The sequence below is a fragment of the Manis javanica genome, chromosome 16 (assembly GCF_040802235.1).
Source record: "Manis javanica isolate MJ-LG chromosome 16, MJ_LKY, whole genome shotgun sequence".
In the NCBI taxonomy this organism is placed as follows: Eukaryota; Metazoa; Chordata; class Mammalia; order Pholidota; family Manidae; genus Manis; species Manis javanica.
The window spans coordinates 49,161,058-49,297,310 of record NC_133171.1 but is presented as its reverse complement, the minus strand read 5'-3'; the positions used below and the strand labels follow the sequence as shown (position 1 = coordinate 49,297,310).

Genomic DNA, 136,253 nt, shown 5'->3' with positions numbered 1-136,253 from the left:
TCAAAATATATTGTCATAACCATTTACTGGCCTGCAGGTATAAATAATAAGAAAAAAAGATATACTTTCAATTTTAGAAATTTTCAAGGAATGATTAATACAAGTGGTATTAAAACAGACATGAACAAACCTAGATATACATTAAATAGCTTGCAATCTGGAATTCTCCACATAAAAGAATAAAATTGTGGCACAGACTACCCAAAGCAAATAATATAATCCACAAATAATTTCCCTTTGATTTTATATATATGTTTGGGCCTTATATTTGAGCACTGCATTTCAGACAATTTGACATTTATACAAATTGGTAATTGAAAAGCTCAGTTTAGGAGGAATAACTAAGATATTTATCCAGTGTACTTCTCTACATTCTGACCATTTCTTCCCCATTGTACTTTGTGCTAGATATGGTCAGTATCACTCTTTGACTGGTATAAAATTCTTTATACAAAGGACAGGATTTGGATAGAGGGAGAATTTCTGGAGGAAAACAATTCCTTTGAAGGAAATATAGGAACAGAGAGTAAGCATTCCTTCCTGGATCCTTTGTCTGAGAGACGTAAAGAACAGTCTCAGATTCTTAGAAGCAGTCAAAGGCTGCAGCAGAGTAACAAAGGAAACATAGATAATGTGGAGTCAGTCCTTGCTCCTGAGGTGATTCTCACCCTCTCACCAGGGCTGGACCCAGATGAGGCAAAATCGGGTCCCTTATGTAAATAAGGTGCCCTTTTGGCAATTTTAAAAATTGAGATAAAATTCACCCTTTTAAAAAACCATGTCCCTAAACAATGTAAGAGCCTCTCTCAGCCCTTTGTTTCAGCATCTGTAACCCTTAGGTATAGAAATTTCCTGCCTGGTGCCAACTTCAGTGAGCAGATTGTTCCCCTGGCTAGGCGGATGGTCCCTAGGGGAGAAAGAAGGCCTTGGTGATCACAGTGGGGTGTCTATGAGGGGACATGGTAAGACGTGGGCAAGAAAAAGAGGAAAGAATGTGGCTCCTCGCCTCAGGGCCCAGCAAATCTCTTCCTTTTCTAGGCCCATGAGATTCGTAATTGCTGAGGACAGTCTTTGTGTTTGTGATACTCTTTATGTTCCTGTTTTCAGGATTTGACAGAGTGACCGATGTCAAGGAGAATAAGGATGAGGAAGAAATTCAAGGATATATATGTTAAAACAAACAAATCATCTGAAAGGACCAGGATTCTCTTACTGTATATAACACAAAGAAATGCCCCTAGTTCTCCTTTTTAAGATATTGTATCTTTGAACATACTAGCCTTTTACAGTTATCACTGTCCCTTTGTCAAAATAAGAGCCTATATTTCTGAAGCAATAAAACTTAGGTCTTTCTAAAACTCTTAACAGTCCTCAGCACAACTGTGGCAGAAATTAGAACGAGGGGCAGACCTGAGACCTGGGAGGCTCTGCAATGAACTGATTCCATCTTGTATAAGATGAGATCCATTAGCAGATGAAAAGCGCAGCCTAATAAGGAAATGGTCATTAATTAAGGCAGGCCAGCAGTGCGAGAGCTTTGGTGTTGCCCTCTTTTGGCACAGATGTGGTAATGAGCTCCTAAGAAGTCCAGAAGCCTTTTGAGAGGTACATGGAGCTGTGGAATCCATTTCTCCTTTGCACTGTGTGACATTGGTATTTCCATGTGAAACTGTGAAATTGCCAGTGCATATGACTCTAACTCTCTTTATTTTTATTCTCCCTTTTTGGAGCTGCCATTTTTGCCTTTGTCTATTTGATGGCTTTTCCTCCACAGATCATGGTTTTCCCACTGGTTTTTACACTTTGTGACTCAATCATTTAGTGTTCAGAGTCAGTTAGCTAATGTTACGACAGCTACCATTCATTGTTCACTTTTTCTGTGCCTGGCACTATACTAAGTGCTTGAAACACATTCTTTAAATCCTTATATCAACTCTATGAAGCAAGTACTTTTATCAACCCCATATTACAGATGAAGGAACGGAAGCCTGAAGAGGAACACACGCCAATAAACATAGCCACGAAATGGTGGAGCCTGAGATTCTAACTCAAATTGGATTCCAGAGTTTATGCTTTTAACCACTGGGCTAAATGAGCTTTCGTGGGACCTAGCCTGCAGTAGGCTATTCTGTACCCAGTCTTCAGTATTCTGTTCAGATGATGAGGATAGAGCTCTACCGACAAGGGAGAGAGATGTTTGGGAAGGAGAGGCCTGACTTAGCTGTATATCGTGCTGCATGGTCCGGGCTTTCCCTCCCTTCCCTCTCTCCTGTCCCTTTTTTCTCCTCTTATTTTTACCTCCTTCTGCCCCTCCATTCCTCTGTCTCTTACCCCCTCCGTCCTTTTCCTCCTCACTGACTGTCCCCTTGTCCTCCTCCTCCACTTCTTTAACTTTCTGAGAGGCAATACAGAGTAGTGGTCAAGAGCCAGGAGTCTGGAGCCAGACAGCCTGGGTTTAAATTCTAACTCTGCTACTTCATTAGCTGTGTTGCTTTTGGCCTACATTTATCTTTCCTGTGCTTCATATTCCTTTTCTGTAAATGAGGATAAAACAGAACAAAACATCATTGTGAAGATAAATAAATAATAAAACACAACAGTCCCTGGCACATAGTAAGCACTGAGTAAATGTTAGCTATTATTACCAATTTAATGTTCATATTAAATATGTCTACCACCTGATGAATGGATATATCCTTGCAAAATTATTCTATGTACATGCAAATAGTAGCATGTATTTACTGCACTCTCCTTTCCCACAAATGGTACCAACTAGACAGACTGTGTTGCTCCTTCCTTTTATTTTCTGCATTTATTTCCCTTTTGGCAATTTTTTAAATTGAGATAAAATTCACCCTTTTAAAAGGTGTACAATTCAGCAGCTTTTCATATATCACAAGGTTGTGTACTCTTCACCATTGTCTAATTCTAGAACATTTTTGTCACCCCAAAAAGGAGCTCTAGGTTCATTAACAGTCACTCCCCAGTCGTCCCTACCTCCAACCTTTAGTAACCAGGAATCTCTCTGTCTCTGTAGATTTGTGTATTCCAGACATTTCATATAAATGGAATATTATATGGCCTTTGTGTTTGGTTTCCTTCATTTAACATAACCTTTACAAGGTCCATCCATGTCGTAGCACCCCTTTTTATTGCTAAATAACATACCATTGTATGGATATGTGACATTTTGTTTATCCATCAGCTGGTGGACATTTGTATTGTTTCCACTTTTTGGCTATTATGAATGATGCTACTATAAATATTTGTGTACAAGTTTTTGTATGAACATATGTTTTCAGTTCTCTGGAGTATATACCTACGAATGGAATTGGGAGGTTATACACAAACCCTTATGTTTAACTTTTTAAGGAAGTGTTAAACTGTTCTCCAAAATTGCTGTATCATTTTACATTCCCACCAGTAATGTGTGAGGGCCCCAATTTTCCACATCCTCACTTGACACTTATTGTTTGACTTTTTTATCAGAGTCTTTCTAGTGGGTATGAAGTAGTATCTCATTATGGTATGGATTTGCATTTCCTTAGTGACAGATGATATCGAACTATTTTTTATGAGTTTATTAGCTACTTTTATATCTTCTTGGAGAAATGTCTATTCAAACCCCAGCCCACTTTTTATTGGGTTATTTGTCATTTTATTGTTGAGCTCAAAGGTTTTGTTTCTTTTTTTTTATTTACTATATTCTGTATATTATACCCTATCAGATTTGATTTACAAATATTTTCTCTTATCCTGTGAGTTGTATTTTCACTTTCATGATGGTATCATTTTGCAGCACAGACGTGTTTAGTTTTTGATCAAGTCCAATTTATCTTTTTTTTTTTTGGTTGCATGTACTTTAAGTGTCCTATCTTAGAAACCATTTGCTAATCTGGGACAACAAAGATTTATTCCTCTGTTTTCTTTTAAGAATTTAATAATTTTAGCTCTTATTTAGGTCTTTGATTCATTTTGAGTTAATTTCTGCAATAACGTGAGGTAAGTTTCCAAATTCATTCCTTGGCATGTAGACATCCACTTGTCTCAGCACCATTAGTTAAAAAGACTATTTTTTCCCCCATTTAAATGACTTGACACTTCTACTGAGGTATATAGTTTCATTAGATGTATGGGTTTATTTCTGAACACTCAATTCTGTTCTATTGATCTGTATGTCTATCCTTATGCCAGTAGACAAAGTCTTGACTATTGTAGCTTTGTAATAAGTTTTAAAATCAAGTCCTCCAACTTTACTATTCTTTTGCAAGGTTGTTTTGGCTACTTTGGGTCCCTTGCATTTCCATCTGACTTTAGGATCAGCTTGTCAGTTTTTACAAAACAGCTAAGATTTTGATTTGAATCTGTAAATCAATTTGAAAATTGCTATCTTAACAAGGAGTTTTCTGATCCATGAAGGTGACATATCTTTTCCATATATTTAGGTCTTTTTAAATTTCTTTCAATGATGTTTTGTGATTTTCAATGTACAAGTCTTACACTTCTTTTGTCAAATTATGGCTAAATATTTTATTGTTCTTGTTACTATTATAAATGGAATTGTTTTCTTAATTTCATTTTTGGATTGTCTATTGCTAGTATACAGAAATAAAACTGATTTTTGTACATTGATTTTGTAACTTAAAATTTTGCTGAACTCATTTATTAGCTCTAAGTGTTTTTGTGGATTACTTAGGATTTTCTACATACAAGACCATGTCATTTGTAAATAGAGATCATTTTACTTCTTCCTTTCCAGTCTGGATGTTTTCTGTTTCTTTTTCCTGCCTAATGCAGGTGCTAGAACCTAAAGTGACATGTTGGATAAAAGTGGCAACGGTGGACGTCCTTGTACTGTTCTCAGTCTTAGGGGGAAAGCTTTTAGATTTTCACCTTTAAGTATGATGTTAGCTGTGAATTTCTTGGTAGATGCCTTTTATTAGGTTGAGGAAATTCCCTGCTATTCCTAGTTTGTTGATTGTTTTTATCATGGTAGGATGTTGATTTTGACAAATTTCTGTCATATGTTGAAATTATCATGCGATTTTGGCCCTTTTTTCAATTAATATGGTGTATCATTGATTTTCACTTATGGAACCAACCTTGCATTCCTGGCATAAACTCCACTTTGTCATGGTATCTTTTCTATTTGTTGCTGGGTCCTAGTTGTTAGTGTTTTGTTTGGATTTTGTATCCTCTTTCATAAGGGATGTTGGTCTATAGTTTTCTTGTGATCTTTTTGTCTGGTTTTTGCATCAGTGTAAAACTGGCCTCATAGAATGAGTTGGAAAGGACTCCTTCCTCTTCTGTTTTTTGGAAGAATTTGTGAAAAATTGGTTTTTAAAATTCTTTCAGTGTTTGGCAGAATTCACCAGTGAAGCCATCTGGACTTGGAATTCTCTTTGTGGGAACTTTTCTTTTTATTATTTAAACTTTTTTATTTTTTATAAATCTATTCAGGTTTTCTGTTTCTTCTTGGGTCAATTTCAGTAGTTTGTATCTTTCTAGGAATTTGTCTATTTCATCTGTATTATCTAATTTGTGTGTACACAACTGTTCACAGTATTCCTTATAATATCCTTTTTATCTCATAAGGTCAGTAGTTCTCCCTCCGTTTTCATTCCTGATTTAGTAATTTGAGTCTTCTCTCTGTTTCTTGGCCATTCTGGCTAACGTTTGTCAATTTTGTTGATCTTTCCAAAGAACCAACTCTTGGTTTTGTTGAAATTGTTTTCTGTTATTTTTCTGTTCTCTATATCATTCATTTCTGCTCTAATCTTTTTTATTTACTTCCTTCTGCTTGCTTTGGGTTTAGTATGCTCTTCTGTTTCTAGTTTCTTCAGGTAGAAGGTTAACTTATTGATGTGAGACTAGTTTCTTTCTTAATATAGCTTTGTTTATAGCTATAGTTTAATATAGGTGTTTATAGCTATAAATTTCCCTCTAAACACTGATTTTGCCAAATTCCCTGAGTTTCGGTATGTCATGGTTTTGTATATTCATTCATCCCAAAGTATTTCTAATTTCTCTTGTGATTTCTTCTTTGAGCCATTTGTTATTTAGGAGTATATTGTTTACTTTCCTTATATTTGCAAGTTTCCAAAGTTTACTTCTGTTACTGACTTCTAGTTTCATTCCACTATGGCCAGAGTATGATGTCAATCCTCTTAAACTCTTTTTGAAACAATTTAAAGACTTGTTTATGGTCAAACATAGTCTATTCTGGAGAATGTTGCATGTACACTTGGAAAAATGTGTATTATGCTGTTGGGTGCAATGTTCTACAGAGGTCTATTTGGTCTAGTGGGTTTGTAGTGTTGTTCATGTCTACTATTTCCTTGCTAATCTTCTATCAACTTCTATCCATTATTAAAAGTGGAATATTGAAGTCTACAACTGTTATTGTTTGTTTCTCCCTTTGTCAGTTTTTGCTTTGTATATTTTGAAACTCTGTCTTTATGTACCTGTATCTTTAATAATTATAGCTTCTTGAAGATCAACTCTTTTATCATTATAACATGTACTTATTTTGTCTCTAGTAACAATTTTTGCCTCAAAATCTATTTTTTTGATATTAGTATAACCAGTCCAGCTCTTTTTAGCTAGTTTGTATGATATATGTTTTTCTATCCTTTTACTTTCTACATACTTGTTTTTTTTATTAAAATGTTGTTGGTATATAATCTTATGTTGGTTACTTGTGTTTTTTAATCTAAAGTTTGTCTCCTATAGGCAGCATGTAGTTGGATCTGTGTTTATTAATCCATTCTGCCAATCTCTTCCTTTTAATTGGAATGTTCAATATGTTTACATTCAGTATACTTACCGATAAGGTAGGATTTATGTCCACCATCTTATTTGTTTTCTACTTGTCTTATGTCTTTTAAACCTCTATTCCTCCACTGTCTTTTGTTATATCAAATAATTTAAATTTAAATTTAATTTTAATTCCCTTTTACTATATAATTTAGGGTTGTTTTCTCACTGAAAGAATTACAATTAGCATTTTACTTTAAAACAATCTAGTTCAGATTAATACCAACTTAATTTCAGTAATATACAAAAACTTTGCTCTTAATAGCTCCATTCCCTCCTCCTTCCTTCATATTACTATTGTCATAAAATTTACATCCTTATAAATGGTGTGTCCATCAACACAGATGTATCAGTATGGCTTTTGAAGTTGTCTTTTAAATCAGTAAGACGGGAGGAAAGTCTTTTTTTTTTAAAGTAAACACTCCATGTATTGATGCAAGCCATTGGTTAATTTCTGAAGTTCTGAAAGTTACTCCTATTTTTGCCGGTTATTTTTGTGTGTTTATGGAGAAGATAATCTTCAGAGTTCTTTATCTTCTTTTAAATTACTCTCAGTGTACTTTTAATTTGCATTTCCCTTACATGAAGTTAATCATCTTTACTGTGTTTATTATTTCCTTTTGTGGGAGCTATATGTATATATTCTGTGACAATATTAAGTTATTTGTTTTCCAATTGAATTTGTAGGAGTTAGGTAAATAAGCCGTATGTCTTTGTATGAGTTCCAAAATTGTTCCTCACTTGGTATTGTCTTTGGTTATGATACCCTTGTCACAGAGAAAAAGGTGTTGGTCTGTTCTTATTTTAATGTGTCAGTTTTAACATATCTGTGAATTCTTTTATGGCTCCTGAGTTGTATGTATTACATCAACAAGCTTCTTCCACTCTAAGATTATTTAACTTACCCAATGGCCTTCAAGTATTTTTTTAAATCGAACTTATCAAAATAAAATTTGCATATAAGAAAGCACACCTATTTTAATGATAGGTTTCACAAATGTTTACACACATGTAACCACTTTGCAGCCATGACAGAGAACAGTTCAGTCACCTCACAAGTTCCTTCAGGCCCTTTTACAGTCATTCCCACTCCACGACCACCAGCACAAAAGTCTTTTTTTTCACTGTTTTTATACCTATGGTTATTTCCCCCGTGTCATTTCTTATTCCATCCTTCTTCATGAGTCAGCTAGCTAATCGACACTTTGTCTCTTTTATTTCATTTTGTTTCAAGGAATAAATTATGTATTAGTTATATCATTTTCCCCTTTAAAATTAACTAGCTATTTGAGTAAGATGCTTAATTCTCATTGTGAAAAGCTGGATTAAGGGTTGTAAGTTTGTTAAGGGTTGTAATTGATTCTGAAAGTTCTGATATGGACCCGTGTCACCTGCGTTTTCTGTGCTCTGTTTTCATGTTTCTTACGATAAAACTTAGAAGATCAGTATTTTCACCTTAGAAGTTACTTTTATATCTATGACTCTGGTTGGTATTTAGATTTCCTACCACGAGCAATAACAGAATTAATAAATTTCTTCTTCCTCCTTACCTGTTCACTCCCAGTCAATTGATTACTGAGTATTTTCCTTTATATTGTTCAGTATACTTTTACTCCTGTCAAGTTCTAAAAAGTTCAGAATACATTCAGACCAGGGTAAGTTTTTCCCAGAGGGGCTCTTCTTAGACTATACTCTACCCTTCCCCCACAGCCTCCTACAGGCTGCCATCTCCCCACCAGGCCAGCCCAGTCATCCTAGCTAAGGAAAATGAGGCTTAGTTGATTGGCAGGCTGCTGCTGCGTCCACAACAAACATAAGTAAGTTTAGATTGTCACAGGCTGAAACTATCACAGGAAGCTCAGAACATCCTGCCAGCGTTCTCTGAAAATAGCATCACTCGGCTAACCAGCGAGAGCCCAGAGCAGAGCTCCTGCCGGTCCCTTCTCCTCAGGTGTCTTGACCAAACTTAGGGCCCCCCGCATGGTGAAAAACCTCTTTATGCCTACCTCTGTGTGTTTGTAAGAAGACTGGGTTCCTCCTCCTACACTGCTGGTGGGAATGTAAACTAGTTCAACCATTGTGGAAAGCAGTATGGAGGTTTCTCAAAAAACTAAAAATAGAAATACCATTTGACCCAGGAATTCCACTCCTAGGAATTTACCCTAAGAATGCAGCAGCCCAGTTTGAAAAAGACATATGCACCCCTATGTTTATTGCAGCACTATTTACAATAGCCAAGAAATAGAAGCAACCTAAGTGTCCATCAGTAGATGAATGGATAAAGAAGGTGTGGTACATATACACAATGGAGTATTGTTCAGCTATAAGAAGAAAACAAATCCTACCATTTGCTACAAAGTGGATGGAGCTAGAGGGTATTATGCTCAGTGAAATAAGCCAGGTGGAGAGAGACAAGTATCAAATGATTTCACTCATCTGTGGAGTATAAGAACAAAGAAAAACCTGAAGGAACAAAACAGCAGCAGACTCACAGAACCCAAGAATGGACCAACAGTTACTAATGGGAAAGGGACTGGGGAGGATGGGTGAGAAGGGAGCGATAAGGGGTAAAACCGGGCATTACAATTAGCACACATACTATAGCAGGCAGGTAGAGGGGAAGGCAGTATATACAGAGAGGATAAGTAATGATTCTATAGCATCTGACTACGCTGATGGACAGTGACTGTAATGGGTTATGTGGGGGGGACTTGATAATGGGGGGAGTCTAGTAACCATAATGTTGTTCAAGTAATTATACATTAACGGTATCAAAATTAAAAAAAAAAAAGAAGACTGGGTTCCTGAGCAACCTCATCCTCTTCCCTTGAGTCTCTCTTCTCAATAGAGACAAATATTTTCAAATTGAGTAATTCCAGAAGAAATCCTGGCAGAAACCTTAGACACCCACCCACCCCAGCCTGGACTGGCCTTCATTTACACACAGCCATGGCCACAGCCTGTTCATTCATTCCCCTTTCCCCCACCCCATACCTTTTCTCCCTGGGCTCCTCCCAGGGTTTAGGCCAAAGGGAACAGTGCCACCAGAGGGCCACCCACGTGAGAGGACCTGCTGTGGTAAACTTATGCCTACAAAGGTCATTTGCTTCCTGGATCTTGGTATCTGTTTCACTTTCTGACCTTAGACCTATTTCTCTTCAGCCCCATCTCACACCCGTGTGTCCTGAGTCTCCTTGAACTAGTCATTATCCCCCTCCTCCCATCTTATGTTGGTACATCATTAGAGGTCATTTGTTTACAGAGTACAGAGCAGAAAACAGAAGATTGCCTCGACTTAAGCAAATGAATCTGTGTGTCAGTTATTGTAAGAAAGGCAGGCAATGCTTTTGAAGAAGACTTCTTGGTGCCCCTTGACTCAACTGCACTGCAGTATTCAGACCAGGGAATTAAACCACTTTCCCCTGGCAGGACAGGCATGGGATCACACAGCACGAGCTCTGGACCAGAGTCTGTTCAGTTCACAGGCTATGTAATAGCCAAATTTGGGCCCTTTCCTTGCCCCTCAACCATCAAGAGCTTACATATTATCACTTAGAGTTTATTTAGCCCAGTGGTGTAACATCAGAAGGACCAGCAGGGGGCTTCCCAAGACACCTTAATCATATTCAGGGATCATCTTCCAGGTCAGAAAAGTCAAGACATAAGGCATTATATTAGATCCTAAAGGATCTAGTGGCTCTGATATCCAAGGACCCAGGGCCTGGGCCAGCTGGATGCACAGCACCTGGGCTGTCCTGTGAGTGTGTGGTGCCGCCGTGAGCAGCTTAGCTGGGGGGCGTCTGGCTATCAGATGAATCCTGGGCTGGCTCACAGGAGGCCCCTCCACCCTTGTCCCCTCCAGGGAAGGTGTCTGTCATGGGCCTGGAGCAGAGGACCTTAGGAGGCAGAGGGGGTGATGAAGATGGAGGCGGGGGTGGGGGGTTCCCTGATGGGGGATCAAGAGGTAGGCCAGTATAGGTGGTATTGTCGAAGGAAGGTGGTGAGTCGAGCCTAACATACTGTATGTCCGATGGGAAATGAGCAGCCACTTCCGAGTCCCTGACGTGGTGCACCACCGAGGAGGGCACCTGCAACAAAAGCAGGAAAGTGAGGCAGAGAGCAAATGCCTCCCTCAGCCCCAGTTCCCCTGCTGGGAGGCCTTGGGCCATACCAGCTCTGTCTCGAATCCTGAGTATGTCAGTGGGCAAGAAGACTTCACTCTGAAGATTTTCTAGGCCCAAATTCCTTCCTAAATCTGGGACAGTGGGATACCAAGGTGGGAAAGGGGGAGTCTATTGGTGCGAAGCTCACAGCGTCTGGGCAGAGGGTCTGGACCCTGACTGGGTCCTGGTCCTTTCTCCACCCCATCATCAAGGGACCCCTCAGTGAGCCCGGCAGATAGAGGGGCTGGGGAATTTGGCTGCGGGCCTGAAAGGCCTCTTACCATGCCTGAAACTCCACTGCTCTGAAGGGAGCTGCAGACACCAGGCCTGTTCCCTACAGGACAAAGAAGGTGAGTACAGTCCGCTCCCTGCGCTGGCTCAAAGCCCATCCTCACACCCCCTTCAGAAATCTCTGAAACCTCTTTCCTTGCCCAGACTCACCTTCCCCACCCCAACCTGCAAATCCTTCCCCCTTGACCTCTGAAGCGCCCCCCTCGGCCTGCCCTGTGTCTCCCCACCCACTTCCGCTTCCATAGAGCTCCCCCAGCAGACCTCAGCCCTCAGCCTGTCCCTGGGACCCCTTCTGCCTGCCTTCTCCAGTCATCTGTCCCCAGTACCACTGTCCTACCCTTTCCAGCTCCTGCCTTCCCCGGAGCCAGCTCCCACGGACTCTCCTTCCTCCTCTCCACCCCTCAGCCATGGGAACTTTAGGGTCCGGAGGGCTTAGCAAACTCCAGACAAGCCCATCTTTTGGGGAAGCAGACCTGGATCCCCAGCCCCATCTGCACAACTGGCTGGTACAGGACCATGGGGCCAGGCTGGGGTAGGCAGGTCACCTGTACCTACCTTTCCTTTTGACCATCACAGCAAACAGCACCACAGCCACCACCAGCAGGCCCAGCAGGACCACAGTGCCCCAGATCAAGGGGATGCTGAGGGACACAAGGGGACAGGCAAGCTTAGTCCTGAACCTGGAGGGGAGCTGCTCGCCAGGAATCCTGGAGCAGTGGCAGAGGGTGCGCTTCTTGGTGAGCCATGGTTAGGAGGAGATCCTTGGGATGGAATGAGGGGGCCAGACTGAGGCAGACAGAGAGGACGTGCTGGCAGGGGACCCTGGCCGGAGACCTACCAGGATGAAGGAACCATTGCTGAGCCGGGAGGGAGAGGTGCATCTGTCTGTCTACCTGCCTGATCAGAAGTTCCCCAGGGGTGGAAAGAATCCTAAGGTTTCCCTTTGACTTCGTCTAGGGATCAACACAGCCTTATCTTCACCACCACCCTTTTCCCAACCACCCAGACATAGTTCTAGTCAATACCTCTTCTCATCCCATCTGGGTTCCAGAGGGCTGGCACTGCCCACGGGGTCCATGAAGGGGCTGTCAGCCAGACTCCCAACCTTATGGGTCTTCTCTTTCTCCTCTTCCTCTTCCTCCTCTTTCAGGCCAGAAGCTGAGTCAGAAGGAAATGTTTAATGAGCACATACCCATTGTGGGCAGGGTTCAAGGGTTCAAGGGCCTGTTGAGATCTGAGGCGCTTGGCGAGCCGAGGAAAGAGAGCTCTGGAATTAGAAATACAAAGAAGGGGAGGCCTGGGATACTCCTTAGGGGCCTCTCATTCTGGAGGGCATGGCGCTCCATGTCTTCACCTGGCTGTGAATGTGCCCACTCCCCCCAGCTCCCAGCCCTGCGCCCTGCTTTTCCTCTCCTTCACCTGCTGCCCCCATACCCCTCTCATTTCATCAGGCTGCTCAGACCATGCAGATCACCCACTGGTAAGCTGTGCCCACCTCCTTACACCATCCCAGAGTAGCTTTCTCCACTCTCATCCTCGGTGGCCACCGTGCTCCTAGCTCTCATCAGTTAGTCTTTAGCAGGGCCTCAGCACAACCTGCTAGACCTTTCCACACGTCTGCAACCGTGTGACCCCTGCAGGCTGCTTGAGCCCCACCTCAAGCTCTTCCCTTAAAGTCTAAGGGACTGTAGGGTCAGCCCAGATGTGACAATGCCAACTGACCCTTGCAGAGGAGCATTGCTCAGACCCCAAGACTTGGCTTTGTGACAAGGCTTCTGTCACCTCTATAAAACATGCTCAACTCCTGGCTGTGGGACTCAGGGTTGGTTTCTCTGGGCCTGAGGATCTGCCCTGGGGGCCTGGCCAATCTTTCTAGAGCCTCTAGGAGGGGGTCTTGCCATGTTCTTAGAGAGTCCCCATTCCTGCTCTCCATGTGCCACACCAGGACCTAGAGAGGCAGCGGCCCCAGTCTTGCTGCGTCATGTCCTGCCCTCCTGGTGCAGTTTCAGCCACCCACCTCCTCCCAGATACCACGCTCCACCTGGCTGCTGAACACCCATCTTCTACAGCCGTCAGGGTCCCCTGCCCCTGCCCCTACCCCATTGCAGGCGCCCATCTCCCTGTCCCCTCTTCCCAGGGCATCTCGTCTTGAGTTGCTCGACCGTGTAGTGTCAAGGAAGAAGGGCAAACAATGACCAGGCTCAACAGGAGTCTATTTATAATATAGAATAATAATCATGGACTTGAGATGAGAGGAATTCTAATGATAACTTAGTCCATCCTCATAATTAACAGATGGGGAAAAACACCTTTCTTAATTTCATTATTTGGGGACTGGGCACAGATTACCTGAAAAAGGAAACCTGAAAACAAAAACTGTCAGCATGCCTGAGAGAAAGGTAGTAGTGGTCTCTGCGTCAGCAGGGAGCTGGCCGCTTTCTCTCCAGAACATTTTTTAATGGGAACATCCTATTTTTCTGGAAAAAAATTATCTTTAATACTTTAAAACTTCCTTTTAATAAATGCCTGGACATCAGAAAGTTGTAGGCTGTGACAAACTGTAAAAATAAAGTCCTTTCTATACTGAAAATAAGGTTGAGAATATTGGCTGAACTGTTAATGACACTTTTTCCGTTTGAAAAACTGAGTAAGTTTAAGTAATTCAGGCATTGAAGGGATCCTGCCTATAGGTGAGGCATATACTAGATGCTCAGTGAAGACATAAAATTAAATAAAATACACATTCAGTAATTTTACGTGGTCAAACCCATTATTCCTGAAAGATGTAAAAAGTTAATTCCAGTTGACACGGCTGAATTAAAACTTTGTTTAAAGTATTTCTAAGGGAAAAAAATAGCATCAGATATGTTGAGAATGTTGGATGCGGAGGTCAAGGCCATGGGCAGGGCAGGAGGCCTTCCTGTGGGGACACCGACTTGGTGTGGAAGGTGGGAGGGGACAGTTGTTGGGCGGTTTATCTCAGACTTCTCACCCAGTCTGGTTTCCGCTCCCTGCAGAGCTGTCAAAAGGATCTCTCCTCCCAGTGCCTCCCCACAAGGCCCCTCTCCCAACCCCCAGGGCCCCAGGAGCAGCAGGTGGAGGCGGGGAGGGCAGGTCAGACGCAGTGGCAGGCCTAGGATAGCTCACCTGGAGGGAACACGTCCAGAGCTACTCTGTGCACCGTCAGGGGCCCTGCGGACCCCTCCACCACGCAGCCGTACTCCCCGGAGTCCTCCTCCCGCAGGCCGATCATCTCCACCTGGAGCAGGCCACCCCCCAAGTCGGTGAGGAACATGCGCCCGTCCCCTGGGGCTCCGCGATCCACAGCAGAGGACACCAAGGGCTGGCACCCCTCCGGCAGGAAGCGGCACCACACCTTCGGAGCCCTGATGTCCTGGAGCCGGTAGTGGCACTGCACCAGGATGGCGCCCCCCACAGGTGCCTGCAGCGCCTCGGGGAGGCTGGTGGCCGAGCCCTGTCCTGGGGGAGGGAAGGTGGTGGGAGTGCGGGCCGTGAGTGCGGGCACCTCCCGGTCCACCCACTGGCACAGGGGCACAGGGACCTGGAGGTCCACCTTCTGGGCCCTACACACCTTACTGTTGCAATGATAACGCCAGTTATGCCAGGGCCTGGTGGAGTGCATGGGGCCCAGGGTGCAGCTCCTTCTGACCTTACCTGCTAGTCCCAGGAACAGCAGCAGGAGCAGGTTGGGGCCCATGGCTGGGCAGGGAGACACAGCTCTGCAGCCTGCCTGGGCACTGACGGTATTCCCTGGGGGCAGGAAACATCTGCCTCCAAGCATCACGTGGGGCTCTCGGTGACCTCGGGGTGGGAGGCAGGCACTGGTGGGCCCCACTGCGGGTGGGGATAAGGCCGAGGAAAGCACAGAAGCCTGGGGGCCTGGGACCCCGCTGAGAAGGAGGTAGGAGGAGGATCAATAGGGAAAGAGGGAAGAGGATCTTCAGGGCCCTCCCAACACAGAATCCGAGGATGCAGGGCTGCAGAGGAGGAAGGCAAAAGGCTTTTCTGATTCCAAAACTGGGAGTGCCCCCACCCGAGCTCCCTCCTCGGCTGTACAACCTCACAGCAGGAAGCCCCACCCTGACAGGGTGCCCTGGACCCCTTCTGCCTTCATTTATTGTGCTGGGTGCCCTCCAGACCCTTTCAGTGTGGACTCGGTTTCCTCAGTTCTGGGAATTGTATTACTCTTCCATAATTATTTTTCCATTTTCTTTTTCTCGCCTCTTTTTTTTTCCCTCGGAACTCCTTAATTAGTTGTTCACTGAACCTCATGTATTCATCTTGTTTTCTTTTCTCTCTTTTTCCATCTTTCTGCCCACTTTGTTCTGATTTCTAGAAGATAGCCTCATCTTTTTCTTCCATCCCTTCTATTATCATCTTTTGAATTTTTATTCCTTAGTGTTTCTAATTTACAAGATTTATTAGTTTCCAAGCATTTCTTATTTATAGCATATTATTTTTGTTCAGGAATGCACTACCCTCTCTGTTGGGAGACAATTCTCTGCGCCTGTTTTCACATTCCTGCAGGGGCTGGGCCTTCTGAGCAAAGGGCACTGACCAAGCTTTGTTCCAGGGTGACTGAGGAGCAAACACGCCTTGGAAGCCGAAGACAGTGTATCAGCTCCAGAGAGACTTGCTTTCATCCTTCCCCTCTCTCCCTGGAGATCTGCTTACCTTCTGGAGTGAAGCTCTCTCTCTCCCCGGAGAAGAAGGGCCAATGTGCCAGATGCTGTATATAAGCTCCCAGTCTCATAATTTGGGTTCCTCTCCCATGACACAAACCCACTGCCTGTACAGGAAACATCTGGCCCTCATTCATGTCACCCTGTGCAGACTTGGGGTTGGGAGATCCTGCAGAGAATGTAAGTAATAAAGGTCCTGCCCTGGATCACCAGGGGGCATCCGTGCTCAGACCACCAGAGCCGGCAGTGGGTGACTGGGCGGGGGGGGGCACTGCCCTGGGCTGGGCAGTCACACCTAGAAAGGGGGCTAGAGAAACCACCCTCCCTCCAGCCGCTCCCTCCTTTCTCTCCTTCCCTCTCTCTGCCTCCCCCCTTCCTTCAGGAGCAGGGAGTTGAGCTGGGAAACTGGGAGCAGGAGCCAGAGAGAGCCGGAAAATGTGTTAGGCTGAACCTAGTGGAAGTGGAAAAGGGGTGACCGGCTATCCCTGTTTGCCTGGGACTGAGGGTTTTCCCAGGACATGGGACTTTCAGTACTAACACTGGCAAAGTCTGGGGCAAACCAGACAGATGGGTCACCCTAGCAGGTGATGTGGAAGGACCGATATCTGTCCTGCCAATATGTGTCAGGCTTTCTTTGATTCCCTTACAACAAAATTATTTACAGACTCATAGCCACATGGGAGTGTTGTGTGACAGAGAGACCTGTCCTCAGTTAGGTAACTGAGTGCCTGAAATGGAACAGTCTACTGCTGGATGCCAGGACAGAGGTGCCCAGGCAGGACGCTGGCCTCTAGGGAGGTGTCGCATCCCTTTGTGCTGAAGCCGGGGATAATCCAGGACCTATGATGTGACAGGCATCTAGCCAAAGCCTTTCATTAATGGTGTTTCATTCAACCTCATGAAAACCCAGCAAAGCAGGGATGTTTTGTTTTTTAATAGGTGGGGATTCTGAGGAGCAGAGAAATGAAGGAGCTTGCTTACGGTTTCATAGGAAAAGCTGAAGTTTGCAACCGAATTATCAGACCCCCTTTTTAGTCCAGTGTGTGCCCCAGAGTCCAAGGGCAGGAGATCCCAATGGCAATCCAAACCCCGAGGTGGATGTCCCCAACGTAGCAGACCAGGAAAGAGAAAGGGCAAGCTCCCGAGAGCAGGAAGGCCGCAGCCTTGCCGGAGCTGCCTCCTCCCCTACCATCTCATCAGCATCGGTGCCCTGAGGGGGCACCAGGGAGGCAGAGGCGGAGCTGGCTCTGGCCTGGATCCTAGGCTAGGGCCAAGGTCCATGCGAAGGAGACCAGGGCCGGGAAGCGCTGAAAGCATCACGTGCTGCTGAGTCAGGGGGCCGGGGAAAGAGGTTGGGCCGGAACACACTCCAGGCAGCAGCCCAGGGATGGGGTGGGGCAGTGCTGCGGCAGGCCTGGGGCCCAATGATGTGTCCCTGCGGCTGGGACACAAGGGCAGCACTGGGGGTCCCTTCTGGGCACCCATGCCCACATTAGGGGACAAAGCAGCCACATGTGGCCTTGGCTAGAGGGTTTCCTGCACTTCCACCTTCCTGAGATGCAGGAGAGACAGCTGGAGGATGTGGTCGCCTTGTTTCCCCATCTTCCAGGTGGCACACCTGGGGAAGTCTTCCGCCAGGTCCCCCTCACTCTTGGACGGGTATGTATGTGTATTGAAGAGAGAGATGAGGTTCCCTGGGCTGCCCTGGCTGTTCCATCTTCCCAGAATACTCTGCCCCCGGAGAGCCTCATGATTCGCTTCCTTGACCCCTCCAAGTGCTTCTCAAATGGGACCTCCTGACCCTCCTTTACAGTCACATCATGCCCTGTCCCTTCTGTGTTCCTGAGGCCCCCAACCCTGCTTCATTTTAATTTTTCCTCAGCAGTTTTGCCTTTTCACACACCATCTGGTTGTCGCCCTTCTCCGCCCTTTACAACTTGGCTCTCCATTGGGCACAAATCTTTGCCTGTTTATTTTACTGCTGTGCCTCTAATGCCCAGAACAGTACCTTGCACAGAAAATACCTGTTGAATAATCAATGACTGAAGGAGCAGGAGGGAGCTAGAGGGAAGGACACCTTGAACACCAAGCAAAATTTGGATTTCCAGGCTCTGCCAGAGACTGGGTAAATCCTTTCCCTTCTGAGCCTCAGTTTCCCCTCTGTACAACGAGGATCGTGGTTCAGTAGTTCCAGCTCTGGAATGCTGCAGTCTACATTCAACTCTTGTCATTTCTTTGGTGGGGGAGCAACAGGATAAAGGCTAAGCTCTCAGGAAACAAAGGATGAACCAGGGAATCAGATGGGCTCGTGCAGGGAGAGGTGGAGGGGGGGAGCCAGCAGTGATCCCAAGGAACTGACTGACGGACAGGAGACAAGAAGAGGAGAGGAAGACTGGACATGGGAAAAATTCCAGAGGAAAAGGCAGGATTTGGTCATTGAATCTGGAGAAGAAAGAGTGGCTGGTTGGGAGTCTGTGGCAATGGAAGTGGTAGGCTAGGACACCAGCACCAAGGAGCCAGACCTTTCATGTTTGCTTCAACCAAATTCATTCTCCTAGTCCTGTAGCAAAAGAGAAGACTTTCATGAAGCCCAAAACCATCCAGTTAAACATGAAGTCTTGGATTTATTTGCAAGAGTGTTCAATGTCCAATGTTCAGAAGTCCAATGACAAATGTCCTCCCCATCTCCCAGGCACACATGCACATGCACATGCACATGCACACACATACACCTCCTTCCAAGGGTCAGGGGAAGCAGGGTACAGGCAAAGTGGCCTTTTGCCAAAGCACAAGCAGGAGTCTTGGTGGCTGAGGCAGGTGTGCAGGCTGTGGGGGGCTGGAGGGGGCTCTGCAGATCTCTGCCACCTCTCCTCCTGGGCAGGGTCCTCTGCTCTCATGTTTCTCTCCGCCCTGCAATAGACCACATTCTCACACGGCCCTCTCAGCCTCACCTTGCCATTGCTGCCCCCCTGCTCCCAGCCACCACTGTGCTCTGCAAGCTCACCTGTTAGGGTCTGGAGCTGGTAGCCTGGGTCATGGCCACAGTCCAGACCAATGCCTGGGGGTGTCCTCAGTGGCTGCCCACACCAGGCTGCAGCCCAGAGGGCACTGGCTACTAGTAACTTGCTGAGAAAGATGCAGGCCAGAAGGAGAAGGATGGAAGTGGGTGGGAAGGGGCTCTCCTCTTCTGACAGGCTCCTTGGAGATACAAGGACAGCATGTGGGAGGCCTCGAGGTGGCCTACAGCCTGGAATCTGCCCTCAGAGAAGGAATGGAGACACCTGGAGCTTCCATGGACTCAGGACACCTCCTCACTCAGCACAATGCCTGGGATGGGGCTTTGTGGGGCTTCGAGGAACTACAATCAGAAGACCTGTGTTCTGGGCATAAGTCTACCTGCTGAATACATTTAAACACATCTCCTCCCTGGATAAGCAGTTTTCTGCTATACTTGATGGAATCATATGGAGAGCGTGTGTGTGCGTGTGTGTGTGTGTGCATGTGTGTGCCCCATGGTTATGTTAACAATGTTTAAACACCCATACGCAGGCATGAAGCCAATAGAACTGATTCTGGACCTCCCAAAGGTCAGGAACCCTGTGGTCCCTGTTTTATACTAAAGTACTGGAACAAACTCCCACTGTTGCTGAATCGTGGGGATGTCCAAGGGCTTTCAGGGGAGGGTGGGACACTGACTACCCAGGAGTCTTGGGCAACAGCTATTTCCAAACTGTAATGGAAGAAATTTCAAAATTTTAACAACTGGCAGTCACACCAATGTACACTGGCTGGTTGGCAGGGTATTTAGACAAAATCATATCCAGACTCTTTTAAGCCCCAGCTGCCTTGGGATTTGTAGTTCTAGGACCCCAGCCTCCACCCCATGCCCGGGTTCTGCAGGGTGGAAGTCTGCCGGGGTCTTAGGGAAGACCTGTCACTGTACCTGGAGATGCTGTGCTCCACCTGAGCATCCCGGAAGCTCTCGAACTCCTTGGAGATCCAGAGATCTCCCGGATCGTGATGATCAAGGGGGTCTGTGGGAGGCAGAGCCATTGAGCTTCTAGTCCCCTACTCCTTGAGGCACCCTCCATGGGGAGAATCCCTCTGGGTAGAGGGAGGCCCCCGGGGCTCTGGTCCCGTGTGGATCTATCCATTAACCTCTCTGTGCCCCAGTTTCCTCAGCTGTCAAGTGGGGCGATTAGGGACCCCCTCTGTAGCAACAGTGTTTCAGTATTCAGGGAGCATCCCACAGAGTGCCTAGCACCTCACTGGAGCTCAGTAAGTGCCATGCCCCCCTTCCCATCACAAGATGAACTGGGAAGATCAAATGGAATAATGGTTGTGTTTGATACTTTTTTTAAGTCCTGTGTAAACCGTCAAACTGCACCTACTACAGATTACTGTTATTATTTTCCTGCCACACTCTTGGGAGTCAGCTAGGATTAGGCCGTGATAGGCCTGGAAATTCATGTCTTTCATCCCCTACTCACCCTTCCCAGTTAGAAAAGTGGTGGATGTGGATTTGGGGTCTAAGATAGGGAGTCTCCCCTACCTACCTTAGACAAAGGCTACTCTGCACCCTCACTGCATGGTAAGAGCCAGGTTTGGGGGAGTTAGGATAGGGGAGAGTGAGAAAAGGGGTACATAACCCCAGATTTGTTCTCCTTTGGGACACATCACGTCCTGGAGCACAGGCAGGTGGCTTTCCCGGAGGGCATTCTCTGTGCACAGCTTGGGGGCTGGGGCAACTACCACCACCCATCTCACCCAGTCAGGCCTGGAATAAGGATCCCAAGTCAGATGAGCAGCAGGAGGCTGAAGGGGGACTATCACTTACCCTCAAGCACTTTTAACTCTGTATCTCATTTGTGCTTCATGGGAGCCCCACGGAGTCAGCAGGACAAACACCACCACCTCCACTTAAAGGTAGGACATGGAAGGCACATTGCCCAGCTTCACAAGCAGCAGTCTTTTCTAGGACTTTCCTTACCAGGTTAGTACTTAATTTCTTTTGGTAGGTTCAGGGGGTGGTGGGGTGAGGGAATAAATGAATCTCTTCCTACAACTTAAGGACCACCTACAGTATTCATGTCCTAACTGGATGCCAAATGGATAAAGCTGTCTGGGCCACAACCAGCTCATTTGATGCCTTGTGCAAATTGGGGAATGGTAGTTAGTTAACACTTACTGCAAGTGATGCAGTCAAGCACCAGGGAGCACAGCCTGGTGAGAAATGTCAGGGCTGGAGCGCAGCCCCCTTGTGCAGTGAGCAACCTGCCCAACCATCCACAGTGGCTCTGAGCAGGGGGACAAGGTCCACACTGGGTTTTTTTTCAAGATCCCTGAAAGCCCAGAAGGTGGTCTTGTGCACAGACACCAAAGACATAACTCCCGGTTCAGAGGCTGGCCAGGGATGCAGTCTGCTTTCCACTCACCAGCGAGCACCTCCACCAGGACCTTCTGGAGGGTATCTGCCTCGCTACCACGGAGGCTCTGGCACTGGTAGAGGCCAGCATCGTGGGCTTGAAGATTCCGCAGTGTAATGGTGAGCATGCCACCCAGGGCATCATCCGTGATGGCTGTGCTCCCATTCCGCCTCTTCAGAAAGGACAGCAGCCACGAGCGGTGGGTACTGACCACTCGCTGACATGTGCCCTCCTCATCATCCAGCTGGCGGCACCAGGCTTTGCGTCTCCCCAAGTGCTTCAAGGAGTCGTAGGGGCAGGAGACCTGCAGGGACTGGCCTGCGGTGCCCTGGAACACTGTGGTGTTGTGGGCTTGGGACAGCTCTGTGGAAAGACAGTCATTCACTCCTTCCTTCATTTACTAAATATTACTGAACACCTACTATGCACAGTGAACAAAAAAGACAGAAATCCTGTCCTTAAGGAGCTCAGGTTCTTATACAAGTTGGGAAAAGGTTGGTCTTCCCTTTGCCACATCTTCCCATGTGTTTATGGGAAATGGAGAACCAGGAAACTTGAGTCCTGGGTGTGGTTTATCACCGTTGGACTTGCTGGACATCTTTGAAGAAGTGACTGATCCTCTCTGGGCCTGTTTCCAGAAACATTTGGTCTTGAAATTCTATTCTGCACACCTTTTCCCTATCACATGCAAGCAAGACCTCTCCTTTGCCTTCTCCATCTCTGGAGAGCAGGGCCAGTGACCATCTTGGGCCAGGGGCCAGTTCCACAGGGGAGTGGGCCAACCCGGGCACCTCCCGCTGCCCAGCCATGCCTGCTTGCTCTGCAGGGCTGCCCACGCTGGCGCCGGCTCTGCATCCCCTCTCCCTGGCCTTGAACTTCCAGCTTCCCTATTTCTGTGGCTTCCTTCCCCTTCTCAGGAGGGACTCGTCTCAGAGCTATTTTGGGGGAGACATGAGGCTACTATTTTGGGGACCCTCCTTGGGTAGGGGAGACAGGCTTAGACCACAGTCTGTTGCCAGGCAGGGGCTGCAGGGGGGTGACCCAGAGCCCTCCGCTTCGACTTCATGGTCCCCCTCCCTTTGCCCATCTTCAACCGTGTGGTGACAGACACTTGAAAGGCAGGAGCGGGAGCTGGTGGCCTGCCTTAGGAAGCAGAGAGACCTGACAGGCAGTGCCCGCTCACAGGGCATCCTGTCCATCCCTCTGCCTCCAGGCAACCCACATGCCTACTCCACCCCCCGCCAGGAACCCGCAGGGGTGAGGCCCCACTGGGCGGCTTCTCCCCTCCCCGAGCTCTGCCTGCTGCTCTCTGGGGACAAGAGGCGGTGTGCAAGAATCTGGGATGGTCATCGACAACTCAGTGTCACAGATCTCCAGCTCCCACACCTCCCGTCCAGGGCTGAGGACAAGAGGGCCTCAGAGCCTGAGAGGGGGCACCCCAAAGATGAACATTCCCAGTCCCAGGTCTTTAACTCTCTCTTTCCTCCCTCCCACCCTGCCATTCCTCTGGGGCTAGTCTTATGCTTAAGCGGTTAACAATGTTAGAAGCACTTACCAGTGCCCCCAAGACTTCCCCCTAATGCTAGCTAGTGCCCAAGATGCCACCATCAGACCTCCTTCCCTTTCCCAGTGGCCAGAATCCACCAGCCCCTTTTACCTCCTTATGCTGGAGTCTGAAGGGGAGACAGGAAGAGTGTGAAGATTGGAGGCGGGGTTGGAGTGAGGGGTGCAGGACAAGCGAGGATTTCAACCACCTCCTAGCTTGGCTCAGTGCTCCCTGCACCCCGACCACCATGTACTCAAGGAGGGGGAAGGAAAGAAGGCATGGGGTGGAGGAAGGCGATCCTACCTGTGACAGAAAAAAGGATGAGCAGCCAGACCCGCTCCATGTCACCCTCCCCTTGTGGAGGGCAGCCACCGGGTACTTTGTGCAAGATCTTGTTTTCCCTTAAACTGCAGAAAAGAGAGGGTCATCAACTGCTGCCCACGGAAACTGGGCTCCTGGGGATTGAGCAATGGTCAGGACTAGGGTCTGGCTTTATGATTCAGGGAGGGCTATGGGGAGGGGGGAGAGGGGAGAGGAGGAGCCTGCCACAGCAGCCAGGCAGCAGGACATTCAGGGTTCCAGACCTCTGAGAGGGGAGCCCGCCCTCCTGCCCAAGCCAGCAGGGTGAGTCCCGGTGGCCAGACTGGTCAGGGTCCCGGACTGCAGAGCTTCGCCGTGTTCAGACCTCCCTCCCGCTTCTGGTTCAGCCTGGCAAGGGATGTAGAGCAGCTGCTCCTCTTGGAGGCCGGGACCCTCACCCAGCCCTTCCGTCCTTCCCTCCCGACCAGCACTCCTGCCATGTGACAGCTGGAGCCAGAATTTGTGGCTGCACGTCCCCCCTTCCTCACTTCCTATGTGTGCAACCACATGTCCATAACTTCTCTGTGTTTCAGTTCCTGTGTCTATAAAGTGGGAATAACACTAGTGTATAGGGTTATTGGGAGGATAACATGGATTTCTACAGACACAGGCCTGGCACCCAGTAAGCTCTCAGTGAATGATAACTGGTACTATTATTCTAGTCAGCAGGGGAAAGGGAAAAGAGGCTGTCTGCAAGAGGCAGAATTTGCACTCCCACCCAGCACCTTCTGCCCAAGTTTAGCTTCCTTTGTGTAGCAGGGTGCCTCCTGTGTGCACATGCTCACACAGGCATTATTTTGTGCCCCCACACACCTTGAACTCCTGACTATCCTGTGGCACAAAACAGGATGTGTCATTTCCTGGAATTCTGGAGGTGGGGGTTGCTTTCTCCACAGGTGTGGGTCCTATGAAGGGTGATCCAGGCCCAGGGACCTGCACATGCAAAAGGCACAAAGACCTGGTGAGTCGGAGAAGCAGGAGGGAGGCGGGTGAAGTAACTCCCGGGGGAAGGAAATTGAGTCATGCTGGAGGAAGTACAGGAGATGCTCGAGGAGCCCACAGGGGTCTACTTTGGTTTCCTGCACACACTCACTGATTTGCTCTTTTATTCATTGATTTGCCCATGTTTACTGTGCATCTACATATGTACAGTGAATGTGCTTGGAGCTGGGGAGTTAATAGTGAATGTAAGACAGCCCTTCACTTAGAGAGCTGACTGCCCAGCTTTGACCTCAGGGCCTGGAGAATGAGAGTTCTGAGGCCACCTGAAGACCATTCTATAGATTACCCCTCGATGTTCTTTTTTATCAAATCAGGATTATTAGCATATAATTTACAGACACAAAAATTCACCCCAATAGGGTGTCCAGTTCTGTGAATTTGGGCAAACTCATGCATCTGTGAAACAGCCACCACAATCAAAATACAGAACATTTGTCTCAGCCCCCAAAAGGTCCCTCATGCTCCTTTTAGCCAATCTCTTCCTCTCCAATCTATGTTCCAGTGAATACTGATGTGACTTCTGTTCCTGTAGGTTCCCGCCCCTTCTACCATGTCATCTACACGCAATCAGACAGTACGTAGCTTTTTGGGTCTGGCTTCTTTCATTTGTCTTCATCCACTCAACATGCATGAAGTTGTGTTTCTCAGCAATTCACTGCTTTTTATTGTGGAAGAGTATTTCACTGTATGGCTAAGCCACAGTTAGTTCCACCAGCAGACGGCCATTTGAGTTTGGGGCAATTATGAGTTAAGCCACTATAAACCTTCAGGCACATGTATTTTGTATGGACATATGTTTTCATTTCCCTTGGCTAGCATGCTATGAGTAGGAGTGCTAGTCAGATGGTAAGCATGTGTTTAACTTTATAAAAGCTTGTTACACTGTTTTGCAAAGTGACTGTATTTTTGTATTCTTGTCAAGACTTGATATTGTCAAGTTTTTTTTAAACCGTTCTAATAGGTTTAGGGTGATATCTCATTATGGTTTGAATTTAATTTTCCTAATAACTAATGGCGTTGAACATCTTTTCATTGTTTACTTGCCATCTGTGTATCTCTTTTGGCAAAATATTAGTGCACACTTTTTGTCCATCTTTATTGTTTATTCTTACCATTATTAAGTTGTGAGAATTCCTTATATATTCCAGATGTGAGTTTGTTTTTCAGGTATATGATTTGCAGATATTTTCTTCTAGTCTGTAGCTTTTTAAAAATCATTTCCTTAATAGTGTCTTTTAAATGGTGGCATATTTTAATGCTGGTGAAGTCCAGTGTATTAATTTTTTTGTTTATGATTTGTGCTTTTTGTGTTCTCAGAATATTTTGCCCACTTGAAAGTGACAAAGATTTTCTTCTATGTTTTTTGTTAGTTTTACAGTTTTAGGTTTTACATCTTGGTCTATGATCCACTTTGTTAATTTTTCCCTGTGAAATAAGATATGATTTGTGGTTCTTTTTTGCCTATGGATGGTCCACTTGAACCAGTATCATTTGTTGAGAAGATTATCCATTGAATTGCCTTAGCATCTTTGTTGAAAATCAGTTGATATGTAGTTTTAGTTCTTGACTATCCTTTCTGTTCCATTGATCTCTGTGTCCATCCTTTCAGCAATATCATACCATCCTGACTTCTCACTGTGGCTTTACACCAAGTCTTGAAATCAGATGGTGTGAGTAACCCAATTGTGTTGTTCTTTTTCAAAATGGTTTTGGCTGTTGCAGTTACTTTGCTTTGCCATGTAAATTTTAGAATCAGCTTGTCAATTTATACCCCTACCCCCACCCCAAAAAAAGGCTGCCAGGCTTTTGATTAGGATTACATTGAATCTATACTTCAGTTTGGGGGAAATTAGACATCTTAACACCAATGAATCTTCCAATCCATGGACACAATTTAGGTCTCCATTTATCTATCCTGTTTTCTCTCACCAATATTTGTGTGGTTTTCAATATGTAAATCTCACACATATTGTTAAATTTCTAAGTATGACTTTGATGCTATTTTAAATGGGTTTCTAGCTTTCTGTGTCTTAGGCAAAAGCAAATTCAGAAATCTCGATTCTTTATCTTTCTCTCTGGCCTCTTCACATTCCACTCTGACTCCTTCCCACTTCCTTTCTATCTGAGGAGCTCCTCTTTTCTATTCTTTTAAGTCTCATAGAAAATAGCAGGCACCAAGAAATTTTTACTCATTCTGCATAGCACATGCATATCAAATGTTCTCTTCTTTTAGCTTGTGCTAATTTGTGCTTCAATTCTCTGATCCTCATATCTAAGCACAGAAACATTTCTGCCCCACCCCACTCCCAAACACAGGGTCTTCCCTTTCCTTTTGCCAAATATGAGTTTCAAGAAACTTTCCACTTCACATTTGGACAAAGAGATCTTTTCCCCTCTATTATTACATCTGAAACCCATCATTCACTGATGCTTGCATTTATTGAACCACCACATATGTGCCAGTCATTCTGCCTGAGAACTCAGGTCTCTTGGAGACACACTCCCTGGATATGATGGGGAAGCCCCAGACCTGAAGACTCTGGGTACATGGCATGCTCTGGATGTCTAATTTTGGCTGAGACCTCACAGCTGCAAGGCAATCATTTTCAGAACGCCCAGAGGTTCCCTAGTAAACTTCTTGTGGCAACTATTCCAAATTGTCATTCTCCTCAAACACACCCTTCTTTCTAGTCCCCCTCTCTCTCTTCCCTAGAAATTTAAATCAAGACCATTAGATGCCTTTCAGATCCTGCATTATCCCCCCACCCCTACTCTAGCCAACCTGAGAGCTACAGAAGCACCGGATTTTGGTCAGGACCATGGCCAGCACCAAAACCTGCCCTGGGCTGGGGGAAGGGTGTGGCTGGAACAGGGGGCTTGGGAACAGACATCTTACAGCTGGAACAAGCCAAACTCTAGTAGGGTACACCATTGGCCCAAACTGGGACAGCCCCTCAGACCTGCCTGAGAAGTGAGTTGAAGAAAGTAATTGCTGGAGTCCACCCACCCTTGGCTAGGGCCACCAAACACAAACAAGAGACCGCATGTGTCATTTGCTGATAGGCAGCCACTGTGACTTCCTTCTCCCTAGTTCCTTCTTTAGTCCTGTTTTGCTTTTATACTTTCTCACCTTCTTGGGTCCAAACCCTCACCTTTAAGCCCCAGCCTCTCTCTAAAATCTGACCCATCTCAGACTTGATCTTCTTCCAGCCTCTCTTTGTTCTTATACCATCACTCTGTACTTCCAGCTGAGGAAGTTCCCCCTTTCTTAACAGGATCTCAGCTCCTGTTCAGGGCCAACGACTCCCCTCTTCAGAGCAGAACACCTCCCAAGGAGTGAGTGAGTGAGTGAGTGAGTGAGTGAGTGAGTGAGTGTGCATGCGTGCGTATGTGCATGTGCTGGGACTGGATTCAGTCAAGGGCACGCAGACAGCAGTCCAGTCTGGCAGTAGCTGGTGGCCCAGGCATAGACATGCAGGATGGTGGACCCAGAAGGAAGACCTGGGTGAGGACACAGGAGCTGAGAGGCAGGGGCCCAGGCTCTGAACCTGGCACAAGTCATCACAAACATCATGGGGCTGAGGCAGAAGCATGGGGAACCTCATCTGCCGCTTGACTGGATCAGAACTGGTCCAGATTCTGGCCTGGGCTGGGAGGATGTCTAGGCTACACATGGGGGTGAAGTGTGGGGATTGGAAGGCTGTGTGGGACACAAACTAGAACCCCAGCATAAGGCTTGAGCACACAGGTTTTGGCTTCTTACAGGCCTCTAGTTACTAGCTATGTGGCCTTGGGAAATTTTGTCTTTCTAGGCTGGCTTCCCCCATCTCTCTGTGCCCGAGTGTCTCACTCTCCTGGGTGATCCCAAGGGGCTCGCTGTCCTCTCTCTTCCAGTGTCTTCAAGTTCTAGCCACCCCACCTCCCCCGCTTTCCCTCCCCTTTCATGGGGGTGCTGTCTCACCTGTCCTGAAAGGCCCTCACTTGTCTCGCTTCCCATTAAATCACTGCTCGTTTATTATCCTGTATTTCCTCCTTCCTTTCTTCTTTTACTTTCTAGAGATGGCTTTGTTATTCATGCCCTTTGACTGCTCACTGGTCTGATCATCAGAGGTCATGAATGGCCACCTCCCAGCCCTCCCCTCCTTGCTTTTTCTGCTGCTTTTGAAGACCCTGACCACTGGTCACCCTCACTCCTGCCCCCATCCGCTGGCCAATGCTATCCCTGGTCAGTTCTGCCCTGTAACTGAGAGACCGACCCCTCTGGACTCCACCACCCAGGCTCCCAGCTCACTGGCTTACTGCTGGGTCTGACCGAAGGGAGATATTGGCAGGAGTCTGGAGACTAGGAGGAGAAATCAGTCGGCATATTTACCTTCCCCCGCTGCCTCCCCGACCGCTGAGGCTTGCACTGCAGCTGCTTTCCCCCGTAGCCACAGCTCCCGCTGGTGGCCCTTCTCCACGGCTGTAGTTCTCACTGGGCTACAGTAACACAATTCTCTGTCCCTGCTTTTTCAAGTCTGGGGGTGTAGCCAGGCCTCTGTGTTTGGCTGCAGCATCAGCCCCTGCTGGCTGCCTATCCTTGCCCACGCCTCTGTGAAGAACCCTGTTAAAACGACCAGCAATGGAACCCTGTGTGTGCTGTCTTTTCCTGGAAGGAACCTGTCCAGTACTTCCCCTCCTTCTTGGCGTTCCTTTCACTCTGACAGAAGGAATGGGAGAGCCTGGAGCACTCTTCCCAGGCGCACATTCATTCATTCCCCAAGTGTTTTTTAAACACCTGCCATAGGCCAGACACCATACTAGGCGCTAGGAAGGTGCAATAAACAAAGCAATCACTGGAAGTGATGTTGATATTATAAATCTGTAGTGGCTGGATTCTAGAAGGTCAATTCCTGGGCATGGGGAGTGAAGAGAGGACCTCAAATGAGCATCAGAACAAGTTTGGAACATGTTTGGCCATCTCAGCCAGAGAGGCACCTTTGGGTGGCAGTGTCCCAGCTTAAGCTGAGTAGTGAGGATGTCCGTCAGGTGGAAATGGGGACTCAGACTTTGACCACAGAGATCTGCCAACTGAAGACTGGTCTTGCCATGGCCAGAAGCAAATGCTTTAAAAATGAAAGGGGATTATTAGAGAACTGCAGCCTTTCTGAAAAAGAAAGAACACAGTTCCTCCAGGGGAGGGGCTGATTCCCAACTCTAGCACCAAAGGAACCCCACATGGTGGCAGTGTTTCCATGCAATGCCCTGGCCTGAGTGCTAGACCCAGAACACAATGGGCAATCCATTCTGACCCAGATCTTCCCTTTGGGCCCACCACCCTGCATTTCCACGCCTCCGCCACCAGCTGCTGCCAGACTGGACTGCTGTCTGCCTGCCCTTGACCTAATCCAGTCCCAGCACATGCACATGTATTTTTAATTGAATTATAGGTGATATACAACATTATATTGGTTTCAGGTGTACCACATAGTGATTTAACAACTACATACATTACTAAATGCTCATCACGATAATGGTAGTTGCCATCTGTCAACATACAAAGAAGTTACAATATTATTACTATATTTCCTATGTTGTACTTTCATTGCCATGACTGATCTATTTTATAATTTGGTGTTTGTAGCTTTTTGTTGAGTGGAACACAACTTTAAGGGAGATTATGTCTACTACAAGAATAACTGTACAAAGTTTGTTTTAAAATCTTTTAAAACTATAGTCCATTAATTTTATGTGAAAAATACATAAACATTCACTCTGAAAAGGTAGAAGTTGTCCATAATTCCACCCCTCACACACACTAGCGTTTGTGGAGTACTTACTATATGCTAGGCATTGCACTTTACAAGTGTTATGTCACTACCTATGAGGGAGGTAATATTATTGTGCTGGGGAACTGAGATCCAGAGGTAAGTAACTTGCCTGAGATCATACAGCTCGTACAAGATGGAAGCTAGACGTAGATCCACGCAGTCTGGCTCCAGGGCCAGTCTGATTAATTTTATTGAGTGGACTTGTCCTCCACTCCTCTAATCCCATTGCCCCTGAGAGAATCCCTCTGATCATTCTGATGTGTGTTCATCTAGTCTTTCTAATATGGTCACACACAGACACAAACACAAATGAGCTCATGCTGGATAGAGTTTCATAGCTCGCATTCTTTCATCTAATATATCCAGAACATGTTTCTATATCCACAGATTGTTCGTGCGGATATAGCATCGTTCGTGCTGTTTATTTCATCCGCCTCTTATTCATGGATATTGAGCTTCTAATAGTTGACTCTTGCAACTTGTAATAACATAACTTACTTTTCATTACTAAATGCTCCAATACTAAATTACATGAAAATATTTGCAAAAAATCTATTCCCAGCATAGATTATTTTCACATGACATTTATTAATGTCTCTTCAAACACTCATGGTTTGTGGAGCAAATCTAAATACATCCATCATTGCAGTAGGCTTCAGCTTACTTTTGTGTTCAAGCTACTGTCATGTAGCAGAACCCCACTTCTGTCAGCCTCCCACCCCCACATCTCTAAACCATCCCCACAAACATCTCAACTGCTAAAGGACAAGACCTAAAATATCAGGGACCAGAGAGATATGGAGGATCCGTACTCTCACCTACTTCAGGCCCAACTTGTTGATTTCTACGTTTTTGGCAGAGAAGACACAATTTATACAGTGGAGACACTAATGACCACCAGGGGGTGGGCTAAAGACTAAAGCCACGGAGAACTGGGTCAAGGGAGAGCTGAAGGGGACGTCAGTGAGAAGGCAGCTGCCAGGTATTGACAGAAAGATAAATGTGGACTTTGAAAATGTGCTCTTGCTGTCTTCTTGAGAGTACAATGTCAGATTCTTTTAAAGGCATTTTGTTGGTGTCAGCCTGGATGTCCTCAAATGAAACTGAAAGACGGGAAAGTCATACAGTCCAGCTTGCACACTGGTTCCATGTTATGACAGCTGGACGAAGGAGCTTGTTTTGAGAAATCCAGTAAGGATTTTGGGGAGAAAGAAGCTCATTCAGGAGAAAAGGTAGTAGCAGTTAGGAAAGAGAAGACGGGCCAAATTTCTGAACCCTAAGGAAGCTGTCCTAGGATTTACAATATTCATTAAGAACTTTTATTTCACCATGTCTTGACTCTTGGAAGAAACTAAGTAGTTATTCACCTAACTGCTTTCTCCTAAGAACAGAGCTAGACTATGTTGTCCAGCCTGTCTTGCAATCAGAGGCAGCCAAGTGACTGGGTTCTAGAAGAAATGAAGTTTGCCCCTTCCAGGCCTGACCTCTTGTGCCACTTTCAATGTTCTCTCTCCTCATTTGCTGCCCAGGTGTAGATCCAGTGGAGGGCTCAGACGCTGTAGAAGATAATAGAGCCACTAGTTAGAAGGCACCTACATCCCTGGTTGACCGTGTGGAGCAGAGCTTCCTCACCAGCCTTCAGGAGGGAGAAATGAACTCGTATTGGGCTTTTTTGTTATAGCAGCTAGCTCTCCCTGACTGATGCACTGTGGAATATTGGCATTTCTTCTACCTCTCCGGTGGCTTCTTTGAATCCTCATCTTTCCCTCACCTTGTAAAGAAAAGTATCTCCTAAGAGTCAGAACCTTCTTGGCATTTTCTTCTGGGTCAGCAAGTGACCCTAAGTCCTGATCTCTCCTTTGAGCTACAGATGCTCGTCTTCAACTGCTTAAGCTTAGCTGTCCTTCAGTTGTACACTTCTAAATGCTTCTAAACCTAAACTCATTATCTTCCTCCCTAAACTGGCTCTCTCTTCTAACTTATCTTTCACCTTCCCTCTCACTGGCCAACAGGCTTCTCTGAGTCAGCCTGGCCACACATCCTGTGTGTTCTTCAATTCCTCCTCACCGCACCATCTTCTATACCGGGCAGAGACCTGCCACCCACCTTTCTCTTTCCCCCATGTCCATCCCCACTCCTCTGCTGCCCTCAGGGCCTTAACCCTCTCCCCAAGCTGGACGGCACCAGCCCTGAGCCCTCTTCTCAGGCCACTCCCTCTTCCTCAGAGGCCAACTCCCTGGGCTATGGTCTGCAGCAGCTTTTGCTTGGACTTTCGCAATAGCTATTTTTTGTAAATTAAGAAATATTTTAAGCACACAGAAGTGTATAAGGACTAATATAATGAATACTTGTACTTATCACCTACCTAGCTTTGTCAAATAATATTTTGCTGTTTTTAAAAGTGAAAAAAATAAAACAAAGAAAAAGGGAAACGAGGTTCAGATCTAGGAAGTTAAAAGATTTGTATTGCGTAGATGGAATTTTATAGTGAACTTACTTAACACTAAAGTTTATATCAAGTGCCATGTTTAAGTGTTTTTCTGTTCTTCCATCTATGTGGCATAAACCTTTCATATAACAAAGATCTGGTAACACCACATACCTGGTGGTTTTAGATGCATTTTTACAGAGAAAATGCCATTTGGTGATCTAGTTCTGTGATAAGAAATTATATTTTTTTCTGTAATTATTATCATGGACTCTCAGAAAATATGAGGTTATCTATCTATGAATATACACATTTATATATATATGCATATATATATTTTTAAATAAAATGTCACATGTATTTTTCCCTACAATATACTAGGTAAAAATGTATTTAGTTAAGATTAGAATTTCTTTGATTACTAATGAACTTTAGGTTTATAACCCATGTGGGATTTATTTTTATGTAAGACGTAAGATAGGACTCTAATCTCCTTTGTCCCCCATATGGATGGACATTTGTGCCAGCACTATTCCATACTCTCTCCTCTCCCCCCGATTCATAACGCCTGCTCTGGTAAATATCAAGTTTCCAAATATACATGGGTCTGTTTCTCACCTGTCCATTCGGTTGCCCTGGCCAGTTTTCTATTTCAGGATGGTATTGTGACTGTTGCAACTTCACAGTAAGTCTTGGTTCCTGAACTTGTTCTTCAAATTTGTCTTGGCTATTTGTTTTGTTTAGTGCTACATAACACACCATCCAAAACCTTAGTGACTTAAAACAATGACCAAAAGATAAAATAGACAAGTTGATGAATGAAATCTTACATATGATGTCATGTGCATAAAGATCCTGGGGTTGGGGTGCAAAATGAAGGGAGGACCCACTTTGTATTGGGTGGGCAGACCCTCAGGGAGAAGGATGAGGCTCAAATGGTGGGGAATTCATATATACACAACGGGCCTAAGCCTGCTTATGTCCCAAGGGTCAAGGAGTTGTACCACCTCCTGTGGGACCTGCATCTTGGGGTGGCTTGGCCATGTTTGCCTCAGTGTTGAGATATGAAAAAAGATGTGCATTCCTGAGGTCACAGCTTTGGAAGGTATGTTCAGGCTTTGGTGGTAGCAGAAGGGCCAGACCTCTCCCTGGGCCAGGGTGGGCCGGAGGAACCTAAGTCCTCTTACCTGGGACCAGTGATTAATTGCAAAGCTGCCCCCTGAGCCCCCAGCTAAGTCAGTCAAACTCGAACTATCTCCTCTTGGCTTCTGGAGGCTTCTATCAGAAAGTCATGCCTCCCACCATCCCCAAGCACCATTAACATTCCTGTAACTGTAGCCATGAGTGCTTTGTATTGTCACTTCTGCATACATGTACCCACCATGCATGTGCATGCGTGTGCATGCACATGGAGATCCTTAAAGCAACAGTGACCAGAAGCACTGTGGCTACAATATCAGGGGCCGAGATCCACCACTGATTAGCTGAGTGACTTTGGGAAATTTCTTAAGCTCTCTGTGCCTCAATTTCCCCATCTGTAAAATGAAGAGAAAGTACTTACCTTATAAGGATGTTTGAGCCATTAATATATGTAAATAAATGTGGCCCCTGAGAGGCATTCCATAAATGTTGGCTTACTGGAATTAATCTCTGTATCCCCAACCCTGAGCAGTGCTTACCAGTCAGTAGGCACCCAGAAGTACTTCTCTAATAAACATGGCTCCAGGAGCTCTAGTCTGAGGAAATCCTTTGGGTTTTGACAGCTCATGAGGCACCTGACCCCTGGGGTGGCTCCTGGTGCTACAGCCAGAGCAATGCAGGCAGGAAACCCAGGCTGGGAAGAACATGGTGAAGAAGGGCTCCCCCGGTGGGTACGTAGACTAAAAGGAAGACCAAAGCAGAGGCAATATAATGATTTGTAAGAAATATATATTTGGTGATTCAGAAGATGACAGAAATATATTTCTTAGATATCTGGTCTTCAGGCTCAGTTCCTGAAAATACTTCAGAGCCACAAAGGTGCAATGGGTGTCTTGTTATTGATGAAGCTGACCTTTGGAGCCCACCCACGGGCAGGGCTGGTTACCAGGGGGACCAGCCACGTGATTAGAGGGAGGGACCTCGCAGCCCCCAGGCCCCAGCCTCCAGGGAGCGAAGAAGGAAGAGGGGCTGGAGGTTGGGCCAGCCTGTGGTCAGTGACTTAGTCCATCATAGCTATGCAATGAAGCCCTCATGAAAACCCATGAGAACAGCGTTTTGGCCCTTTCTTACCCTGTTTCCTTATCAGAGAGCTCCCACCCTTGGGGAAACAGAACGTTTCCAAGTGCTACTGAGCCAGGCCCCAAGCTCCATGAGCATAGAGGCTCCTTTAATTGGGCTCTTGCCCTATATAGCTCTTCCTCTGGCTGTTAATTTGTATCCTTTACAGTATCCTTTGTTAAACAGGTAAACATAAGTGTCTTCCTGAGTTATGTGAGCAGCTCTAGCAAAGTAATAGAACCTAGTGGGAGGTCGTGGGAACCTCCAATCTGTAGCTGGTTGGTCAGAAGCACAGGTAACAGCCTGGGGCTTGTGACGGGCAAGAACAGAGCCCTTCACCTGGGGAATCTGGTGCTGTCTCCAGGCAGGTAGGGTCAGAACTGAGTTGCAGTCTCAGACACCCTGCTGGTGCTGGAGAATTGCTTGGTGTCCTGTGTGGGGAACCTGTGCACCCCAACTCCACACATGGAATTGGGTCCAGGAACCCTAAAAGATTCTGTCAGGAGCCTAGAATTACAAAGCACCAGCAGTCAAATGATGCAGTAGTTCAATGCCAATGACCTCAGAGCAAGGTCCTGTTGGGTGGGAGGCCAGGGTGCAGCAATTGCCCAGCCAGTAGCAATCAGATCCAGGCTGCAGGAGGACTCAGGCAGGAGGACGGGGCAGAGACCTGAGGCACAAAGATGAAGCTCAGAGCATCCTGCTCTGCCCCTGCCACCACTCCCCACCCCAACCCAGGGGGTTGTTCCTGGGTGTCCCCATGCAGCTCCAGACTGGGGACACACCACATTCTCAACCCTGGGAACCTGGGAAGTAGATGAAGACAGCAGAGATGTCACAAGTGACAAGTGCTTACCTCTCCCTCCTCCCAGAGGAAGACCTCATCCTAAAACAGAGGCCTGCCAGACCCCAGCCCACCCACCCTTCTCCTCTCTGACCCCTCACTTCCTTTCGGGCCATGCTGCAGCCTGACCCTCCGGTCCCATCCTATGGACAAAGCTGATGTCTCATTGTGACTGAGAGTAAGTAATGTCCTGTCTGACAAAAACATTCACAAATGAGCTGCCTGAGTAGGAGGCAGTGAGTTCTCTGTCCTCGGAGAGATGAGAGCAGAGACTGCATGACTCACTGGGATTTTACAGGGTGGTTCTGGCACCCTACTGCCCGTTGGATTCAACGACCTTTAAGGCCACTCTTGAGAAGTGATGAATCTGCAGTTCCAAGCCATCTTCCCCATGATGTGGCAGGACACCACCCGTCTGCCCACAACAGTCCAGAGTTCCCAGAGCTCAGACACCCCTTAGGGCACAGAACAGAAAGGGGCCCTGTCTCCAGAAGGGCCCCGTGAAAGTGTACTTCAGCAGAGCAGGAGGTGCCCCTCAGCCCATTGCGTCTGACCGAGACTCAGTTTGCAGAGTGGGTCACGGTTTCCATGGAAGGCGGAGGAGCCCAGGACGGAGCTGTGCTCCCACAGGGAAGCAATCACCCCACCGCCCTGCTCAGCGAGGCTGAGGGTCAGGGGAAACCCCCATCCACGTCCTGGCAGGGTCATCTGTGAGAATCAGTTAGCACTGGGGGGCTGTAAGGAGAGGAGGAGCGGGGTGGGGGGACAGACCTTCTCTGCCTGGCTTAGAGGCTCTGAGAGGACAGTGAAGGGAGGAGGCTCTCAGACAGAGAGAGTCACCACCAGAGCAACTTGCACAATCTGTCAGGATTTCACAGCCCTGGACAGGAAGGAAGGGAGGGTCACAGAGAGATGAAGATTGGGTTAATCAGAGGCACTGGGCCCCAGACCCTACCTCGGTGGGCTCTGGCCCCTTGGCTTTCCTCCCAGACCCTGAGGAAGGGTCCAGAAACCCCTTGTAGGGTCCCCACAGCCTGCCCGTGGCAGCCCTCAGACTCAAAGCTTCTCCCCTCTGAATCAGTAAGGCTCTCCTTTCCTTGGCTGTCCTTTCCACCCCTCTCCGCAGGGAGGCACGAGCCCTTGCTGGTTTGCGACTGTTGCCACACTGCAGTCAGCCCTTTGCTGGTAGAGCCACCCTGTGCCCTGTAGGCGTTTGGTAAGTGCTCTCCGCCCAGTGAATTCCGCCCTCAGATCCTGGGCTCCACTTGGAGGGTGGCCGACTTGGAGGGCTGGGGTCTGCTTCCAGCCGTGCTGACATATTCCACAGCCAGAGGGGGTTCAGGCTTGGGCTTCCAACTGGGGCAATTGACATAGATGGAGTCTTCAGGGCTGAAGTATTTCAGGGGGGCAAGTGAGGCATAGAAGATGGCCCCCGGGTCCTTGCCAGAGCCCATCTGCTGATCGGAGCCCTGGGGATCAAAGAAGATAGATGTCAAGTGTGCGGATCACAGCTGGGAGTAGTCAGTGGCCCCCTGGGTGCCCAGAGCTTGGCAGAAGGTAGGACAGGGATAAGGTATGAGACAGAGTATGGATTCCACAAAGCCTCCAAGAATGGCTGAGGGAAGCAAGGGTGCCCTGACCGAACATGCCGTAGAATAGGCTAGGGAAGACCACACCAAGTGCGATCCACGGACCAGCAGTATCCAGAAGCTTGTTAAAAAGGCACAATCTCAGACGCCAGCCCAGATCTACTACAGCAAAGTCTCCGGGGTTACAGCTCAGGAAACCACTTTAACAAGTTCTCTAGGTGATTTCTATGCCAGCTCAAGTTTGAGTAGCACTGAGCTAGAAGAGCACTTGGGAAGGATGTCACTTGCAGAGATGATTCCAGCATCCCAGGGGGTTGGAGCAAATGACTTTACATCCTCCCAACCCTATGATTCTATAATTTCAAGAGTTTTAGATCTTTAGACAAGACAGACCCACCCACCCAAGGAAATGGCCCAAGCCCCATCCTGTGATAAGAAAGCCTATGTGTTTTTACCAGGTAACACCTTTCCACACAGCTGAGTGGACCAATGATGGACCATGGCTTGACTTAGCATCCACGAGATGGGCCCCCATTAAAAGCTGTATCCCTCAGGGGTGAAGGTCAAAGGTTGGGTCAACTTCTGTCTCTTTCTCTTTCACCCTAAGGGTCTGAACTGGGAAGTAGGGGGAAAGGATGCACGCAGGGGAGGTAGTAGGGGCACAAGTCATCCAAGTGAACCAGGTTCAGAATAAACCAAGCTGGGAAGCTAAAAAATAACAACATAATAAAGATACCCAGGAAAGCTGAGATTCTTTCCGTGCCAGTGAGGTGTCCTTCCTATGCGCAGCGGTCTCCTCATGGGCTGAAATGTCACAGGTGTGGTGGAATTCATCCTCGCCTGTGAGAAAACAGCCAAGGTTAGGGGAGGAGCCACTGCTTTCCTTCCCTTCCCCCCACCACCCTGTCCTGGAAGTAGGGCTGGGGCATGAAGCCCCAGCGGGGCAGAAGGGACTCTGATGGGGAAGGGGCTGTAGCTTGGCCAGGAAATAGCCTCCAGCCTGGGGAATCCCTGGCAATCTGCACAGATTAGTGTCCAGGGTGTGGACATTAGTGCTAGGAGCAAATCAACTAACCGCCTGAGGTTAACTTGCATACAACCAGTAACCTTAGGTAACCTAGTCAATTCCAGGTCACTGAAAGTTCCAAATTTAAACACCAGATTAAAATATGACCTATTTGCTGATGAAGTTATGTATAATGCCTTTCAAATTTTTAGACCGGGGACCATAGTGAGAAACATTTTATCTTATTCCCACATAGACACACACACACACATACACATTCACACACATACTCTTCTAAAATAAAAGTTCTGTGGAAAAAATACTTATCCTTCAATGTGCAAAGCATTTTATTTCGCTTTTCTATTTTGTTTTATAAAAACACTATAATGACCTACCAAACTGACTTTGCACAGTTTGAAAAATATGTATGTAAAATTTAACAATACACTGCTAGTTCAGATCAAACTAAAAAGCTTCTGCACAGCAAAGGACACAGTCAACATAACAAAAAGGCAACCTACTCTATGGGAGCATATATTTCCAAATTATATATCCAATAAGGGACTAAAATCCAAAATATATAAAGAATTCCTACAACTCAACACCAAAAAAACAACAAATAATCTGATTTTAAAATGGGCAGAAGACCTGAATAGACATTTTCCCAAGGAAGATATAAGCAACACACACATGAAAAGATGCTCAACATCACTAATCATCAGGGAAATGCTAATCAAAACCACAATGAGATATCACCTCACACCAGTCAGAGTGACTAATACTAGCAAGATAAGAACCAACAAGTGTTGGCAAGGACATGAAGAAAAGGGAACCCTTGTACACTGCTGGTGAGATTGTAAATTGGTGCAGCCACTATGGAAGGCAGTATGGAGTTTTCTCAAAAACCTAAAGTAGAAATTCCATACAACCCAGTAATTGCACTTCTGGGAATTTATCTGAAGAAAATAAAATCACTAATTCAAAAAGATACACTCACTTCTATGTATATCACAACATTATTTACAATAGCCAAAAATAGGAAGTGACCTAAGTGTACATCAATAGATGGATAAAGAAGACAAGGTACATATATACAGTGGAATATTAGCCAGCCATAAGAAGGGTGAAATCTTGCCATTTGTGACAACATGGATGGACCTGGAGGGTGTAATGCTAAGCGAAATAAGTAAGACAGAGAATGACAAATACCATGTGATTTCAGTTATATGTGAAATCTGAAAACCATAACAAATGAACAAACAAAACAGAAATGGACTCGGACATGGAGAACAGACTGGTAGTTGCCATAGGAGAGGGAGGTAGGTATATGGGTGAAATATGTGTGGAGGAAAAAAAACTAGTAAGAATGTTCAATATCTTGATCTGGTAGTGGTTACATAAGTGTATACACAGGGCAAAATTCACTGAGCTGTACACTAAATTAGTGTATTTTATTTATGTGCATCAATAAAAACAGTTAAGATGGTAAATTTTGTTATGTGTATTTCACAACCATAAAAAGCTAACAAAAAAAAAACACTGAAAAGCTCACTGTTCTTACTGAAATTCAGCAGTTTTTCTTGCATAAGCACTTCCTGAATTGCCATAAGCCTTTAGTTAATTTCCAGGGTTTGGAAAAGTTAATTCTGCCAGTTTCCTCATTGCTTCATTGCGTTTATGGAGGAAGGAATTTTTGGAAATCCTTACTCTGCTGTTTTTTGCCAATACTAATGGCTTTGCATTGTGACTACCCCTGTGGCTGCCGGCTTCCACTGGCTGGGGAAAAGGAAAGGCTATAATAACCCCAGGCCATTAAGAAGATTCTTGCTGGTTTAGAGAAGGGCCCCAGCTCTTCTTGTTCCACCTGAAAACTCACCTCTATCAAAGATAAATAATCAAAGAGGAAGCAGTGGAAATCCTATACAAAGACGCTAGAAGGAGAAAGGGGAGAGAAGAAGCATGGTAAATGTGAAAGCCACAGACCACTTACTAGAAAATTGTTACCCATGAGCAGGGGAAAACTCAATATTTTCTCTTAAATGTAAAAAAAAACAAAACAAAAAAACTCTTCCATGAAACCAGAGCACAGAGATAAGCGTAAAAAGATGTAGGAGAACAAGGCAACAAAGGGAGCAAAATGTGAGCTGACGAAACCTAGAAGACAAGTAAAAGAAGAAAATTAAAGCAGCAGGAAGAGAAAATGAAATTGAGAGTATCACAGGGAACATAGATGCTGCAAAAACACAGAAGGGGGTTTGGAGGGCCAGAATGTGAAGAGTGCGTCAGATGACATGGAAATAGTGAAGAAGACTTAAAAGGAAATGACCTATGCAGCAAATGGGTAAGAAAGCCAATATATATGTGATTGGTGTCCCCCAGGAAGCAAATTCAAAGAATGGACTCAAAGACAGAACCCTGAAACTGCTTCCAGCAGTAAGAAAATACATGATTAAATATCTTGAGAGGCCATGCCCCAGGAAAAGTGGATATAAATGGCCAACTCTTCCAAATGCTAGTTACTGAACTTCAAAGTTACTGGAATGAATGCTTTGAACTGACATGAAAACAGACCAAGTCACATATAAGAAAAGGCTGGGCTGACACATCCCTACACCTGTATTCAGTTGGAAGACAGGGGAGCCAGTAAGGCCTCAAAATCCTGCAGGAAGCAAATGTAACCCAAGACATTTATACTCTTCCCAAACGTTACTGAATATACAAAACTCAAGGAATATTGTTTTCATGGGCTCTTCCCGAGGAAAACACTCGAGGTGAAATTCAGCCATCCAAGAGAAGTCAACACAAAAGGTCTGATGGAGCAAATCTCCCAGGATACCCCATCGAGGGCTCTGGCATCTGTGCTCACTGGCATTTGCCCACTTGATACCCGGGGGAGAGATTCATTTAAACACTTTTTTCTCTATAAACAAAATTATTTTCAGCAATAACCATGTTCCAATCAGTAATCATTTCTTGATTCATCCTTCAGTTTTACAGACAAAAGGAATAATTTCAAAATTTAAAAATATTCAGTCAAGTGGAATAGTCCATGTATGAATAAATATTTTCATTAAAAAAACACCTTACACTCCATTTACATGTTTTAAATTTACAAAATTAAAACATAAGTGATCATATAAACTGACAAAATTGAAGTGATTCCAGTTCTGTTTCCTCATTTTTACAATCACTGTGACATCATTATTTCATATTCACTAATTAAATACAGGAATATCTAGAACATTTGGGCTGGAGACACAAAATACAACAGAAGTGAGCTCGTAGGATTTCAAACCTTTAAAGACATACTTTCCAAATGAACCCACGCAGCGGAGTTTATGTGCCGGTGTTGGGGGAGTTTTCCTACTGTATATATCATGGATTCTCCAAATTAGCTTCCATGCAGACTATTAAAGATAAATAATAGAAGTGTGCTAATTTTAAGCACACAGATAGACTTGTTTTTTAATTGAAATTCAACAGCAATTGTAGCAAAAGATTTTGGGGGGCAGTGGGAGGAGCATTTTATCACTGCCATGTTTTAGGATTGCCATTGCAAGGTTTTACAATAAAAAACAGAAAAGCTCATCAGTTTTATTATTGTTTTTAAATTCTCTACATCTGTCTCATCTATTTTACATTTTGCAACCTTGCAGGGATCTAAGAAAGAAGCCACAGATATAAGATTAAAGGTGGGAAATCATTAAACAGGGAAAACAATAGATATTCAAACTAGACAACCTAAATCAACACAAGGCAACATTACAATGACAAATCTCCACACACCAAGTGCTGCCTTATTGCCAGGACCTGGGGCTGAAATGCCCATTAACCTGCCCCAGTCCAATACTGGAATCTCTCAGTTCTCCTGCCCAGGTTTCTGCCCCTGTAACTCAACTGCTCTAGATCCGCACCTGGGAGGCACAGAAGCGAGGTAGGGGGAGTACTCACCTTTGGAGGGAATGCTCTCTGGGTCAGGTACAGACAGCCGCGACAGTGGAGAAAGATGTCCCATCAGCTGCTTCCCAAGATCCATACAGGATCAAGCAGCAAAACCCAGAGGACCCTGGAACTGAAGCAAAGGTGAATGAGAATGTCAGGGTCATGGCCCAGCAAAGAAACAAGACAGCACAGGAGAAGACAGAACAAGACGGTAAATGGATGAGTCTGAAGATGCTCCACCTATTAGAAGACATATTTTGAATAAATCAATGCATAAAAGGAGAACTTACCTGAAGAGGTGCCTGGGCTTTAAAATGCAGTCTTCTAGGAGGCTTCAGGGTCAGTGCAAGGAAAAACTACCTGTTATCTGGGGGAACTGAGAGAGAAGAGAATGTAAAGGGGACTTGGAAAGCCTGTAAGAAGGAACTTAACAATACTTTAGGAAGGAAAACAAAAGCCCTTAAAGAAAAAACACAAGTAGAGAGATGAAATCTGAATGTCATCAAATTCAAGAGAAGAAAAAAATACCAAACTTAAGAGGAGTGAGACGCAGTTACTTCAGGAAGTGAAAGACTAACGAGCAACATTCCCAGCCTGCCCAGTCTCTGGAAGACCATGTATGAGCTCTCCCGACTGGCCACACAGTGCCATCGCCCAGGGAGCTTCAAAACCACTGCCTCCGGGCCCCACTTCCAGAGATCCTCATTTAATTGGTCTCAGGTGTGGCCTGATTGTTGGGTTTTGTTTTTTAAGCACCCCCAGATGATTCTAACAGGCAGCCAGACGGTATTACTAACAAAAAAAGAAATTCAAGTTTTGGTTAATTGCATTATGCAGCTGACAATGACCAGATGACAACACTTTAAAGCTGGTAAATATCATGAACAAAATTCTGGTTTAAAAATATTGTACCTTAACTGGAAAAACTCAAATGTTCATCAGTAGGAGAATGGATGACCAAACGGATGTATCCACGTTAGCACACCACTCTCTGATAAAAAAAAAAAAGGAAGACTCTGATACAGGCACCAAGGATAAATCTCAGAAACACTCTGCCATGGGGCAGACGTGGAGTCCTGCGGGCTCGCTGCGCCGAGCGCTAGGCTCGGTGGGAAGGCCAGGCTGGTACCTGGGTCCGCGCTTGTTGTGGCCGCCTTGTCGGGAGGTGGTGTGATTCGTGGCCCGGCAGGGAACAACGATTGCCACATCTACGCAGGTAACTTACCTCCAGACATGCAAAGCAAGGACATTGAGGACGTGTTCTGCAAATGCGGCGCTCTCTGCGACTCCGATCTCAAGAATCTCTGTGGAGGGCCACCCGTCGCCTTCGCTCGAGGACCCGCGAGGAGACGCGGTGTGTGGTCGCGACGGCTCTGACCGCGGCGGGTACCGGCGGCGGGTGGAGTTTCCTCGAAGCGGTAGAAGCAGACACAAATGTCTCATCCCAGTCCCACCCGATGCTCTTATAAACGAAACAGTTTAAGGGCTTCAGAACTTGTGCCAAGTGCAAGATAAACACTCGAGTAGCCTGAAAGACTCAAAACTCCTGTAACAACGCCACATTGCAGGGATAGGGAAGGCCTGGACTTCATCTATGACTGCTTCTGGGGTAACTTCAGTCTTCCCCAACCAGGCAACCCCCAAGAATTTGACTGACAAATCAGGTCCCTGAATCTTGGTGCTGTTGACAGCCCATCCTTTCTGCTGTACATGTTGCAGCAGCCTAGGTGCTGCACCTTCTAGATCTGAAAGAGAACCAGACATTAGCATATCATCAATATAATGGAACAGCTGCACTGTTGATGGTTTCTCCGGTGCTGCCAAGTCCTGGGCTACAAGTCCATGACAGACGGTGGGCTGTGGAGGTTTCCCTGTGGAAGGACAGTGAGAGCCCATTGCCGCCCTTCCCACATGAAGGCAAATTGTTCCTGACTTTCTTGTTCTATTTCAATGGGAAAGAAGGCATTAGCAAGATCCACAACACAGTGAATATGTTCCTAGTTCATGACTCAGGGTATCCGTCAAGTATGCAATAGAGGAGATGACACATACAGAGGCGGTATGACTTTATTCAATTCTCTGTAATCCACGGTCATATGCCAGGAGCCATCTCAATATGTTACCAGACACACCAGGGGATTAAAAGGGCTATGAGTAGGCTTTATAGTACCCACATTTCCAGTTCCTGGAGGGGTTCTCCAATTTCTTTATGCCCTCCAGGGAATTTGTATTGCTTGGCATTAGACACGTGCTGATGCACAAGAAAAGATACAGGCAGGTGCTTACTTAGCATGTCCACTCAGAACTGCCTTTACCACACATATCCTCAGTCTAAACTCACCTGCAGTGGTCTGCAACCATAGGCCCTGGAGGACATCTATCCCCAAAATATATTTAGGGATTGGAGAGATATACACAGTATATTCCTTTGGGTGTAGATGCCCTATTCCCAATGGAATTCAGGCTTGTTTCACTCTGATAGCCTTACCTCTGTATCCAACTATAACAGTGGGGGTCCCTGAAAACCACTCAGGGTTGCCATAAATCAGTAAACATTCAGCTCCTGCATCTACAGGAGCTGGGATGTGTTGAACATTCACTGGGTACCAATAAATTGATATTTCAACAAGTGACCCCTGGTCCCCTCCAAGTCCCTCAGGGCAGATACCTTAACCCTCCCCTCAGTCAAATCGAGTCCTCTAATGATCTTCCTGTGTGGGTTCAGGTGAGGCTGGCTCACTCTCTAGCAGGAAGTCTTACAAACACACAGGCCAAACTTGTGGCTCTGTCTCTGGCCTCTGCTTCTTGGTCCTCAAAGCCAGAACTGCTGCTCCAGTTTCAATTTTTGTCATAGCTCCAGTAAGATTCTATTTGACTTCCCACCTAATTTCTCTCTGTCTGCTCCTTCCCCTATTAAATCGACCCACATCTGGGTCCCTGTGACCTTCAAAGGGCCCTTTAAATTCTTCCTCTGAGTAGCAGACCATATTTCCTTCTGTGTTATCATTGCTTCAGCCTCTCCCAAGTCTGCTACCATATGGGTAACCTTACTTATGGGTTGCCTTAAGTGAGGGACAAGAATGGCCACTAGCAACCCAAAGAGGGACATGGGAGCTGTCTGAAGCACCATATTTCTCATCCCTGCAGTAAAAGGCTCCTCATATGGACCATATTTCTCTGGACTATGGATGGCATTTTTCATGGCCTCACTCCCTTAACACCTGCTGGAGCTCAGCATATCTTTGCCATCTAGCAGGAGAGGATGATAAATCACCCTGATTGGACCATCCAGGGTGAAGAGCAGCCATAAGCCAATCAAGGAGGGAGAGACTTTCTGGGGTCTGGTGTGCATTTTGTAATCACTGCATCAAGGCAGGATGAACTGTCAGGGAATCCAGCTTTCCCATCTCTGATGCAGACAGAGCAATTCCATTCCCACTACATCCCAAAGATGTAAGAGCCAAGCTGATATTGACTCCATGGACTTCTGCCAAAATTGGAAGCCCAAATCTACCAGCATAACCTGAGTATAGTGCTCCATGATCTGGGGAGGGGGACACACTTTTCCCAGAGGACCCACAGTTGCTGCATCTTTATTTCTTTACTGCAACTCTGTGGGCTTTCAAATAGAGTAGGGGTCCATGCCTCCAGCACCACCCCTTCATCCTTCCCAGGCTCCTCCTGTTTCCAGGGCTGATGGCACCTTCCTTTCCACTCCCCTGAGTACCTCCTCTGCTACCCCCTTTACCTTTTCTACAGTGACTCACAGCAATGCTAGCTCAGCCAACAGCTCTCTTGCCTTCACCTCCATACCTCGCAGCTGGCAGTCTCGTGCTGCCTCTTCCTGTGCTTCCCTCAGGAGCTGTAATGAAGTATAGAATGTTAAGGCCTGCTCGTGGTCATTCGAGTTTATCAGGCTCAAGGTATGCACCCCTTTCCCAAAGGAGCTGGCCACTCCTCAGGGAGAAGGGAACAAACACCCTGGGCTGTGTGCCAGAGATGCTTGTCCTTGGGCTATGTGCCTGGGATAACTACCTTGGGAAACGCGCCCAGGACATTTCTATAACAGCGAGTGATGAACGCGGCCCCGGCTCCTGGCCAGATCCGTGACCATACGTGACTCATGCATATGCCTATTGCACTGAGCCTCTTTTGTTTAAACTAGCATAAATATCAGCTTAGAGAAACCACAAGCAGCCTTCCCTCAATCGTTCTTGGAGTACTGCGGCCTTATCGTCCTCCTCTGAGACTTGCCCGTGATGATTTGTTTTCCGATGCTGATGATGGGGTCCTAGTAATACGACAGACTGATTCTTTCTTTCTTTCTTGTTCTTCCTTTTTGTCTTCCCCGCAACTTCCCTGTTTCCTCCTTTTTCCTTATCCTCCTACTCCTCTTTTAATAAAATGAAAGTACACTAAACAACTGTGGCTTATGGTGGTGTATCTTGCATATGGAGCCCTAATTGGCATTTAAATCTGTGCACAGCAATTGATAAACTGATTATCAATACAGGAGTACATCCTTCTCCTCCATGGCCTTTGCCTCCTTCAGGGCCTTTGCCTCCTTCAGAGCACCTTGCAGCACCGTCTCATTCTGCAAAGAATCTTTTACTTCCTCCACAGAAACTCACAGCTCATGTTCTCACACTGCCTCTTGTGCTTCTCACCAGGGTACATCCTTCTCCTCCACGGGCCTTTTCCTCTTCCACAGTGCCTTGCAGCAACACCATTTCATTTTTTAACAAATCTTTTACTTCCTCCACAGCACCTTACAGCTTGCATTCTTGAGCTGCCTCCTCTCCTATCAATGCCACTTTATTCTTAAGCAAATCCACAGTCCTTCGCCGTTCACATTCTTGTGCTGCCATTTCTCATGTCTCTTGCGGAGCACATTCCCCTCACCTGTAGACATTTTTAATACTGTGAGAAACAGCCAAACCACGGTTCCCACTTCCCGATGGCCACTCTTTTTTCTTCAAGAAGCTCCTTATTATGCTGTGGGCTCCACCTTCCTCAAGTCCTGGGACAGGGTTGAGTCCTGTAGCAGACAAGCCACCTCAGATCAGATGCCCACTGGGGGCCACTCAAATGTCTCCCCTTCATAGTGGTATCCCGCTGAAGAAACCCTCCCATGAGGGTAGCCTTTTCCATTCTTGGTCTACAATGAACCCTGCTGGATAAGCCAGTTGTCTTGACTGAGTGTTTCAGTCCCACACAAGCTCACTTTGGATTCAATGAGACGGAGAAATGACAATAGAAGATTCGTGGGGTAAAAGGGTTACACCCAGCTCTATTCTCCTGGTGATAGGTTGAGCACTAGAATCACATCTGCATCCAACTGTCTCCAGGTCCATAATCCTCCTCCATCTCTGCCTCCACCCAGGGCACGGGGCAGAGCTCTTTAGATCGTGACTCAGTCAATATTAGCTTATTGCCTATGGATGCATAAGCATTAGCCTAGCAATAGGCCAATTGGATGATCAACTGGTTTAGGGCCAGATGAGGATCTTGGCCACATGAGCTACCATTTTCCCCACACTGATATAGTATTCCTGAGAGGCACTGTGAAGAAGTTAAAGGATATAGCAGAGGACATACTCTGTGGAGCAAAACAGCTGCCGTCAGCTCCCGAAGTGCAGGAGGGTACACTGAAGGGGAATGAGGAGGTAGAGGTGGTGCTGGAGGCCCCAACGCTCCTCTGTTGAAAGCCTGCCCAGCTGTAAGTCAAGTAAATAAAGAGAGAGCAACTGCAGGTTCCTCCAGGAGAGGTACAGCCCGCTCTCCAGGGCACAGTGCACTCTATGTTCCCCTAGACACAGGCAGAGCTGGTGGATTTGGGCTTCCAGTCTCAGCAGAAACCCTCAGAATCCATATCAGCCTGGCTCCTGTACCTTTGGGACATACAGGTGGAGAGTATCCTCCTGTCTGAATCAGAGATGGGAAAGCTGGCTTCCCTGACAACTCATCCTGCCTTGCAACAGCCAGTGCAGAATGAACACCAGACCCCTGGGACCCATTCCCTACTCAAATGGCTGATGGCCACACTTCTCACTGTACAGCCCAATCCGGTGACTTACCATCTTCCCCACTAGATGGCAGCTGCATGCCAAGCTCTAACAGGTGTTACAGAATTTGGGCATGAAAAATACCATTTATAACCCAGTAAATTATGACCCAAACGGGGAGCTGTTTACAGTGGAGATAAGGGTATGGTGCTGCAAATGGCTCCCTGAACCCTCTTTGGGCCCTTAGTAGCCATTCTTGCCCCTCACGTAGGGCAGCCAATAAATGAGGTTACCCATATTGTGGCAGATTTGGAGGAAGCTGAAGTGCTGAAGGCACAGAAGGGAGTACAGTCCCCTACTGAGAGGAAGGGCTTAAAGGGCCCCCATGAAGGTCATGAGGACCCAAATATGGATTGATTTGAGAGGGGCAGGAGCGGACAGAGAGAACTTGGATGGGAAGTTCAACAGAATTTTATTGGAGCTGTGGTAACAACTGAAGCCAGAGCAGTGGTTCCAGCAGCTGGGGATCAAGAAATGGAGACAAAGCCACAGTCTTGGCCTGTGAGCCTGCAAGACTTCCTGCTGGACAGTGAGCCATCCTCACCTGAACGCACACACGAAGGTGATTGGGCTATAGTTTTACTGAGTGGAGGGTCAAGGCACCCGCCTTGGGGCACCAGGTGGGGACCAGAGGCCACATGCTCAAACATCAATTCATTGATACCCAGTGAATGTTCAACACATGCCAGCTCTGGCAGACACAGGAGCTGAATGTTCACTGACTTATGGCAACCCTGAGCGGTTTCAGGGACCCCCAATGTTATAGTTGGATACAGAGGTACCTAGACTGCTGCAACACGTACGAGAGAAAGAGTGGGCTGTGAACAGCACCAAGTTTCAGGGTCCTGGTTTGCCAGTCAAATTCCTGGGGGTTGTCTGGTCAGGTAAGACTGAAGTTACCCCAGAATCAGTGATTATAAAGTTCAGGATTTTCGTACTCCCACAACCGTCACACTATTGCAAGAGTTTTTGGGTCCTTTAGGCTACTGGAGAGTGTTTATCCCACACTTGGCACTAATGATGAAGCCCTTATATCATGTGTTATGAATGGGCATCAGGTGGGCCTAGGATGAGAGGTGCATTTTCTTTCACTGCTGAAAAATGGGCCAACGCCTTCTAGGCCTTGAGTGTGATAGACCTGTCAAGACCCTGTGACATGGATGTCCATGTGACCATAGACAGTTATGGCTGGGTTCCCTGGAAGTAGCTTGAATGGACTCACCAACTTACTGAATTCTCGTCAAAATTCTGAAAAAGAGCAGACGCCATTTGCTGCTGGCATCTCCATGAGTTGATGAAGCAGATGAATTGGCCCACCTATGCTGGCTAGAAGGAAAGCCTGACTCTGATGTGGCCCAATGGTTAAAAAAATGTTTGTTGCATCTAGTGCAAAAGACAATGTGGGCTGTAGCCCTTCAGCAGGGCCTGGACTGATGAGCCCAGCAGGAGTGCACTGTCTGCTCTAAAAGGGACTTAACACCAAGGGAAACAAAAGCAAAAATGAACACATGGAACTACAGCAAGCTAAAAAGATTCTGTACAGCAAAGGACACCATCAGCAGAACAGAAAGGCATCCTACAGTATGGGAGAATATATTTGTAAATGACAGAAGAGGTTAACATCCAAAATGTATAAAGAACTCACATGCCTCATCAAACAAAAGCAAATAACCCGATTCAAAAATGGGCAAAGGATCTGAACAGACAGTTCTCCAAGGAAGAAATCCAGATGGCCGGCAGGCACATGAAAAGGTGCTCCACATTGCTGACTATAAGAGAAATGCAAATTAAAACCACAATGAGGTATCACCTCACACCAGTTAGGATGGCCACCACAGAAAAGACTAAGAAGAAGAAATGCTGGTGAGGATGCGGAGAAAGGGGAACTCCTACACTGCTTGTGGGGATGTAAGCTAGTTCAATGACTGTGGAAAGCAATATGGAGGTTCCTCAAAAAACTGAAAATATAAATATCCCACTCCTACAAATTTTCCCAAAGAAAACAAGTTCTCAGATTCAAAAAGAGATACGCACCCCTACGTTTATCACAGCACTATTTACAATAGCCAAGATGTGGCAGCATCATGTCCATCAGTAGATGAATGGATAAAGAAGAGGTGGTACATATACACAATGGAATATTATTCAGCCATGAGAAAGAAGCAAATCCTACCATTTGCACAAACATGGATGGAGTTGGAGGATATTATGCTCAGTGAAATAAGCCAGGCGGAGGACAAGTACCAAATGATTTCCCTCATCTGTGGGGCATAACAACGAAACAAAACTGAAGGAACAAAATAGCAGCAGACTCACAGCTCCAAGAAGGGACTAGTGGTTACCAAAGGGGAGGGGTGGGGGCGGGTGGATGGGGAGGGAGGGAGATGATTGAGGGGTACCATGATTGGCACACGTAGTGTGGGGGGGATCATGGGGTAGACAGTGGAGCACAGAGAAGGCAAATAGTGACTCTGTGGCATCTTACTACACTGACAGCCAGTGACGGCAATGGAGTATAGGGGGGACTCCATAATAAGGGTGAATGTAGTAACCACACTGTTTTTCATGTGAAACCTTCATAAGAGTGTATGTATCAATAATACCTTCATAAAAATATAAAATAAAATAAATAAAAGGAACTTACACCAAGTCCCACTGCAACATGGGATGATACCAAAGGGGCTGATACTCCTCAAGTGGCAGGTAAAAAATTCTACCATTTGCAACAACATGGAGGAGCTAGAGGGTGTTATGCTCAGTGAAATAAGCAAGCTGGAGAAAGTAGAAATATGAAATGATTTCACGCATCTGTGGAGTATAAGAACAAAGCAAGAACTGAAGGAACAAAACAGCAGCAGAATCACAGAACCCAAGAATGGACTAACAGTTGCCAAAGGGAAAGGGACTGGGGAGGATGGGTGGGAAGAGAGGGAGAAGGGGGAAAAGGAGCATTACGATCAGCACACATAATGTAGGGGGTGGGCATGGGGAAGGCAGTACATCACAGAGAAGACAAGCAGTGACTCCATAGCATATTACTATGCTGATGGACAGTGACAGTAATGGGGTATGTGGTGCGGACTTGATAATGGGGGGGAATCTAGTAACCACAATGTTGCTCATTTAAGTGTATATGAATCATACCAAAATTTAAAACAATAACACACAAACGAAAAACAATATTGGAGTTTTGGTGCTGTACAGATCGTGTTATGGGGTGAGAGTTGCAGAGTGGCTTTCCAGAGCGTCCAGGCTGCAGCAGGTATGAGTGGCATCATTCAGTTGGGCAGGTTGGGCACGCTGGCACCATGAGCAGGTGCTGAGGATGAAGCAATGGCAGCTGGGTTGATGCTGTGTGCGGCAGGATGATCCACGACGGGCGTCAGTAGGGGGACAGCAGAATCACCTGTCTGTGGGGAAGAGGAGAGAGGGAGAAAGTCACTGAGAAGCAGCTGGAAGTGGGGGCTGAAGGCTGTAGTTTCCCTCACTCATGGGGTTGGCCAAGGTCCTTGTCTTCTCAAGCCCACCCTTGTCCTGCTGGCCCGAATCCCACTGATCCCCCTGCAAGGTCTACCTTGGAGCACCATGGAGCGTGCTAACATCAGGCTTCCGAGAACCTGTCTTTCCTGCATCCAGCCTCAGAGCACACTCTGCCCATATCCTGTCCTAGGCTCCTCCGTCTCTGGCAGGAAGTCCACTCTCACCTTCCTGTGTATCTACTTCCTGGCCAGGCCCTTGGCCTCCCTTCTCAGACCTACTCGAGTGTCTCCTCTCCCCTGGGCACCTGGCTCTGGTCCACCCTATTGCAGGCCTCACAAAATCACCTTCCCCGAGAAGCAGCTCCTGGCAGCTGCCACCTTCAGCTGTGCTTCCCCTCTGCCTGGGAATCCAGCTCCAGGGCCCAGCTGCCTTGCTAGACTCCTCACCGCCAAGCCCCTCACTGGTCACCAGCCTGGCCTGCATGCATGCAAAGCCTGTGACCCTGCCCTGTGTGTCCCTAAGGTCCCACTATGCCCCTGGTGCTTTTCCGCTTGAGAGCTGTCCACTCCCCTGGCCTAGCCCCTGACCTTTTTGCGAAAGCAGAACTAACAAGGTGCCCGGTGACACCCCGACCTCTCAAGCCCACTACACATTTGCAGACTCTACTCACCCACCCACCCCCACCTTGTCCGTATTGCCACATTCCTAAGGCCAAACTGGGGCACTCTGGCCCTACAGCCCAGAACACTGGACCTGGATCTCCCTTCTCAGCACTGACGTCAGCCTTCTTCTGCCCACGGGGAGGTCCCAAAGAGATTAACTGTTTCTCTTGGGCATATTCTTAACTGTCTATTTTTTCAGGTCAACTTTAGAATCATTCTGATCAAATTCCCTAAATGTGTGTAAGCAACAGCTTATACAATGACACCCATTTTGTCGAAAAAGGACCTCGAGAGGGGGTGGCATGGGTCACCCTTGCTGGGAGCCCTTCTGTTGCCTGGGGCGCCCATTCAGTGAGAGGGTAAGATTCCATCCTGAACCTGACTCTCATGATAGATCCACGAGGGTCGTTTCCCATGAACTGTGGGCCGCTGTGGGCTCAGGCAATGGGGAAGAGAATCGCGGGCTCGCGCGTGTGTGTGTGTGTGTGTGTGTGGTGGGTGCTGTGTGTGTGTCAAGGAGGGTGTGTGTGTGTGTGTGTGTCTAGGAGGGATGCTCTATAAGGGAGCATAAGGAGAGAAACTCCTCTGGGATTTGAAGGCAGTGGGGCAGAGTCACAGTCTGTTTGCCAGAGCAGAAGTGAACAAGGCTGCCGCTGTTAGTAGGTACTAGGCCACAAGGCCACTCCTTGGTAACATGCCCCAAGGCACACTGGGCTGGCTGGCTGGCACTGAAATCAGGCTGGGATGGGGCCCTTCCTGCTCTGCAGAAACTGCAGGGCCCAGTGACACCGAAGCCTCTCAGCCCATCATTACCTTGAGGCCTAGACTCTAACACTGAAGGCTTAAAGAGCAGGAGCCAAAACCCCAGCACCTGTGAGAGGGTCTGGATGTCCAGCTGGAACACTACAGTCCTGGGGTCTCTAGTGCTGTGGCAGGGGAGATGGGGGGAGCCCATGCACAGGGCACAGCTCTCCTCAGCACGAGCTCAGTTCATGTAAGAAATCCTGTGTGCTGCCACGTACTGTTGGGGTGACCTCGCCCACTTCCCTGACCTCTGGGAAAGAAGTGGTCACCTGGGGCTCACAGCACTGCTGGGACGACTTCAGAGGTGGTCCTGAGGGGCCTGGCCAAACCGTGGGCAGCTGTACATGCCCAGAACCCATCACTCTGCTACCCTCCTCGCCTGAGCTGGGCCCTTGGAAAGGTGACCATTTCAGACAGTTGCTCAGGGTCCCCACCCTCACCTTGCTGGGCACGAAGGCCATCCTAGCAGCTTGCTCTTCTCCACCCTCTGGTCGCGTGCCTCCCCTTGCTTGAACTCTCTATCTGGCCCTGTTGTACCTGCCCCTGTCCCTGCATGGTGTCTCCGGGTTGTGACTCCACTGGTCAGAACCTAGAGCCCACCTTCCACAAGAGACCTGAACCTCTGATGCCAGGCAGTGGCCCTGCTGGTCTCATCAGCCATGTGCAGAGGCTTCTGGGGCTTCCGAGAACTTCTTCCTGGGGGATGGGGGTCCTTCAGGCCCCTCCTCCAGGTGCCTGTCACCCTTTCCCAGTGGGTCACAGGGACCCTGCAGTTCTCTCCCTCACTCTGCGGAGGGGACCTCTGCAAGAGCAGCAGCTGACACTCACATTTCCGGGGAGTGTTAATGGCAGAAAGAACTTGGCACAGACCTTCCCCGGCTGTCCCTGCCCTGTGCGGGCTCGTGCTGTTCAGTTTGTTCTCCCCGATCCAACTGAGGGCCACTGAAGCCCAACCTTTGCTGGGGCAGACGACAAGCTCTGCCAGAACCGCGGACTGGCACCTGTCGGGCAGCCACCCGCACCCAGAAGCCTGCGCCCGTGCCAAGGGGGAGCCCCGGAGGCTGGGACCAGCCTGGTTGGGGGGGAATATGAGCCCTCGTGCCTTTTCTCTCTCCCAGGCCTCTAGGCCGGGACGGTGTCTTGTACTGTGGCGCCAGGTGATCGAAGCCCAGCACCCATAACCTCACCACCACAGAAGCCCGGCCTTCCGCGCCCGTGTCTGTGGGGCAGGAGCCGGCTGCCCCTGTCCTCCCTCAGCCCAGCCTGGGGTATCAGCACCTGTCTAGGGCCCTTCTCACCTGCGCGGTCGTTTCGCCTTTCTTACAACACGACATAATCACCGTAAGGCACTTCTTTCCCAGTGACCCCGGAATCTAGAAAGGGAAAACAGTGTCTGCTTCCTTGCAGGCAGCTACTGGGGCAGGGACGCTGTAGCTGCTGCCCTGCACCTGTCACTTCCTGGCCACTCCGCAATGTTTGCTGGCAGAACTCAAGGACCAAGGAGTCGCACCCTGTCTCTTAGGAGAGAGCCGTCCTAGGGAAAAGCCAGCAAGCTCTTAGTTTGCAAATAAGGCTGTTCCCCAAAAGGGCAAGAAATTCTGTCACATCCCCTTCACTCCCTGAGGCAGCTCCCTTAGACAGACCTGGTCCTGGGACTCTGTGACTTAGAGGGTGGCCAGGTTTTGCAAGGACAGGGCTGTGCTGACGTGACCCTGGTAGATTGTGGTTTCCCCAGGCCACCTGCATCCATACAGGGTACTGACCCGGACAGGGAGGCCCACCTTCCACTAACCCCAGACCCTCATTTCCTGCCCCGGGACACCCACCTGAGGTGAGCCATGCCTGCTCACCTGATACTTGGGCTCTGTGCACACCTGGGCTGGGCCTCCCTCACAGCCTAATGCACATAAGATGCCCTCCACTCTCCCTAGCCCTGCTGCCCTGAAAGGCTAACCCTACCAGAGCTCCTCTCTCAGCCAGGATTCAGGGATGAAGGCCTGTGAAATGCAGCGTCACATACATGAGAGCCCAGAGGAGGGGACCAGGTCCTGAAACCCGAGCCTCTTTACCATAACTCAGCGAGTCTTATGGAAGAGCCTCCTACACACAGGCCCTTGAGGACTGAACAAATGCCCCTTTGTTTCAGTGGGAATCATAGCAGTTGTTGAAACAGGCCCGAGTTGCTAATTCAGTGACAGAGGCCTTGGTCAGGCTCTGATGGGAGCACGAGAAGGGTGTCCTCTGTGTGTCACTGTGAGTCCCACATCTTACAGGGGGCCCCTCTCTCTCTGCTCAGGGCATGAGAGCTGCAGGGTGCGGGGGGATCTCCCTAGGCTGAGGGGGACCTCATTGTGAAGGCCAGTGTGCCCTCAGGCTCTGGCAACACCACAACCAAACATGACCTACCGTGTCTGGTTTTGGTGGCGGCTTCTGGGAAATAGAAAGATGGAGTGATAAACACAGGGTGAGAAGGGCTCTGGCTCAGCCATGCCCCCAGGAGGGGACCTGCTCTGCAGCACAGGGACAGAACAGGGCTTTGGGTGTCCATCTGGGTGCTCGCTGCGTGCGGGTCTGTGGCCAGCTGGCTCCACCTGCCTGAGCTGAGCCCACACTTCCCTGTGCGTCCCCGGGGGGACATTCAGCCTGGGATGCCTGGTGCTGGTACAGGTGTCTAACCAGGTGGTTTTCATCAGCAGCCTTTCGGTCGTATGAAGACAAGAGCTCCTCCCCTTCCCCTCCTGCTCCTCCCTCCCCTTCCTTTGCACACCCTGAACCGCCCCTGTGCCCAGAACTCAGGGAAATCCACCCAGCACCTTGGCTTCCTGTCCTCATGCTCCCAGTTTGCAGATCTCAGACCTGCAGGTGTCTTGCTGGTGCTACCCTCTCACACCTCTGTGGGTCCCTCCTCCCCCAGAGCCCCCACACCTGTCCTGAGGAGCCCAGCTAGCCAGGCCTCTGCGCCCGCCCTCCCCGGGGCCCGCCTCTGCCCTTTGCTGTTGCTCTCATTAGGAAGGACACTGGCCACATGCCATGAAGGTGACATTTTTTCCCCCAGTACCCCAGGGACCAAGGCCAGTCGAGACACCGGACCTGGAGCTGCCATGGCAGGACTGGGGCCACTTCCTTTCTGCCCGCTACCTAGCACGGGGCCCAGCACAACATGGTCCTGAGTAGTGACTGGGAGGGAAGGACAGGGCTCCATAGATGGGCAGAGGCCATGTCTGTTTGTAAAGGCACAGCTGCCCCCAAGGAGAGGAATCCTGGGGCACCTGGCCCTCCCTGTGGGGTCATCATTGCAGGAGGAATCTGTTTTCTCCAATCCACAGTAGAGGTCTCTCCCTGGCCTTTGTCCCTTTGAGTCCTTCAGAAGCCTGAGTCAGGGCCTGGGGTCACTTCTCCTCAGGGGGAGGGCAGTCCACAGGTCCCCTCTCTGAGGGAAGCCTGAGGCACAAAGCTCCTTAGAGGCCAGGCTGTGTGCCCAGGAATGGGAGGGCAGCTCTGAGCCTCCATATGCTCAGCTGATGACCTCGGAACTGATGGGACCTTCCCACAGGCGGAATTCTGGGGCAGCCAGGAATCCTGGTACTTTGGGGGGCTGGGGAGGGCCTGGGCCACAGGGCTGTGTAGTCAGGGGTCACTCACACATGCAGTGCACCGTCGCCCGATACAACAGCAGAGCAGCACGAGAAAGGGCAGCACCATGAGAGGCACAGCCCAGTAGAGAGGTTTGAAACTGAAGACTGGACTGGAAGACTTTTCATCCGGGTTAATATGTCGTATGACAACCGGCACAGCATGTGGAATGGTATGTCGTTGGGCAGCTGGTGATACGGCATCCAGTAGGGCATGTGGGGTCCTCTCCTGAAGAAAGCACACGTTAAGTCCTCGGTGCACCTGTGGTGCCTATCACTTGGCATCCCACCCCACACCTCCAAATCCACCTTTACACTCAGATTGTCCCACTCTGAGAGGGCCCAGCGGGCCAAGGAGCCCAGGGCTGGACCCTGAGGGCCCCTGAAGAGCCCTGGGCCACAGACCCTGCTCAGAGGCTCTGCCCCAGAGCCTTGTCAGGGAGTCCGGCATCCTCCGTGCTGGGCCACAGGCAGCCCCCACTGCACGCCTGGGCTGATAGCACAGGGGCCTGGGGAGGAGCACACCAGTGAAGGCACACAGGGGGTGCAGGGGGCGCTGCTGAGGCCAGGATGAAAGGGTCTGCAGGATCAGGGCAGCACCCTGGGTCTATCTCCCCATAGCCTTGCCCTCACTGCCCCCTTGCACAGAGCCACTCAGCCCCTCTGAAACTGCACTTCCACATCTGTAGGAGCGGGTGAGTGGACACCTGTGAGGTTTAGAGTTCATAGCCTGTCCTAGAACAGGGCAGACCCATAAGGAATGGGGGCTCCTGTCCTGTTGTTACTCATGGCCAAGGAGAAGCTCACTGCATCTGTGCACTCAGGTGCTGCAAGTGCTGAACCGTTGAACCAAGTGAGATGCTTCAGAGAAGTGTGAGAGGGACAGGGCGAGACTGACTCAGTGCCCAGGAGGCACGGCAGAGGAAAGGAGAGGCCAGGCCAAGGCTGGGGGAGAAGCCACTGTGCTGGGAGTAGACACCAGCTGGCTCCTGAGTTCTTTTCCCAATGTGCCTGTTGAAGGGCGGTTGTCACTGGGTGGCACTCCTGATGGGCAAATGGGTCAGTTCTGTCTGCTGATCTGTGAGCAGACACCCAGGGATAAGTATAAACAGACATGCACAGGAGTGTCAGGGCTGTTGGAAGCCAGGCTTGGGGGCAGGGGCTGTACCCACAGCTGGGCCGGAGCACCAGTGCTGTGGAAATTCACCTCAACTATGCAGGGCCAAAGGTGGTCCCAGCCTCCAGGGCTCCTGGGTCTGGGACCCCAGTTTTGAGGGCCTGGACTCTAGCTCCCTGCACACAGCCTCCAGCCTACACCCCTCACCTAAGCCAGACCCAGATGGAGCTCTGAACTCCCCACCAGGAGAACCAGGCCAGGGAGGTGGCAAGGTGGGAGTCAGGGGGCCGGTCTCAGCATTGTTCCGGAGTCCGCTTGGAGTTCCAAGTGGTCGGTGCCATGTGCCTTCAGGGTGCACAGCCCCAGACACTTTTACAGAGGGACTCCAAGGGCACTTCTGAGAGTCGGGGAACAGCTCCCCAGTGAAGGGCTAAGGGGCTGTAGTGGCTGTGACGTGCTGCACAGGTGCCCAGCTGCACAGGCTGCTTGCTGGGCCTGCCTTGGTCATTCCTCCTGCCTTGTGCTTCCCAGTGTGTCTGTCCGTCCAGTGAATGGACTGAGCATAGTCCCAGAGGGAGGCTGCAGTCTTACCCTGGAAGTCACACAGCTTCTATTGCTGACATCGAAATCGGTCTTGATAAAGGACAGGCCATTATTCAGGCTGATATCAATGAAGACGGCCCTAAAGCACAGAAAGGGCAGACGGTGATCAGCAGCCCAGATGGCACAGTGCGTGCACTTGGCTCAACCTGCAGCCTGACAGTGGTCCTCGTTGTAATGGCTCTGATCAGTGGGCATTCAGGACAGCAGATAGCAGGCAGCACGGGACAGGAGAGCCCGCCCCAGGCAAGATGAGGTCAACTTCTGCAATGAAGGCTGAGCGGGCAGTGAGGAGCCCTGCATGGCCCAGATGCACTCGTGGCCATGGGCTCAGTGGCCGGGCGGGCTGTTTGCTGTCCCCTTCTAAACTCTTTCCTATGACAGGGTATGCTGGCTTGGCCCTGAAAGGCTGCCTGGGCCAAAGGTACCATCCCTGGGGCCCATCCCCTCCTGCATCCTGTCCTCCTTGACAGAACCTGGGTGACAGGGGATCACAGCCCCTCAGGGGACCACCCGCACAGGTGGGTGCAGAGGAAGCTCTGAGCCCTCCCGGAACAGGTGTGAGCAGCTTGGCCAGAGGAGGCACCCCCCCCGCTGGTCTCGCCATAGTGCCAAATCTGACCCGTTCCCTGAGCTTTTCACTTACTGGCCCTGATTATTTAACTTCGGTCCTGGGCATGTAATGGAGGTGTCTTGCACAGATAGAGCCTCTATTCCTGGAAGAAATTTACATGCAAATAATGTGAATGGACATGTCCCCACATCCCCGTCTCCCCTCCTGTGGCCCTTGGCAAGCAGAGCCCACCCTTTGGCAGATGTCGGCTTCTGTTCTCTGCCTTCCTCAGAGCACCTACCTCACACCAAGTACCGTGCTGCTGACTCAACTGTCAGATTAGCTACGACCTTCTGAACATTCTTACCCCTTTGTTGGAGCTCATAATGAAAACTAAACGCTAAGTATGGTTGTGGGAAACATTTCTGTGTACTAGTTTTGTATACTGCAACTTTGCTGAATTCAGATACTAGTTCTGGTAGTTTTGGAGTGGATTCTTTAGGATTTTTTATGGCATCATCTTTCAATCTCAAGTGAACACACCATGCAGGGAGACCTGGCAGAGACTCAGAGCCCTGGGGCTGCCTCGACTTCCCTCCCACAGACTAATGGACTCGAGTCCTTGCCTCTCAAGGGAAGTGAGAGCCCAGGAAAGGGACGGGGATGCAGCTCTTAGGGCACACCCCACCCCACACCCAGCCTGCAGGAGAGGCTGCTCCCAGGTGTGTGATGGTTCTGGGGATCGATTAAGTCCTGGGCACGAGTGGCAGGTGCTCAGGCTCCCAACCACTTACCCCTTCAACTGTCCATGTTGCTTATTTTTACTGTGTACATAGCAAATGGTCAGCACGGGCTTTGAAGGTTTGGTTTGCTGTGGGACAGCTGTCACTGGAGGAAAGGAGGGGCTACTTACTTGCCGTTTCCTTTCCAAGTCGAAACTGACACACAACTTCATCCTTCTGTATGTTTTTAAAACCTTTTCCAATAACCTTGACTTCATTTGTATCTGCAAGAGTAATATCCAAATGTCTCTGTGAGGAAGCGCTGAGGTATTTTCCTCAGATCACAACTATGGCAGGCCGCCCCAAAACAGAATCCCCATGAACTCTAGGTGGGAGGATGCAGCTGTAGCTGAACCAACATCTGGGCAAACCCCTGGCCAAATCCTCTCCTTTTGCTCACTGAGGGCCCACGCTCAGGAGCCTGGGCTGGGCCTAGAGCACTCAGGGGCCCCTCCCCACTTCCCATGACCCACGAAGTCCATCCATTAAAGTCACCCAGCCTAGTTCCCTCTATAGGGGTAAACCCAGCCACAGGTTTCTGCTCTGAAATACCAAGGTGCCCCGAATGGGCACAGGCAGGGACCAGGCAACCCTTATATAATTGAGAGAGGAGCCAACACATCCTGGTGAGTCAGCCCTGTGTCATGTCTGAGCTGTACATGCACACCTAGGGGCCTGGGGACTTTCTGCCACCTGGAGTCAATTCTCTATTGACCCCCCCCCCTCTTTCTGGGGGCCTATGGAAGAATGGAAACCAGAGAAGTCAGGCCCATTCTTGTGGAAACAGAATGTGGGGTTTCAATAGGACACGTGGCTTTCCCCAACACCTGGCTGTCAGAGGGTCAGGATCTGCTGTCAGTGCCCAATCCAGGACCATAGAGGATGCCACCTCTGCTCTAGACCCAGCTGAAAAGCTATCACGCAGCTCCTCTGGAACACCCTGGGCTCTGGTTTTCAACTCATGGTGCTATGACTGCTGAGCCTGCAACCCTAGAGGGGACCTAGCTGGCCTGAGCCTTGTGGGAAAATTTGGCAACAGCCTCTACTCCCGTGTCTGTGACACGCAGGGAGTGTGGCAGCTCCGGGCAGGGCTGAGAGCCCAGAGCATGGCAGGTGCCGGCATCCCTGGGAACGGTGCACAGCACCCCTCTGCACCATGCGTCGTACCCTGCCTTGTGTCCCTGCTGCCCTTCAGGCCCTGCTCTTGGCCACTTGCCCTCTTGCAGGAACTACAGCTCTCAGGGGTCTGATTTACTCTGGGAATTGTAGACATGTGGAGCCAGTATGAGGTTTCAGGGTTTTGAGCAGAAGAGATGTTGAGTTAAAGGACTGTGCTCTGCCCAGACAGCTGCCCCTTTTACGTTCTACCTGCCCTCACCCTGTTCCTCCAACAGCAAAAACCCCAAGAAGAAAGTGAATCCAAGAGTGAGCACAGCCAGCTTGCAGGGAGCTGTACTTTCCCCGCTACACTCCCGCTGCCCACCAGCTCTGAGAGCGCAGAGGGACCTTCAGTCCCAGGACGGGAGACAGATCCTTTGTGGAAGAGAGGGCATTCTTTCTGGGAGAAAAGTTATACACCACTCTACCCGGGATCCAAGGATAGGGGGTGGAAGGCAGCTTCCTGGGAAGGCCAGGTGGAACTGGGCGGTGAGGAAGGGTGGCTGACCGCCAGGACTGGCAGGGGCACAGCGGGAGCTGACTGCCCTGGGGCGGCCAGGTAGGGGCTGGGATACCACGTGCTGCCCGGCACAGTCTCGTGGAGAGAATTCCCACACTGCTCACCCACTGTTCACCTGTATGTCCCCTGCCTGCAGCTATTCTACTGCTGGTACTGATCCCAGGAGAACCCTGCCCCATGCCCACAGAGAGGGATGCTTGGGAAGACCCCACAGGGAGGCTTGTAGTAGCATCTCCTTCAGAACAATCTTACTGTTGAACAAGGGAGACTAATTAAATTAATTTGGTCCTTCAATGCTGTGCAGATGGCTGGAAAATATTATGTAGTGCATGATCCCAATAATATGGAAATATCCTTTTCAAGTTTGCTGAGATAGATGTGCACACGTGTAATCAAGTTCTCATTATACAGGTATGTAACATATGTATAGTTAAGTAGTCACAGTAGTTCTCTCTGGGAGAGAGTGGGATGGGACCAACGGGGACTCTCAACATAGTGGAGGGACAGTGGCTACCCAGGCTGGTGGCAGGAGGGTCCCTTACTGCACAGAAGGCCCTGCAATGGCCAGTCTCATAAGGAAAACAATTCGAGGCCCCTCCTCCAGCATGGCCCCCTGAGGGTGAAAAGCCCCAGCATCCCCAGCAAATACACAGGCAGGATGAATGTCAGACCGCTGTGCCCAGTGCACCAGGCCAGAGCCAGCATTCAAAGCACATGGGCCCACCGTGGAGAAGTGCAAAGCAGAGGACTGCCTGGAGGAAATGCCAGGAGGGAGCTGCTCCCAGGGGCGGGGCTGGAGGCAATTGCCTGGGAGGGCATCCAGGGGGGTTTCCTGAGCAGCGCTAAATTCTGTATGTCCGTCTGACTCACACAGGGTCCTGTGCAATTCCCAGCCTTGTCAGATGGCACCGTTACCATTTCTGCATTTCAGAAAGAGAACTCTCAACGATCATTAGTCCCTAGTTTGAGATATGCAGACTGAAGGGTTTCATGGGAGGTAGCCTGATGTCGGTATTTCACTGTGACATGCTTCAGAAATCAGATGGATCACTGAAGGAGAGAGCGAGAGCCAGCAAGGACTGGTTCCACACGTGACCAGACAATATGGTCACACAGGAATTCTGAGGACCAGTTAGCGGAGATGGGGGCTCGTCGTACAATTGTTTCCAATGCTGAACATTTTAAGCTTTGCATAACACAAGATTGGAAACAGAAAGCTGCATGATAGAAATAATATCATGGACAGAGCCCAGCAGAAGTCATTGTGCAGCTTGGATGACAAGTGCCTAATGAGAGGCAGAGACCAAAGGCAGAGGGAGGCAGAGGGGGCGGCCCACCAGGAGCAGCTTTGAGGGTGAGACTCCTGTGCGGTGGGCCTCAGAGGATGGGTGGGAAACTGAGGCAGGGCTTACAGTAGCCTAGCTGCCCAACCCCACCTCTGCAGCAAATGAGGTTTAGAGCAGAGGGGTGCTTGCCTTGCAGGGTGTCAGCCAGTGACCTCAGATTCCGTGGTCAGCCTGGGGTGGGTAAGTCCCCTTTCTGAGCACTTGTACCTGTGACAGGCTGGGGCACAGGCTTAGGGGCAGGGAGGAGCCCTTGAGACTCATGCCCAGCCCCTGCCTGCTTCCTCAGGGCAGCCTGTTCTTCTACTTCCTTTGGGGGGCCAGGTTTCTGCTTTGTACTTTCAAGTGACTGTCACTCTCTGTAGTGGCCTTTGACAAGAAGGCAGCAGTATAACAGATCAGAGCCACAACTCTGGGCCACACTGGTAGAAGGCATGTGGCAGGCACCTGTCACTTCATCTTGGCTGCCATGGGGGATGAATGGTGACTGGCACCCTCACTGGTCACTGACAATTGTGGCTTGTCATGTTAGTCAGATACCATGGCCTGTGTGTACAGCAGACATAATCACAGAAATGTAGATGTCAAACTGGCTGCACAGATGGGCGCTTAACCCAGGAGGAGCAGGGAGGGCCCTCATGTGTGGGGTTGCTAGGCCACCTCCACACTTTGGCAAGCTTTGGGTTCTTTCTACAGAACTGTCACTTCTACCAGATGGTACACCTTTGCCCTGAAAGGCAAGTCCAGCAGTTTCACAGGATAAGCATCAGCCTTCCAGATGAGCAAAAGCAGGAGTGGGCACACCTACTGTGCAAGACTCCCGCAGGTCCATGGAGGCCTGTTCCAGCACGATGATGGGGAGTCAGACAGCTGCCCCCAACAGCTGGCTCCGTTGGAAGCCATCATCCCGGAGGTCCCTTACCCACTCAAATTACATTTCAAATACTAATCAGACTTGGATTTCTGGGGTGGTTTCTAAATAGTTTGACGTATTGTCCTGGTTATATGTGGTTGGGTCCCATTTGGTAGTGTCATTTAGGTTTTTTAAAACAGTTTTTTATATTTCCTAATTAATCTTCTGGTTGTGAGATTAAAGAAAGTAATTACACTAAACTTATGTGGCAGTCATTTTGCAGTACGGTCACCCAGCCACTGTTCAGTGCGCTCTAAAGTGATAGGGAGCCCATTACAAACCTGAGCAAAGATGCCGTCACATGCCCAACCCCAGCACACCCCAGGCACCATACCTCACACACACTTACATACGTACCTGACACAAACGTTCTATGGATCCAATGCACATTCCAAACCACAATCCCCCCACAGACAGCACATTCACACACACACAGCACATTATACACATTCACATCACACTCAACACACACACACACACACAGTACACTCAAACACACCGCACAGACTGGAACCACGTACACCACTCCCACCACACACATGGCACATTCACAAAAAATACACACACGCACTTCTGTGTTTACAACAGTGACTCCAGTAATTACCTCTGTTGCAGATAGCGGAGAAATCCACAGACGTAATCTGCACACATGACCTTGCTATAAGCTGAAATAGAGTGAGGGGAGTGGCAGAGTCATGGGAGTGAACAAGGGTGGGGGGCATGGCGTGCAGCCCCCTTCATCCAACCTCACTCACTGGGTCAACGATGTCTTCCAGTCCAGGGTATCCACTGTCCACTTGAAACAGATGATCCTCTTCACCAGCAATTTCCAACAGCTGAAAGGGATAGGAGATGACCTGAGCCCACAGCCAGGGGTGATGACCCAGAGGTCCCCATCCCAGGAGACAGACACCGGGGGCTAGACCCTGGCATCCACCAGCAGCCCACCCTCAGGGAAGGGAAAGCTCTTCCACCCTTGCCTCTGCTGTGCAGGTCTTACACAACACTTGTTATTCATTCTGAACGGCCACCTTGCACATCTTTCAACTCCCTGGGCCCAGTCTAAGTGGAGAGGGCCCCAACCCCACTCCCCAGGCACATTTTGGTGGGTACAGGCCCATCCTCTGGGTGACCCTGAGAGAGCCATCTTTGAAGCTTTCCCCAGCTAGACTCACAAGTGACCCCTCGTTACCTGCTCAGAATTACCTGGGATAGCTGATAATTTTGCACACCTACGAAATACAGAGTTGCCCCCAACTGCTTGGATTTTGCAGCCTGAGAAAGAGGAAGTGTTGGGTATAATAAATTTGGTCCAAATATGTGGACCAAAAGGCTGGTAACAATGGGCTTGACTCACTTCAACTTGTGTCTCTGCAAACGATTCTGGCAGCAGTTGTTCACCTGTCAGCACGATGATGAGGCTGGGTACCTTTGCTCCTGTGGGAGAGGCAGGGCATGTCTGGGTCTATGAGAGCAACTGTCACAGGCTTCCAAGACCCGAGCACTGCTCGCCACACCTCACCCTCCTGGGGAAAGGCCACCCCGACCTGAGCACCTGCCTCCCACATGCCTGGAAGGCTTTGCAGCTTATCATGCAACAAGAAGGGCCCCTAGCCCAGGACCCACTTTGCAGATGAGGAAATTAGGCCCAGCTTAGGGTTCTTCCTACAGAACTGTCACTTCTACCAGACAGTACAACCTTTGCCCTGAAAGGCAAGTCCAGCAATTTCACAGGATAAGCATCAGCCTTCCAGATGAGCAAAGGCAGGAGTGGGCACACCTACTGTGCAAGACTCCCGCAGGTCCATGCAGGCCTGTTCCAGCTCTGGACCTCACGCACAGCTCTCCCACGGGCACTTGTAGACCCAGCCTCAGGGCTTGAGGTCAGAGGCAGGTGAGCAGTAGACCCCCTCCCCAGCTCAATGCCTCTCCCTGGGCCCCACATCTTTCCTAGACCCTACAGCCAAGATGCAGATGTTTCTGGCAAGCACAAGACTTTTACACTACGGGAGACACAGAGCAGGAGCATCAACCCAAGGGAAGGAGCTGAAGGGAGAAGGAGTCAGGGAGGAATGTGTGCTCAGCAAGGGGGAAGGTCAGGCTCCCTTCTTACACGGAGGCCCCGCCACTCTGGGACCCGCTGGGTTTCCCCCTTTCTTCTTCAGGCAGCCCAGCTCCAGGGCCAGTGCCTCACATTTCCTAGAACCGCGAAGTCGCACACGCGACCCTTTGCTGTGCAGCGGAACATCACGGGGTGGTTTTCATCCCCACTGCTCGGAGCAGGAGGCTGCCGCTCAGAGAGGGCACGCAGCTGGCTCCACGAGTCAGAGCTTGGATGCGGCCAGGGACGGTCTGCACCGACCTCACTGAGGCCCAGGCCTGGCTCTTTCCCCGGACACCATCGCCAAGAAGGCAGGAAGCAGCTCACTTACCTGCAGCTCGTGTTCTTTCGATCTGCTCATTGGCCTGCAACAAAATGAAGGAAAAAGTGTTTCGGGGGTACAGTGAGATGACCCAATGATGACCCTCTGAGAACTTGATAAAGCACAGCCACATCTCAGAAATCTAGGTTCTGTACCTTTTCCAATCCGTGCTGCATATTTATGGCTCCGGAAGGTCGTATATTGAGCAATTCAACAAGCGCATTGTTTATTTTTTTTCTGGGAAAAAAAAAAAAGTCAGAGGAGGTGGGAGATGGAATGAGGGGTTGCCTATTACAAGCAGCCCCAGGCTGTCCTTGTCCATCTGCACTGCATGCAGCCCTGCCGGGACGGGAGACGGCCAAGCCAAGGAGCCCTGCCCCGGCCCTCTGTCCTGTGCCTTTGGCATTGGCTGGCCTGCTTCCCACCTTCCCAGTCCCTATCGGGTGAGCAGGGTGGTGAGGGGACGCTGCTTTCCAGGCCCGTAGGTGAGGCCTGGCCTTCTCTGTGCTCAGATCTGTCTAAGCCGTGCAGAACTGTGGGCCTCCCCCAGGGGTCCACCCTGACTGCCATGGTGAGTACGGGGTGATCCCAGCTGCGATTCATCACAGTGTGACTGGCAGCACGACCGCCCCCCGGGGGCCCTGCTGAGGGCACCTGTACGCGCACACTTAAGGCAGAGCTTGGCAAGGTCACCGTGCTCACCCTGGCCCCTCCTGTCCACAGGCCCTGGGACCCTCCAGTGCAGGGTCCTCAGGCTCTGTCTGGTGCTCCTCCCACTCTCAGGGGGGTTCCAGTCATTTTCCTCCATGAGAATCTTAACCTACCTGCTACTCAGAAGCTCCATAACATCCCACCTCCCACCTAGACCCTCCTGGGATGCAGGCCCACGGGGCCTTCCTCCAGCACCCTGTCTCAGCCTGGTGTTCAGGACCCACTCCTGGGCTCACGTGACCAGACTCTCTGGGAATGTGCTCCCCTCCTGAAGCACCCACACTTGGATGATACCCATCCCTTCCTCCCTGCTTCTGATTGTCTCCCTCTTTCCCCAGCGGCCCAGGACAGAAACTGACAAACAACAGCAGGTGCCAGGCTCTGTCCTAAAAGGCCCCCCACATCTGCTCCACCTGATTAGGGAATCTCCAGTCAGCCTGTTCTAGGGAAAGCATAGAGCATGGAGGGAAGGACTAGGGTCAGGTGGCAGGATGGGCTCTGAGGGGAGGAGTCTGTCTACTAGCACAGGATCCAGCCAGTGCCAGTGCCAGTGCAGAAGTGGCAGTGGGGCCCAGGGGGGCCAGGGCTGAAGGTCACGGAGGGCAGTGAGGGGAGGGTCCAGGGCAGCCGTGCCTGCACACCAGTGGGTTCCTCAGTGTGGGCTCAGGGGCCCCCTCTGCTCCCTGGCCCTCCCTGTGGCCTGATTGCTGGGTCGGCTCTGGGGGATCAATGAAACACTTACCTGTTCGAGGTCAGCTTCATGTTGATGCGGCCGTGTGTCGAGTAGGTAATGAACGACATACGCTGTTTGGGGCTTGGGAGGAAACATGGGCTTGTGAGCAACTATACACACAGGCTGAAAGTGATGCTATATGCAACAGGGAGGGGGTGCCCACCAAGCTCCCTGTTCTCCATTCTGTCTCTTTTAGTGTGGAGTCTATTTCCTGGACTCCAGAAGTTCTCATCACTTTAGTGAAGGATTATGAGGCCTGGAAGGCGTGCAGCCCTCTTGTCAGAGTGCGGCATAGCACCCTGTAGACCCAAATCCCAAAAGTCTTGTTTGCTCTCTCTGCCTCTCTCTCTCTCACACACACACATGCACACAGGGCTGCTGCATGCACAAGGAGACAGACAGCTTCATACTCTTCCACGAGGGCCCTCCCAAGCTGGCCTCTCCTCTCCTGTCAAATTCTTGGTACTTTCACTTCTCCTCCTCCCTGGACCATCTTCCCCAACTCCCTCCCCCTCATCTCAAAGAAATTATCCTCCCTCATCAGCCATTCATATTCTCCTCTCCCTTTTCACCTTCTGGCCCCTCTCTTCTGATCGCCTGGCCCTCATTATCCTTTAGTTACATTGTTCCCACAGGTCCCTATATGAGCTCCCCACTGGTCCTGGCTCTTGCCCACAATTATGAGACTTCTCTGCCTGGAGTACAGCTGGAGTCCTGCCTTTCTGGAGTCCCACCAGCGTCTCTGATCACGCATCATCCAGAGCTCCCTATGGCTCACAGCAGGAAATCCAAGCCCTGCTTCCTGGCATTATTGGCCTCTTTTGCCTTGGTCACAAGTTGACCTCTCGCTTCATCTCCCAGCCTTCCCATGTTAATCATGTTCAGCCAAACAGACCTCTTACTGCTCAAATGACCTTCATGGTTCTTGTTACCCTGTATTTCTCATCCTTCAAGATCTAGATAAAATTTCCACATCCAGATGTTTAGTTACAGTGTTAAGTAGTTTGCCTAGTTCCTAATCTATGAGGTCCTCCAGGGAAGACTGTGCCCCTGAAAACAAGGCCTGACTCCCAGGAAGGAACCAAGCAAGGCTGCAGAGATCTTAGAAAACAAATGGGATCTGTCCTTCTCTCCTGCTTCAGAACACTGCCCTGAGCTTTGCGACCTGAGGTAGTCCCATGTCCACTGCATCTAAATACCAATGTACTCAGTTAGAGAGGAAAACGCCCTGCAACACAGAGCTGAAAAGCCATACTTTTTAAATCTGTTCACCAAATCCTGCACAAAGCTCTGTGTGAACTCCCAGTTGTCATTTACACTGCGTGATCTGAAAAAGAAGAAGACATGAGTCAGAGATGGAGGTGCATGTATCACGTGAGCATGGTTTCTGCCTTCCCTGCCTTCCTGCAGGCCCTTAGCAAGCTCCTCCACGAGAGCCCCCAGCTCCTGAAATAGCTAAAGCCAGCACAGCTCCTGGAGTGAGGTCAGCGGGTTACCTTCGTGGTGACTTTAGTCAGTGTGAGTGGCAGCAACTGACTCATTAGACCTGTGTGGTAGGGGATGGGGGACTTCTCCGATGAGGGGCTTTCGGTGGCAAACACGGATGGTTGATCATGCTACATGGGAATGTTAGGAAATGAGGTAGGATGCATTGGTCTGTAAAGCCTCCCGAAATTCTGATACGCTGTCTCTCCTGGTCCCCCATTTTCCCTTGGGAATCACCATTCCCAGCTCTCTGCTCCTCTTCCAGCCCTCGAACACGGAGGTGGGTCATGGCTCTCCGCTCTTCCTCCCCACCATTCCTTCTGCCTACAAGGCTACATCTAAAACCGTCAGCAAACAGTGAGGAAACTAAGGACAGATGACCCCAATATCAAGATTATCCAGGGAGAACGTGTCTATCAGGCACTTTACGTACATGATTTCTGATTCCAGAACAACCCTATGATAGTACAATTATTCCCACTTTTCAGATGAGAAAACAGGATTCCACAGGTCATAGAATGTGACACAATTTCAATAGCTAGCATGGATGTGAACCCAGCTCTGGCTGCAAAGCCCACACTCTACCCATCGCACTTGGCAGGTCAGGGTGACACTGAGGCAGACAACTGCTGGGTAGCAAAGTCCTTCCCCGAGACAGTGAGGAGGGACTTTTCCTCCTTGGCAGGGGAGGCTCCCAGCTCTGCGGGTTCAGCTGGGCTTGCATCCCCCTATCAGCAGTCTCCATGGAGACTAGGGGGAGTCAGAGGCAGTCCCCCCTGGGATGGAATGAGGCAGCTCAGGGATCCTGGGTCCTGCAGCCCCTCCAGCCTCCAGGAGCTGCCCTCCTTTTCAGGAGACTGCACATCACATGCCTGCCCTGCTCTCCCTCCAGGATGGTTTTAAAGACAACAGAAAGGCCAAGAAAGCCCTTGGACACCAGAGACTCCTTTAAATATATTGACAGTCATACCACTGTCAACACTGAATAAGTAGCATTTATTCCCAGCCCACACAGGAGGTGAAAATGGAAGCAAGGTCACCTCCCCCAAAGACTGACACCCCCAAACCCCTTCCTTCTTTGAGGGCTTGCAGGGGCCTAACCCACAGCCTAGCTCCCCTGGGCTCTGGACAAACCAAAGTGTCCTGGAAGTGCACACACACACTGCAACTTGGGTCTCCAAGGTGTCCGAGAAAGAAGCAAAACACTGGCAGCAAGAAAGCCAAGGGCTTTCTAAGTAGTGACACTGGGGATGCCCAAAAGCCACCTGGCCATCTCCCTGGGGCCCATTTACACAATAGTCATCGGTGTGAAAAACAAAATAAAACAAAACATGCCAACAGACAAAAACCAAAAGCCAAAGCCAGAGGGCGCTAACTGCTGAGAAGTTTGCTCCCAGTAATTTCCTCGCCAGCTGACTAAGGGGCCTGCAGGTCACAGATCTGGGCCATGTGGTCGGAGGGACTGAGTCATCTAGAAACCAGATGGGGGCCTTTAATCCTTTTTAGGAGAAAAAGTCCCAGGGAACAAATGCCTGGGGCATTCTTTCTGCCCCAGGAACAGGGAGGCCACAGAGAGTCTGTTCCTTGAATGTGACCAAGACAGTCCCTGCTTCCCTCTCTCAGAGCCTGGCGCCCCGTACTGACCCCAGGGACAGCACTGTTCTATGGCACTGACTAGAGCAGGAGGGCCACTCACGAGTCCAAGACGAAGTACAGGTCGTCAGTGCTCCAGCAGGATTCCCCATCTGCTGGGCTCTCCTGGAGCCTGGAGCTGGGGTGGTGACCTTGGTCCTGGGTGAAGTAGCGGTGGAGGGTGCTCCGGGTGGTCAGGAACAGAGATGGCAGCAGCAGCAGCAGGAGGATGACAAACATGGGTCCCAGCATCCTGGGGCCCATAAACTTCAGGCCACCTCAAGCCAACACCTCCTCTGCTTCCTCCCGTGCTCAGGGTCCTCGGCACTCCCAACCTCAGCTCTACTCACGCTCTGATCAATATACCTTGCACCTGCAAGCAGCCACCTGATACCTGCCCTGTGGGTCCAAGTAGCAAGTGGTTGGCTGTGGGGTGATGGCCCCACTACTTATGCACCTTCACCCCACCCTGCTGAGGTATGTCCATTATGATGGACAACAGGTTGCCATGGTGACCTTGTGACCTGCAGCTCTGCTCAGTGTTCTCCCTGTGGGCAACCCCAGGCAGGAGTTTGAAGGGGTGGTCAGATGAGGCCTCTATTTGTCCCTTATCCAAAACCCTCCCAGGGTCTTTACAATTTCAAGGAAACCCAGCCCTTTGGTAAACTGACAGAGGGCAGCTGAGGGGGCCTACATAAGGACATCACTGAGTGTGAGCAGGTGGAGACAAGAGTGCTGTAAAGTTTATCTGTGGGGACACTGAAGTCACCCAAGGAATAGAAGGATCTGGAAGACGGTTGTGAAAGCAGGCTAGTGTCCTTTGCGAATGAGGGACATTCCAGTTATCTGCTCTGTGTATTGAACCATCCCAGTCCTAAGGACAAAAAACACAACAATTCCATATGCTCACAGGTTCTGCGGATTAGAAATTCAGAGATGTCTGAGCGGGCATGGGCTGACTTTCCTCCATGGAAACCCACTTGCCCTTTCATGTAAATTTTGGAATCATATCAGAAACTCTCCACCACCTAAACCTCTCTTAATATTTTACCAAAATAAAGTTAAATATGTAGATACATTTGGAGGGATTTGAATCTGCTATCTGGATTCTCCTACCAGTGCACATCAGGCACCAGGCCTACTTCCCTCCTTAGGGGCAAAACCACCCATGGGTTTCTGATCTGAAATGCCAAGGTGCCCCCTAATGGGTGCAGGCAGGGGCACGCAGAGGGGGACACAGCTCTGAGGGCACACCCTGCCTCAAACCCAGCGTGGGCTGCAGGAAAGGCTACTCCCAGGTGCGTGGTGGTGCTGGGGATGGATTAATTCCTGGGTGTCACCAGCAGGTGTCCAGGCTGGGCTCACTGTGGGGAGGCAGCCTGATGTGGGACGGTTGTCACTGGAGGAAAGGAGGGCCTACTTACATGGGGATTTCTTGTTACCCAATCTGAATTGACAAATAACTTCCTCTGTGTTGTCTACATTTTGAAAGCCTTTTCTAATAACCTTCAATTTCTTCTTAACTGCGAGAGTATCATCAATATGTCTGTGTGAGGAAGGGCTGAGGTATTTTCCTCAGATCACAACTATGGCAGGCCGCCCCCAAAACAGAATCCCCATGAACTCTTGGGAGGAGGCAGCTGTAGCTGAACCAACATTTGGGCAACGTCCTCGCCAGATTCTCCCCAGGGGTCACTGACGGCCCACTCTCAGGAGCATGGGCTGGGCCTAGCCTTAGGTGCTGCTCCCCACCTCCAGTGACCCACGAAGTCCATTCATTAAAGGCACCCAGCCTAGTTCCCTCTATAGGGGAAAACCAGCCATGGGTTTCTGCTCTGAAATACCAAGGTGCCCCCTAATGGGCACAGGCAGGGACCAGGCAACCCTTACGTAGTTGAGAGAGGAGCCAACACATCCTGGTGAGTCAGCCCTGTGTCATGTCCGAGCTGCACACATACACCTTGGTGCCTGTGGGACTTTCTGGAACCTGGAGTCAATTCTCTATCGCCCGCCCCCCTTCCTGGGGGCTTATCACAGAATGAAAACCAGAGAAGCCAGGCCCGTTCTTATGGAAACAGATTGTGGGGTTTCAATAGGGTACGTGGCTTCCCCCAACACCTGGCAGTCAGAGGGTCAGGATCTGCTGTCAGTACCCAATCCAGGACCACAGAGGATGCCACCTCTGCTCTAGACCCAGCCGAATAGCTATCATGCAGCTCCTCTGGAACACTCTGGGCTCTGGTTTTCAACTCATGGGGCTGTGAATGCTGAGCCTGAAACCCTAGAGGGGACCTAGCTGGCCTGAGCCTTGTGGGGAAATTTGGCAACAGCCTCTACTTCCATGTCTGTGACACGCAGGGAGTGTGGAGCCCAGGGCAGGGCTGAGAGCCCGGAGCACGGCAGGTGCCGGCACCCCTGGGAACGGTGCACAGCGCCCCTCTGCACCATGTGTCGTACCCTGCCTTGTGTCCCTGCTGCCCTTCAGGCCCTGCTCTTGGCCACTTGTCCTCTTGCAGGAACTACAGCTCTCAGGGGTCTGCTTCACTCTGGGAATTGTAGGCATGTGGAGCCAGGATGAGGTTTCAGGGTTTTGAGCAGAAGAGATGTTGAGTTAAAGGACTGTGCTCTGCCCAGACTGCTGCTCCATTTACATTCTATCTGTCCTCACCCTGTTCCTCCAAAAGCAAAAACCCCAAGAAGAAAGTGAATCCAAGAGTGAGCACAGCCAGCTTGCAGGCAGCTGTACTACCCCCGCTACACTCCCGCTGCCCACCAGCTCTGAGAGCGCAGAGGGACCTGCAGCCCCAGGACGGGAGGCAGATCCTTTCTGGAAGGGAGGGCATTCTTTCTGGGAGAAAAGTTATACGCCAGGCTTCCTGGGATCCAAGGACAGGGGATGGAAGGCAGGCACCTCCCTGGGAAGATTTTTTAACAAATCTTTTACTTCCTCCACAGCACCTTACAGCTTGCATTCTCGAGCTGCCTCCTCTCATATCAATGCCATTTTATTCTTCAGTAAATCCACAGTCCTTCACAGTTCAAGTTCTTGTGCTGCCATTTCTCATGTCTCTTGCAGAAGCACATTCCTCTCATCTGTAGATATTTTGAATACTGTGAGAAACAGCCAAACCATGGTTCCCACTGCCCAATGGCCACTCTTTTTTCTTCAAGAAGCTCCTTAATATGCTGTGGGCTCCACCTTCCTCAAGTCCTGGGACAGGGTTGAGTCCTGTAGCAGACAAGCCACCTCAGATCAGATGCCCACTGGGGGCCACTCAAATGTCTCCCCTTTATAGGGGTATCCCGCTGAAGTAACCCTCCTATGAGGGTAGCCTTTTCCATTCTTTGGTCTACAATGAATCCTGCTGGCTAAGCCAGTTGTCTTGACTGAGTGTTTCAGTCCCATACAAGCTCACAATGGATTCAGTGAGACCAAGAAATGACAATGGAACATTCTTGGGATAAAAGGGTTACACCCAGCTCTATTCTCCTGGTGATAGGTTGAGCACTAGAATCACATCTGCATCCAACTGTCTCCAGGTCCATAATCCTCCTCCATCTCTGCCTCCACCCAGGGCACGGGGCAGAGCTCTTTAGATCATGACTCAGTCAATATTAGCTCATTGCCTATGGATGCGCAAGCACTAGCCTAGCAGTAGGCCAATTAGATCAAGAAGTTTGGGGCCGGTGAGCATCTTGGCCACAGGAGCTTGCATTTCCCCACACTGAGATCGTGTTCCTGAGAGACACTGTGGAGAAGGTAAAGGATGTAGCAGAGGACATGCTCTGTGGAGCAAAACAGCTGCCGTCAGCTCCAGAAATGGAGGAGGGTACACTGAAGGGGAATGAGGAGGTAGAGGTGGTGCTGGAGGCCCCAACGCTCCTCTGTTGAAAGCCTGCCCAGCTGTAAGTCAAGTAAATAAAGAGATAGCAACTGCAGGTTCCTCCAGGAGAGGTACAGCCCGCTCTCCAGGGCACAGTGCACTCTATGTTCCCCTAAACACAGGCAGAGCTGGTGGATTTGGGCTTCCAGTCTCAGCAGAAACCCTCAGAATCCATATCAGCCTGGCTCCTGTTCATAGAGGTGGAGAGTATCCTCCTGTCTGAATCAGAGATGGGAAAGCTGGCTTCCCTGACAACTCATCCTGTCTTGCAACAGCCAGTGCAGAATGAACACCAGACCCCTGGGACCCATTCCCTACTCAAATGGCTGATGGCCACACTTCTCACTGTACAGCCCAATCCGGTGACTTACCATCTTCCCCACTAGATGGCAGCTGCATGCCAAGCTCTTAACAGGTGTTAACAGAATTTGGGCATGAAAAATACCATTTATAACCCAGTAAATTATGACCCAAACGGGGAGCTGTTTACAGTGGAGATAAGGGTATGGTGCTGCAAATGGCTCCCTGAACCCTCTTTGGGCCCTTAGTAGCCATTCTTGCCCCTCATGTAGGGCAGCCAATAAATGAGGTTACCCATATTGTGGCAGATTTGGAGGAAGCTGAAGTGCTGAAGGCACAGAAGGGAGTGCAGTCCCCTACTGAGAGGAAGGGCTTAAAGGGCCCCGTGAAGGTCATGAGGACCCAAATATGGATTGATTTGAGAGGGGCAGGAGCGGACAGAGAGAACTTGGATGGGAAGTTCAACAGAATTTTATTGGAGCTGTGGTAACAACTGAAGCCAGAGCAGTGGTTCCAGCAGCTGGGGATCAAGAAATGGAGACAAAGCCACAGTCTTGGCCTGTGAGCCTGCAAGACTTCCTGCTGGACAGTGAGCCATCCTCACCTGAACGCACACACGAAGGTGAGTGGGCTATAGTTTTACTGAGTGGAGGGTCAAGGCACCCACCCGCCTTGGGGCACCAGGTGGGGACCAGAGGCCACATGCTCAAACATCAATTCATTGGTACCCAGTGAATGTTCAACACATGCCAGCTCTGGCAGACACAGGAGCTGAATGTTCACTGACTTATGGCAACCCTGAGCGGTTTCAGGGACCCCCAATGTTATAGTTGGATACAGAGGTAAGGCCACCAGACTTAAACAAGCCTGAATCCCGTTGGGAATAGGGCATCTATACCCAAAGAAATATACTCTGTACATCTCTCCAATCTTTAAATATATTTTGGAGATTGATATCCTCCGGGGCCTATGGTTGCAGACCACTGCAGCTGAGTTCAGACTGAGCATATGTGTGGTAAAGGCAGTTCTGAGTGGACATGCTAAGCACCTGCCTGTATCTATTCTTGTGCATCAGCACGTGTCTAATGCCAAGCAATACAAATTCCCTGGAGGGCATAGAGGAATTGGAGAACCCCTCCCAGGAACTGAAAAGTGGGCATTATAAAACCTACTCAAAGCCCTTTTAATCCCCTGGTGTGGCTGGTAAAAAATCTAGATGGCTGCTGGCATATGACCGTGGGTTACAGAGTACTGAGTAAGTCACACCCCCTCTGCAGGCTGCTGTCCCCTCTAGTACAGCCCTCATGAATACCCTAAGTCATGAACTAGGGACATATTATGTTGTGGATCTTGCTAATGCTTTCTTCTCCATAAACATACCACAGGACAGTCAGGAACAGTTTTCCTTCACCGGGGAAGGATGGCACTGGCCTGTCACTGTCCTTCCACGAGAGCACCTCCACAGTCCCACTGTCTGTCATGGACTTGGAGCCCAGGGTTTGCAGCATGGGAGAACCTGCCAATGGTGCAGCTGTACCATTATATTGATGATATCATGCTTACTGTTTATTTTCTTACCAGAAGTCCTGCATGCAACAAACATTGTGCAGCACCTAGACTGCTGCAACACGTACAGGAGAAAGGGTGGGCTGTGAACAGCACCAAGTTTCAGGGTCCTGGTTTGTCAGTCAAATTCCTGGGGGTTTTCTGGTCGGGTAAGACTGAAGTTACCCCAGAAGCAGTGATTATAGATGAAGTTCAGGCTTTTCCTACCCCCAGAACTGTCACACTATTGCAAGAGTTTTTGGGTCCTTTAGGCTACTGGAGAGTGTTTATCCCACACTTGGCACTAATGATGAAGCCCTTATACCATGTGTTATGAGTGGGCATCAGGTGGGCCTAGGAGGAGACGTGCATTTTCTTTCACTGCTGAAAAATGGGCCAAGGCCTTCTAGGCCTTGAGTGTGATAGACCTGTCAAGACCCTGTAACATGGGTGTCCATGTGACCATAGACAGTTATGGCTGGGTTCCCTGGAAGTAGCTTGAATGGACTCACCAACTTACTGAATTCTCGTGAAAATTCTGAAAAAGAGCAGACGCCATTTGCTGCTGGCATCTCCATGAGTTGATGAAGCAGATCTAATTGGCCCAGGTATGTTGGCTGGAAGGAAAGCGTGACTCTGATGTGACCCGATGGTTACAAAAATGTTTGTTGCATCTGGGCCAAAAGACAATGTGGGTTGTTGCCCTTCAGCAGGGCCTGGACTTTAACCTTTGAGGAAGTCATCAGAGCCCTGCAGGAGTGCACTGTATGCTCTGAAAGGGACTTAACACCAAGGGAAACAAAAGCGAAAAGGAACAAATGGGACTACATCAAGCTAAAAAGATTCTGTACAGCAAAGGACACCATCAGCAGAACAAAAATACATCCTACAGTATGGGAGAATGTATTTATTTGTAAATGACATATCTGACAAGGAGGTAACATCCAAAATACATAAAGAACTCACACACCTCATCAACCAAAAAGGAAATAACCCAATTAAAAAATGGGCAGAGGATCTGAACAGACACTTCTCCAAAGAAAAAATTCAGATGACCAGCAGGCACATGAAAAGATGCTCCACATCGCTAATCACAATGGAAATGTAAATTAAAACCACAATGAGATATCACCTCACACCAGTTAGGATGGCCACCATAGAAAAGACTAAGAACAAGAAATGCTGGCGAGGATGTGGAGAAAGGGGAACCCTCCTACATTGCTGGTGGGAATGTAAACTAGTTCAACCATTGTGGAAAGCAATATAGAGGTTCCTCAAAAAACTAAAAATAGAAATACAATTTGACCAGGGAATCCCACTTCTAGGAATTTGCCCAGGAAAACAAGTTCTCAGATTCAAAAAGAGATATGCACCCCTTTTTTTTATCACAGCACTATTTACAATAGCCAAGACTGGAAGCATCGAGTAGATGAGTGGATAAAGAAGAGGTCGTACATATACACAATGGAATATTATTCAGCCATAGGAAAGAAACAAATCCTACCATTTGCAACAACATGGATGGAGCTGGAGGATATTATGCTCAGTAAAATAAGCTAGGCGAAGAAGGACACGTACCAAATGAGTTCCCTCATTTGTGGGCTATAACAACAAAGCAAAACTGAAGGATCAAAACAGCAGCAGACCACAGCTCCAAGAAGGGACTAGTGGTTACCAAGGGGAGGTGTGGGGGCGGGTGGATGGGGAGGGAGGGAGAAGAGGCTGAGGGGTATTATGATTGGCACACATGATGTGGGGAGGATCACGGGGTAGACAGTATAGCACAGAGAAGGCAAATAGTGACTCTGTGGCATCTTACTTCACTGATAGACAGTAACTGCAATGGAGTATGGGGGGCTCGATAATATGGGTGAATGTAGTAACCAAAATGTTTTTCATGTGAAACCTTCATAAGAGTGTATATCAATCATACCTTAATAAAAATATAAAATAAAAAAATAAATGGGACTCAGACCAAGTCGCACAGCAACCTGGGATGATACCTAAGGGACTGATACTCCTCAAGTGGCAGGTAACAAATCCTACCATTTACAACAACATGGATGGAGTTAGAGGGTGTTACATTCAGTGAAATAAGCCAGGCAGAGAAAGCCAAGTATCAAATGATTTCACTCATCTGTGGAGTATAAGAACAAAGCAAAAACTGAAGGAACAAAACAGCAGGAGAATCACAGAACCCAAGAATGGACTAACAATTACCAAAGGGAAAAGGACTGGGGAGGAAAGGTGGGAAGGGAGGGAGAAGGGGAATAAGGGGCATTACGATTAGCACACATAATGTGTGTGGGGGGCACGGGGAAGGCAGTATAGCACAGAGAAGACAAGCAGTGACTCTATAGCATCTTACTACGCTGATGGACAGTGACTGTAATGGGGTATGTGGGGGGGACTTGATAATGGGGGGAATCTAGTAACCACAATGTTGTTCATGTAAGTGTATATTAATGATACCAAAAAATAAAAATAAATAAATAAATAAGAAGGAACAAGCTAGAACTAGTACTCCTAAATCACGTGATGTCACCAATACTGATCTAGGAACATGGCCTCGGGTACACACACCATCCATAACACTGGGCATGGATACTCTTCCTGTCACTAAAACTGCAGACACAGCCCATCAACTCACTGAACACAAGGGCCCTAAAATACCACCATCAGGACTACTGGTGGCTATGCCCAGATGTGGGATGAGTTTATGTGGCTTACCCCAGGTTATGGACATTTGAGCCCTGGGTCACCCTTATGTTAGATGTTCAAAAATTAAAAAATCACTCTAAACAAAACCGGCACAACTGTACCAAGAATCTGGGATGGATATCGCTGAACCTAGGCAGTCATTCTGCCACATTAAGGTATGGCAACTGGTTTGGGGCTGACTCATTGTACTGCCCAGGTATATACTAGGTAGCCCCAAACGGGACCCATGGTTATGTGGCACAGATCTTTGCCCGTGGCCTCCACCCAGGTGGTTCGGCTGCTGTACCCTGGGTTTTCCCTGGGCATAGGGGAGAATCAACCCCAGTGTAACCACACCTGCCCAAGTCCCTCTCTTTTAAGCTAGATGAGCACAATCCATCTTTCACTGGTATGTATGATCATTTGGCCTCTTTGCCCCACACATTGGCCTGGAGTATGTTATAGCATATATAAAAGCTCTTATGAAATTTATTCAACAAGCCTTAAGTGAGAGCCAAGAAGGCCTGTCCTTATTGAACACCGATGTGTCCCTAAGAGATAAGCTGTCCTCCAAAATGGGATGGATTTGCATATTATTAGGGCATCCCAAGGAGACACCTGTGCCATTATCCAAGCAGAATGTTATGTATTTATACCTGATGAGTCTACTTTATCATCTTTATTAAGGACATTTACTGAGGACACAGTTGAATGACCTAAGTGATCCAACACCCAGCCTAAGGGATTTAATAGATCAGTAGTTTGGATTATGGGGCTCCAAGTGGAAAAAATCGTAGTTGATTTTGGGAGTCATTGTCCTAATCTGGGTTTTCTTCTTGCACACACCCGTGCTGTTGCTGCAGCATATGTCTCCAATACAGCCAGACGGCTGTCAAAGGAGCCCCCTCTGTGTTGGTGAAACTCTTTGTTGACCACTCAGGGCACAATGCAAGGGGCAGGGGAGGGGAGGGAGCATATGAGATTATAACAACCAATCACAAGGGATGGAGGGTAGAAGGAAATCATCAAGAAGACATGACCACCAATTGACCTGTGACCCAAGCAACTGGAGGCTCCTCACCCCTGCCCTGTCCTTAAAATGTGGGCTCTGCCTGCCTTCTCTGCTCCTAGAAGCTGCCTGAGGCTATAACCTTGAGATAGCAATGCGGGTTTGATACCATCTGGACTGTATACATGACCAAACCCAGTTACAGCTTCTGTGTAAACTTTAAGATTTGGTGGGTGGGTATGAAGATCTACTCATTTTGTGGCTGCCCAAGACAAGTCTCATCTGTAAATTCCTTTGCTTACTAACTTTGCTACCTATCATTCTGGAATGGCCTGCGTCTTTGTAGGTCTTTCCCTGCCCTCCAAGTATGGGACCATTTTCAGATTATACCTGAGAAGATCCCAAAGAGCTTGTGAACCAGCATACTTATGTGTGGAATCAAAACAAAAAACAAAAAGCAGAACTCATACATACAGAGAACAGGTTGGTGGTTGCCAGAGACAAGGATGGAGGGGGCAGTGAAATGGGTGAAGGTGGGCAATAGGCATAAATTTCCAGCTATTTATAAATAAGTCCTGGGGGGTAATGTACAGCATAGTGACTATAGTTAACAATATTGTATTATATATTTGAAAGTCACAAAGAAAGTAAATCTTAAAAATTCTCATCATCAAAAAAAATTGTAACTCTGTGTGGTGATAGATGTTAATTAACTTACTAAAGTAATGATTTATAGAGAGAGAGAAAGAGATACTATATCGTAAATATACATTATGTATACAGTAAAAAATATGTGCATGTATATATATCTACCCACTATATACATATATATATATATCATCATTATGTTGTACATCGGAAACTAATACAATGTTATAGGTTAACTATGTCTCAATAAAAATCTCCCAACAAAGAAAAGTTCTGGATCTTACTGCTTCACTGGTAAATGCTACCAAACATTTAAACAAAAGCTAATACCAAACCTTCTCAGATTCTTCCAAAAAAAGTAAAAAAGGAACTCTTCCTAACTCATTGTCTGAAGCCAGCACAACACTAATACCAAAGCTAGATAAAAACACCACAAAAAACTACACACCAATATCTCTTATGAACCCTGATGCAAAAGCCTCAAAAAATACTAGCATACAGAATTCAACAGTATATTTAAAGGATTATACACCATGAGCAAGTGGGATTTATTCAGGAATGCAAGGATGGCTGAACATATGAAAAGTGATCAATATAATATGCCACATTAACAAAATGAAGGAAAATAACCTCATGACCATCTCAGTTAATGTAGGAAAAAGTGTCAGTGCCTCCCTGCTTCTGACCCGCAGGTAAGGGAGGAGATACGATGAGTTATGGAAGATCTGAAAGGACCAGCCAGGGGACTCGAGACTTAACAGCGCAAGAGTGGTGCCGAGAGGGCACCCTTCATATTTACTGAGCAAATACATGTTAACAACAGTAGAATTCTTTGGGGGAAGTTAGTACACAATCATTAACTAACTCGAAACTTAATCCTCAGCAGTCTCCAGTCTCCTGGAGTGCGACGTCTTACATGTTATTGAAACAATAGCAAGGGCAATTAGGTCACAGAAACTGTTTTGGTCCTGTTTGTTCTGTTCTTGATTACATATCAGGAATTGCAGGAAAAATAATCAAGTCATATATGATTATACATTTGATTTTTATACTTGATTTCTATATTAACCCCACATCTCCCCCTTATTTTGTGATAAAATGTTTAAGTAGTAGGTAGACATAATAAAGATTACAGTTTCTAATAGAAAGCTTTTTAACACAGTTTACCTTTTCATAAAAGATAACCTATCTTTTAAATCTTGTGATGTAAAATAAAGATGGTAAGTAGAGTTTAGTGCAGTAGGAAGGCAAGTGTAGGTGGTCAGGTGCCTACAGACTAGGTATTGATCTGAGTTAGACAAGGGCAACAAAACAGCCATGGGTGCAGAAGATTTCTCTCAAAACTGGGGGGGTGAGGTTCTAAGCCTCACCTCTGTTGACCGCCAATTTCTCACCTGATGGCCCCTCTGTGACTGTGCCTGTCTTAGGCTGTTCCTCCCTTGAGGAATCTTACCCGTCTCTGGCTAACCAGCCATCTTCCAGGGCCATACAAGGAGATGTAAATTAAAGTTGGTAAGGGAGAGAGAAGCAATATTCTTTGAAAAGGTTAGCTTTTTACTTCTCTGCAGATTTATGCCCCAGGGCTCCTATGCCTAGCACTTGTCTAGAGGTATCTTTACCAGCTGGAAGGATTAAGATACACGGTAATTTTAAATATGAGGTATGAATTATAGTAAAGGGCTGTATTTAGGAAGGAAAAAGAAAAGCTTTAGAAGCAGCAAAGGAAGAAAATATGAGAAGATTGATTATTTCTGACATAACTTCTTGTAGAGTAATGTAAGCATGTACAGTTTTAACAAATTACTAATTAAATTATGTACACACCTTAACAGAACAGGAATACAGATACATAACAAAAGCAGACCTACAATTACTGGCCATATCCAATGAAACCAAGAAAACCAGTTAGGTAACCCAGGCATTTGTGAAAACTTATTAATAATATGATGAATATTGTCCAATTGATTTTGAATAGTTTGAGAAAAATCAGACAAATTACAACAACACATTCCTGGAAACTGTTCACATCCCACATTTTCTTTTAACAGCACAATTAGGGAGCAACTTGCACTTCTTCTAGCTCTTGATTGAGTTCAGATAATATAGAAGCAGTCAGATTTGTTGTCTTACTATATGCACAGGCCAGCTTACATATCTCTTTTTGCATTCCACTGACCAAGTCCAGGAACTGGCAGGATGAATGCCGCTGCAACTGCAACAGAGGTGGGACCTACAAGTTTCAAGCTGTCGTCACAATCAGACGGCAGAGCTTGGAGAAATCTTTTGTGACTATTTCCGGGATAATCCATTAGAGTAGGAAGGATGCATCCCACGCCACACATACTTTGATAATGTGAGGAGAGGGCTTAGGGTGTGGACTTGTACCACCTGCCCGACCCCTCAGGTGGGCTGGGTTGTGTCTGTTTGCTAGGGTTGTTTACAGTGAGGTCACGGGTTATGCTGAGCTACCCTTCTTTATTTGCGGAACACTCAAACATTCCAGGCCAAGTTTCTCCTGGCCTTTTGAGCTTTAACTGATCTCACTGAAAAATGACTCTAGAGCTTAATGTTTAACACAGAGTTTTGGTAGGGGGTTTCCTTGCATGTAGTTATTACAATTGCTCTGACTGCAAATATCCTGCCTTGCTTTTTCCGGAGGCCCTCACCTTATTCTGTCTAAGCTCACGGTCCCTGTCTCATTCCCCCCTCTACAGATAGAGACCCTAGCTGCTGCTAGGGAAAAGAGGCCATGACTGCTCTGGTTGCTTCATGCTGAGAGGGGGCGCAGTAAGGGGTGCAGCTAGGTCTCCATCACTGGTCAGTTGAGAGGGCCTCGGAAGATTGGCGCTTCTATTTCGGGTTCCATTTCTATTACTATTTGCAGTTTTATGGCTTCTAGGCAAGATACAACAAATCGTGTTATTAGGTTAAGTAGCAACATCTGAAGCTGGATTTTCTTTTTTGGAACAACTTGACAAGATTAAGAATGCATGGCTGAATATGAGAACTAGAAATAGTAAAACTTTAACTGAAATGATGGGAGAAAACTAAAACATCTGGAGAATCATAGCTAGATATTTTGGGGAAACTAGAATTCTGGATCTAGTCTACGTCTCAATGACTAGTATTAGGATTTAGTATAAATAAGGCTGCATTATTGAAACAATACTTTTCTCTAAAATCACCCCCATTTTTATTAGAAGTAACTAGATTAAGAAAATAATTAACACTTGGCTTGACTATTTGCATAAGTGCATCAAGAAGACCAACTGATTACATAGGATCCTTTAAATGTGCTTTGAAGGAACTTTTTATAAGGAATTTCAGATTGGACATTTAAAGGCCTCTGGAGGCTAGAAAGCCAAGCCAGACTTGCCTTCAGGTTTTGCCTGCAGTACCTGTACATTTGGGTGAATTCTTCTCTTCCCAAGGTCCCCAAGCCATCGTGAGGTTCTTGCACTTGCCAGGAAGTGACCTTCCTTACGCACCTGGTAAGGCTGCTGGGAACCCTGTAACCAAGGTACCAGGCCAGTTCTTCGATGGAGCTTTGTTGGCTCCATAAAGTCAACCTTAGTTCCTTAAAGCTGTTCATACCTGAGTTTATGCACGTGTCTCTCAGGCATGACATTCCAGTCAAAGCCTTGGTAATATAACCTGTGTTTTTAATTGATCCTCTTACAAGGAAAGCAGACTCTTAATGAACTTATGCAAATAAACATACTGCTGTAAAATATGAAAATAGTCACTGAGAGTTTTTAAATTCTGGAGGGATTAGGTAGAGAGAAAGATAAATGTTTCGATCCTGCCTATAAAGATATTGTCATTTACTAAACTGTTGTCAGTTTAAGAGAAAAAGCTTAAAACACTTTATCAGCAACATTTGAAACATAAAGCCACAAAATCATTTTCCTTAGTTTATTTAATCCTATGTAACCAATACCTGTTCTTCTGAAATCTAGTTCTTTACTAGTTTAGGAGTAATAAAACAGTTACTATAAGTGACAAAAGATTTACAAATGACAATGGTGAAAGATCTGATGAGAGCTTACTATAAGACAGTTGACATAAGAAAATTTGGATATTTCTGTAACACAAAACATTCAGTAACAAAGTTTAGCATCATTCCCTTTGACAGTGCTTTCCAGGTAAATATTTATCAGTTAAATAAGCCAAATTAGCCAACTATTTTCCCCGATGAGGAGAAAAAATTCCTCTGACATGTTCCAGGGGCCCTCTACAAAATATCAGAGTTAACTAGAGGTAAAAGCACCTTTCTGAATTTGATTTTGGGAAGTTGTCAAAAGAAACTCTCTTTGGCACTTGCTTACATAAGATTATAGGATGACATGAAGCAATACTTATCCATTTAACTAGAATGACAACAAAACACTTCAAAGGCAGACACAGAAGGGTACACAGTTGTTAGCAAAGTTTAGCTTTTAGTCCTTCTAATATTGAGATCTCATTTTCTTAAATACTCAGACAATTCATTGAGACTTTAAGCATGAGAAATTGCTTTGATAAAACAATTAGAAAACTTCCTACAATTTTTCAGCATTAACTGCAGACTAAGAGTTTAAGAAAACTTGTCCTTTTCACTGAAAACAAAATTCTAATTTGCTGTTAATGCTGAAAAATTGGATTCTACAATTTTTTTTTACATTTAGAGTTCTTCCTCTTTAAATAAACAGCTGTACTTTAGAACAATTACTTTCTTTTACCCTCAACAAAACAAATTTCCATTCCTTATACTTTCTCTTATTAAAACACACATCTTCATTTTTCTTCTCAAGAGGCGGCATGAGTAGAGCGGCGGAAATCTCCTCCTGAAACCATATATATTTTGAAAATACAGCAAATACAAAGGTGGGGGAATGACAGCCTCTTCAACAGCTGGTGTTGGCTAAACTTGGACAGCTACGTGTAAGAGAATGAAACTGGACCATTGTCTAACCCCACACACAACAGTACACTCGAAATGGATCAAAGACCTGAACGTAAGTCATGAAACCATAAAACTCTTAGAAAAAAACATAGGCAAAAATCTCTTGGACATAAACATGAGCGACTTCTTCATGAACATATCTCCCCGGGGCAAGGGAAACAAAAGTAAAAATGAACAAGTGGGACTATATCAAGCAGAAAAGCTTCTGTACAGCAAAGGACACCATCAATAGAACAAAAAGGCATCCTACAGTATGGGAGAATATATTCATAAATGACGGATCCGATAAGGGGTTGAGATCCAAATTATATACACAGTTCACGCAGCACAACAAACAAAAAGCAAATAATTCAATTAAAAACTGGGCAGAGTATCTGAACAGACACTTTTCCAAAGAAGAAATTCAGACGGTCCACAGGCACATGAAAAGATGCTCCACCTCGCTAATTATCAGGGAAATTAAAATTAAAACCACAATGAGGTATCACCTCATGCCAGTTAGGATGGTCAACATCCAAAAGACTAGGAACAACAAATGCTGGCAAGGATGCGAAGAAAAGGGAGCCCTCCTACACTGCTGGTGGGGATGTAAACTAGTTCAACCATTGTGGAAAGCAGTATGGAGGTTCCTCAAAAAACTAAAAATAGAAATACTATTTGACCCGGGAATTCCACTCCTAGGAATCTGCCCAAAGAAAACAACTTCTGAGATTCAAAAAGACATGTGCACCCCTATGTTTACTGCAGCACTATTTACAAGAGCGAGATATGGAAGCAACCCAAGTTTCCATCAGTAGATGAATGAATGAAGAAGAGGTGGTACATATACAGAATGTAATACTATCCAGCCATAAGAAACAAATCCTATCATTTGCAACAACATGCATGGAGCTGGAGGGTATGATGCTCAGTGAAATAAGCCAGGCAGAGACAGACAAGTACCGAATGATTTCCCTCATTTGTGAAGTATAACAACAAAGAAAAAATGAAGGAACAAAGCAGCAGCAGACTCACAGAAACCCCCGCCTGGCGGCCACGTCCCAGTAAACCCACCAGCCCGCACCTCAGGGGACTCCTGCGCACCACCGGCCCGCTCCTCAGGGGAACCCCGCGCCCGCGCCCCGTCCTACCTTGAACCAGCGCCTGGAGCAGGTGCAGCTGGAGCGTCAGGGGCGGGCGCCAACCGCGCCGCCAGCCTGCGCTCAACTTTGGAGTCGGCAGCCCTCCGCGCAGCCCCGCGTCCTGGCCGGGGCTCTCGGGAGCCGCGCGGGCTCCGCGGTGCAGACGCCGCTGCCGCCACAGCTCGGGGCAGCGCAGGGCGCGGGCCACACTGAGGGGCCGCCCCCGCCTGCCCCCGCCCTGGGGCCCACACGCGCTCGCGGAGCGGCCCATTAACGGGAGGCGGCGGGTCTTGAGGGACACGGTGGCGGCGGTGAGATTGTCAGCACGGAAATGCCCGTCAGACCGCCTTCAGCGGCCCCGCAGCCAGAGCGCCCGGGCCGCGGCAGCTCCCGAGGAGTCCGGCTGGAGCTGAGGAGACGCCACTTCCGACCCCCTCACCACCCGGCGCAGAGGAGAAAGTGCGGCCCCACAGGCGCCCGCTGCGGCCGCCGATTGGCCGAAGGGAGGGGCTCGTGGGCCGCCGCGCCCCGCTCCCACACCCGCGCCCGTTTTCCAACTTTGTGCTTTTTCGCACAGACCTGCGAGCCCAGGCGGCTTCCCGCACCGCCTCGCCCCCTAGGGACGTGCAGCACGCCCTGCAGGTACTGCTGCCCTTGAATGTATTGTAACCACAAATCCAAAGCCTGCAATACGCGTTAGCATTAGTAAGTACACATCTAACGATAATCACCCTAAATGTAAATGAACTGAATCCACCAACCAAAAGACACAGAGTTACAGAGTGGATAAAAAAGCAAGACCCATCTATATGCTGCCTACAAGACACTCACTTCAAACCCAAAACATACAGACCAAAAGTGAAGGGATGGAAAAAGATATTTCTGTGGGACCCCCAGAAAGTCAGCTTGACCTAACTCACTCCATTTTGCAAAGCCTAGCCTAACTAACTCCATTTTGTACTAAAAACCCCATCCTAAGCAAAATAGGAAAGAGGAAGTACCCTGCTCCTGGAAAAATAAGAGGCTAGAAATAATCAGCAATGAGCTTAAAAGTTATAATAAACTTGGGAAAGCCCCTAAACTGTTTTACTACATCTGCTAACTGTTTTGATACATCTGCTAACTGTTTTTGCTGCATCTGCTACATTCTAAAAGTATAAAAGCAAAAAGAGAACTTTGTTCAGGGTCTCAGATTGTGTCCTGTGTTCTGACGGGCTGCTGAGACCCTAGTTCGAACTAGCAATAAAGACTTGTTTTGTTTTTGCATCTCGTGACTGAGCTTGGTGACTGCAACTCCGCACAGGGACTCAAGGAAATGAGGCACATTTCATGCAAACAATAGGGAGAAAACAATCAGGTGTTCCAGTACCTGTATCAGACAAAATAGACTTCAAAACAAAGAAAGTAACAAGAGACAAAGAAGGACATAACATAATGATAAAGGAGTCAGTCCAACAAGAGGATATAACCATTATAAATATATATGCACCCAGCACAGGAGCACCTACATATGTGAAATAAATACTAACAGAATTAAAAGGGGAAATCGAATGCAATGCATTCATTTTAGGAGACTTCAACACACCACTCAAACAACAGATCAACCAGACAGAAAATAAGTAAGGACACAGAGGTACTGAATGACACCCTAGACTAAAACAGATGGATCTAACACACATCTACAGAACTCTACACCCAAAACTGCAGGATACACATTCTTCTCAAGTGCACATGGAACATTGTCAAGAATACATCGTATAGTAGGCAACAAAAAGAGCCTCAGTAAATTCAAAAAGATTGAACTTGTACCAACCACCTTCTCAGACCACAAAGGTATGAAACAAGAAATAAATTATGCAAAGAAAACGAAAAAGCCCACAAATACATGGAGGCTTAACAACATGCTCCTAAATAACCAATGAATCAATGACCAAGTAAAAACAGAGAAAAAGCAATATATGGAGACAAATGACAACAATTCAACAATGCAAAAATCTGTGGGATACAGTGAGGGCTGTGCTAAGAGGGAAGTATACTGTAATACAGTCATACCTCAGGAAAAAATAATAATCCCTTATGAACAGTCTAAACTCACAATTAATGAAACTAAAAGAGAAGAAAAATTGAGGCCCAAAGTCAGAAGAAGGAGGGACATGATAAAGATTAGAGCAGAAAAAAATAAAATCGAGAAAAATAAAACAATAGAAAGTAATCAATGAAAGCAGGAGCTAGTTCTTTGATAAAATAAAGTCCTAGCCAGACTTCTCAAGAAAAAAAGAGAGTCTACACACATACACAAAATCAGAAATGAGAAATGAAAAATCACTACAGATGCCACAGAAAAAAAATTATTAGAGAATACTATGAAAAATTATATGCTAACAAACTGCATATCCTAGAAGAAATGAACAACTTTCTAGAAAAATACACCCTAGCAAGGCTGGCCCAGGGAGAAACAGAAAATATGAACAGACCAATTACCAGCAATGAAATTGAATTTGCACTCAACACACTACCTAAGAACAAAGCTCCTGGACCACATGGTTTCACTGCTGAAGTTTATCAAACATTTAGTGAAGACCCGAATACCCACCCTGCTTAAAGTTTTCCAAAAAGTAGAAGAGGAGGGACTTACACTCATTCTATGAGGCCAGCATCACTCTAATGCTAAAACCAGGCAAAGACACCACAAAAAAAAAAAATCACAGGCCAATATCCCTGATGAATATAGATGCAAAAATACTCAACAAAATACTCCAAACCAAATTCAAAAATACATCAGAAAGATCATCCATCATGATCAAGTAGGATTTATTCCAGGGATGCAAGGATGGTACATTTGAAAACCTATCATCATCATCAAACACCACATCCACAAAAAGGACAAAAACCACATGATCATCTCCATAGATGCTGAAAAACTATTCAACAAAATTCAACATCCATTTATGATAAAAACTCTCAACAAAATGGGAATAGAGGGCAAGTACCTCAACATAATAAAGGCCATATAGGACAAACCCACAGCCAACATCATACTTAACAGAGAGAAGCTGAAAGCTTTTCCTTTAAGATAGGAAATAAGACAAGGATGCCCACTCTCCCCCCTTTTATTCAACATAGTTCTGGAGTTCCTAGCCATGGCAATCAGACAACACAAAGAAATAAAAGGTATCCAGACTGGTAAGGAAGAAGTTAAACTGTCACTGTTTGCAGATGACATGATATTGTACATAAAAATTTGTTGTGAATTTGTTTCCCACAGGGACTTCCTAGAGGCAGTTAAGCCAGAGGCAGTAGGTCCACAGAAGATGATGGAAAAGATGAAATGTCTGGGCAAAGGCTGCTAGGTGGAAGGGGTACCAGGTACCAAAACAGTGATACAGAGCCTGTGTATAAGCTCCATCCAAAAATCAGCATGTCAGAGAGTTACACAGACCCACATTCAAGTTGCATAGCACCCAGTAGAAGCTGAGAGGATACCACAGCTGTGTCTATGAAGGACACAAGATGGCAAAATGACACCTTAGAGAAAATACAGCCAATCTGAACGTCCTTATTCACCCGAACAAGATTTTGCACCTCATGCTGGATTGGCACACATCTCCAGCTTGTGCAGATCAGCAGCGATGCTGGAATCCTAGACCCAACACATTATTCTTGTTCAGTCTGATCCCAGGGATGGCTCATGATTTTAACCAAGGTCTTCCTTCCTAAGAGGGTCCCTGAAAGCTCCTATGAGATGGGTGTAGCCAGAAGGGGACAAAGGAATTAGGAGCCACAAGTGGAACCCAATTCTCATCTTCCTTGTCCCAGAGGCAGGGAAGCCTGGAGCTTCCCAGAGATAGGGGCCCTGGTAATCACACCATCAGGTACAGAGGGCTCTCTGCTCTCACTGTCGACTCTGAAGAGGAGGCAGACAGATTTGGCCTACAGATGCTTAAGCCCTCTGAGCCTCAGTTTCCTTGCTTGCAAACTACATTCAGACTTGGTATTGGGAATGATGAGGCAATATTTACAAAACATCTAGAACAATTCCTGATGCACAAAGGCATTCAGCAAATATCTCATTTCCTTCTTGCCCCTGTCAGTTCTCAGGTCACCATTCTGTCCCCCTTGCTGCATTGCCTCTTTTACAAGTATTGCTTTGAAATAGAAACTGCATCATTTCCCAGGTAGGGAAGCCTTAACTTCAATAACTTTTGCATGTGACTTTGACTTACCATCTCGGGATAAGATGTAGCAGAGTAGGTAAGAACATGACTACGGCAACCAAATCATTGGGTTGTCCGACTGGCTTTGTAACCCTAGACAAGTTTTTTGATTACCATGTGCCTGAGTTTGCTTTTCTGTAAAGATGGCATCATTATGGTACCTGCCCCATACAAACTTGGTAATGTATGTTACAGCACGGAAAACAAAGCCTATATAGGTTTGTTACGATCATCTTTCTCAGAATTGGAGGGTGGTAGAAGAGAATCAAATCACAGTGTTGGGAGCAAGGGACAACAGTAAGCAGTAAACATGCAAGGAAGCGGCACAGGGCCCAGCCCACACTTGAACTTAAGGTCGCTGTGCGTCTCCTTTATATACTGAGCTTGGCCAGCATGGGGTAGATAGTTGGAGAGGAATTAAAACACTGCAGTGTGACTCATTAAATGAGTTAATGTCAGTGGGTCTCAACATTCTCATCTATAAAATGAGTTTTTGACTGATGATTTCCAGAGTCCCTTCCTTATCTAAAAATGGCTGTGAGTCTCTGGAGAATTGCTTCATGGAAGCCACCTCAGTCAGAAATTTTAGTTCCAATGCTTGAGCCAGGGTGACCAAAGGGCAATGACTGACCCACAGATATTGCCCAGAGGCCTCTGTGGCCTATCACCACATGGGCAAAAGACTCTCAAGGGTAGATTTTTGACATTGACCCCGAATGAAATACTCATTCAGTCACAAGGGCACACTGGCATCACTGGAAAGCCCTTACCACACAAATTCAGTATTCCATTTGCAGATGCTACAACTTGTACTGTACAAAGAGTTAGTATTTCTGTAAGGATTTAACTTTGTCTTATCTTTATATGGCCTTGTGTGCTATTTGTGTCAGATGTTTAATTTTTTAAAAATATATCCTTTGTGGTTACTTCTTCCTTTTGCTTAAATGTAACAGAAGTATCTCCCTTCATGCTTGACTTATGAGAAATCTTGGGGGCTCCTCCCTTTGGTTACCTCACTCCCTGGCCAGCTCATGGCCTATCAAAAAGTTAGGTGTCAGAAACCTATTATCAGAGGAAGGAAACATGTAGTTGGGGATATGGCCCCAGACACAAGCAGTTTGCTAATGGTAACAGCTACAAATTCTTACCTACTATCCCCTAGTAGATGACAAGGATGGCAGGGCTCTGTCCTTGTACACATACGTCACTCAAGGCATATTAGCTACTTATCAAATGTATGGTAGATGGAATTGAGCTGACCTGGAACTGTTATGAAACTCAGAAAGCTCCATGTGACCCTGAGCTCTTTGAGGGTGGGCCTGGGATTGCATGTGAGTCTTTGTCAGCCTGTAATGGACCGCCATGACACCCTGCCTTCTTCGGTTGACCGTCATCCCTAGCCACATGCTTCCCCTTTAGCTTCTGTGAGGCTGTGTTCTCCTGGTTTCCTCCTACCTTTCTGGAAGGGCTTCTTAATCTCCTTTAAAATTCTTCCTAGTCTACCAGATCTCAGAAGGATAGTAGGCCTCAGAGCAGGGGTCTCCTCTGTACCTGCAGTCCCAAGTGTGTAACTCTATAGCTCTAAAGCTTCAGTATTTATTTGATATTTAGCCCTAGACTCGTATTCAATAACTTGGATGTTTTACAGAACTTAACACATTCAAAACAGAACATGTAATTGAACTACCCTCCTACGACACAAACCCGGCCCGCCCTTGGTCACCACCACACCACTGCATGTCACCATCCTCCCAACAAGCCAGTCAAACCAGAAACTCAACCATCATCTTTGATTCTTCCATTTCCCTCACTATTCATGTGTAATCCACTGACAAATCCTGTTAATATTTTCACCTAAATAATTCTTGATTTCATTTGCCTCTCTATATCTCCACTGCCAAATATACCCAGCCACGAGCGCTTCTCGACTGGGCTCCAGCAACAGCCTCCTTGGTGGTCTTCCTGCTCTCGATCTTGTCTCCCTCCCTTCAGTCCATTTTCCATGAAGAAGCCAAAGTGACCTTCAGAAACTATGTAAATTGACCATCTTGTTCCTTGCTTAAAACCTTTCATTCAGTATTTAGCACACATAACGTCGGGGGGTCACAGGGAAGGCAGTACAGCACAGAGAAGACAAGTAGGGACTCTATAGCATCTTACTATACTGATGGACAGTGACTACAACGGGGTGTGTTTTGGGGGACTTGATAATATGGGTGAATGTAATAACCACAATGTTGCTCATGAGAAACCTTTATAAGATTGTATATCAATGATACCTTAATTAAAAAATAAATAAATAAAACCTTGCATTCAGTGACTTCTCTTTGTACTTGGAATAAAATCCAAACTCCCCACCATGTCCTGGAAGACTGCATGACCTTGCCCTTGCCTATACTAAACGAATCTTTTCTTCTTGTCCCACACCCCTTGCTGCATCCTCCTCTTCTTTATTCTCACTTCAGCCGAGCTCTTTGCCTCCCTCCGCTTGGACACCTCCCCCAGCTCCTCAGACGCTCCTCTTATGCCAGGTCTCACCTGCCACTGCCTCAGGGCATCCATGACCACCCCCTTCTCCCATTATTCTCTGTCCCTGTACCTTGTCTGTTCATGGTACTTACACACGCTACACTTTCACAAATATACATTTATTTGTCTTCTTCCTTATTGCCTTTTTCTTCGGACTCTAAGCTCAAACGAGTGCCTTGTTCTCCACAAGCCCAGTACAGTGTCTGGCAGATAAAGGCATTAAATAAATACACGTGGGAAGAAAGGTAGGCGAGAAATGGAAGGAAAAACAGAACTGGGAGGAGGAGGAGGAGGAGGAGAAGGAAGGAAGAGAGAGGACAGAGTGAGAGACGGAGGAAGGTCTTTGAGATGAGCATCTTCATAAAACAGCAGGAGCTTAGAGTGAGGGAGCAAAGAGGGGAGGCGAGGAGAGAGCACCTGAAGTTTTCCTCCCTCCCTTCTGTGCTCTCTCCTGTTCATGTACTTTGTAGGTTGTCCTCGCTAGTCGTCTTGCATAGCCCTTTGAGAAAGGCGTCAAAGCTTCACTTACTGGTGAGAAGAAAGAGGCTCAGCCAAGTGAAGGGCCACCGCTCCCCACCCGCAAGATCTCATAGCTGGTTCTGCATGTGGGCGGTGGGGCGCGGCTCCTTTTCTTCCCTCCTCCACAGTGGCTTACGTCCTTCGCAGTGTCTGTGGACTGGCAATGTTTTTTTGATCAAATGCTATCTGAAGAAAACCTCGGAAGGACCACACTTGGAAGCGGACTGGACCTGCCGCACAGCTTCTGTGCGTTGCAGACCGACAGTAAGCCCGCCACCAGCCCACAGCCTGTGAGGCTGACGGTGACTGGCAGCCTCGCTAAGGGGGGCGGGCTCAGTCTCCATGGTGTGCGGCGCACAAGACTAGCAGCAGCCTGCCTGCCGGCTCCCAGCGCCTCAGATCTCAGGACAGTGAGTATTTTTATATTACCCCTGTCTTCAGATGTATTTATTAGAATTTACATTTACTGGCTACTTTTTTACATTGAGACACCTGTACCAGAAAGACAGAAATTCAACTTCACTAATCAGATTTACAAGGATTCATGTAAAGGGAAATTTGCTGAAGTCATTCAAAGGCTAGTGAATTGTAAGTTTTCCATAAATACATTTTTGGTTTTCTTAAGAAAGCCTCTAATAGTATCATTTATTTATTTGAACAGCTTTATTGAGATTATTCACATACCATAAATCCATCTATTTAAGGTACACAATTCTGTGATTTTTAAATATATTAGAAGTTGTGAAAGCATCACCCTCCACTAATTCTAGAACATTCATCACCCTCAAAAAGAAATCCTATAGTTATTAACAGTCACTTACAGCCATCCACCTCTCCCCAATCCCAGACAACCAATAATCTACTTTCTGTTTCTGTGGATTTGCCTATTCTGGACATTTCACATAAGTGGTATCATATAATATGTGGTCTTTTGTGATTGGCTTCTTCCACTTAACATGTTTTCAAGGTTCATCCATGTTGTACCAGGTGTCAGTACTTTGCTCCTTTTTTATTGGCAAATAACACTCTATTGTATGAATATTCCACATTTATTTATGCATTCATCCATTAGTGGACATGGGATGTTTCCACTTTCTGGCTACTAGAATAATGCTGCCACAAACATTTGTGTACAAGTTTTTGTATGGACATGTTTTTCTTTCTTTTAAGTAAAAACCTAGGACTGGAGTTATAGGTTATGTGATAACTCTAAATTTAACCATTTAAAGAACAACTACACTGCTTTCCAAAGTGGCTGCACCATTTTATATTCCACCACAGTGTATGACGTTCCAATTTCTCCACATCCTCAACAACACTTGTTTTTGTTTTTGTTTTCTTTTTTTAATTTTAATATCATTGATATACAATCACATGAGCAACACTGTGGTTTACTAGATTCCCCCTATTATCAAGTCCCCACCGCAAACCACATTACAGTCACTGTCCATCAGTGTAGTAAGATGCTATAGAGTCACTGCTTGTCTTCTCTGTGCTATACTGCCTTCCCCATGCTCCCCCCCTAGGTTGTGTGTGCTCATCGTAATGCCCCTTATTCCCCTTCTCCCTCCCTTCCCACCAATCCTCCTCAGTCTCTTTCCCTTTGGCAACTGTTAGTCCATTCTTCAGTTCTGTGAGTCTGCTGCTTTTTTATTCCTTCCATTTTTGCTTTGTTCTTATGCTCCACAGATGAGTGAAATCATTTGGTACTTGTCTTTCTCCACCTGGCTTATTTCACTGAGCATAACACCCTCTAGCTCCATCCATATTGTTGCAAATGGTAGGATTTGTTTTCTTCTTATGGCTGAATAATATTCCATTGTTTATATGTACCATACCTTCTTTATCTATTCATCCACTGATGGACACTTAGATTGCTTCCATTTCTTGTCTATTGTAAATAGTGCTGCAATAAACATAGGGGTGCATATGTTGTTTTGAAACAGGGCTCCTGCATTCTTAGGGTAAATTCGTAGGAGTGGAATTCCTGAGTCAAATGGTATTTCTAATTTTAGTTTTTTGAGAAACCTCCATACTGCTTTCCACAATGGTTGAACTAGTTTACATTCCCACCAGCAGTGTAGGAGGGTTCCCCTTTCTCCACATCCTCACCAGCATTTGTTGTTCCTAGTCTTTTCTATGTTAGCCATCCTAACTGGCATGAGGTGATATCTCATTGTGGTTTTAATTTGCATTTCCCTGATAATTAGCGATGTGGGGCATCTTTTCATGTGCCTGTTGGCCATCTGAATTTCTTCTTTGAAGAAGTGTCTGTTCATATCCTCTGTCCATTTTTTAATAGGGTTATTTGCTTTCTGGGTGTTGAGGTGTGTGAGTACTTTATATATTTTGGATGTTAACCCCTTGTCGGATATGTCATTTACAAACATATTCTCCCATACTGTAGGATGCCTTCTTATTCTGCTGATAGTGTCCTTTGCTGTACAGAAGCTTTTTAGCATGATATACTCTGATTTGTTCATTTCTGATTTTGTATCCCTTGCCTGAGGAGATGCTTTCAGGAAAAAGCTGCTCATGTTTATATTCAGGAGATTTTTGCCTGTCTTTTCTTTTAAGAGTTTTATGGTTTCATGACTTACATTCAGGTCTTTGATCCATTTTGAGTTTACTTTTGTGTATGGGTTTAGACGATATCCCAGTTTCATTCTCTTGCGTGCAGCTGTCCAGTTTTGCCAATACCAGTTGTTGAAGAGGCTGTCATTTCCCCATTGTATATCCACGGCTCCTGTATCATATATTAATTGACTATATATGCTTGGGTTTATATCTGTTGTTTGTCTTTTTAATTATAGTTATCCTAGAGGGTGTGAAGTGGTGTCTCATTGTGGTTTTGATTTGCATTTCCCTAATAATGATCTTGAACATTTTTATATGCTTTTTGGCTATTTGCATATGTTTTTGAGAAACTTTCGTATGTTTTATTTTTATTTGGCTCTTTTTAATGGAATTTTTTATTATTCAGTTGTAATGTATGTGTGTGTGTATATATATATATATATATATATATATATATATATATATATATATATACCCTGAATACAAGTTCTTTATCAGATATATGATTTGTAAATATTTTCTCCTATTCCATGGTTGTTTGTTTCATTTTCTCAAAGGTATCATTTACAGAAAAAAGATTTTAATTTTGCTGCAATCCAATTTATCTAATTTTTTCTTTTGTTGCTTATGCTTTTGTTGTTATATCCATGAACCATTGCCTGCCCCAATGTGATGTGCTGCCATTATTGTCTTCTAGGAGTTTACTTTGAGGTCTTATAGATAGGTCTGTGATCCTTTTAGTTATTTTGGCATGAGGTACAGGCCACTTTCATTTTTTTGCACGTGGTTGGCCAACTGTGTCAGTACCAGTAAAAAAAAAAAAACTGTTCATTCCCTACTTAATTTTCCTGATACCTTTGTTGAACATCAATTGACTATAGATGTAAGGTTTATTTCTAGACTCTCAATTCTATTCCATTGCTCTGTCTACCTTTATGCCACACTTCCTGCCACCTTGTTCTTTTCGTATATGCACATAATATACTTTGTACCACACTGTCTTGATTACTGTAGCTTTGTAGTAAGTTTAGAAATCAGGAATGGTGAGTCTTCCTACTTTGTTCTTCTTTTTCAAGATTGGTTTGGCTCTTCTGAGTCCCCTGCATGTCTATATGAGATTTTAGGATCATTTCATCAATTCCTCTGAAAATAAATTAACCACCCATTGAATACTCCTACTTGAATTATAATTCATCCGTGAGAAGTTGTGGAGTTTCCTTGGTATGAACTCATACGTGGAACAAATGGAGTGGGTCTAAGTGAAACCCACTGAAAAGTTTGTGTGAAAGGCAAGCAAAAAGGCCTTCAGCCACTGATTCTAAAAACGGTTTGGTTTTTCATGATACCTGCAGGTTGGAAACCCTCTTCTACTTCTGTTTACTATTTTATGTTGTCATTGATCAAATGCTCCAGTGTAAAGGTATTCTACCAAAACAAACAAGCCCAAAAGACAAAATGCATCCTGTGCCATCTTGTCTCCTAACATGTACTGAGCACCCACTTAATGCAGAAAGGCATGCGTGTCCTACACATTCAGAGGCTCTGGGACCCATTTGGGCCTCTCCCGTGGTCCTTCAACAGGAAACAACCTCCACATCCTTACTGCCTTACATCACATCCCCAGTCTCCCTCACTGCTGTCTCTCCCCTGCCTTACAGCCAAAGGGAGAGATTGCTTCTCAAATTGTGGTCTGTGAACCAGTGGTTGCTATGGGGACTTTTGTACAAATGCAGAATCTCAAGCCCCATCCCAGACCTACTGAATCACAATCTGCAATTTAACAAGATTGCAAATGCTTTATATATACCAGAGATTGGTAAACTATGGTTACTGGCCAAAACTGGCTTGCTCCCTGCTTTTGTAGGCCTTGGAGAACCTCACAGCTGTGCCTAGCTGTTACCCAGGGCCCTGCTGGTCACCACCTACACTTTAGGGACTCTGCTGTTGGCAACTGCTGGGCACTGAGCAGTAGAATCCCAGTCCAGTCAAATCACCTTGCTTCCCACCAGCTGTCAACTTGAGATGGCTGGACTCTTGGAGAGGAAAGAGGCCAGGCTGGGATGAAGGCATCCCCAGGGCAGAGTGAAAGTGACCATCCCACAGCTCAGGCCTGCTCAGTCACGTTGCTCTTTGTTCTAAGAATGTCTGCAGCTGAGGGCTACTGGGCAGAAAGCATGCTCACCCACTCCCGCCAACCATTCCCTCTGTCCCCAGAAAATCTCCACCTTCATAGCACCCAGGGCACTGCCTGTTCATTACGTTACTCACTCCTCTCCCACTATCGGATTGTCATCATAGTCCGCGTGTATCAGACCCATGTGGAGGGCTTACTACATACAGATGGCTGGCTCCCCATCCACCCCAGTTTCTAATTCGGTGGTCTGATTTTGGGCCCAATAATTTGCATTTCTCATAAATTCCTGGCTGATATTGCAGCTGCTGGGGCTCAGTTTGTATGATTGACTCCACATTCTTCCCGAGATCTCAACTTAAATATTGAGATCAAAGAGACATTCCCACTGACCCCACCTTAAGTGGCTCTCTCCTCATCCTTTGTGTGTGTGTGTGTGTGTGTGTGTGTGTGTGTGTGGTCTATCTCAGCCCCTTCTTGTTGACTAGAATCTGAAACAATCTAAATGTACTTTTCATGCTATTTTGAAGGGATCTCTTTACTCATGCATGATTTTGTAACATCATACACTTGTCACATGGAAAATATTGGTTCATGAAATTATTCAGACTTCCCAAATGCTGACACGTCTCATTATACGATATTTTATGATCATTTTTATTAAGTCGTATAATCAAGGATTGTAATTTAATACAAATAATTCCTACTTCTTTAGTTTCTTTTGTGAAACTAGTTTAGGTATTATTTATTTACTTATTTATTTATTCTTACTATGCATGTGTGGTGGTGAAGAATGTCAGAATCCCATGACTGCAATATCCAGTATGGTGTCACTGCCCACAGCTTGCTTCTTGCTAAGGCACCAGCAGTTTCTACATCATTACTTTTGAACCATCAGAACAATTGTCAGGACAGCGAACAAGGCCAATGACATTGTAATATTTTAATGAAAATACTTTGGCCTCATGGATCCCCTGAAAGAAACCTAGGAATTCCTAAGCATATGTAGACTATAGTTAGAGAACTGCTGGTCTTAATATTAAAAAGAACTGTCAGCATTTTATTCATATGTTACATCTTGTCCACCTCCTAAACTGGTGTAGTGTAAATATTTAATTTCCTTGGAACATCTGCTCTGTATCCAATACAAACTTTTCCCATGGATTGTCACTGTATCCTCACAACAATCCTGGCAAATTAGATCCATTCTATGGATGAGAAAGGTAAAGCACAGCATACACAACTAACTCAGGGTCACACTACTAGCACTTTGGAGCAAGAGTAGGAAAAAGCACTGGAAAATGGGTTAAGGCCAAATAGCAAATGCCAGCCTGTGACTTTAGCCTATAATCCTGTAGTCAGAGGGGAAACATTGATAGTTTTGGGGTAGGGGACTGGCATACACTAACCAGAGGAGCGAAGATCCAAATACACTCAGCAGAGCGCACACACAAAGCAACGCTGGGTGCAAATATACGGGATGAGCAGGAAAATAGATGACAAAGAAGCCTGTGGAATCACTCACTAGCAATACAGTTGTAGAGAATTTCCTAAGCGGCATGTTTTTCCTACAGTAGTTGTTGTCATGGAGTTAGCCAGAATGTCAGACCTGACAAAGCTCCACCAAGCAGTGGCTGCAGGAGACGGCAATTCGGTGAGAAAGATTTTGAAAAGAGGTCTCTGTGACCCGAACTATAAGGACATGACCTGGAATGACAGAACCCCACTTCACTAGGCTGCGATTTAAGGTGAGTGGGAAATGCCTAGGGAAGAATCCAGCCCTTTGTGTCCATTTGTGAAATCACCGGTCAGTCGTCTGTATGGGGGAGCAGAAAGACCATCTCATGAGAGCTGAATGGGACATTTCATTCCCGGCACCACCACTGGCTCATTGTAGCACCATAAATGAGTTATTTAACATCCTTAGGCCTTAGTTTATTCATCTATGTAACGGGAATCTTGTGGTGAGGATTCAGTAAGATAATGGGTGCATCGTGGCTAACACACAGTCTGCTCTCAGTTAATATTAGCCCTCTTCCCTCTTGACCTCTGGCAGGAATGGAGTATCATTCCTGTGGTGGGACAAGGACTGTGTCTTGTCCATTGCTGGGTCCCCCGTGCCTAACACAGCTCTGTTATGTGATGGGAGGGCAACAGGGGCAAAAATTCAGCCAGTGGTCGTATCAAGGCCTTTGGCAATAGAACACCAATGAAGAATGTCAAGTAAGAAAGTGCTCTAGTAAGCTTCACTTTTTAAAAATTTGTTTTTATTCCACTATGGAGGATGGATTGGAAGGAAGCAAGACTGGCTGCAGAGAAATCAGTTAGGAGAATTTTAAAGAAATTTAAGTACAAAGTGATGGTAGCTGTATCAAAGCAGCTTTTAATGAACATTTGCTATATGCTGGACACTATGCTGTGTACTTGATGTCTGCAATTTTATTTGCACCTCAAAAAAACTCAGGAAGCCATGATAATACCCTTAATTAAGCAATGAGGACACTGAGCCTCAGATGGTTGTTCTTGTCAGGGGTGCCACAGTTAGCCAGTGGCATTTATTGTCAGGTCTGAAGCCATATCTATTGGACTGGAAAGCCTGTGCCCTTAGTCTGTGCTAACTGTAATGTAAGTGGGACTTAAAATATTTTTTATTGAGATATTATTGACATACAGCATCCTATCAGTTTCAGGTGTACAATACAGTATTATTAGCTATAGTTTCCATGCTGTACATTACATCTCCAGGACTTATTTAGCTTATAACTGGAAGTTTGTACCTTTTGACCCCCTTCACCTAATTCATCCTCCACCTCCACCTCCAGCCTCTGCCTGTGGCAACCCTCAATCTGTTCTCTGTATCTATGAATTTGGTTTTTGTTTTTTAAGATTCCACATATAGGTGAGATCATACAGTATTTGTATTTCTCTGTCTGACTCATTTCACTGAGCATCATGCCCTCAAGTTCTATCCATGTTGTCACAATATACTTGTTTTTTAAATCAGCACCGAGACTGCCTGAAGCCGAGTAAGCCTTGCCAGCCAGCAAAGGCAAGTGTAGAGTGACTTGGGAGAGAAAACAAGACTCCCAGGAATGGCCTGCGGGAATGGGCGGGGCCGAGGGGTGTTCTAGAAGAAGTCTAGGGAATAGTGGATGGCTTCCAACCCCAGGTGGGAGCAAGGCTCACAGGGCGAGGATGGAGCACTGAGTCCCCGGAAGGGGAGCGGGAGAAGAAGGGAGGAGGGGTTGATGCTAAGGAATTGGCTGGGCCTGCCAATGTCTCCCCTCCTTTGTGCTATCTAGGTGAGCCCTGGCCTTAGTCCAGCAGAGACGTTTCAATCTTAACCTCCTCCTGTTTCTTCTTGATAAACTGAAGGGCATTTGGACGTGATGCAGCTCTTAATAGAATATGGAGCCAGGCCCTGCCTGGTAACTGATGTGGGCTGGACCCCAGCTCACTTTGCAGCTGAGTCAGGCCATCTGAATGTGCTCAAAATTCTCCATGCACTGCATGCCGCCATCGACGCCCCCGACTTCTTTGGAGACACACCAAAGAGGATTGCGCAGATCTATGGGCAGAAAGCCTGTGTGGCATTCCTGGAGAAGTAAGTTTCATTTATTTCCAGCCACAGAAAGGACAGAAACAGGAGCCTGTGATCAAGGTCTTTTCCAACTCAGCGGTCTCAGGTCAATGAAAATGAAATGAGAAAATCCAGCCAAATGTTGTTTGAGTTGTTTTTCATAAAATTTTCACTGAGGTGACTAGTTTGGGGTATAAACTGCATTGTTTTAGATTATGTAAAATCTATTGTTTTTAAATTACACAAATTGTAATAATTATAACACACATAATTATTATAATTTTGATTATATAATTGTTATAATTATTGTTTTAAATTATACAAAAATTATCTCAGATAAGAGAGGTGGGACACCAGGTTTGAAAACGGAACATGGGACAAGATTTGTATATTCACATTAACTGTGTGACCTTGGACAAGTTAAGTCTCCTGTCTGATCCTCAGGTTCCTCATATTTAAAATGAGACAGGTGAATTAGGCTATCATCCTTAAGGGCCCTTCTACCTTTTAAAACTTCTATTCATCTGTGAATCTCTACTCACACACTCACCAAAGATAAGAACTTCCCTAATATTTGTTAATATTTTGTCAGCTAAGAATTCAAATAGAATTAAGTATCCATTATGTACCTGAGAAGTACAGCTCTAGAAAGGATGGAAATAAAATTTAGGAATTTGTGATTTGGTTAATAAGTAATTTATGCAACAGACAGTAAAGTAGCAAAGTGAAGGCAGCACTGCTTGAAAACTGAACTGAGATCGATAGCGAATCGATCCATAGGGCAGTTCTTGGTGAGCAGGGGGAGTGACAGTGAGATGCCTTTCTAAGAACTTGAAAATAAAATTATTTTCAGAAACTTAGACTATCAAATCTTTGCCTGCAATGAGATTAGTCATCTGTAGGAGTAACTAAGGAGACCGTCTCTGGAAAGCGGTGTCCTACATGTAAAATATTCAAAATCATAATCGAGGTGATTTGTGGAACCAACAAGCAGAACCTTGACCCCGACTCAAAGACTCTTCCTTCTCCCCCATCCTGCTCTCACTGCCTGCATTCAGGGACCTCCTCCATGCGGCTCAGCAACATTGTTCTCCAAACTTTTTAAAGCTCTAATATACCACTAGGCAACCATTGCTCCCTTTCTTCATTTACCAGCTCCTGGATCATCACACAGGTATTTGAGGGCATCGGGACCTCTTCTCATCCAACTTCTTTCCCTCGCAAACTGTCACCTCCCTCTAGGCTCACCGCCTGCATGTGGACGCCACCCCTTCCCCTCTCTTCCTGATATTCTTAAATTTCCATCTCCTGTCCTTCTGTAGTGTCTGAACCAGGGTTCACGCACTTGGATCGGTCTCTGTCTTCTCCATTCCAACGCTTAGTCTGCTGGAGAAAAGCCCACAGGTAAGTAGATGGGTACCACCAGAACTTCTAGGATTTTTATCTTCAGCTGAGCCCCCAGAATAGCTTGGCTGTTTACCTAAAAGTTAGATTGGCTGTCTATTGACAATCGACAATTCCAAGTCCCCTTCACATTCAGCATCTCCTGCAGAAGGTATAGTTTCTACTTCACAGAGAACACTGAAGCCTGGGTATACATTTTAAACCTCTATTACCTATATATTGTATATACATGTACATCTTTCCCTTCTTACCTTGCTGCCCATCATTTTATAAGAAGTCTCATCCCCCATCCAGACCCTTGATCCAGTCCTTTGTCTCCTTTCGGATCATCATTCCTACATTCTTCATTGCTTCTTTCATCCTCTCTTCTGTATTTTTAGTTTTTTTCCAATTCCCTCTGTTCAGTTATTTTTGGCCTATGGACATGCTCCAATTGATCTTATTAAAAAACACACAAGTGATTAGAGGTCATTCTCATGTCTGCGATGACTTTCTTCTCTCCTTTTCTAAGGAACTCGAAAGTTAATCTATATCATTGTCTCTACTCCCTCACCCACTTTTCAGACTTCTTCCGCTGTCATTGTACTGCATCAGCTCTCATCCAGGGATATTCTTGTTGCTAAATCAATGGCATCTTACCTCTTCTTAATTCACATCTTCCCTCCACTTAATCTGGTTTTTGACAACTCTTCTCTCCTGATTTGTCTGACACCGCTCTAGTCTAGATCTCCTTCAGTCTGTCTGACCATGTCTTCTCATGATTTCTCTGAGCTCCTGTACTTGCAAGCCTTTTGGATGCTGAAATTCCTCAGGGTCCTGGCCTTGGCTGCCCTCTGCTGACTTTCTCTGAGTAGTCTCAGCCCCTCTCTAGTGATAAGTGGGTGAATGAACATGACCCATGACCCCAGCATAACTGAAGTGAAGGAGGAGTAGTTCCTCCAAATGGTGGAGAGTGTTACTACCAGGAAAAGTGGGCAAGCAGTGCTGAGCCGACAAAAACAGCGGAGGTCAACTGCATCATGAGCAAGTCATTACTGACCATCATTAGCTCCCATGAGGGACTTCCCTTTTGACAGAGAGAAGGAATTCTGGTTAAGGGGAAATTAATCTGAACCTTAAAAGACAGCTAAGATCTGACTAATGGGGGATAGAGGAAGATCCTTGTTTTGGAGGGAAGGCAGAAAGTTGGAAATGTGCATAAGGTGTGCGTATATGGGAGAAAGTGGGAAGATAAATGGCCTGGCTAAGTAGAGAATTCATGATGAAGAGAAGTAGAGAATAAGCTTGGGTGAGTGAGTGACCACAGACAGCTGGGCAGGCAGATGAGTATGAATTCATCAGGGAGGAGCAAGATGCAACAGATGCTAGCGAGGTTCTCTTGTAGTGGAAGAGGTGGTGCTGTGCAGGTAGGATTGGAGGCAAGGAGATCACTTACAGAATCTCTTAACACTCATATTGCAAGTAGGTGGGCTCCTAGGTTAGGATGGTAAAGAGAAAAGATATAAGAGAATTTCCTAAAGAAGCCTAGACAGTATTTGAAAGTTTTCTGAAGATCCTAGGGATCTTAGTAGAACAATTCAACTTTAAGTTTAGCCTAAGTAGTAAATTTCTCGTACAAAAAATATTTTTGAGTCCTACTATGTGCATGGCATCAAACTAGATGCTAAAAAGGATTTAAAGATAAATCAGATACAGTGCTAGACATTAAGAAGTTACCTGCCTGGGTAAAGACATAACTTGTTTACATAAATTATACTAATATAAGATAGAAAGTGATACTGGTTAAAAGAACAGGGCAGAAGACGGACACTATGTGGTCTGAATATGAAGAGATCATATCTAGCTTGTTGGGGGCATGGGACCTGAAGGACAAGCAGGTTTGTTAACTTCTAAGTGAACTGTACTTTTAAAAATGCTTTGCAGTTAAAATGTTTGCCCTGCCTGTACCATCACCCCTCCGATTCCATCCATGCTCATATTGGCTCAGATTTGGTCTATGTGAAGTGGCTTCACCAACGACTTTAAGCAAGCCACATGCTTACTTAAATACAAATACCTCAGACACAAAAGTTACTTTTGTATGCTTCCTATTGTCCAGGTGTGTATGATGACCTATTCATCTAGTTCTCCATTTATCATCTGTTCTGTTATTCTATATCTGTCATCTACATATTATATATAATTGAACTATTATTTACATAAATCCATCTATACCTATAGCACATATGCAATTATGAGTAGTTTTTAACATGTTTCTGCACTTCAAAATTTTATACAGTGAACAAACATGGCTTTATAATTAGGAAAAAATACAAAATAAATGAAGGAAAACAGCCTCCCAATAATACACTGGTTACTTTATAAATGCAAACAAATAAAAATTAGCAGCACCTTCTTCAAGCTAAGCACCTGCCTTCAATCCTCCTAGCATCCAACTTTGCCATTTTTTTGCCTTCTCAAAGTAGTTTCTTTCAGATCTGAGCCCTCCCTAAGAGTGTACTTGGAAATGCTCTAAGTTGCCCTCCTTCCTTCTCGATGGGATCACTGAAGTGCCCGGCTGTGTGTGGAGGGCGGGAAGAGGCCCACCCCCCAGCCAGGCCAGGCTCTGGGGTCTGCGTGCTGAGGGCTGCCGTCTCCCCTCCCCCAGGGCTGAGCCTGAGTGCCAGGCCCACCGCCTCACCGCCAGGCGGAAGGGGCTGCCATTGGACCAGCAGGATGAAGACTGGGATGCCAAGAAAAGGGAACTGGAGCTGTCTCTTCCCTCCCGGAATCAAAACACTAATAAGAAAAAGAAGAAAAGTCGAGGCCCCACCAGGGTCGGCCATACCAAGGAGAGGAGAGCGTGAGAAAGCCCGTGCCCCAGAGGCTAGACCTGCTTCCTGGTGGAAACCTTTCCCTGGTGGCAGAGCCAACTTATTAGGTGTGTGTTGTCTTTACATGATTTTTCCTCATGGACCATTCCCAGACAGCTCCTGAACAATAAGACTTGTCAATGGCAAGACTTGCCAATTGAGCAAATATCATTATATACCCAGGAGGAGCAACCTGGACAGTAGACTGGCTCAGTGGAAATAACTGGAAATCGTGACACGAATTAATTTCATCCCACCTAACTAGTGAGAGAGAGCATGAGGTAATGGAACATGTGATTATAGCTCTGATTGTCAACTATTTAGGAAATGTAAATATATACAGATGAGGCATTTCCAGTGAAAATATTACATGCAAATTAAGATGTGAGGTAGATGTAAAACACATACCGGATTTTGAAGACTTAGAACAGAAAATGTGAAGTAGCTCATTAATAGTATTTAATATCGATTACATGCTGAAATGATAATATTTTGGATATTGGGCCAAATAAAATAGATACCAAATATGAATTTTACCATTTTCCTTTCACTAGAATGTTTAAAATTATATAGGTGGCTTGCCTTGCTTTTCTTCCCTATCAGATGACACCACAGTAGAAGCCAGAAAACCATGGGAGCCCCCACCAGGCAGCTGGCTTGGTGCACTTTAACTGGCTACCCTACATTTTAGGTTTACTAATTTCTCTCCCTAAGTCAATAACTTTAGGCACCTAACATTCTTTACTACATATTACTCAATAAATGCTACTATTAATACAGGCTAAGTTCGGTTTGAATTTCCCAAAATGAATAAATACTTGGACCCCTCTGTTGGGCTAGGGACCCCAAATTCTTGCTAAATTTGCAGGAGAGAAATCAAAGACCTTCTGCCCCCTAGGAATCATGCAAGTGTTTCTCAACTTTACATCAAGGAGTTCAGGAACTGGGCAATCAGCTGGTACCCTCTGTATCATATTCCCATCTCTGGCCTGCTCACACTGAGGCATTTCTCTGGCCTTATCTACCACATGCACTCATTGCACTAGTCTTTGAGCAAATTAATCCACAAAGATTTCTTTTTTAATGTTCACTGCAGGAATTTTCATGGCCATGTGACTCTGTGCCTCCTTATCAGTTGCCATGAAACTTGATGATTTCAGCCTATGAAAAATCTAAAGTCATAAAATACCTCTCACTGAGAAGTTAAGGCTGCATATGAAGCAGTGAAATTTGAGGTCTGGATATTATCACTCTTACAAAAACGTCAAGCTATGTAAGACTTTGGGTTGTCTTACCTGCCATCAGAAAAATCTCTGAAACTGGTTGGCAATGAGCCAGCAGACATTAGATGAAATTTATTTTTAACACTTTACGTGCCATAAAATCTTTTCATTTTAAGTGTACAATTTGGTGACTTTTAGGAAACTTACAGAGTTGTGCAACTATCACCACTACCCAATTTTAGAACATTTTTATCACACCAAAGAGATCCCTCTTGCGCATTAGACAGTCATTCCCCTTTCCCACCCTCAGCCCCTGGCATCCATTAATGTACTTTCTTTCTCTGTAGATTTACCTCTTCTAGAAAATGTATACAAGTGGATAGATGAGTTCTTCACAGTAAAATCATATCTCTACTGCTCATAAATATGATCAAACACTTAATGAATACATATTAAGCACACGTTGTGTCAGGCATTGTACTAGGGATTTGCCTTAAAGTTAGCAAACAGAATAGTTCAGGTCCAGCTAGGAAGGCAGGAAGTTCAACAACCAAAACCAAGAAAAGGTGGTGGTCTGTGAAAGGGGCGACCCAGGACTCTCTGGGAACCCTAATCCGGAGCTCATACAGTAGTTGAAGAAGTCAAAGGAGGTTTCTGGAGGAAATGGCATTTCAAGGGGAAATTGAAGGGTGGGCTGGAAATAAGCAGGACTGTTGGGGAGAGGACTCTGTAGGCTAGGGAACTGCTATATGAAGGCCCAGACATAGGAGTGTTGAGTTTGAGGGTCCAAAGCAAGGGACCCAAACAAGCTAAAGCTGGAGTGTAGAGTGTGTACAGGAGCAGAGAAGAGCAGGGGAGATGGTAACATGGGGGTTTAATGACCTTGGAGGGTAAATGAAGCCAGGTTGCAGTGGGCCATGGTATGATACTTGGATGGTGTCCTGAGGGCAACACAACACCTCTGAGAGGCTGTAGGCAGGGTTGGTTGTGGCATAATGGCATTGCAAGCAGATTGGAGCTGGGCAAGAATTCGGACAGGAAGACCAGCTAGAAAAGTGTTGGAGTAACTCAGGAGAGAAATGCTCCTGGGAGGCAGCATAACTTAGTGGTGAAAACTCAGATTCAACATTTTTCCAAAGACATACAGACAGCCAAGAGGCACATGAAAAGGTGCTCGGCATCACTAATCATCAGGGAAATGCAAATCAAAACCACAATGAGATACCTCCTCACAGAAATCAGAGTGGCTACTGTCCAAAAGACAGAAATAACAAGTCCTGGAGAGGATGGGTGGAGAAAAGAATCCTTATGCAGTGTTGGTGGGAATGTAAATTTGTGCAGCCATTATGGAAAGCAGGATGGAAGTTCCTCAAAGAATTAAAAATGGAACAACCATATGATCCAGCAATTCCATTTCCCAAGGGTGGTCAGTCAGGAGAATTCTCTCTTATTTGGGGGAGAGCCTTTTGTCCTACTCAAGCCTTCAACTGATTGGATGAGGCCCACCATGTTACAGAGAGCAATTTGCTTACTCAGTCTATTGATTTAAATGCTAATCTCATCTAAAAACACCCTTACAGAAAGACCCAGAATAATGTTCGACCAAACATCTGGACAAATTCACACGTAAAATTAACTATCATCTGGGTCAAGAGGAAAGACAATAACTGGGGGTGGGGGAGCCATTTTATAAAGTGGAGTCAGGGTGGGAATCTCCGATAGAGGCCATTGGAACACTACTCTAAATGAAGCAAAAGCAAGAAGCTTTGGAGGAGGATCATTGCAAGTGGAGGACCCAGCAAGTACAAACCGCTGTACCTGGGATAGGTTCAGGATATCTGAGCTCCAGGAAGAAGCCCTACGGCTGGAGCATGGGGCTGATGGGGGCATGTCAGAGAAGGAGCTGAGGCTAGAGAGGTAGACAGCCGCTGTTCATATAGACCTTGTGGGCCAAGGTGAGAACGGGGCATTTCATTTTAAGGGTCATGGAAAACGACTAGGGTGTTTTAGCCACATCTCTCTGGCTGCTGAGTAGAACATAGGCTGGAGAGGGGCCGGGTGGAAGCAGGGACACCAGTCATGAAGCTTATTGCTGTCATCAGGCTAGAGACCCTGGTGGCCTGGGCGGCAGTGGCTGCAGGGAAGGTCGTGAGAAGTGGCCAGATTACAGATATTCTGGAGGGAGTGCAGAGGACCCAGTTGTAGGGTGGATAGGTGAGTTACTAGACACATTAATAGAATATAGACAAATGCGCAGGCTTTGTTGTGCCCCATCAACCCTTTCTACAGACCCTGATGATGCCTGATGACAAGCCAGCTTTCACAGAGGGACCCTTTTGCTGACGTGGTCTTTGTCAGATGCCTGTTTTTCTGAATGGCTACGGGTGTGCCCACTCTTCTGGAAAGTTGCTCTTGGTTTATTCATCACTATGTGCTTCTGTCTGTTTGCCAGGGAAGGCATCTCTGTCCATGCTGCCTTCATATTTCTTGGTAGCTCCACTTTGCTTTGCGATTTCTTTGTGGCTAGTTAAACATCATGGTTTTATTTGTTTTGTTTTCTCTTATTTTTCCAAAGGACTACAGTGTTATTAGGATATAATTTACATACATCAAATGCACAAAGCTTAATTGAACAGCTTAATCTGTTTACCTGTGAAATCTACATCCTAAAGAGGGTTAGAACATTCCCATTGCCCAGGAGAGTTCCCCCAGGCCCCTTTCCAGTCCATCTTTACCACTCTAGTTCCTGTTCCCCCAACCTCTGTTTTGATTTCTGTCACCGTAACTTAGTTTGTCCTATTCTTGAATTGCATATAAACAAATCATTAGTATGCGTTATTTTGAATCTGGTTTCTTTTACTCAACATGACGTATTTGAGATTCATCTACGTTACTGATTTTGTTGGTAGTTTGTCCGCTGGATGAATATAACACAATTTGTTTATTAATTCACCACTTGATGGACATTTGCGTTGCTTACAGTTTGAGGTGATTATACTTAAACTGCAGTGAAACATTATTCACAATAGCCAAGATGAGGAAATAACCTAAATGTCCATCAACAGATAAATGGATAAAGAAAATGTGGTCTGTATACACAATGGAATATTATTCAGTCTTAAAAAGGAAGAAAATCCTGCCATTTGTGACAACATGCATGGACCTGGAGACATGGTGCTAAGTGAAATAAGCCAGTCACAGAAGGACAGATACTGCATGATTGCGCTCATGTGAGGGGCTAAACTAGCTGAACTCATAGAAACAGAGAGTAGAATGGTGACTGCCAGGGGCTGGGGCGAGAGGGAAATGCGAGTTGCTGTTCAATGGGAATAAAGTTTCAGTTATGCAAGATGAAAAGTTCTAGAGATCTGCTGTACAACGTGGCAGTTGTGATTAACAATATTGTATTTTACACTTAAAATTTTATTTAGTGTTCCTAAGGCCAGTCCAAACCATATTGAAAAAGCTCATGTTTTTTCTACTAATTCTACAACCTCATATAAGAAGTCCTTGTGGACCTCATTTTTCATGTTTTATCAGGATGCCCTGACCAGCCTGCTAGGTGGCTGCTTTGCTTTTTATGAGACATTTTGGGTGTCCTCATCATGTTCTGTCTGCTTGACAGCTGCCCTACGGTGTCTGAAGTGCTGACCTAATGTCTGTGTGGGTGTCCCTACAAGGTCTCTTTGGTATTCATTTGTTTGTCCCCCTCCACCTCTACCCTCCCAGAGTCTCCCAACTCCTTTCTCTCCCCTTCCCTTGTCCCTGTAACTTTGCCCCCACTTCACATCACCACTATCTCCATCACCAAACCCCATCAAAATTTACCTAACCCTCATCAGTGTGCATCCCTGAATCAACTTCTCTCCATGGTTAGAAGTACCTTCCCTCAAAACTACCTAGTTGCTCTCCAAAATATTCAACCTATTTTTGGAGATACTCTTTCTTTAAAATTAAAATAAAAAAGGTACTAACAATGATCTTTTGAACTATCTAAACAAGTTATAAATGTAGTTTAAATTGTTTACAATCCTGTGATCCCTGAAATGTCTCTGAAATTTAAGTGACGATTTCTGTAAAACCAAAACTGTCGTGTGCAGTTTTTTAGAAAGTGGCTGCCCTCTTGTGGACCATATCATACCAAAGACAGATTTCAGTCAGGAAGTATTAAACACTCTAAACACAGCAGAGCTCACCAATGTACACACGGAATTCCTAGTATTGAATTATAAAAGCAAATGAAATCTTAGAGGTAGATAGTAAGGCTACTCATGACCTCAAAGAACTTAGAATTTGAGGTGGTACATCATCAAGGTGTGACATCATTTTACAGATAAGGAAACCAAAGCTCAAAGTGAAGTGGCTTGTCCTCAAACCATAAAACAATACAAATCTGAGGTCCTGCCAAGAATTTAAGACCTTTCATGAAAACAATGTTAACCCGCTGAGTAATCACATAGGGCTACATGTCGAGATAAATACATAGTATGGCAAATACATAGACTTTTAGTAATACCTGTTCTGCATTCCTTAAGCATTCTTGAAGTTTCTTGCCTCTGGAGAGTGACTTTGTGGGGAGGCTAGTTAGACTCGTTAGGAGGCTGATGCCACAGAAGGGAGTGGCCATACTGATCTGATATGGGGCACTACTGGGAAGTGGGGGAGCAGACGGTTTTGCCAGTTGGTTATGAAGTGAACCCACAGACCTTCCTGAGATTAATTGCTGTGAGAGGGAAAAGGCAAGGACAGCTCCTAAATTTCTAGTTTGGATGGCAACTGAGAGTGAGTAAGTGATGGCTGAACAAGTGAATAGCTGGAGTGTCTACATGCTTTTTTAGGATTCAGCCACAGAGTTGGAAAGCTTTTGTGAGTGTGCATGTCCACATGGGTGTTTAACCGATAGCGGGGGAATTAGAGAGGCCATGGCTGGCTTGGGAATATTAATGAGAGGCTGCTGCTGTTACTTAATAAAAGGCATGTAAACATTTTAGAAGTGACTAACCACTCTAATCTCCAAGCTTTCTGGTTTTAATAATCCCCAGTTTTCTGGGTTAAAGCTGTTGTGAAAAATAGAGGAGTAATGTATTTGTGAAATGCATAACACTGTGCCTAGCACAGAGCAAGCACCGCATAAACATTAGTGATCTTATTGTTTTTGTCATAATGGATTCACAGAATTCAAAGTAATTTAAGTTTAATTTTCGTTTATTGGTTTCTTTCATACTTACAGTGTAAGTGGTTATAACACAAAGTATATATATATATATATATCTCATGAAAAATCCTATAGATGTATTTCATTCTTTGATATGATATTCTGTAGTACAGCCTTAATTTTAAATGAAAATACTGGTTTAATAGATATCTAGCATAACATGGTGAAATCACCACATTTTATGTTTACGGTGTGAGAAAATGTGTGTGTGATATTAAAAAAAGATCTTCTCCTAGTCTTCTGCTTAACTAGGCCATTGAAATTTACTTATGAAATAGAAGGCAACAGAATCTTTTATTTCCTTCTTAGCCCATGTTAAAAAAATATGTGGGTCTAAAAACTCAGTATGAACACTGATGGAAAACGGTAGTGATACATTAAAAATGAAGTTAAATTGTTCCTGAATGTTCAAACTGAATTCTGTCCCCAAATCTTAAACATTGGATTAGCTTCAGCAAAATTGAAATTCGTCTTTATTTCAATAAGGAGTTGAAGTACCTGTGATTAAAAATGCCTCATTTCTTCAGAGTAAAAAAATTAAATAAATGTTATTTAGTAGTATTGTCAGTAGGGAGTTTTAGCTGGGGCATTAAAAACCTGATTTTCTAGGCCCATAGATTATAGATCTATTGGATGCAGCTTTTTACACATGTGGCTTTACCCTTAAGTCCTGGAAAATAATGCAAATAAAAATGTGTGTTTGAGTCTGTTTACAAAATGGAATCCTTAATAAAACAAAGCGTGTCAATGGAGGTAATTCCACTATAGCTTTCTACTCCCTGTATTCAGGAGGGAGATACTTAGACGTTCACATACTCCTTTTTTCCTAACGCAATTTTGCTCTCCAGTGTTAAGCAGCGTTGTCTGTAATGACTCTTGCTATACTAACTATAGCAAACAAACAAAAACATTTGCTACCATCTTTAAGTACTAAAAACCTCAAGTGTTTCAGTGATAAGAATAATGGTAAACTCTTGTGTAAGTCCTTATTAAGTTGTAAATGATGCTACCATATGTCTAGGGTCCACACGTGAAGAATCACAGATCCAGGACACTTGGGATGCTGATTGCCAGGGCCTTGTTTTTTAGATTACACTATGCTACCTTCTTGTTCTTGAAGAGAGAAGCAATTATTGGCAGTGGCCTCAAGAACAAAATCTACTTTGTAGAGCTTTATTATTCTTGCCTAATTTGCCATAACTCCCACCTATTGCTGTTGGCACAACCAACTGTACAACATATAATCAATAAAAAAAACCTTACAACTGTTTTATTTGTTGTCTGTAGCCTTGTTTTTTTCTTATACAGAAGAGGATTAATACCTACTTCACTGTTTTGAGGATATAATCACAAAATCATGTATGTAAGTGTCCAATACAGTACTTGGAACAAAAAATGGTATCTAGTTAATCTCATGATTTTAGGAAAAATATATTTTTAACAACTTTAATTGATTCATGTTATCTAATACATTTTAGTAAAAAAAAATCTAAGGAATACGTACCATGGAATTATCTTTTGTGGATTTGTGTGTTTTTATTTCTGGAATGTTTTTCTCAAGAAATGCTAGAAACCACTTTTTGGATTTTGGCCAGTTTCTAGTGAGAAAAAAATTTGTATATAAAGTAATCTGAAAGCACTTGAGGAGTAATAAGTCACAGCATAAAAATAGGAATGCTTATATAATTATTTCTGCAAATTTCTTCATTTTCAGCTAGAACTTTAACTGACTTACTAGTTCACCAGGAAAATTGAGGGGGCAGAGCAGCCACATTTTAGTTGCTCCTGCAAGTAAATCTTTGGCCGCCTGTAGGATTAGCATTGAATAAGAAAACAGGACCCACGGCTTGCTTGGTCTATTTTTACTCTGGCTGTTGTTAGTTGTAGGAAGATAAAAAACTAGCACAGTGACCCATTGCTGGGTTAAGCCAGGTAAAGCAAACTGGCTATGATCTTTCTAATCTTCTCAGATCAGTCAGCACTGTAGACCAACTGCTGCTTATAAATGAAAAAATTATGTGTTACTTTGCATTTGAACCATTTTATGAACATTTATCTGAGCCAGTGATGAGAAATACATTTGGCCAAACCTACTTTGTCTCAGAGGGAATAAGGACAACCATGTCTGATTCTGAGACGGGTGACTTGATGATTTAGCACAGTTCCAGACTGTCACAATCAATGTGATAAGAATAAGCTATGAATGGAATAAAAGGCCTCAAAATAAATTTATTTCATTTTAATTTTCTCTCTCTCATTTTTGCTCCTCAAAATAAGTAAAAAAGGAAATAATGTACCTCTCTTCTTCTTCCTCCCTCAATTCCCACACATACCAAAAACAAAGTGGTCATAAGAAATAGCTTCTGTCTCTTCCACTTAAATTATTGTTATATCTACCTAAAACAGAGAAATAAGAGAAATGTATGAGTTGCAGAGAGGAGCTTGGTCAAAGAATTAATTATAAGAAACAACTTTCTACCTTAGGAGATATTCTGGTATCTGGGATGCATACTCAAAACCTTCATCATAAACTTGAAAATGTTGATGGAACTCCTTGATTTTCTTTTCATTTATGGGAAACAAACCTTTTTTAAAGAGTGCATTCACTGTGACTGGATAAAGGAGATGTCTGCAAAGAGAAACACATAAAAATTCTGACCCAATGACCAAAGAAGAGAGGCACAGGGTACAGAAGAGGGCATTATTAGTAGTCATGTATTAGACGTAGGTAAGGCCATGTGACATATATTCTTTTGGGAAAAAGTCACTCTTAAGAGGTTTTAATATTTGCTTACTGTGGACAAGTGTGAGATGACACACAGAAATATATTGATTCAATATAATTTCAACAAGGATTTATTTAGCAAATAGTAACAACCAGAACTAAGATGAAGACTATGCCTTTAGACAGCAACAAAAAATGATCAAAGAATCAAGGGTAATATTAGTCACCAAATTTCCTACTATCTCACAGGACCCTATAAGCCTGAACTATCATGTATTTTTTATTGAAGTATTATCGATATTGAACTATTGCATATTGAAATATAGTGCCTATCATCAATAAGTATGTGACTAAAATGATCACTGTGGTATATTTAAGTAAAAGAGTATTAAAGAATGTTAATATGCTCTAGATTAGTAACACTAATACTGTTTATTTCATTTTTATTTTCCATCCCTTCCTCACTAGAAAGTTTTCAGGATGTCCTTCCCCCAAAGACATCCGAGAACTTGCTGCATTTTGCTGTACGCTGGGCATGCTAACAGTTTAGTTGCTTGTTTGTTTTCATTTTTGCTTTTTCCTCTCTTTCTGGACCTCTAACAACACATTCAATGTAGTTCTGTTGTATGAGTCTGAACCGTGAAACCCTGCTTTCAGCGGTCCAGTATCCCACTGACATGGATCAGTTTACCAAACCTCCTTCTGCATATGGAGTTTTTTTCAGTGCTCTATGCCCAGCCCTTACCTTTGCCAGAAAGCCTCAGAAGGTGGCAGAGTGCTCCCAGGATCCCTCCACTGCGCTTCCCTGTCTCACCTGTCTCTCGGCCTCTGCCTCTAGGAGGACGCTGGCTCAGTCTTGAGGCCCACACTGACGTGAGTTAGCCGCCTTGTCAAGTCTTACAAACACCACCTGGCCCCTTGTTATCTACGTTATGATACTTTCCTCACCGATGCCCTTTCAATGTCCACTTGTCCTAATAATCACAGATTACACAGAACTGTGATATTGAACACAATATAAAATTCTGACAGATGCTTGACAATTGAAAGGTAAATCTGTGTAAAGCTTACACAATTGTATGGAATGACTAAGGAGAAATTACTGTAAATGTATTAAAATGATTGCCTTGGTGTATTTGCTTGCTTTAAAATTGGAGTGCTAACTGAAAATTGTCCATTTATTAGAATTTAAAAGATCAATATAATCTTTCAATTGCCTAGTTAGGTAGACCTCATTAATCCACTAGATAATTTTTGCAATCCAAGGTACAGGCCTTAAGTTTTTTATTCCATAAAAACCCAAATAAACAAAAAAAATAGAGGTCAAATAATATGAATTGTACCTATTTACCTTACTAAATTGTTTAGGTCCATCGTCCCATGAGCACCTAAATTCTCCAGTTGTTCATGTAATCCTTCAGACAGTTGTTCAGTGAATTGATATAGGTTGAAAGCCCCCATTTTCCCTTTCATCACAATATAAAGTTTTTCATGCAGTTTTAAAAATGTATTTTTTGGAATTGATGCTGTAAACAGAGAAAGTTATTTTCAAAAGAAGCGACAATTCTTTAGAACAAAGAGTCAATATACCTTTACTGTTACTTAGTCAGTAGAGACTACAGCCAAAGTCCTTCTAGTACATAAAATCACCTCCTGCAAAAAAGCAGGTGAAGATTCAACCTATACTGTGAGCTACTAAAAATCTGTAGAATGATTCACTTTAAGGGATGATCTATAAGTGGATGACAAAGAGGGCCTCTGGGAAACACAAATCTAGTGATCTTATTTCCATATTTAAAAACCTTCCACGGCTTCTTACCTCTAACAGTTTACAAGGCCTTCTACCATCTTTCTAGATCTCCAATGACATTTCCAGTCCCTTTTCCCTCCCCTCCAAATCTATACTCCATACATGTTTGAAAATACAATCTTTTATATATCCCAGCATTTTATTGAGCTGTTTTATCTGCTCAGGGCATTCTCTACTTGACCAACCTCACTCCTCCCCCTATACACCCACATCTGAAAGCTATACATTTCTCCTGCTAATTGTTATTTCTCCTTCAAGTGTCTTCTCAAATATCACTTCTACCAGGAGATCTTTCCTAACACCATGAATACCCTTGGTTCCAGAGTTTCTTTTATATTTGTGTTCATGTTCCTTCCAAGATACACATTCCTTGTTGGGTTTAAGGTGGTAAGAGCATATATGAATTTTTAAACCCATTACTCCTTTATATATTTTTTCCATTCTGTTTTATTGTCTTCAAAGCAACTTTTTCAAAAATATTTTTTAATTTTATATTTCATTATCTTATTATGTTGTAGGTTATATTTTGTGTAAGTTAATTAAAAATGGTTTCTACATTTCCTGAGCATACATCTTCTCTGTGGTAGGGGAATATATGAGAGGAATGTGGAGCTACCTTGAGTAAATCCTAACATATTTCATCTGTTAAATCTGTTAAATAGAAATGTTTAAACATGAAAATGCCTAGACAAGTAGAGGTAATGAAACTTAATCACTTCCATATGCCTCTGATAGATGAATAAGTTGGTGTCTTTTTATGAAGAGATATGTGAACTTACAGATAAAAAGCCTTCAAAATATTTATATCTTTGGATGTGGGACTCGACGATTATCAAGAAGCACTAGTTAAAGAATTAACCAACATGCTGTGACTTCCATGTAAACAAAAAGAAATAATCGTGTTATTGATCACTGACAGCTTTTATTTTTATCTATTTTTTTTATTAAGGTATCACTGATACACACTCTTATGAAGGTTTCACAAGAAAAACAATGTGGTTACTACATTCACCCTTATTATTGTGTCCTCCCCCTCATACGCCATTGCAGTCACTGTCCATCAGTGTAGTAAGATGTCACAGAGTCCAAACTTGTCTTCTCTGGATCACTGACAGCTTTTAAAACAAACTTTCTGTCTTAATGGCAAGAATGGCATGAGAGGCTACATGAAAAAGAAACTAAGAAAGAAGCAAAAAAAGAAAATAAAGAGGAAGAAGCCATAGGCCACAGAAGCAAGCACAGATACTGTGAAAGCAGAGAAAAGAACCAAGCACAAAATGAACTGCCTCTGCCTCCTCGGGAGGACAAATGGCATCAGCACTCACGTTTGCAGCCTGGGAAGAAATAAAGGCAGACAGACAGTCACACTGGAAGCATGCTGAGGGGTGCAATCCAGCAGTGTCTGAGGATGGAGAATGAAAGGGCATATGAAGCCAAGCCCCACTTACCTTAATAGCCCTCTGGAATATGTCAGAAAAGGCCATGTTAAAGAGCTCACTGAGCAGTGGAATTCTACTTTCAGGGAGCAGAGTAGCAACATGTGATTAAGACAAGAGCTAAAGCCTGTAGAACATGGTACACAAAGCAGCATGACACAGTTAACCACATCTTGGGAGCTATAACAGGATACAGATTTCAAATACTTTCCAGTAAACATCAGTAAGGTAACCTCATCTCTAATACGTGTCTACTTGAGATTTAAATGTATTAGGCTGCCAATAATTTGACCTTCAATAACCAAACTCATCATACACTCTTCTCTCCTATCTCTACTCTAAAGAATAAAATAATGGGCCCTCATCATTCTTGATAAGTGAGACTGTAATTACTACCTAAACTACTCTTGGATTCCAATGTTGTATTTCAAATGAACTATCTGAAACACTCTTTACCTGTACGGTAGACAGGATTTTGCACTGCTAGTTCAAAATCTACATCTTTGGATTTGAGAAGCATGTTAATTCCCTCTTCTTCAGTAACAAAGGTCATTCAGATACCCATAGCAAAGACAGTGAATATTGGTCCATACTGAAAGAAAACACATAAATATAGATTAGCAAGCATTTCTGATGTTACTGGGCCATGGGTTATGCCAGAACACTAATACTGAAATTACAGTCAAGATACAAATTATTATGGTTATATATCTTAATTACAAATGTTGACTGATACTGCCAAATCTAAATTATAGAAATCCTTATTTATTCTGTCCTAAATACTTCCTTAAGTATCATGCCATGGCCCACTGTGACCTGGCTTCATTTACCCTCCAAGGTCATTAACCCCCCATGTTACCATCTCCCCTGCCCTTCTCTGCTCCTGTACACACACTACACTCCAGCTATAGCTTGTTTGGGTCCCTTGCTCTGGACCCTCAAACTCAACACTCCTATGTCTGGGCCTTCATACAGCAGTTCCCTTGCCTACAGAGTCCTCTCCCCAACAGTCCTGCTTATTTCCAGCCCACCCTTCAATTTCCCCTTGAAATGCCATTTCCTCCAGAAACCTCCTTTGACTTCTTCAGACTACTTTATGAGCTCCAGATAAGGGTTCCCAGAGAGTCCTGGGCCTCCCCTTTCACAGACCACCACCTTTTCTTGGTTTTGGTTGTTGAACCTCCTGCCTTCCTAGCTGGACCAGAACTATTCTGTTTGCTAACTTTAGGGCAAATCCCTAGTACAATGCCTGATACAACATGTGCTTAATATGTATTCATTAAGTGTTTGATCATATTTATGAGTAGTAGAGATATGATTTTACTGTGAAGAACCCATCTATCCACTTGTATACATTTTCTAGAAGAGGTAAATCTACAGAGAAAGAAAGTAGATTAATGGTTGCCAGAGGCTGAGGGAATGACTGCCTAACGCGCAAGAGGATCTCTTTGGTGTGTAAAAATGTTCTAAAATTGGGTAGTGGTGATAGTTGCACAACTCTGTAAGTTTCAACATTTTTCCAAAGACATACAGACAGTCAAGAGGCTGTGAAGAGCAGCAGGTGCTCCCAGAGGACGCTGGTGAAAGTATAAATTGATACAAGTTCTAGTGATCAAGTCTAGACTATCATATTTAAACACACATCTGAACTGATCATTTAATTGCAGTTTAATTCTGACCACAGGGGAATAAAAACAGCATAGATGCTGTAGTCAATCTAATACTTTTCTAGCTGGTCTTGCCCAGCTCCAATCTGCTTGCAATGCCATTATGCCACAACCAACCCTGCCTACAGCCTCTCAGGACACCATTCATAGGACTTTGTAACTGATTATATGTAGAGGGTGAAGGTGGGAAAGAAGGAAAAAGGGCTTTTATGTTTCTCGTGTGGGAGACGATGAGGATGGGTGAGAGCACTGATGAAGAATAAAATCAGGGCCAGGAAGGGTGACGCGCAGGGAGATCATCCAAGCACAAGGGAATACTGAGACCAATTCTCTTTATACATGGGAATCAGGAAGTGTAAATGACAAAAAAAAAGTACTTAATATGTGACAAATGCTATGTTAAACTCTTTACACACATTTTTGAAGTCTTACAAGAACTTAGTAAAACAGGTGGTGTCATCATTTTTCACATGATAAAAATATGGCTCGAAGTATAAGAAACTTGCTCAAGTTCATAGAGTGGCAGAGCTGGGAAATCTGGCCAGATCTGGTCCATTCTAAACCCTGTTCCTGACTAATAATGAATTGTCTTCCTCAAGATCCTGCAGTAAGTTATAAAAATGTTAAAAAGAAAAGAGACAGTGTATGGTGATGGGGAGATGTTACCAGAGAAAGGCTGGCTAACCATCAAAGATCACCAGGGTGGCATTGCCTTGTTGATTAGCCACAGTACAGGACCCTGAGCTAAGAAGCCTGGCTCATGGGCACTTTCAAGCAAAGTGGCCTTGCAAATGCCAGCCTCTCCTCAGCTGAATTCACTGAAATTAATGATTGCACAACATTATCGGTTCATTCACATTGAGAAATACACTTGGCAAGTGATCCAGATGCTGAAGTCCTCTCGTCAGCATGCTTCCTCCTGAACTCAAGCTACAGGGGAACTAAATTATTATCAGAACGTTGCTTGCTGAACACAGAATAATAACAGGAAGAGCTTATTTGTAAACTTAGTATTTAAGAATATGAACCCAAGAGCCTTTATGTGTTTAGCTCGACAGTAGTAGGCATGGAGAAGGACTCTTTCCAGCAGTTATGGCAACAGGCAGACCAGAGAAGACAACATGGGTTCACATATACTTGAATGATTACAGTGGTACAACTATGCCAGTGAGGAAAAAACAAGTCAGCATTCAGTGCCCACACATGCTCCTGCCCAGAGGCTCAGCATATCCCATCTCAGTATATGATATGCTACCCATGTCATACAGCTGTATGATCTCCCCCTTTAACTTCTATTCAAAACCCAGCTAAATTCAGTCCCAATCCCTTCTGCTGGGTAGGGTTAGTATGGCCTTTACTTTGTTCAGCACTGACTAACACGTATTCCACTTGCATATGGTTTGGTTGCCTACGTCATTAACATGAGGAAAACGTCTGGCTGCCAGATCAATTAGAAATGAGTCCATCGTCCCTTCTTAACTAAGACCTCTGCTCCCTCTTCTTACTGCAGTTATATCATTAGCTTCTTTATTTTTGTTTTCACAAGAATATGGCATGGTCATAGTTTCATATTCTTTATTTTGTCTGTGTCTTCACACATTTAATGGACCATGATGTGTTCTCCTGAATCCACTAGTAGATTCTCAGTCTGCCAATATAACATGCTCAGTATTTGCAAACACATATGACATAAATACCGCTTCACAGACTCTCTAACCAAATGCATCTTACCCTCTAATTGCTTAAGCTTATTTCTCTAGTCTGATAGAGTTACTGATCATTATTACCCATCTCCTGTAAACCAAGCCAGACAGGAACTGGATCCAAGCCACCCTTTCTTTGATGGTTACTTCCAGTGTTCCCTCTGTGACTTCCCTCTGTGATTTGTTAGCATTTGTATCTTCCATTGCTGATTAACTCTCATCACTTTGGTATTCTTTTTGGTACTGTTACACCTTCATTCAAGTTACTCAGGTCCTTCCGAGCTAGAAGCTCTTTTCTCCATTTAATGTGAAATTTTATGATACATCAGGTATCATACATCTTACGACCTAACTCTCAAAGGACAATCTTTCATCATCACTTTCAAGTTCTTACATGCCGCCTTGTCATACTCCACATACAAACTACACATAAAGGGACCCAGAATTCAGGCATGCTGAGTCCCAACCTTTTAGTTAGTAATGGTTCAGTACAAATGGGAGCCAGAAGCCTGTGGTCTAGCTTCACAACATGCTAGTAGGCATTTGGTTGTAAGCTTCAGTGTCCTCATCTATAAAATATGGGTATCAGTACCTTTCCTTTCTATTATAAATTATTCAGAGAAATCTGTGAGACATAAGACATAAAATGTTTTGTATGTTACAAAGTGCTCTGCAGGGATCAAATACCAAAATACTTGTTTCAGCCTAAGTGGATTCAAAATGATGCTCATTCAAAGATGTGTATGCATATATGTAGAATATTTATATAATTGCTTTGAAATATGTACTACCTTCTTTGGTTAATCTTTCAGACCCCTTGGTCACTGGTATTCTGGCTTACTTATGAAAAAATCAGAGAGATGAGTGGAGTCAGTCTATTTTAAGCCCTTACAGATGCAGCCCTTAAAGATACAGTGTTCAGTATCATTGAAAAATGGTCATCTGCAACACACACCCCCTATCATTCCTACCTCGTTAGGAAGACCTTACTTCACAGAGACTGTGATTTATAGGGAGCAGCACTTTATTTGTCTCTGGAAACCCAAGTTCTTTTTGACTCCTCTTTTTGTTCAAAAGCAATCTGATTGGATCACAGAAGGCCACCAAGTGAGACCCAACACTGCACTTTCTAAAGAAGAATTGATCCTGATCACTTACTTTGGGCAAGAAGATTCGACCTTCTAGATGCTATTGTATTCTGAGGAGCCTGCTTAGAGGAGACTTGCCAGGAGGGAGACAGCATCTCAGATCTGAAGTAGACAATAGGGATGTGGAAGAATATATACATTCATAGTGATTAAGAAATGTATTTAGCCTGTAATGTCTATTTTCAATTGAAATTTGATAATTCATTTTTTCTGTTGTGGAAGTGTAAATACTGTAAATTATAGGGAAGTAAATGAAAATCCACGAATAAACAGTTTGAATTTCCCTTGTGTTGAAGGAAGTTGATATACCTTTTCTTGCCAAGAGAATGAAAAAAATCAAGTTGAGATGATATTTGGATTTTAAGGAAGGAAGCTTCTTTCTGTCAGTTTCCCATTGTTAGATTTATGTGAATTGGTTAGCATTTCACTGCACATGCTGAGGACCTCCAGACAGCCACAGACTGAATCTTGACAAAAAACAGAGAAGTGTTTGCTTTGTTACATATCGCATTGCAACTTGAATTTGTTGCTAGCTCTCAAGAATCTCAATATGTTTTTAAAAATTCTAACTTATTTGATTAAAGCTCAGATGGATAGGTCCTTTTTATTAAGTGACTTCTGTTACCAGCCTTTCGGTGGCATTTTAAAAACAAGGCTGAGATGAAGTTGGCCCATTCTGACATGCATCCTTTCTTATCTCTTTTCTAGCACTAAAGGCTCTAAAGAGAGAGAGAGAGAACTCAGAAATCACACTAAAGTTGTCTCTAGCCTGAATCTTGATCAGTTTGACAAAACTTCCTCCCTTTAAAAAGTGATAAATATAAACTGCCTGTGGTATAGTTATGTCTCCAGTCGCTGAATCCAATCCCTTTTCTTATTTTAGAAAGGTGAGAGATTTCAGATTCACCTGTGTACTACCTGCCCCAAACTCTGGACCGGAGGCATTTCTGGATGGATGCCACAGTTATGGATAGAGGCTGTAACTGTCAAAATAGGAAAACTCAAAAACCTCAGACCCAAGAAAGACCTTAGAGCTGACCAAACAGAATTTGTCATCATGGACATGAATGATGTTGAACAGAAAAACATTTACAAGTGCTCTGTGATTGCACTGATGTTTAATCACTTCCATTTAGGAGGGGAAATATACTTCAATATATATTTTAATATGATGTACTAATACGCAGTGGCTCATTGTTTTCCTATAGAATTTGTAAAATGTGGGGTTTAATCTCTTAAAAATCTTTAGGCAACCTAAGACAGGCACAGTCGCAGGGGGGTCATCAGGTGAGAAATTGGGGATCAACAGAGGTGAGGCTCAGAACCTCACCCCCCACCCCCTGTTTTGAGAGAAATCTTCTGCATCCGTGGATGTTTTGTTGCCCTTGTCTAGCCTGGATTAATACTTATTCTATAGGCACAGACCTGATCATCTACATTTGCCCTCTTACAGCACTAAATCATGTTTTCTACCTTTATCTTGCATCTACCTACCACTTTAGCATTTCATTAAAAAAAGGTGGGGAGAAATGTGGGATTCACATATAAATCAAGTATAAGAATCAAATGAATAATCATATCTGACTTGATTGTTTATAGTTCATGATGCGTGATCAAAACTGAAAGTTTCTGTGATGACTGCCCTTGCACTGTTCACCATGTAAGAACTTACTCGCTATGTAAGAACTTGTTCACCATCTAAGAACTTGTTCGTTATGCTTCAGAAGATTGGAGACTGTTGAGAATTAGGCTTGGGGTTGATTAATGATTGTGCATTGAGTCCCCCTATACAGAATTTTATTGTTGTTAACAACCATTTGATCAATAAATATGAGAGATGCCCTCTCAAAAAACTAAATAAATAAATAAATAAAATATTTTCTTAAAAAAATCTTTAGGTGGTCTGTTTTTCCATTGTGTTTGTGTGTCTGTATGAATTGAGTTGTTAAATATGTTTAAACTATGTACTTAAGAGTCCCAAGTGTTCTGCATTGGAACCACTGTAAGGAACTTCTGCTTTTTATGTTTTATAATTTTTTAATTAAGTAAAGACTCTATCAGAATACTTAACATTCAAGCTGGACCTTGAAAAAAAATAATAAGTTTTATTCTTTGAGGGGCTTGGAGTGAAAACATTGCTTAAGTATTAAAACTGTTCTTGGTATCTGGATTCAATATGAATAATTGGAAGTTTTTAACCTGAAATGAATGACCCCTTTGGATCACCTAGTTTAACCCTCTCATTTTACATATTAGGAAACTGATAAGCTTCTTAGTAGCAGAGCCAGGATACAAAAATACAGGTTTCCTACTTACTATTACAGTTGACAGTTACTGTACACCAATCAGGTACTGAGTAAATGCTTTATGTCATTTTCACAACAACCCAGTCCAGTGATCTTGAATCTTCCAAAAACAGATTTTTCCTTTATGGCATTTTTGTCTTATAGATTTTAAATTAATTTGAGCACAAATTTTAGAATGGGCTCACCATGCATTGGCTGAACATTAAGACCCTGCATAGTCTGATCAAAGCCTGTTACCCAACACATATATCCCATCACATTCATACTATCCCAGTGAAATCATATTCATTCATGTATCTTGGAACTTCCATTTATTTTTAACAACTCAAATCACCTTGTTCCTCTCCAAAACAGTCCACAGTAAATAGGAATTAAAATTTCATAAGTTTGTGTCCATACTAAGAGACTTAACTGTTTGAAGCTCATTTTCTTACTATACTACTGTTATATGTGGTATTTATCTTCAGCTCAGCATTGATAATACTTAGCATTGACTTCTCTTTTGCTTAACTTCCACATTTTTTCTTTTCCCAAATGACTTTTTTCTTATTGAAATTTCTTTTTAGTTCTATACAGTTCTTTGCTCTTTATATGCAGAAGTGAATTAGCAGGAATATCTAAATAGAGATAACACTTTTTAAATATGTTTTTAGTGCAAAATAGTGTATCTTTATCAAGTACTCCAAATCCTATTTGATTATAAGCCACTAATGGGAGGACTGTATCTTGTTTTTATTATAAATCTCTACTTTCAGTAGCATTTCTTTGCTGTTAGGTACTCAACAAAAGTTGATTATAGTTACATGTAATGTGAATCAATTAATTTTGTCTTCATTATTTTAATCTGTGATCATCGTAAAACTAGTCTGAAATTTCACTTTGCTAAGAAAAAAGGCAACAAATTCAGGGAGATTTTAAATATAAAAAAGAATTTGCTGTCTGTCATCTTCAAATTTTTAAGCACAACCATTTATTTAAATTGAAATACATGTTCTTCCCTTAATTATACATGTAATTCTCTTAACAGTTAGTGAAAACAGATTTCCTCAGGTCCTCCACTGGAAAATGTTTTATTTTAATGCTTGATGGTTCAAAAAATTAGGGGAGTCTTCAATTCTCTTCTCCTTAATGAAACCATGACTCTTCAAGAATGATTACCAAATATATATCATTTTTAATGCCAGGTAATGTGGATGAAAGACTGAACCTGGATTCTAAAGACCTTTATCCAGTTTGGGTTCTACTTCTGGAAGAGTGGTATTATAAGCAAGTCCTTCTGCTTCTCCTGGTTTCCATTATTCCATTTCCTTTAAAAGATGAGGTGATTAAACTCTTGAATCTTAACTTGCATTTACTTGAAGGAGGCCATTATACTTTATGTCCTGTGAAAACAATAGGATTTTTAAAAATTTTTATTGGGATTTGTGTTTTCCTGTATTTAATTAGTATCTCACATTTCAAGATCAGGAAAGGCTTATTCAGGCCTTAAAGTATAATACAAACTTTATATGGCTGGAGGTCTTACACAGAAACCTTCCTTCCGAGTAGCAGATTCATCTGCCTTCAGACAACTCTGAGCATGTTACTCCTATTCTAACCTTCAAATGACCCTTTATACACACGAATACTGTATCTAACACCCGTCAATCTGACTCCAACCTGTTTTTCTAACCTCTGCATTTCACCGCATACCTGCATTCCACCTCCTTGCAAATGTATGGCTCCACTTATTTTTCTGGAGATGCTCTTCACTTGGCTGCTTCTCATGCAGTGTTCCTGCTGTGCTTCTGCCCAACTTTACTCCCTCTGCCACCACTCATTCTTCATTTTCATTGTTTAAATCCTACTTTAATATGTAGAATGATCTCTGAAGACTTCAACATTTCTACACCTCCACGTCTCATTCCTTGTCCCACTGTGGCTGTATTTCTGTATGTGGTATGCCTGCTGCTCCTATACAGAATGAGCTGCTTGCAAGGAAGGACCATGTAACACATCTTGGTTCCTCTTATAAACTTCAAATAGAGGCCAATTAGGTATTTGTTGAATTCAGAGATGTTTTGGGGGATGGAGAGAGAAAAACATTTGTGCACACATGATTTAAGTCGTTATGTTCTTTTTCTGCTACTTTCAGAATAATTATGTTGGGTCAGTAACACGATTTCATGAGATTATCATGTTAAGTGCTTACCTGCATTTTCAAAAGACTGTGTTTCAACATATGCAGTTATAATTTTTTGAGAAGTACTCATCAGTTTAACAGCTATTCCACAAAAGTCTAGAATTTGGTAGTTCTAAATAATATAAAATATTTGATTGGTTGATTAATAATGGTTAATAAGTAAGTGATGAGTTTGTATTCTCCATTTTAGAGTGTGTATGGAAATTGCATCACTATTTTGGCCTTCATCAACACCCTACAAATGCACATTTTACCCACTCAAGTATTTTATTATTTCTGAATTTTGAAGAATACATGATTATTTTTCTCTCCCCATACTTTACCCCCAACAGGCTGCTGTGATAGTCAACAGTAGCAGGAGCCATTTTGAAGGTTTGATAAAAGCAGATGAAGATGCTTAAAGATGTCTGTTTGCTGAAAATATCTCATAACAGGAATATATGTGAGTAAATATAGTATGTTATTTTGCTTTTTTTTTTTTTTGAGAGGGCATCTCTCATATTTATTGATCAAATGGTTGTTAACAACAATAAAATTCTGTATAGGGGGGTCAATGCTCAATGCACAATCATTAATCCATCTCAAGCTTAATTCTCGTCAGTCTCCAATCTTCTGAAGCATAAAGAACAAGTTCTTACATGGTGAACGAATTCTTACATAGTGAATAAGTTCTTATATATGGTGAACAGTACAAGGGCAGTCATCACAGAAACTTTCAGTTTTGATCATGCATTATGAACTATAAACAATCCGGTCAAATATGAATATTCGTTTGATTTTTATACTTGATTTATATGTGGATCCCACATTTCTCAGTTTATTATTATTATTATTATTATTATTATTATTATTATTATTTTTAATAAAATGCTGAAGTGGTAGGTAGATGCAAGATAAAGGTAGAAAACATAGTTTAGTGCTGTAAGAGGGCAAATGTAGATGATCTGGTGTGTGCCTATGAACTAAGTATTAATCCAAGCTAGACAAGGGCAGCAAAACATCCATGGATGCAGAAGATTTCTCTCAAAACAGGGGGGGTGAGGTCCTGAGCCTCACCTCTGTTGATCCCCAATTTCTCACCTGATGGTCCCCCTGCGACTGTGCCTGTCTTAGGTTGTTCCTCCCTTGAGGAATCTTACCCGTCTCTGGCTAACCAGTCATCTTCCGGGGCCATACAGGGAAATGTAAAGTTGGTAAGTGAGAGAGAAGCCATATTGTTTGAAAAGGTTAGCTTTTTACTTCTTTGCAGATTTATGCCCTGTGGCTTCTATGCCCAGCACTTGTCTCGAGGTATCTTTACCACCTGGAGGAATTATGATACTCGGTAACTTCGATATGAGGCACGAATTCTATTTAAGGGTTGTAATTAGGAAGGAAGAAGAAAAGCTATAGAGGTAGCATATGGAAGAAAACATGGGAGGATTATTTCTTTGACATATCTTCTTGTAGAGTACCTTAAGCATGTATAGGTTTTAAACTACTAACTAACTTGCGCACACATATTAACATAATAGGAATATGGTGACATAAACTAAGCAAACCTATAATTACCAGCCATCTCCAGTGAAGCCAAGAAACCCAGTTAGGCATCCTAGGCATTTGTGAAAATTTGTCTATGATATGATGGATATTGTCCAACTGTACTTGAACAGTCTGAGAGAAATCAGACAAATTAAAGCAACCCATTTCTGGGATCTGTTCACATCCCATATGTTCTTTTAACCGTAGATAGTCTATAGTCATAAGATTTTGGAGCGCTACAACTTGCACCCCTCCCAACTCCTGATTGAGTTCCAACAGTACAGATCCGGTCAAATTCGTTGTCTCACTGTATGCACATGCCAGCCTAGACATCTCCCTCCTCATTCCTATGGCAAGTCCAGGAAACGGTGGGGTGGATGCAGCCACAACCGCAGCATCGTCTGGATCCCTGTGGAGGCTTTTTGATGATCGTCCCACGGCACAAGTCCTCCAGAGAGTGCTGATGCCGGAAGCTCCTCCTCATATCGTATCTTAGTTCATTTTCTGGGTAGCTAAGCTAGGCCTTGATCTTCTGCATAGAAACAAACAGACCCTTTGCCCACACTTTGACATGCCCTCTATACCACTGTGCAGAACTCATTGGAGGTCAGCACACAGGAACTGATTTTTTTTTTTTATTAAGAGAAAGGAATATTATCAGAAAAGAGTACCTCCATAGCTGATCATCTGACACCCTTTAAGTGATCAACATTAAGGATGTTTAAAGCATGCGTTGATCTTTGATTTACCAATAGTTTTATCCTATCAAGGAGTAATCCCCCTTTTCTTTCTTCCTTTCTTTTTTTTTTTTAATCTTTAATCTACACTTACATGAAGAATACTATGTTTACTATGCTCTCCCCTATATCAGGTCCCCCCTAACAACCACATTACGGTTACTGTCCATCAGCTTAGCAAAATGTTGTAGAATCCCTACTTGTCCTCTCTGTGTTGTACAGCCCACCCTCCCCTTTCTCCCTCCCCCCCATGCATGCTAATCTTAATACCTCCCTTCTTCTTCCCCCCTTATCCCTCCCTGCCCACCCATCCTCCCCAGTTCCTTTCCCTTTGGTACCTGTTAGTCCATTTTTGGGTTCTGTAGTTCCGCTGCTGTTTTGTTCCTTCAGTTTTTCCTTTGTTCTTATACTCCTCAGATGAGTGAAATCATTTGGTATTTCTCTTTCTCCGCTTGGCTTATTTCACTGAGCATAATACTCTCCAGCTCCATCCATGTTGCTGCAAATGGTTGGATTTTTCCACTTCTTATGGCTGCGTAGTATTCCGTTGTGTATATGTACCACATCTTCTTTATCCATTCATCTATCAATGGACATTTAGGTTGCTTCCAATTCTTGGCTATTGTAAATAGTGCTGCGATAAACATAGGGTTGCATCTGCCTTTCTCAAACTTGATTGCTGCATTCTTACGGTAAATTCCTAGGAGTGGAATTCCTGGGTCAAATGGTAGGTCTGTTTTGAGCATTTTGATGAACCTCCATACTGCTTTCCACAATGGTTGAACTATTTTACATTCCCACCAGCAGTGTAGGAGGGTTCCCCTTTCTCCACAGCCTCGCCAACATTTGTTGTTGTTTGTCTTTTGGATGGCAGCTATCCTTACTGGCGTGAGGTGATACCTCATTGTAGTTTTAATTTGCATTTCTCTGATAATTAGCGATGTGGAGCATCTTTTCATGTGTCTCTTGGCCATCTGTATTTCTTTTTTAGAGAACTGTCTGTTCAGTTCCTCTGCCCATTTTTTAATTGGGTTATTTGTTTTTTGTTTGTTGAGGCGCGTGAGCTCTTTATATATTCTGGACGTCAAGCCTTTATCGGATCTGTCATTTTCAAATATATTCTCCCATACTGTAGGGTTCCTTTTTGTTCTATTGATGGTGTCTTTCACTGTACAGAAGCTTTTCAGCTTAATGTAGTCCCACTTGCTCATTTTTGCTGTTGTTTTCCTTGCCCGGGAGATATGTTCAAGAAGAGGTCACTCATGTTTATGTCTAAGAGGTTTTTGCCTATGTCTTTTTCCAAGAGTTTAATGGTTTCATGACTTACATTCAGGTCTTTGATCCATTTTGAGTTTACCTTTGTATATGGGGTTAGACAATGGTCCAGTTTCATTCTCCTACATGTAGCTGTACAGTTTTGCCAGCACCATCTGTTGAAGAGACTGTCATTTTGCCATTGTATGTCCATGGCTCCTTTATCAAATATTAATTGGCCTTATATGTTTGGGTTAATTTCTGGAGTCTCTAATCTGTTCCACTGGTCTGTGGCTCTGTTCTTGTGCCAGTACCAAATTGTCTTGATTACTATGGCTTTGTAGTAGAGCTTGAAGTTGGGGAGTGAGATCACCCCTACTTCATTCTTCTTTCTCAGGATTGCTTTGGCTATTCGGGGTCTTTGGTGTTTCCATATGAATTTTTGAATTATTTGTTCCAATTCATTGAAGAATGTTGCTGGTAATTTGAGAGGGATTGCATCAAATCTGTATATTGCTTTGGGCAGGATGGCCATTTTGACGATATTAATTCTTCCTAGCCATGAGCATGGGATGAGTTTCCATTTATTAGTGTCCCCTTTAGTTTCTCTTAAGAGTGACTTGTAGTTTTCAGAGTATAAGTCTTTCACTTCTTTGGTTAGGTTTATTCCTAGGTATTTTATTCTTTTTGATGCAATGGTGAATGGAATTGTTTTCCTGATTTCTCTTTCTATTGGTTCATTGTTAGTGTATAGGAAAGCTACAGGTTTCTGTGTGTTAATTTTGTATCCTGCAACTTTGCTGTATTCCAATATCAGTTCTAGTAGTTTTGGAGTGGAGTCTTTAGGGCTTTTTATATACACTATCATATCATCTGCAAATAGTGACAGTTTAACTTCTTCTTTACCAATCTGGATTCCTTGTATTTCTTTGTTGTCTGATTGCCGTGGCTAGGACCTCCAGTACTATGTTAACTAACAGTGGGGAGAGTGGGCATCCCTGTCTGGTTCCCGATCTCAGAGGAAATGCTTTCAGCTTCTCGCTGTTCAGTATAATGCTGGCTGTGGGTTTATCATCTATGGCCTTTATTATGTTGAGGTACTTGCCCTCTATTCCCATTTTGCTGAGAGTTTTTATCATGAATGGATGTTGCATTTTGTCAAATGCTTTTTCAGCATCTATGGAGATGATCATGTGGTTTTTGTCTTTCTTTTTGTTGATGTGGTGGATGATGTTGATCGGTTTTCAAATGTTGTACCGTCCTTACATCCCTGGGATGAATCCCACTTGGTCATGGTGTATGATCCTTTTGATATACTGTTGAATTCTGTTTGCTAATATTTTATTGAGTATTTTTGCATCTACATTCATCAGGGATATTGGTCTGTAGTTTTCTTTTTTGGTGGGGTCTTTGCCTGGTTTTGGTATTAGGCTGATGTTGGCTTCATAGAATGAGTTTGGGAGTATTCCCTCTTCTTCTATTTTTTGGAACACTTTAAGGAGAATGGGTATTATGTCTTCTCTGTGTGTCTGATAAAATTCCGAGGTAAATCCGTCCAGCCCCGGGGTTTTGTTCTTGGGTAGTTTTTTGATTACCATTTCAATTTCTTTGCTCGTAATTGGTTTGTTTAATTTTTGTGTTTCTTCCTTGGTCAGTCTTGGGAGGTTGTATTTTTCTAGGAAGTTGTCCATTTCTTCTAGGTTTTCCAGCTTGTTGGCATATAGGTTTTCATAGTAGTCTTTAATAATTCTTTGTATTTCTGTCGAGTCTGTCGTGATTTTTCCATTCTCACTTCTGATTATGTTGATTTGTGTTGATTCTCTTTTTCTCTTAATAAGTTTGGCTAGAGGCTTATCTATTTTGTTTATTTTCTCAAAGAACCAGCTCTTGGTTTCGTTGATTTTTGCTATTGTTTTATTCTTCTCAATTTTGTTTATTTCTTCTCTGATCTTTATTATGTCCCTCCTTCTGCTGACTTTAGGCCTCATTTGTTCTTCTTTTTCCAGTTTCGATAATTGTGATGTTAGACTATTTATTTGGGATTGTTCTCCCTTCTTCAAGTGTGCCTGGATTGCTATATACTTTCCTCTTAAGACTGCTTTTGCTGCATCCCACAGAAGTTGGGGCTTTGTGTTGTTGTTGTCATTTGTTTCTATATATTCCTTGATCTCTATTTTGATTTGTTCATTGATCCATTGATTATTTAGTAGCATGTTGTTAAGCCTCCATGTGTTTGTGAGCCTTTTTGTTTTCTTTGTAGAATTTATTTCTACTTTTATACCTTTGTGGTCTGAAAAATTGGTTGGTAGAATTTCAATATTTTGGAATTTACTGAGGCTCTTTTTGTGAGCTAGTATGTGGTCTATTCTGGAGAATGCACTTGAGAAGAATGTATATCCTGTTGCTTTTGGATGTAGAGTTCTATAGATGTCTATTAGGTCCATCTGTTCTAGTGTGTTGTTCAGTGCCTGTGTGTCCTTACTTATTTTCTGCCCGGTGGATCTATCCTTTGGGGTGAGTGGTGTGTTGAAGTCTCCTAAAATGAATGCATTGCAGTCTATTTCCCTCTTTAGATCTGTTAGTATTTGTTTCACGTATGCTGGTGCTCCTGTATTGGGTGCACGTATATTTAGAATGGTTATATCCTCTTGTTGGACTGAGCCCTTTATCATTATGTAGTGTCCTTCTTTATCTCTTGTTACTTTCTTTGTTTTGAAGTCTATTTTGTCTGATATTAGTACTGCAACCCCTGCTTTCTTCTCACTGTTGTTTGCCTGAAATATGTTTTTCCATCCCTTGACTTTTAGTCTGTGCTTGTCTTTGGGTTTAAGGTGAGTTTCTTGTAAGCAGCATATAGATGGGTCTTGCTTTTTTATCCATTCTATTACTCTGTATCTTTTGATTGGTGCATTAAGTCCATTTACATTTAGGGTGACTATTGAGAGATATGTACTTACTGCCATTGCAGGCTTTAGATTCGTGGTTACCAAAGGTTCAAGGTTAGCTTCTTTAGTATCTTACTGCCTAACTTAGCTCGCTTATTGAGCTGTTATATACACTGTCTAGAGATTCTTTTCTTCTCTCCCTTCTTATTCCTCCTCCTCCATTCTTCATATGTTGGGTGTTTTGTTCTGTGCTCTTTTTAGGAGTGCTCCCATCTAGAGCAGTCCCTGTAGGATGCCCTGTAGAGGTGGTTTGTGGGAAACAAATTCCCTCAGCTTTTGCTTGTCTGGGAATTGTTTAATCCCACCATCATATTTAAATGATAGTCGTGCTCGATACAGGATCCTCGGTTCAAGGCCCTACTGTTTCATTGAATTAAATATGTCATGCCATTCTCTTCTGGCCTGTAGGGTTTCTGTCAAGAAGTCTGATGTTAGCCTGATGGGTTTTCCTTTATAGGTGACCTTTTTCTCTCTAGCTGCCTTTAAAACTCTTTCCTTGTCCTTGATCCTTGCCATTTTAATTATTATGTGTCTTGGTGTTTTCCTCCTTGGATCCTTTCTGTTGGGGGTTCTGTGTAATTCTGTGGTCTGTTCGATTATTTCCTCCCCCAGTTTGGGGAAATTTTCAGCAATTATTTCTTCAAAGAGACTTTCTATCCCTTTTCCTCTTTCTTCTTCTTCTGGTATCCCTATAATATGAATATTATTCCTTTTGGATTGGTCACATAGTTCTCTTAGTGTTGTTTCATTCCTGGAGATCCTTTTATCTCTCTCTATGTCAGCTTCTATATGTTCCTGTTCTCTGGTTTCTATTCTTTCAATGGCCTCTTGCATCTTATCCATTCTGCTTATAAATCCTTCCAGGGATTGTTTCACTTCTGTGATCTCCTTCCTGTCATCTTTGATCTCCCTCCGGACTTCATCCCACTGCTCTTGCATTTTTCACTGCATCTCATCCCATTGCTCTTGCATTTTTCTCTGCATCTCTGTCAGCATGTTCATGATTTTTATTTTGAATTCTTTTTCAGGAGGACTGGTTAGGTCTGTCTCCTTCTCAGGTGTTGTCTCTGTGATCTTTGTCTGCCTGTAGTTTTGCCTTTTCATGGTGATAGAGATAGTTTGCAGAGCTGGTAAGAGTGACCGCTGGAAGAGCTTCCCTTCTTGTTGGTTTGTGGCCTTCCTCTCCTGGGAGAATAGCGACCTCTAATGGCTTATGCTTGTCAGCTGTGCGCAGACAGGGCTTCTGCTACCTGCCAGTTTGCTATGGAGTTGATCTCCGCTGTTGCTGTGGGCGTGGCTTGGCTGGGGCTGCTCCTCCAAAGTGGTGGAGCCCCGTTGGAGGGGGAGCGGCCGGGAAGCTATTTATCTCCGTAAGGGGCCTCTGTGCTCCCTGTTGCCCAGGGGGTTAGAGTGCCCAGAGATCCCCAGATTCCCTGCCTCTGATCTAAGTGTCCTGTCCTGCCCCTAAGACTTCCAAAAAGCACTCTCCAAACCAAAACAACAACAGCAACAACAAAAGAGGAAAAAGAAAAAAAAAAAAAGGAAAAACGCATGATTTTCTTTGTCCTCAGGCGCCAGTCCCAGGCACCTGCTCACCGGTCCTGCTGCCCTGCCTCTCTAGCACC

At 45.2% G+C, this 136,253-nt stretch overlaps 3 protein-coding genes, 1 long non-coding RNA gene and 1 pseudogene across 24 annotated transcripts; 2 read left to right on the top strand and 3 right to left on the bottom strand.

Moving 5' to 3' along the window:
• Positions 1-10,361: 10,361 nt before the first annotated feature.
• On the bottom strand, positions 10,362-15,858 carry TREML1 (triggering receptor expressed on myeloid cells like 1). Of its 4 annotated transcripts, XM_037004809.2 has the most exons (7): positions 14,946-15,858; positions 14,647-14,750; positions 14,418-14,529; positions 12,296-12,428; positions 11,826-11,911; positions 11,261-11,313; positions 10,362-10,904 (listed from the first exon to the last, which is right to left on the bottom strand). In XM_037004809.2, exons 1-7 carry the CDS (start codon positions 15,070-15,072, stop codon positions 10,602-10,604), a joined length of 918 nt encoding a protein of 305 aa, XP_036860704.1. In that variant the 5' UTR covers positions 15,073-15,858; the 3' UTR covers positions 10,362-10,601. The 4 variants fall into 4 exon arrangements, with proteins under 4 accessions (XP_036860704.1, XP_017508579.2, XP_073080267.1 ...); XM_017653090.3 differs by having other exon boundaries at positions 14,418-14,750; XM_073224166.1 differs by having other exon boundaries at positions 10,362-10,788; positions 11,263-11,313; positions 14,418-14,750.
• Positions 14,577-19,906, top strand: LOC108392699 (uncharacterized). The gene is made up of 3 exons (XR_005057709.2): positions 14,577-14,708; positions 15,865-18,098; positions 19,168-19,906. It is a non-coding gene; the product is annotated as an uncharacterized lncRNA (long non-coding RNA).
• Positions 18,091-45,062, bottom strand: TREM2 (triggering receptor expressed on myeloid cells 2). Of its 8 annotated transcripts, none has more exons than XR_012126048.1 (13): positions 43,411-45,048; positions 43,098-43,176; positions 42,476-42,561; positions 42,195-42,315; positions 37,974-38,077; positions 34,225-34,425; positions 33,927-34,080; positions 24,119-24,238; positions 23,249-23,352; positions 21,409-21,762; positions 19,917-20,007; positions 18,978-19,227; positions 18,091-18,883 (listed from the first exon to the last, which is right to left on the bottom strand). XR_012126048.1 is itself a non-coding variant. In XM_073224167.1 (13 exons), the coding sequence occupies exons 8-13, from the start codon at positions 24,160-24,162 to the stop codon at positions 18,867-18,869; spliced, it is 804 nt and encodes a 267-aa protein (XP_073080268.1). In that variant the 5' UTR covers positions 24,163-24,238; positions 33,927-34,080; positions 34,225-34,425; positions 37,974-38,077; positions 42,195-42,315; positions 42,476-42,561; positions 43,098-43,176; positions 43,411-44,772; the 3' UTR covers positions 18,091-18,866. The 8 variants fall into 8 exon arrangements, 7 of the variants coding, with proteins under 7 accessions (XP_073080268.1, XP_073080269.1, XP_036860726.2 ...); XM_073224167.1 differs by having other exon boundaries at positions 18,978-19,171; positions 43,411-44,772; XM_073224168.1 differs by lacking the exon at positions 33,927-34,080 and having other exon boundaries at positions 18,978-19,171; positions 43,411-44,772.
• A 6,370-nt stretch (positions 45,063-51,432) lies between these two features.
• LOC140846907 (anthrax toxin receptor-like) lies at positions 51,433-94,484 on the bottom strand. 11 transcript variants are annotated; one of them, XM_073225115.1, is made up of 16 exons: positions 94,223-94,480; positions 70,863-71,197; positions 68,937-69,008; positions 67,691-67,762; positions 66,393-66,474; positions 66,247-66,280; positions 65,172-65,251; positions 65,021-65,089; positions 64,570-64,650; positions 64,419-64,479; positions 60,012-60,104; positions 59,192-59,261; positions 58,537-58,627; positions 56,839-57,057; positions 54,495-54,569; positions 51,433-51,660 (listed from the first exon to the last, which is right to left on the bottom strand). In XM_073225115.1, the coding sequence occupies exons 2-16, from the start codon at positions 71,060-71,062 to the stop codon at positions 51,529-51,531; spliced, it is 1,431 nt and encodes a 476-aa protein (XP_073081216.1). In that variant the 5' UTR covers positions 71,063-71,197; positions 94,223-94,480; the 3' UTR covers positions 51,433-51,528. The 11 variants fall into 11 exon arrangements, with proteins under 11 accessions (XP_073081216.1, XP_073081217.1, XP_073081214.1 ...); XM_073225116.1 differs by lacking the exon at positions 94,223-94,480 and adding an exon at positions 86,960-87,442 and having other exon boundaries at positions 70,863-71,051; XM_073225113.1 differs by lacking the exon at positions 94,223-94,480 and adding an exon at positions 86,960-87,441 and having other exon boundaries at positions 70,863-71,672.
• Positions 94,485-100,282: 5,798 nt separating this feature from the next.
• On the top strand, positions 100,283-109,007 carry LOC140846906 (ankyrin repeat domain-containing protein 66-like; annotated as a pseudogene).
• Positions 109,008-136,253: the final 27,246 nt, after the last annotated feature.

What these genes read in the sequence shown, in the direction of transcription:
- TREML1 (XM_017653090.3), bottom strand. Translation starts at nt 15,072, where the DNA reads ATGCTTGGAGGCAGATGTTTCCTGCCCCCAGGGAATACCGTCAGTGCC. An exon ending in CCCAGATGGGATGAGAAGAG is followed by an intron (nt 11,912 to 12,295) that starts GTATTGACTAGA and finishes TGTGTCCCTCAG; the next exon opens with CATCCCCTTGATCTGGGGCA. An exon ending in TGTGATGGTCAAAAGGAAAG is followed by an intron (nt 11,314 to 11,825) that starts GTAGGTACAGGT and finishes TTTGTCCTGTAG; the next exon opens with GGAACAGGCCTGGTGTCTGC.
- TREM2 (XM_073224167.1), bottom strand. Translation starts at nt 24,162, where the DNA reads ATGACACATCCTGTTTTGTGCCACAGGATAGTCAGGAGTTCAAG. An exon ending in AGGATAGTCAGGAGTTCAAG is followed by an intron (nt 23,353 to 24,118) that starts GTGTGTGGGGGC and finishes TCTTTTCTGCAG; the next exon opens with TTTAAGGGAAAACAAGATCT. An exon ending in CATCCTTTTTTCTGTCACAG is followed by an intron (nt 21,763 to 23,248) that starts GTAGGATCGCCT and finishes GTCTTTCCACAG; the next exon opens with AGCTGTCCCAAGCCCACAAC.
- LOC140846907 (XM_073225115.1), bottom strand. Translation starts at nt 71,062, where the DNA reads ATGGGCCCCAGGATGCTGGGACCCATGTTTGTCATCCTCCTGCTGCTG. An exon ending in TGCAGCACGGATTGGAAAAG is followed by an intron (nt 66,281 to 66,392) that starts GTACAGAACCTA and finishes ATTTTGTTGCAG; the next exon opens with GCCAATGAGCAGATCGAAAG. An exon ending in AAAATTATCAGCTATCCCAG is followed by an intron (nt 64,651 to 65,020) that starts GTAATTCTGAGC and finishes TATCCCTTTCAG; the next exon opens with CTGTTGGAAATTGCTGGTGA.